This window comes from Salvelinus namaycush, chromosome 1 (assembly GCF_016432855.1).
Source record: "Salvelinus namaycush isolate Seneca chromosome 1, SaNama_1.0, whole genome shotgun sequence".
Lineage (NCBI taxonomy): Eukaryota > Metazoa > Chordata > Actinopteri > Salmoniformes > Salmonidae > Salvelinus > Salvelinus namaycush.
In genome coordinates, this window is record NC_052307.1 from 24,455,735 (window position 1) to 24,577,743 (window position 122,009).

Consider the following 122,009-nt stretch of genomic DNA (forward strand, 5'->3'; position numbering starts at 1 on the left):
AGTAGATTATAGATCAGTACAGTACAGTAAAGAGAAGTAGAGTATAGTTCAGTACAGTACAGTAAAGAGAAGTAGAGTATAATTCAGTACAGTTCAGTAAAGAGAAGTAGAGTATAGTTCAGTACAGTGCAGCACAGTCCTGTAATTTAGAGTAGAGTAGAGTAGAGTTAAGTACTGTAGACAGTAGATCACACTAGAGTTGAGTACACTATAATGTACTCTACTGTACTTAACTATACTCTACTTTACTGAGCTCTACTGTGCTGTTCTTTGAAGTCCAAACTTGTGAAACATCGATGTCTATGATTGGTTAAGATTTGGTAAGGACCAACCAAATTTGGTCTTGTTTGGTGGCGGAGCTCATTAGAAAAATAGCCAGTGGGTAGAATAATACCCACATATGCAAATTAGGATACTGCATATTTCTACCTTTGTGTACCTATTTAGGATATATCACCATGAAGAGAATGACATTCATATCCATAATTATGCATTTCTGTGTAGTACAGATCAGGGACCCATGATGATAATCCGTTACCACAATTCTGTTGCCGGATGTAAACCCACTTCACTTACTGTAGTTCAGAAACCAAAATATATTTTTTTCAAACTCATGGTGTCATGACACCCGTACTTTCTGCAGACACCTTTGAATCTTAAAGGAAAACTTAAAGGAAAACCAAAACTATCTTTTGGTATTTGTTTCATTAGTCCATTGTTGATATAGTCCCAAAATGTTTTGCATGTCAGCGATCAAGTATATATCTTGAAAACGTGATTGCTGACAAGCAAAATATTTTGGGACTATATCAACAATGGACTAATGAAACAAATATAAAAGTGTTGTTTTGGGGTGGAGTTTCCGTTTAATAGGAGCAGAAAACATGGTCACATAAAAAACTGAGGGAGATTTTACTGAGATTCTGTTAGCAAACTTTGAATCTGCACAGTTCTTCTAGTAAATGTGTTTTTGTAACAATGTCAGTGTAAATTGTTAAAAATAGTCTTTGTGCATAGAGTTGTATGGTTTGTTAAACTTTGAAATCAATGTTTTTGGTTTGGCATACATTTTAAGTGTTTGCGCACGGAAACAGTGGAATTGCCCGGGTGCCATTCAGTCCTATAGAGGATGCAAATAATAGAATTCATCATGGCATCAAACCTCATCAAAACATTTCCTTATTCGTAGTTAAAACTCCCTCTGCCAACTCAGAAACAATAGCCTTTATAAAAAAACAAACCAAAGAAATGACATCTCCCTCTTGTCATGCAGATAGTGACAATGGCCCGTTTCACCAACTTGACACAGTTTTGACTGTGTCCAGGGCCAGGCCTGGCAACAGCGGAGCTGTGCCAGTGAAAATAATCAAGCCAAGCGTGTTGTGATGCAGCAATACTGTCACTGCTCAAGTGCTACTGTCTGTGCCTTAGTATGGTTCACTAGTGCAGCTCCTTCACAATGTTGTGCACTTCAACCTGTGACATCCCTGGCTGGCATGTTATAGATCATGATGGGCAACTGGCCCTTTTGAAGGCCCTCTGATATTATTATTTTTTTACTCAGTCAAGGTCTCAACTTACTGGTGTGAGTTAGAATAGTAGAATACACAAGGTTCAATTTAGAAATTTGGTAGTGCATCAGCAGTTTTTCTCTTGTTATGTCAGTCACTGATAGTTGGTCAATTAGCCCATGTCAGCTAAATATTTTTAGATTGCTAACTTAGTTTAGTGGCCAGCTATCTAAACTTGTTATCATGGTCGAATTACTGGCTGGGGGGATGGATGTGAGTACACAGACCCGCGAGCAACTGCGACCGTTATGATGAGTTCAATTTTTTTGTGGCCCCCACCCCCATCAAATTTGACCATCCCTGTATTAGATGAACAACACAAAAACTCAAAATCCTATCAGCTCTCTCTGACCTAGTCAAAGATTGAAATACATGTGTGCGTTGATGAGTGATGACGAAATGTATGTATGCATTAATATCAATAAAGTGTCAATTTTGTACTTCTATATATGCAATAACACCCTCTACACTATCACATACATTAGTCCATGAGTGAGAGGTTTGACTCTTTTTTTTTTACTAGGGCTTAGCAGCAATGGGCACATAACAAGCTTCAAGGATGTTCTGATTCAATCAGCATTTCACAAACATAACTAAAAGTAGTGTCTGTTTCAAACTGTATCTACCCAAACAAGAACAAACCAATCAGCAGTTACATGAAGTCATCTGTCATATTCAAAATTGAGAAGATAGAAACAAAAATATAAGAGTGGAACAACAACAAGAAAAACTATGACTTCAGTAACCCTGAGAAAATGACACCTCTGTCTGTGGTCTTTACAAAACAACAAATAATGAACAGGAACTTCCACAGAGGTATGTTACTTTTGGTGCTAGCAAGCTGGGTAAAGGGCATTCCTTACTAGAATATTGTTATTTTTTGAATTATACCAATACCCCAGTTCAAACAAAGTTAAAACCCAAATAAGTGTCAGAACAAAATGAACATACATGATGAGATCTAAATCATTCTATGAGATTATGGTTATTTTCTGTCCTGCTGAATACAGATGCCTATTATATTTACACATCTTAATGTTTTGTAAACAATGGAGGGAAACCAACTAGGTGATAACTTTTGATACATTTTCACTTAACTATGTTTTGATAAGAATCTATGAAAGGTGTTACTGCTTGATACAGTGACAACATCAACCAAAGAACCTTGCAGGTACCAATAAACTGCGTTATTACAGTGTACTGACGTCAACATACTCGCTGAAACGGTTCCCCATTCGCTTTGCTTTACCTTGAGGGCGTGTATCCACACACACACATCATGCCCTAACTGAAGTGACTCATGTAGTAGGCTATGTGACTTGGTATTTTCATGATATCTGAAATGTCTAGTAATAGACTAATTACACCATTTCTACAGTATAGGGGCCGCAAGAACGTTTCACCTGGTTATCACACAAACGTTTACACACAACATGTAGCATGGCTCTATATCACTTTAGAGTCGAACCTCTTGATTTACGGATTGCTACTGTATGGACATAGGGCGCACACGCTGACCAAACTTATTCATATCTATCCAACATTCACTTTCTTTCAGTGATCCCTATACAGCCAACATGTGTGAAATATTCCAGGTAGCTTAATTTCGCCCTTTCCTAAAGCTTCCTACATAACTTCCAAGTTTAATAGGCTTGGCCAACTAGCTAAATAATTAAAACTGCTGTGTGAAAACAGCCCTATTGTAAATAAGACGATATAATTTTCTAACTTACCAACGCCATATTTCTCTTTTTTTGTTGGAATCCAGCGGGTCATTGCGGGGAAATGATAGATAAATAAATAAATAAATAAGTGAACTGCTGGGCGGGTAATAGTTTTCTAGTCCTCCTAAACACTACAGTTCCGCCATCATGACTTCAAAAGGGGGGAGGGGAGAAATCTAGGACGCTATGCAACTGAATCCAGCAGCGGAGCGTTGCCGTGCAGCGATGCGTAATTTGCGTAAAACGATCATTCAGTTACCAAATTGTGCCAATTTGCCAACAATGTCAATAAGAACAATGTAACACAACCACACTTCAAATAAGTGATAAGAGTAACCTACACTACACTGTCTAGTAGGCTAGTGTACAGTGGGCTACCTTTCACCATGAGTACATGGTGCAAACTGTATGGGCACATGACATAAAATGTAATTGCCACAACTAGAAGTATAAAAACGTTTTGATTTGACGTGATTCAACCATTGACTGTGTTATGTTCCTCATGGTCGGGAATGTGAGGAATCCACTCGTTGTCATACTGCACAGTATTTAGTGGACACTGACAGAGGGTGTGTGTGTTTGTAACAGTAGCCTGCTCTATCATCATCAGGTTCACACTGTTTATATTTTAGAGGATGAATCTGTGTGAGGTTACCATTCATGCATTATGTATGTTTGCATCAATGCATGCATTGATTATGATATTTTATTTATGACAATGGGCAGAGATGCCACACCCTCCCCCTCTCCACCCAATGAAGCAATCTGCAGCTGTTTAGTGGATCAGGCCTGTTATTCTACTTAGCCATTTGTCTTCACATCATGTGTTGCTGATAGCACTTGACAGAACAACCAAATGTTGCTGTCAATAACCATTAGCCATCCATTTACTTTGCTGTTCCCCTTGACAGCTTGATTTAGCTCTCACTATTTGGATTGTGATTTCTCTGTGTATTCTGTGCAATTGCTATTAGGTTTTAAGCATTAAACATTATTGGGTTTTTGCCAACCATCACAGAATATATCTTGATTTAATTCTGCAAAATGTCATATTCCCATGGAAACAGCAGGATAACTGCAGATGGCATGAGTAGTCAGCCCTTGGAATTATTGCTACAGTTTCTGGTACATATTTACAAAGCACTTAAAACTGCTATGCATGTTTGTGGCATGCACAATACAAAGGATTTGCAATTAAAGTCACAATAGAGAAAAACTGAGTAGAACTAATCTTAAACATTTATTCGGTGTCGAGAGGAGGTTTAGCTACAATTAATGTAAATTTATTTGCTGGGGAAATGAGTATGGACATTTTTTGTAGAATATACTGTTGTGCTGGATGATTTATGTGGCTGAATACAATTAAAAGAGAGAGAGTGCTTTAGACTTGCATGGATTAAAATAATACATCTAAATCTACAGAAATGTTCAGCTCTCTCACAAGCCCCATGTAAGAGGTTCTAGATGAGAGAGGTGAGGGAGCCATGGTGCTGTATCCCCTGTCAATGCCAGACATCTCCACTGGGGACAGAGTGACTGGACTAAGGAAGGGGAAGAGAAGTTTGTTGTTACAAATCTATTGCATATAAAAATGTCAACATGCAGTTACACAAATCAGATAACGTACCTACATTGTAATTACACTGTACACCATCCCTTATTGTAAAGTGCGACCAATAGTTCTCTTTGTTTGACTTGTTCATTGTCTGTTTTGCTTTACTAAGCTGCCTCATCTAAGCGATTAAAAAACTGGACCACTGACGGTTTATGTACTTAAGTTCTTTTGAATAATTTGACACAGTTTTGTTGGATCTGAGCATTTTTGGTAGAGTGATTTGTGTATTCTTAAAAATGCACGGGAACATCCCAATGTGCATCACAAATACAGTGAGCCAGCATAAGGTCATGTTGGATTCAAGCAGATGTATTGGACTAGCAATGAATCAAAGCTCACTTCTAAATTCAGAGTAGGCCTTACTTTGCATAGCGTAAACAACTAGGCTAGGTCTGCAGATCTTTAGTAATATTCAGGTGTACACTTTTGCCATGTTAATAACTTCTACAAATATAATCACAAACCGAAATGGAATCCTTTAATTTATTTTTATAAAAAAAGATCCTTTGACATACCAGAGACCACTCAAATGAAAAGGAATTCCACAAGCTGTGAATAAGGAAGACAATATTGCCATCATGTGACAGCAAGTGGATTTACAACTATTATGAAACAGATACCTCTTATTCAGATTGTATGATTGTGCTTGAGTCATGGTATTATGAGGTCATATTCATAATCTCAATAAGTTTATGAGAGACAGATTCTGGCTCAATAGGGCATCGAGTATAATTGTTTTCTGAACATTCTACCAACTCAGGGGCAAGCTTATTGTAAGCATTATGTAAGCATGACATGTATTGGCATCTCAGGTTGATGTCGAAAAGGTGTAGGTCGATGAATCAGTTAAGCAGACAGGGATGTGTGTCCATTCCTCACTTAAGTCAGGCTCTGATTAGAAAAACTGCCTGTACCCTCCACTTCTCACCCAGTGTTCTAGTTTAGATCGGATTGCATCACACGCCAGGCCTGCTTTTATTAAAAACCCCTTGAGAGAAAGCATGACTGTGAACAGACTCGTTTTCTGTCATCCCGAACAACAAGACACCCTTTATGGTTATCAGAGACAGGGGTAAACAGATTGAAAGGTGAGTACTGTACCCTATTAATGGTGCTTTGGAGTACAATGTTAACAGAAACAGGTGTACAAGTAGAGTTACTGCCAGGATTGTAGGACTTAAAGAACAATCGCTCTCATTGTCTTGTGGTCTCAAGTGAAAGACAGAGCTGGAAGAGAGTAAACAGCCTTATAGGAGCCCAGAGAGATGGGGCTGGGAGGATTGTCTCTACTGGCTAGTCTGTCATTCCTCTCTTCATTTCCTTCTGGTGGGGTCTTCGCTGCTCTGCCTCAGACTGGCTTACATGTGGTAAACCAACACTAACTTGACATTCATGTTTTACTTATTGAATTTTACATGTTTATTTTGACATGTGGGTTAAATAGCGATAAATAGTACTTAACTATTGGTGTTTTCATATTCAGTCTACCTAATGGATTTATGTGGATTTTGGTGATATGTAACTACAGTATATACTGAGCATACCAAACATTAAGAACACGGGAAACTGTTGAGCGTGAAAAACCCACCAGCATTGCAGTTCTTGACACAAATCGGTGTGCTTGGGACCTACCACCATACCCCGTTCAAAGGCTCTTAAATCTTTTCTCTTGCCCATTCACCATCTGAACGGCACACATACTTAATCCATGTCTCAATTATCGCAAGGCTTAAAAATCATCCTTTAATTTGTCTCATCCCTTTCATCTACACTAATTGAAGTGGATTTAACAAGTGACATCAATAATGGATCATAGCTTTCAACTGGATTCAGCTGGTCAGTCTATGTCATGGAAAGAACAGGTGTTCTTAATGTTTTGTACACTCATTGTATATTAAGAATTCTATTTCCCCTTCTCTTTTCATGTCACAGGCCTAATCGCAAGATATTGCTGCTGGGATGTAAAGTCTAACTGAGCTATAAACACTGTTTGGTCTGTTCCTTACTCGTCAACAAGGTAGCGGACTACAGCATCTGCATCAGAAGACGATCATAAACAACTCTTGTCCTCCAACCATCTGTTCCAAGATAAGACCATGAGTTCACCAGTGATCCCTTATATGACCCCTTCTCCCAGGGATGTTTCAGCACCCCTCCAGTGGACCAAGGAGGCTAAAATACATATGAGTAGTGAGGATCCAGCTGTGGGTTCAAGCCCAGATCATGTTTTCAGGTCCCAGTGACAGAAGTGCACTCAGGGTTCAGGTGGATCCCTGGGCCCTATGCCCAGGCTGGGCTATGACAAACGCAGGCTCGGGTATCACCTGCTATCAGAGGGCCTCAGCAGCCACCTGCCTGTCCAACAGCGGAAAGTGATTGCTTTGGCCCTCCAGCGATGGGCTGAGGTAGCTCCACTCTCCTTTTTATTTAACCTATATTTAACTAGGAAAGTCAGTGAAGAACAAATTCTTATTTACAATGACGGCCTACCCCAGCCAAACCCAGACAATGCTGGGCCAATTGTGCTCCACCCTATGGGACTCCCAATCACAGCCAGATGTGATACAGCCTGGATTCAAACCAGGCTGTAGTGACGCCTCTTGCACTGAGATGCAGTGCCTTAGAACGCAGCGCCACTCGGGAGCCTCTTTTCAGGAGGATCCTACTTCTCCTGAGGCAGAGATTTATTTCCTCCTGGGCTTTGGCACAGGTTTTACAGACACGCTCTGAATTTTACTATATGATGCATAGCCATTGGTGTTCCCCAAGTTTATTGTATTCCATAGTGCTTACATATTGAATCTACTTTTTTCTATTTTCTTCATTCCTGTGAGAGATGTGCTCAGAACATAGCGATAGATAGATTACTCATCTTTGTATCTGTGCCATTATAGCGTCTGTAACACATGGGCAGCGCCATTGCGTCTATCTCCATTTTAAAGTAGTCCATTTTTCTTCCTCATTGGCTGATTGCTCCCAACTCATAGGAATCCCCACCCAGTTGACTACTTCAAAATGGTGGAAGCACTCAATGGCAATGTCCATGTTAAAACGTTATATCCATGAGTGTTCTATCTCTCTCTATGGCTCAGACCAGCCTCCCTTTGGTCTGTGTGTTTTTGTGTTTCTGACCCTCCATCTTCAGGACGTCACCTGGGCTGTCCTTTGTTGTTCGATGGAACAGGAGGAGAGTTTGCACATACAGCCCAGCCAGGACAGATCCACCTGGATGATGATGAAGTCTACAGTGTTTTTCCATCCAACCATGGGGTCAATCGGCTGTTGGTACAGTCGGCTCTACACATTCAACGTGGCACACATTTGTTTCTCAGTGTGATGTGAAATTCAGAATGTTTAGCTTTGTGTTTTAAATGCAGGTTTTGCTGCATGAGACAGGACATGTACTGGGACTGCCCCACTTCTCTTCCCCTGACTCTGTGATGTACTCTCTGTACCCCAATGACAGCCCTATGGAGATGGGTTGGGAGGACCGAAAGGCCATACAAGGTCATAGGTAATGTGTACTGGGAGTATACTGGGAGAATACAAAACACACTATATAACACCCATTTGTCTCTTCTTTCAGGCCAGTGTGAGGGTTCCTTTGACACTGTCTTTGGTTGGGTGAGGAGGGTGCCCAGTGACAACCGCAGAGGCAGACCTCGCTGAGATGACCCCAGGAGTAGTGCAGCAGGGTTGTAAGGGGCTTCCTTAGGATGGAGTAGATGCCCACCTCATGACCATGACAGGGTCTACTTCTTTAAAGTGGCAATCAGCAATTGAAACAATAACAAAGCGCCCTCCCCACCCGTTTTGGTAAAAAGCTGAGGGATAGGGCTGGAGAAATGTAACCACTGTCAAATTCATAGACAGAGCTATGGATTCAAGGACTGACTATCCATTATGTCAAATGATAGTTCTAACCATATTTTGAGGCTATGTAGTGTTTGTTTACATTAACTTTGTTTGCAAACATTGGATTGAAACAAGCATATATTTTATCATGAGGCATTTCTAAGTTATATTCTTCAAGAATCAATGGGTACATTTCATTAATTCAGAAGTCCAAAAATGTATGAAGCAACTGCAGATTGCCCCTTTGAAGGTGAACCCTTATATAATATTACCTGACCAAGAAACATTAAGGTTCATTCCAATTTCCATCATTAAACACTGATTGCTTGTCATGTAGACATTTCTGTGTGGTTTCTGTCAAATTAAATTGTAGCATGCAAGATTGAAGAACATTATAACCTGCTGCTGTTTGTTTCTCAAGGGCATTTAGTTCTGTTGCTCCAGTGATTTGCAGGACTCTGATGGGCAGCTGATCACTCAGGGTTTTCCTGGCATCACAGGAACCCTGGACACAGCAACATTTCACCAGCACTATCGACTGGTCTATTTCTTCAAGGTCATCAGGTCGGTAATTTTGTCAAATTGAAATACATTAATGTTAGCAAATGGCTTTGTCAACTAAGGTGAATGAGGTATTTTGGGGGGATATTCTTTAAGTTGTAGTATTTACGTTTTCTAGGTGTGGGGGTTCAATGTGTCCAATCATTAAGTACAGGAGAGGTACACCAAATGTTTAGAGGACATTTTCCATGCTTTTGACCCAAATGATCATCCACAAGGTTGGTGCTACTTACTTAAACTTCAAAATCCAACAAAATATATGTGATATGAAATGATATGTACAAAAAATATATGTTTTTCTTACAGGTAACTTGAATGCTGTCTATTTCTCATATATCCAAAATGCCATGTTTTTCATTATTGGAAGGCCTCAAGGGGGGGGCAAGGGGGGACAACCCCCTCCTAATACTTTGTTGCTCCGCAAGAGGGTAGCAGATCAGTTGCGAGGACTTGCACAGTCCTCTCAAGCCCATTTTGTGAATGACAATGAATGTCCATAAGATCCCAGCAACATACATTTCACTTGTGTCTTTTGTACAATATCGCCTACAGACCTTTTGTATGACATACAGTAGAATGGGCTTTGGTTTCCTTATTTATTTATTTTTTACTGTATAGACACAATACAACACTTGACATTAACATTGTTTTCCCAACAGCGAATCAGGTGGTGTTTTGACTTATGTTTGCTGAGGTACATTTCCCTCATGGCTACCCTGGTTGCTTTAAAATTACTATTCATCCTTCAGAAGGCAGAGTTTAAAAAAAAAACAAGTTGAGCCCAACTTCTTAACTTCCCTTTTTGTTGTCTTTTTTATATAGAGAATCTGTGCTGGTATCAGTTTGATACACATGCAGTCTCCTCATTTTCTCATTGCAACGCCCTCTCTTTTGTTGGAGGAAAAAAAGGGAGGGATGGAGGGAGGAGCTGCAGAGGATGGGGTGAGCTGAGGACAGGGAAAATAGAGAGGGGAAAAGAGGGAGGTGGCAGCTGCAGAGTTTGGGACGTTGGCTTTCTAATAATATATATGACTATAATATAGTGTTTGTTGAAGGTGTTTTTCCTCAATTCTACTGCCAAGTTACATTTTAGGAGCCCTGCTGCATCTGTAGTCCAACTGTTACCCTACATTGATGTACCATATATAGTGTGAGTTATGCCATGTACGGGAAACTTCAGCCAAACACTCAGAAGATTTATAGCCACTGCAGTAATTAAGCCATTCTCTCTGCATCCCTGTCAAGTAAAACGTATATATCCTTGGAAGAACAAGTGTTCTCCTTGTTGGGGATATACATCCACAAAATTAACTTGATATGAATAGCAACAAGTCACACATAGCCCACAATATGTATGCAATGTTCCTGCATGTGTATGAACGGCTGTGCATTTCCGCCAGCAGTGTGGTGCAAAAAGAGTGTATTGAATAAAACAGACCATCCCCTGTCCAGGTTTAATGTGAATCTTTCCTCTTGTGTTTCTCTAATGGAATTGCTTTCTGCTGGCATCCTCCATCGGTAGACATTTGGCCAGATCCTTTGGTGCAGCAGCAAGCTAACTGAATCGTAAAGGTTCTAATTTATGGCCAGTGATGTGAAGGAGAGTGAGCCAGCACAAAAAATGCCTCTTTGATCACACAAAGGGGATAATGGGACAGAAAGGACCTTCTGACTTATGAGACACACACACACACACACAGGGTTCCTGTTCTCTACTGAAGATGGTTCAATGTATTTAGAAAAACAGAAGAACACCCAGAGGAATAATATTAATAATATCTTAAATATGAGTTGATGTATGTGAAAGTTCTCTCAATCACTGATTTCTGGTCGATTTGAAAAAATAAATGAAAAAATTTATTTTCTTCTCAGCTGTTCTTTATCATTTTAAAATCTACCAAGGTGGGGAAACTATCAGCAATTTCCAAAGTTTGTTCAGTGTTTGTCAAAGGGCCACCTAAGAGGGTGTTTCTCATGAGACATACAGGTAGTATGTACAGTGGGGCAAAAAAGTATTTAGTCAGCCACCAATTGTGCAAGTTCTCCCACTTAAAAAGATGAGAGAGGCCTGTAATTTTCATCATAGGTACACTTCAACTATGACAGACAAAATGAGAAAAATAAATCCAGAAAATCACATTGTAGGATTTTTTATGAATTTATTTGCAAATTATGGTGGAAAATAAGTATTTGGTCAATAACAAAAGTTTATCTCAATACTTTGCTATATACCCTTTGTTGGCAATGACAGAGGTCAAACGTTTTCTGTAAGTCTTCACAAGGTTTTCACACACTGTTGCTGGTATTTTGGCCCATTCCTCCATGCAGATCTCCTCTAGAGCAGTGATGTTTTGGGGCTGTTGCTGGGCAACACGGACTTTCAACTCCCTCCAAAGATTTTCTATGGGGTTGAGATCTGGAGACTGGCTAGGCCACTCCAGGACCTTGAAATGCTTCTTACGAAGTGTGTTTGGGATCATTGTCATGCTGAAAGACCCAGCCACGTTTCATCTTCAATGCCCTTGCTGATGGAAGGAGGTTTTCACTCAAAATCTCACGATACATGGCCCCATTCATTCTTTCCTTTACACGGATCAGTCGTCCTGGTCCCTTTGCAGAAAAACAGCCCCAAAGCATGATGTTTCCACCCCCATGCTTCACAGTAGGTATGGTGTTCTTTGGATGCAACTCAGCATTCTTTGTCCTCCAAACACGACGAGTTGAGTTTTTACCAAAAAGTTATATTTTGGTTTCATCTGACCATATGACATTCTCTCAATCTTCTTCTGGATCATCCAAATGCTCTTTAGCAAACTTCAGACGGGCCTGGACATGTACTGGCTTAAGCAGGGGGACACGTCTGGCAGGATTTGAGTCCCTGGCGGCGTAGTGTGTTACTGATGGTAGGCTTTGTTACTTTGGTCCCAGCTCTCTGCAGGTCATTCACTAGGTCCCCCCGTGTGGTTCTGGGATTTTTGCTCACCGTTCTTGTGATCATTTTGACCCCACGGGGTGAGATCTTGCGTGGAGCCCCAGATCGAGGGAGATTATCAGTGGTCTTGTATGTCTTCCATTTCCTAATAATTGCTCCCACAGTTGATTTCTTCAAACCAAGCTGCTTACCTATTGCAGATTCAGTCTTCCCAGCCTGGTGCAGGTCTACAATTTTGTTTCTGGTGTCCTTTGACAGCTCTTTGGTCTTGGCCATAGTGGAGTTTGGAGTGTGACTGTTTGAGGTTGTGGACAGGTGTCTTTTATACTGATAACAAGTTCAAACAGGTGCCATTAATACAGGTAACGAGTAGAGGACAGAGGAGCCTCTTAAAGAAGTTACAGATCTGTGAGAGCCAGAAATCTACTTGTTTGTAGGTGACCAAATACTTATTTTCCACCATAATTTGCAAATAAATTCATAAAAAATCCTACAATGTGATTTTCTGGATTTTTTTTTCTCATTTTGTCTGTCATAGTTGAAGTGTACCTATGATGAAAATTACAGGCCTCTCTCATCTTTTTAAGTGGGAGAACTTGCACAATTGGTGGCTGACTAAATACTTTTTTGCCCCACTGTATATTATTGAGGAATTACATAATCTATCAACCAACCTAAAAAGGAAACAGTTATTCTAATACACTCTCCTTGTACTCTAAAAGAACACCCTGAATCACCAATGCTATTATCTATACACTCCGGCAGGTAGCCTAGTGGTTTAGAGTGTTGGGCCACTAACTGAAAGGTTGCTGGATCGTAAATCACTGAGCTGACAAGGGAAAAATCTGTTGTTCTGACCCTGAGCAAGGCTGTTACAGTTTTTCCCAATTGCTAAAACACAATTTTGCAAACTAGGCTGGTTTTATCAAAATACTTAACACAATTCACAAAACCACACACCCAAACTGCAAAATACCTCATATCCTGCAAAATGAAGCACTGCAACCAAAAGTACATATAGCATTATCAAAATCAAACGTTTGCACGAAATGGCACACACTTCATTCATATTACCAGATTTTTGTCTAACCAACTACACACTGTTGGGCATAATGAAAAGCACTCTCATCTTTAGTATGCTTTGCCATAATACTAAAATAGTTCAAATTGTAGAAAATTCTTCAGATGACATTTGCAGATACACACACATGCTGTTGAAACATTTTATTTTTGATTTTTCACCAAACAAGTCAGTGCAACATATGCACAGCAGATATTTTTTACATTGGACTGAACAAAAATATGCTCACAAAAAAACAGTAAACTGAAAAAGAAAAATGTGCAGAAAAAATATATAGAAAAAAAGAGGCAAGAAAAATAATTAGGCAGCATCTTGCCGCACAGCTGGGTCTGGCCACAACGCCTCGTCCACATCACAGGCAATATCTTCCCTTGCCAGACATCGAGGGAAGAAGCGCCTTGAGTGCCTTATCCATCCCTGAATCGCACCCACATCAATCTCATCACATGCCTCTTCCATAGCCTGCACAAGAGGCATGCGCACAAAGGGCTGCCGGTCGTATACCTTCCACCGCCATGCCAAAAATAACTCTTCTATGGGGTTCAGAAATGGTGAGTATGGTGGGAGGTATTGCACGAGAAATGGTGGGTGGTCAGCAAACCAGTTTTGGACTGGGGCTGCACGATGAAAGCTCACGTTGTCCCATACTACAACGTACCGGGTTCTTTGATGGTCTGCATCATTCATACGCTCTGGTGGTATGAGAATGTTGTGGAGTCTGTCCAGAAATGTGAGAATATGGGCTGTGTTGTATGGTCCAAGGTTGGCATGACGGTGGAGGACACCATGCGTATTGGAGACGGCAGCGCACATTGTGATGTTCCCACCACGTTGGCCAGGAACATCTATAATGGCTCTGTGGCCAATGACGTTTCTCCCCCTTCTTCTGGTCTTTGCTAGGTTGAACCCAGCCTCATCTATAAAGATGAACTCATGTGGGATTGCATGAGCATCCATTTCCAGTACTCCCTGAAAACAAAGAACAAAAGCAGTCAATATGGTGTTATCCAGTACACTGGGAAACAATGTTGCGTGTAGTGTACTGCAGTCAATATTGTACTTACATCCACATATGCTCGTCTGACCTCTTTGTTTCTTTGAGAGTTTCTGATCAGAGAATTTCCAATCCCAATGATAATAACAATCAATCAATAGCTCTGACCAATTCCCGAGGTTTGTAAAACCATGGGTATAATAATAATTAGTCAAAGGCTCAGCTTATACAAAAGGTTAGTACAGTTTATTCAGAGAACGTTCTAAAGTCAGGAATACAAAACAATTCATTTTATACTGACTTCTCATGCCCACACATTCACACAACCATACGCACACACACACACACACACACACACACACACACACACACACACACACACACACACACACACACACACACACACACACACACACACACACACACACACACACACACACACACACACACACACACACACACACAGACACACACACACACACACACACACATACAAACAGACGCACACACATGTCCTGCTACCCAGCCGCCAGAGATTAGTGACCTTGTCCTTGAGACACACTCCCTGTTCTTTTCCCAAATCTATAGTCATGTCGGCACCAAGCTCAGACAGTCTGTGTTTATAATACCATAAAGACATTACCCTAATTCTGACTAGACTACACATTTATTGATTATGATGTTATACATTCTAATCACTTCCATGCAATAATATGTTTCAGGGCGGAATATTCTAATCATTCAATTAACCGATAATTCTCACCTAACAGTTTCTCTCAAACGGCACCTTATAAAGTTGTTTCATTCTGATTTGGTTTCGCTTGAGAATGCGAGCCAATGTGGACAGACTGACTCGTTGAATGTTGTTGAATATGGTGTTGTCTTGGATGATGTGGCTTTGAATTTCTCGTAATCTGATTTCATTATTTTCCAAAACCAAGTTTACAATGGCAACTTCCTGTACCCCGGTGAACATTTGGCCCCTTCCTCCACCATGGTTGCATCTCTCAGTCCTTTAGAAAAACAAAAAAACAAAAATATAGGGCTTGGACAACGCAGCCTAAAGATATTTCCCCCACAGTAGAGTAAATTCTACAGGAAATTTGTGCAGTTAGTGTATGACATCAGCCATTCATGAAGTAAACAGGTGTCACCCAACTGATACACTATGACATGGGGTGTACTACATAGTGTGAAAGAAATTTTGGTTACATACCTGTACTCCAGTCTAAATGTCCGGATGACACAGGCGACAGTAAAACGTCTCAAGTTGGGCTGTACTCTCTGTCCAGACTCTCGCATTGTCAGCCCATGGTTGATGACATGATCAACTAAGGTTGCTCTGATTTCATTTGAAAGTTGTTGTCTTCGTTGGCCATGAACTCCTCTACCAGCTCTACCCCTACCTCTCACTCTTCCTCCCCCTCTCATTCTCACCCTCCCTCTTCCTCTTCCTCTCTCTGCAACAGCTTCCATTGTTGTTGTAAAACAAAAGGTGCTCACCTGTGGTCTTTTCATAGTGCTTACTTCCTGATTGAAGTGGTAACAATTAACCATTGAGGTGTTTGGCCAGGTGGCACATGTATTGGCCAATTAGCTCATGTAGTGTAATTTTGAATGGCAGTGTTTTGAAATGGCAAACATGTGACTTTATGTCAGATTGTTGTGTCTTATGCAGAGAACCGTGTGCAGTGCATTTAAAAAGTGCCATTTTGAATTGCAAAATGTGTGTAAAGCAGAAAATGTGTTTAGACTTTTGGAGACTTGAGAAGAGGTTTTTCTCTCTGTGTGTCAGTTTAAATAATTGTGCTGTGCATGTCATTTTAGTGTGTTAGCAATTGGAAAAAACTGTAACCCACTGTTCCCTGGGTGCCAAAGGCATAGACAATGATTAAGGCAGCCCCCTGCACCTCTCTGATCCAGAGGGGTTGGGTTAAATGCAGAATACACATTTCAGTTGAAGGCATTCAGTTGTACAACTGACTAGGTATATCCATTTACAAACTCTTATTGCTGACTCATTCGGATAGTCAGGAAAATTAGTCAGCAACTTCATGAGTGAATTCAATAGTGCAATAATACCAGAAATGTATGTATTCAGATGGACATGTTTCAAGTCTTTATTTGTGTTCAGTACTGTACATCATTGATCCCACTCAGAATATGTCTAAGGCATTGAAAATCAAGTATATTGAACACAGTGGTGTTCTTATATGCATATTGTGGTGACAGAAATGCACATAGGTTTTTCAAACAAATATTTCACAGGCTAATACAATACAGTATTTGCTCACAAAACTCCACACATTCTCTTTCTCATTTCTCTCACCCATAGAGCACTCATATTGCATTTATTTTAATGTATTTCATATACAGGTATTTGCTTTTTATTATTTATCGCCTTGCTGGCACACACATGCATACACTGTCATGTTTTGCTTCACTCAGTGTACAGCCATACTACCTCCTTGCACACAAACATAAAGGCCTCTGCTGTATACAATGGTTTCCTGATTGATTGTACTGAACTGATGGATCTTTTTGTAGAGCACCTCGATATGGGACAATCAATGTGTCATTCATCAGAATCTTGATTTAAATATTTTTGTCCTTTGGCTTCTCTTTTTCCTCTGCCACTTCTACTTCCTTTTTGCTTTCATCCTCTTCTCCCTTATCATGCCCTTCTTCTGTTTCATTGGCTCCATCCTCCTCTCCATCTCTACCTTTTTGGTTTTCATCTCCTCCATCGTCTCCATTTTCTTTAGCCTCCTCTTCTGCCTCTTCCTTCATATCTCCATTGTCACCTGTAGGTAGAGACAATGTGATTAGTTGCTATCCGCTGCAGATACGGAACCTGACAACTCAAAACCTTCATGAAAATGTTTTGAAAGCACATTAATTTAAACTCTGGACAATACTGACCTTCTGCTTTTTTCTCTTCTTCAACATCCTCTTCCTTTGCTTCCTCGTCTCCCTTCTCCTCTCCTTCCTCCTCCTCCTCTTCTTCCTGAGGACTTGACTCAGCAGGCTGTGCTTGACTAGCAGCTATAATCTCATCTGCAGAGGAGAATGATGAGCTGTACATGCGTAGGTAGGGGGCACCAGAGCTCAGGCTGGACTGCATGGAAAACATGGGGCGGTTGCGGGATGGGGCAACACACAGGCTTTGGGAATAGACACTGGACATTGCCCCTGGTCCTACTGCACTGAAGCGATTCTCCTCCCCTTCAAGCAGCTTCCTGGAAAGATAATAGATACATAGGGTAGATATGTACATAACATGTAGATAATGAGAGATGGCACAAAACATGCTGATCTAATTTTATAAGCCACAGACCTGTAAGCTGCGATCTCGATGTCCAGAGCCATCTTAACGTTCAAGAGGTCTTGATAATCCTTCAGGTACCGAGCCATTTCATTCTTGGTTGTCCTCAACTCGTCCTCCAGCTGGCCAATTGATTCCTGTTATTGGAGAGATGCTTTATTATGTTAACAGTGTAACATGATTAATAAAGTGTTTATTGTGGAATAACTATGAAATAAATACATTTTAAGTAATAAGGAGGCACTCTAAAACAATACTATACAAACTTGGCACTATTTTCTAGTGTAGACATGTTTTCAATACACATCATTATCAAATTATTTGTACATGTAATCTATAGTCCAAAACTTACCTTGTTGACTTCACGGATGCATTACACCGCATTTCTGTAGAATATTGTGTACATTTGTCTGAAGGATTAGGCTCAGCAGGGTCTAATGCAGATATTCGACACGTGACATTTTTTTTGAGAAATCGTATGCTTTTCATTCATGCGGCTCTGGCACTGACCTGTAGGGCTGCGATCTCAGCACTCTGTTCCTCCTCTACCTCCTGTAACTGATTCTCCAGGGACTGGTTCCTATCACGGCAGGCTTCAATCTCCTGGTTCCGTGTTTGGATCAGGCGGCGGTACTCCCCGGCATCTTCTTTGGCATTGCGAATGTTGTCTGTGTTGCGGGAGGTGCCTTCTGTCATCACACTCACCTTGCTGCGGAACCATTCCTCGGCTGACTGGAGGTTGCGATGTGCCAGTTTCTCATACTGGACACGGATGTCTCGGAGGGCTGAAGACAGGTCTGGCTTGGCCACCTCCATCTCCACGGACACCTGGGCATTGTACTGCACCTGGGTCTGCAGCTCAGCTATCTCCCCCTCATGGAGACGTTTCAGGAAGGCCAACTCATCCAGCAGCGTCTCCGTCCTCTTCTCCAGCTCAACACGGCCCAAAGCAGCCTCATCCGCCCCTTTCCTGGCATCCATCAGTTGCCCCTCCACCTCTTCCCTGATCACTACCTCCTCTTCATAACGTCCCTGCAGACTCTGCAACACCTCCTCCATCTGGTCCCTGTGGTTCTGGGCAGCCTGTTTCTCATCGCGGGCCTCCTCCACAGCAGCACGGAGCTGGCGGATCTCGTGCTCATACAGGGACCTGAGGTGGGAGGGCTCCACATGCCTCTGCCTGAGGATCAGCAGTTCAGCATCCAGCACCTGGTTCTGCTGTTCCAGCTCGTGGACGCGCTCAATGAAACTGGCAAAGCGGTCATTCAGCTCCTGTAGCTGGGCTTTCTCCTGAGTCCGCACGGCCTTGAACTCAGTGCTCACCTGCACCGCCTGGCTGATGTCGAGTTCAGCAGCGGCAGCAGATCTGGGGGTAGACAGCAGCATGGAGGAGCTACGGCTGTATGTTGGGTAATGCAGCCGGGATGACCCATGGTATGAGAGGGGGGCAGAGTGGCTGGAATACACCGACCTGGATGCCATCCCTCCTGCACTGTCTCCATACCCTCCACTGCGCAGCATCACCCTCCTCTTGTGGGAAGAGGAGGGAAAGTAAGGGTCGTAAGCAATGGAACTCATGACTTGCGAAACAGGCAGCTCTAACCGTAATGGAGTTGCTGGGTCGACACAGTGGAATCTGCATCACTGTATCTTTTATAGAGCTGGTAATGACTGTGACGCAAACCTTTTTTTAGAGCACTGACAGCAGGGATCAATGACAGCGTCAGCCAGCCAAGTCTGAGCTGTTAAGGAAGGGAATGAGAGAGATGTAAGGGGCGGGGTTAAGCAGTGATAAGGGGTGGGGATAAGCAGTGGAGAGAGACGGAGGGCAATGAGGACAGTCTGAGAAAACAAAATATACATTTAGCTGTGAAGCATGTCTATCTCTCTAAAACACGATGAATAGCAAATATTACCATTAGCCCCTAAAAACAAACAAAATCTCAGCAGCGCATCAGCTGACTGCAGAGGCTTTAAACTACAGCGCTGGCAATTGAGGGAGCAAGACTTTTGCCAACAATGACACAGCACTGCACCATTTTGCCACTACCCTACAACTGTGTGAGTCCAGATCACTGCAGAGTGACTCATTTTGAACCTCATTTTTGTATCAGTTTAGCTTTTGCTCCACATTTGTATCAGTATTAAAAACCTTTGCCATTTTTATGTAGCCCTTGGTTGAGGCTTTATGGTGACAGTACTACTGGACTGACTGTTGCAGGTTTCTGGGTTTGAAACCCATTTGGGCTATCCCCTGAATTTTCGATTACATTTTTCCTGTATCTGGCTATTCAGACATGGCTCTAGTCTAGATATGCAACCTCGCACAGACTCCAAAACAATCTATACACAATGGTCACATCTTCGGGAAGCCTATTGAAGACAATTAAAAATTGTGAATGTAATTATATTTTGTGAAAATCGATTAATCATCTAAAGACGTTTCCCTCTATCTAGCTACTCAGACTCTACATATGCTATACCAGCTCTCAAACTTCTAACTCATGTCTATTTAAAGTTCATGTCTTGAGAAAGCTTTATGAAGACATTTAGAAGTTGTGAATGTAATGATATTTTTGTGAAAATTCTGATTAGGCACCAGATATACCATACAAGTGCTCACAGATCTAACTGATGTATATTTAAAGTTCCACTAAGAGGAAGCCTTATCAAGAAAATTAAGTGTTGTGAATGATATTTTTGTAAAAACGTCTAAATTGTCTAAAAACATGTACTCAGATTATGCTGTAGATATACCATGCCATTTCTCACATCAGGTTCACAGGTAATCAAGCATGGATGATGGAGAATCAGGGTTTTACAGCTAATACAAATCACTACTGTAATTCATAATTTCAAGCATCCTTGTAGTCCCAACCCCATAGTCCCAAAACAGGTTACTGCTGCATAAATCAGTTTTCCTTGGTTACAGAGACCACCACACCCCACCAAAGATGCTTTACTACTCTGGTTTGAGACAAATATTATGGGTAAACCATGGACAAATATGCCCATTGCCCCCAACCTAACCTGACTCTTATGTATCTTTGCCATTGGTTAAACCAGAAGAGGCGATGCGAGAGGGTTTACTCCGCCCCAAATCTTTCCACGAAAATAAGACCACGAAGTGGTCAATGAAAGTGTCGATTTTGGTCAACAAAAAATGTAATTGCTCATTTGTTACCAGGCTTATTTGATCGAATAGAAGTTTCGTAATGTTCGGGTTGTTATGAATGCACTGATTTAAGTGGACGCACGTGGCATTCCGGCAACTTTGTTCACACGCGTATCTGCCCTCTCATTGGCTAGAACTGTCCCATCTGATCTCGCCTCTTCCCGCCTGGTTTCCATTTTTGTTATTTGCATTGTTAGAGCGGTCACTCGACTATTTTGTCAATATAATAGATTATATTTGGGTAAACTGGTTTTGCAAGGCATCGTATTTTTATTATTATTTTTGTTATCAAATATAACCGACAGACATTATGGAGTTTAATAATTGAAAATAACATAAAAGCATACGCGAAGTGACGATGACACTTATTTAGAAAATAATTTACAATATTATAATATTGGACTGTAGACAAGCTTTTCTTATTATTTAGTCATTTCAGAGATTCAATTATAGACATAAAGTCTATCGAGAATACTTAAAAGAAGGGTTGCCGGGGGGTCTGAATAAAAGCCCTAAATGAAATGAAGTGAACAGAGCCGTGCACCAATTGCAATATCAGATCTTATGATTGGCGCTTCGAACCCGCCCTGTATTAGGCTGTCCAATAACCCACGATTTTACTAGTCACCGGATCATTCCCCCATGCAGAGTGAACGAGCTCTCTAGTGCATTCACAACAACAAAGGAGTGTCAAAGTTTTCAAGACCCTCACAGCCAGCTGGCTTTATAATATTGTATCATATTGATGCAGACTCCCAATATATGTTCGATTGTCAAAGTACCGAACAAGTCTGGTCAATGCAGGGAATGATGAGATTGGGAAGGATTGGTAAGTGGCTAGTAACAAAAATGTGCAAGTGATGCACACCGAGACTATTAGCTAGCTAGCTAGCTAGCTAGTTGTACCGCGCTACTGAGACTGATTCGGGTCAGGATGGAATAAGGATAGCAAGCAAGCTAACTATATATTTTTTGTCATCAAATCAACAACCTCACCTCGGTTAGTTTTCTATCGGTAGATTGTGATGTCAAGTCTTTTTTTACATGGGTATCACTAACGTTAGCTAGCTAGCTATGATTCGACATAGGGTTATCATCGGTGTTTTGCAGCTTGCCTCCTATCTTTGCCCTAGACGATCGATAGCTAGCTACATAGCATAATTTCTGACACTGACATTCACTTGCTAGCTAGCTATACACTTCATGTTATTAACTTCTATTTTCAACATTGATCTTTAGCTTAGCATTGCTGCAGTTGTCTTGAAAAACTATTTCAACTAAAGAGTAACGTTACAGTACATACAGTTAGCTAACTTACATCTCCTGCAGCAATGTTTATCCAATATAATTTGTGTTTGTGTTTACAATCTTGTCTGTAGGTCTGGACAGTTGGAATTGATGGCCATTGTAGGCGCATGACTCAAAGATGGTTTGTTTCTTTATTTTACATCCTAACAATCCTATACAAATAGCCACAACTTCCAAAGTAGTAGCGATGAAGTAGTTGCTCAATGCATTCTCCTGAACAGGTAGTCAAATCGTTAGTCATATACTGTACCAGTACCACATGTTCAGTTTTTCACAGGACCATCAATTCTCACATTTGTATTGCACATTGATGTCTTTGGCCAATAATGTAATATTTTATTTTCTTCAGATCCGGATTGCAGCACTAAATGCAGCCTCAGCCGCAGCGGATGAGTCTGAAGACCCTCTGAAAACTAAAAAGAGTCGAACTAAGGAGGCTCAGGTGTGGTAATCTTGCTGAGCCTCATTACACTAACCACATTTGGTTCAACTTTGCTTTCAAAGTAGATATTTGCTTGTTCTGAATTATTGCCCTATTTTTCCTCTACAGGAAGCAGAGGCATTTGCTTTGTATCATAAAGCATTAGATCTTCAAAAGCATGACAAGTTTGAGGAGTCTGCAAAGGCTTATCATGAACTCCTCAAAACCCCATTGCTCAAAGAGGTATCATTCCCTTCAGAGACTCGATGTGTTTCACTGCATGTCTCATTGAAATGATCCTGCACAATAACCCTTTATATGATTTAAATGTTGTCATGCCTCTCACAGGCAATGCCCTCGGACGACCAAAAGGTGGGTCTTAAGCATCCAGGGCTGATGCTGAAATACTCTACCTTCAAAAACCTGGCTAGTTTGGCTGCGCTGCGGGATGATTTGGAGACAGCCATGGAATTTTACTTGGAGGTAAACTCATCCAAAGAGAGCATAAGTTATGTAACCTATCAGTAAACCATATAACTAATAAGGGGTAAGGTACATCTTAGCGGGAGACTAAATGTTGTTTAGTGTACACAATACATTTGTTCAAGTCCATGTGACCTGAAGATACAGTATATGTTTTCTCGCAGGCTGTGATGCTGGATTCCACAGATGTGAACATGTGGTACAAGATTGGTCAGGTGGCGGTGCGACTGCTACGCATTCCTTTGGCGCGGCATGCCTTTGAGGAGGGTCTGCAATGTAACCCAGACCACTGGCCCTGTCTGGATAACCTCATAACTGTTCTCTACACACTCAGTGACTACAGCTGTGAGTCATTCCTCTGTATGTCTGTCCTCAGTCCTTTGCACAGTGACAAACTAATCAGTATTGTTTTTATCATATTTCTTACTCTTTAGAACTGTTGATTTGAAAACAAGGTTTAGGGGTGGTCCAGGTGTGCAAAAATGATGGAGATAATTATTTATTATACTGTTTTCCAGGCTGTTTGTATTTCATCTGCAAAGCCCTGGAAAAGGATCATTGTTACACCAAAGGGCTGGTGTTGAAGGAGAAGATCTTTGAAGAACAGCCTTGTCTGAAGAGGGACTCCATGCAAATGTTCCTGAAGTGGTACGGCCCTTCTACCCACCTGTTTACTTATCCTAAATGTGTGCTGTCATACAGCAGTCCATGTGGTCATGATCTTGTCCTCATGCTCCATATGCAGTGACATGTCCATTCACTATGTGGAGGTGGATGAGGAGGAGACCCAGGCCATTGTGGAGGAGGCGATGGATCTGCGACGGCGCAGGCAGGCTCTCTCTGCCCGGGAACCCAAACCAGACCTGGTCCTAGTCCAACCCATCCGCTGTTTCTCGTGAGTCTTCACACTTAATCTTATCTGTTGACAGGTGGACGCGCTTTCCCTTCTCCTCTTGTAGTTTCACAGGATACAGAGTTGCTGTGAATACTTAAACATCTATTTATTTTTTGGAGTTTACTCCCTTGCTTTTCACTTTGATTAATGATAGGATTGTTTTAATTGACAAAGCATTTAGCATTGTTATGATTCTCAGGTGGAAGAATGTTGGAGAGAGCCTCCTTGCCATGTACAGACATCAGACCACCTGCGAGCCGCCACGTCCAAGCCTGGGCCGCAGAATTGACCTGTCCCAGTACCGCGACCCCAACTGCCTCCAGGCCTTGCCTCCTGAGCCCTGCCCTCCTGTCAGTGATATTCAGACCATCCCCAGCAGCAGCCCCAGCTCCTCCCTGCCTCCACTTCCTGTCCCTGAGCCATCAGCACTGTCCCAGCCCAGCCCTCTGGTTCAGATCACACAGAGCCAGACGGTAGAGGTCACTACAACTACAGCCCCCTCTGTTGGTCAGTTGTTTCTTTTCATCTAATTTAGCATGTCAATTCCATTGATTTGCAAGCATTTAGACAACAAAACAAATTGTGTCAGAATGGCTTAATGTATGCTCTGATAATTAATGTATTGTTTAAATGTCAATTTGTGCCTTCACAGCTATGGAAACCTCCTTCACTGTGAAGGAGAAGGAGAAGAAGGCCCCTAAGAGGAGACGCACAATGGAGGACAGCGGAGACACTGCCAAGCGCCGCTCAGCTCGGGTCAGAAACACCAAGTGCAAGAAGGAGGAGAAAATCGACTTCCAGGAGCTGCTTTTCAAATACCTACCATCCAGGTATTGTCATGAACCCCAAAGGAACAATAACAACGCAATGCAAATATATTGTTTTGGATGGTGATGAGGCTCTCCTGTTCCACTCAGACTAAAGAAGTTTGACCTTGAGGATGACGACGAGAGCCTGAGTAACCTGGAAGCTCAGTGTGAAGTTAAGCAGGACTCCCAGCTGCTCCATGGCAACAGCGGCATGCTTTTAGACTCTATTGAATACATGGAATCAGGTACATGTCTTATACAATCCTCTACATGACTCCAATGCATTAATGTCAAACATCTTATAGGATTTACATGACATTGTCATTCTTCATCCCCAGAACAAGAGGATGTCCACAACTTCCTGCTCAATAATATGAGCAATGGTGGGATATTAGAGTTGATGATGTGCTATCTGAAAGCGGTGGGTCAGAAGTTCATGGAGGAGTGGCCTCGGGGGCTGACTGCAGTGGTGCTGGAGGTGTTTCACAGCTGGAGGAAGCACAGTAGCGGCCTGCCCAACCCTCTGCTCCGCGACTGCAGTAATCAACACATACGGGTATGGGACAGCCCAGGGATCTATTGTGACTCTCTCCTGATTTGTTACTTCATCAACAGTGTTTTAAATTGAAGTACCAATGTTTTGTCATCCCACCTATTGCACCTGTCAATCTGTCTGTAAATGGGTTGTAATTGGTGTTTCATGTGCAGGAAATGTTTCTGATGAGCCTATCATGTATGGAGCTTCAGTTGGAGCAATGGTCTCACAGCAAAGGCAAAAATGGTATGTGTCAGACAGATCGCTTTACTTTGGTATTCCTTTATGAAATAACCATATTGGTTGGCTTCTTTTTGAATAACCATACTAGTATATTCCTTACTTTTCCTTTTTGTAAAGGGTCGCCGAGAAAGTGCAGTGGGGGCCAGAGCAGTGTTGTGTGTGAAGCAGAGTTCCCAGGGCAGCACTTTGAAGGGGACCTGTTACAGCTGGCCTTGGGATCATCACAGGGGTACTTGTTTGAGGACAACTGGGTGGCCGTGGTGGTACGTGTTTACTGGCTCAAGGCACGCTTCTTGGCCCTGCAGGTAACCTTAACATTCATCCTGTAACCTCATTTACCCCTGTTTTCTTTTGCATATTTACCTTAGCGCTTAGAATTTATTTTTTATTTTTTTTGCATCATACCGAGTTGACCCCTCTCCCAATAAGTCTCACATATTGATTTTTCTTAATCATTGAATCGAATCTGATCAACATTTTCTGTTGATGTGATTCATAACAAACGTCTTGTTTTGTGTGCTTGTGTCTTCTCACAGGGAGACATGGACCAGGCCCTGGAAAGCTATGATGTGTGTACAGACATGCTGCAGAGTCACGCACGGACCACAGAGGAGGACAAGTACACCATCTACCTGCCCAACCTGCGTGTGGATGCAGCCATCTCAGTGGAGGAGGTCAGTGACCAGTAAAACTAGCACACAAATACCCTATTTGAATAACATGCACTTGGTCCTCACATGTGATCTATTATTTTGTCCAACCATCTCGTTAGAGCATGTAGGTCCCCTGTGGTTTTGAGTTGTCTGGTTCATCAAAAAGAGTTTCTTTCTCCAAATGTCATTGACAGATTGATAAGAAGCTGAAGTCTCTGGAGCGTTGTCAGTCCCTGGAGGAGATCCAGCGTCTGTTTGAGTCTGGGGACTATGAGTCTGTGGTGCGGCTGCTGCAGCCCACTCTCAGCTATGGCTCTGGGCGGGTCAAGCCTCTGGAGTTTGTCAGCTCTGTTCCTGAGAGGCCTGCCCAGCTGCTTCTGCTGCAGGTTAGCTTCTGGATTCATACAGCAATAGATGTACTGTGTTCGGTGTCTTTTATATGAGTCTCCTCTTTTTAAGAAGTCTTTCTCTGTTTGGCATGGCACTACTTAACAGTGTGCTACCGACGTGGAAAAGGACAAGCAGTGTTATTGCTTATCACGTCAGTACATTCTATGAGCATGATGACATGTACAATAGACAGCCATTGAGCCATTTTTAGATGGATGACATTTTTCCTCTTTTCTCGGCATCTCTGTACCCCAGAACTCCCTGTTGAAGCAGAAGGACTATCGTCAGTGTCTGGAGTGCACCGAGGTGGCCCTGAACGAAGCCCTGCAGCAGCTCAACACTGTCCCAGCCAGCTCTCACTCGGCCAAAGAGGAATGGGTCTCCACCATCACAACGCTGCTGGGAGGCATCGAGGTCTGCTTCACAGAGGACCTTCAACTCCTGAGCAACGTCAACCGCTACACCAGCATGGCCCGGCTGGCCAACAACCTCATCCAGGTCAGATGCACACCAGGGAAACACTGACACTAATGTATCTGGTAGACACAGAGTGTGTTTGGAAACAGAAAATCATATTCAAATTTGTTGTGTGTCTTGTCTCCAGCTGATTGACTGCATCATGGTGATCCCAGATGATCCCAAGGAGCCTAATTTCTCCTCGGTCCTGCCCTGGATTCTCCTGTACCACATCATCAAGCACGAGGAGGCTGCTTTCAACTGCCTGCTTCGCCAGCACATATCAGTAGGGGACGATGAAGGTATGTGGTGGTGGAGTGCATCATGTTCATAACTGCGAAGATGTCCTCTTTTAAATCCATGTTGGAAGCCCTAAAATGACTTGTTCCCTGTGACCCTCTTCAGAAGACTCTAACACCCCCATGCTGCCCTCCTCCTTGATGCTGCTCAACACGGCCCATGAGTATCTGGGCCGCCGCTCCTGGTGCTGCAAGTCAGACGGCGCTCTGCTCAAGTTCTATGTGAGTTGGTCAGCAGGGCTGCGATTGTGTGGACATCCTCTGTCAGCTCAGTTAATTCCCTCTGTTTTGTTTACCTATGATATGGCTTTAATTAGTTTCTAATTGCTTTCAAAGTATTTTTCATAGTTTAATCAGGATAGAATGTTACTAGTGTTGTCTTCATGTTCAGGTTTGTGTTCTGGAGAAAGAGCTGGCTGCCTCTAAAGCGGAGGCCACCCATCCCTACAAAGAGGAGTTGGAGATGGCCTTGGAGCAGTGCTTCTACTGCCTGTACGCCTACCCCAGCAAGAAGAGCAAGGCCCGCTATCTAGAGGAGCACTCTGCTCAACAGGTCAAACACCAGCCCTCTTACAGGGATACTGTGAGATCTGGCATTCAAGCCCTTGTTTTACTTACGCTGCAAACGGGGACATAAAAATGGTGTCCACGAGTTCATCTGACTCTGGGTAAGTAGAACCAGAGCCAGAATGCCAGAATCCAACAGTATCCCTTTCATGTCGTATTACTGACTGTCCTTTATCTTTCAATGCCATTCACATTTCTGTCAGGTTTTGTCCTATTGTTTTGAGAGAGGATAAGCTAATGGAAATCATGTTAAATCATGTGAGATCATGTAATATGTTCAACTGGCTACTAGGTGGCTGTCAATCCGTCATGAGGTTGTTTACACACTGGTACTGGCTTGTAGTGTAACTGTGATATGCAGTAATTGCATGATGAATAGACTGCTCCTAAGGGACCAGGTTAATTAGTTAATGAATGCAACCCCCGACTAATTAACTACTGGTTGGTCATCCGAGCCATAAGACCCAAGGACTCTACTAGAATGGGTCAAGACATGAGTAAGCAATTTATGTACTTTCAGGGAATTTTAATGAGATTGATTATCTGGCTGCATCTGCTTAAGAATGTACCAGCCAGTGCTTTTAGTCCCTTCTCATGCTAGAGGGAATCACCAAGGTTTCAGTTAGAAGCTGTTTTTCTGTTTTTCTATCTCAAGGCCATCAGACTGTTAAACAGCCATCACTAACATTGAGTGGCTGCTGCCAACATACTGACTCAATCTCTAGCCACTTTAATAATTAAAAATTGGATGTAATAAATGTATCACTAGCCACTTTAAACAATGCCACTTTATATAATGTTTACATACCCTACATTACTCATCTCATATGTATATACTGTACTCTATACCATCTACTGCATCTTGCCTATGCCGTTCGGCCATCGCTCATCCATATATTTTTATGTACATATTCTTATTCATTCCTTTACACTTGTGTGTATAAGGTACTTGTTGTGAAATTGTTAGATTACTTGTTAGATATTACTGCATGGTCGGAACTAGAAGCACAAGCATTTCGCTACACTTGCATTAACATCTGCTAACCAAGTGTATGGTGCCTGTAATCGAACCCACAAATGCTGATGCTCCAGATACTCAACTAGTCTAAAGAAGGCCAGTTTTATTGTTTCTGTAATCAGTACAACAGTTTTCAGCTGTGCTAACATAATTGCAAAAGGGTTTTCTATTGATCAATTAGCCATTTAAAATGATAAATTTGGATTAGGTAACACAACATGCCATTGGAACACAGGAGTGATGGTTGCTGATAATGGTCCTCTGTACGCCTATGTAGATATTCCATAAAAAATCTGCCATTTCCAGCTACAATAGTCATTTACAACATTAACAATGTCTACACTGATTTTCTTTCAAAAACAAGGACATTTCTAAGTGACCCCAAACTTTTGAAAGATAGTGTATATATGCGTTAAAATAATATGATAATTATACAGATTTTTTTTAACAGTACAATTTAATATTTTTTCTTATCAAAACTAAATGTGCCTTACTATGGCGTGCAGGTGGAACTCCTGTGGAGCAACGCCCTCTTCATGTTCCAGTACTTCAAGCCCAAGACTCTGCCTGAGTTTGACAGCTACAAGACGAGCACGGTGTCTGCTGACCTGGCCAACCTGCTGAAGAGGATCTCTGGCATTGTGCCCCGAAGTGACACTCCCATCCTCACCATGGACGAGGTGTCAGCCTACATCGAGGGCACGGCTGGGAAGGTCAGTACAGGGCATTTGTGAGTCACAAATGCTAATTGACTGTACATCGCCTCAATCTGGCTTTACATGTTGCCATGGAGAATGCTTTAGGCCTATACAGCACGTCATGACCATTCATTATAGGTCATGACACTGTACAAGTCATATTATACATTCAAATATATGTCTGGTTTACAAATGGAATACTTAATATGTATAAGATTCTAGTTGAATCTGTAAGACTGATGTCAGACCTGACCTTATCAGCATAGTAGATCATGAGATCATCCAGTGGTTCTTCCCACCTAGGAGCCAGTACCTTGCCTTCCTGAGGGGGGCGCTCCAGCACCCCCTGTGGTCAATGAGATCTTCTACCTCCTGGCTGACTACCACTTCAAGAACAAGGAGCAGTCCAAGGCCATCAAGTTCTATATGCATGACATCTGTGTTTGTCCAAACAGGTCAGTTCTGTTCGCTGCTATAGTTCTGTTGTTGTTTTAGTATAAACATTTTAAGCAACTCAACATGAATATATGTTTTTTTTTACCTTCAAGATGATTTTTAAATGGTGTGATGTTGATGATTTTCCCTTGGCATGATTCATTGTATGGTTGTAGGTTTGACTCCTGGGCTGGCATGGCACTGGCGAGGGCCAGCCGCATCCAGGACAAGCTCAACTCCAACGAGCTGAAGAGTGATGGCCCCATTTGGAAGCACTCCCTGGCTGTGCTCAACTGCTTTAAGAGGGCCCTGGAGATCAACAGCTCCAACCTGGCTCTGTGGATCGAGTACGGCACCATGTCCTATGCCCTGCACTCCTTCGCCTCGCGTCAAGTCAAACAGTGGAGGAGCGAGCTGCCCCCTGAGGTCGTCAAACAGGTGCAGTGGACAGACCAGTGTATAGAATACTCATATGCACTGTATTCTGTTGTACTTCTCTAAACTAAATGATGTCACACCCTGTCACTTCCGGTCATCATGTGTCTGAATTCATTGTTTAGTCGATTGATCTGTCTAGGGGAGGTAAATCACTGCTGACAGTATTGGATATAATGTGTGTGTGTTTTTCAGATGGAGGAGAGGAGAGATACAATGCTGGAGACGTCGTCCCAGTGTTTCCAAGGGGCGTCTCGGTGTGAGGGGGATAGTGATGAGGAAGAGTGGCTCATCCATTACATGCTGGGGAAGATAGCTGAGAAACGAAAGCAGCCACCCCGGGAATACGTCCAGCTCTACAAACAGGTGCACAGCAGGGGACACTATCTGTGGACTCAAGTGATTCATAGGTCTGCCTTGCAGACTAGATTTGTACAGACTGGGGGAGTCTGAGGGCTCAAAGGACTAGGGATGTCCATGGAGGCCAGTATGGTAGAATGGGGAAACTGGGAAGTCAGATGATACAGCTCTGTCTGTATGTCTTTCCCTTTTACCTTCACTGCTTCTTCACCTCTCCAGACCCAGTCCTTCAATTGTTTAGCTCCATTCTATAACTTCGAATCACTGTTTATCTCTGTTTTATTTTTCTCTTCTTCCAGTTCGTCTTTTGCAGTGTGTTTTGCTGCTCTGTTATAACAAGTCTAACACGATGTCATCAATTTATTAAGCAATATGTGTGAAAGGCTGATATCTGACCATTGCAAGTTATTGACTATGGTAACCAGTGTTTCATTGTGTGTAACACCCATCAGATGAGATTGAGCAGTGTGTCTCTCCTCTCTTTTTCTTCCCACGCAGGCAGCACATTATCTGCATGAGGAGGCTGCCAGATACCCTCGTAAAATACACTACCACAATCCCCCTGACTTGGCTATGGAGGCCCTGGAGGTACACATGCTTCAGACCAGAGGGTTTCTAGCTCCAGTCCCCACTGGGCCATAACATACAGTTATGCATTTGCACATGAAGCAACCACTTTTTTTTTTTAAAGACCGTTTATTGCTGTATTCATCTAGAACAGTGGTATTCAAAGTCGGGGTCGCGGGAGAACTGCAGTGGGGTCACCCCCAAAAATAAAATTAAGAGTATTGTATTGTATGGGACAATATACAAAAGTTTTTGAGAAAGATAACTAGATGGGTTTTTTTGTTGAGTTTCTTTTCATTTTTATATGAGATGAACATGTAATGAATTGAAGGTTATTTGTTGACATATAAAAATCGAAAGTTGGCGATTTATAAGGTTGTGTCATTAGATTTGGGGTTGGGTGGGGTCATGAAATTTTTTCAGAAATTCTGGTGAAAGAAATGGGGTAACTCCTGAAAAAGTTAGAATTACACTGATCTAGAAGGAATTACATGTAACTGTCCTTTTTGTGTAATAATAGATATGTAGAGAGAGTATACCTCATCTTAAAAAATCCCTTTGACTCTCTGGCATCTCTCTCCCCCAGCTGTACTTCCGTCTGAGTGCCACCATCCTAAAGCTGCTGGAGGCTGAGGAACCGGACCTGGAGCATGAGATCTTCTTCAACATCCTGGCTGAGGCAGCCACCGGACCCTTCGCCAGGGGGGAAGAGAAGAGCATGCCCAGGTCCCACGAAAAGTGAGGGGCCTCAACCTTAGCCTAGGATCTATGCTCTTTGTTATGAAACTCGCTCTGTGACTCGCCTACAAATCAAAAGAAATGAAATTCCCCCACTCTGGTCCAACCTTTTGTTTTGTCCCCCTCTCTCTCACCTCAGGGAGAAGCCCCTCTTCATGATGGACGAGGACTCCCACTGCTCTGTGTCGTCTGTGTGCGCTGCGGCGGATGTTCATGGGGCCTCCCTCCCCTCCAACGCTGCAGGTCTGACATCCCCACCTTACACGGCCACTCCGGTCGACCACGATTACGTCAAACGTAAAACCCTCAGGAGGCAGCAGCAGACGTGGCAGCAGCAGCATGAGGAGGAGCAGCAGGCTGATGGTACAGTCCCAGTCCTAGACGCTGCCTCTGGGCCTCTGGGCCCTTCCTTCACTGGGCTGGGTGAGAAATCTCACTGGGCTGGGGAGTAGTGGTGGTTAGAAGGTTCATCACTATGATGATAATGGCTCTGGTTCCAGTAAGGACCCCATATGCACTGGGTGATTGGGATATCATGGTAAAATGGGCAATATGGCATCTCAGGATATGTGGATATTGTTTTACTGCACTATAAAAGCAACAGTGTTTAGTTTAGGCAAACAGGTGTGAAGGTTGAGTTTGGCAGACAGCGTCCAGGCCTGTTTGTGTGTGTGTGTGTGTGTGTGTGTGTGTGTGTGTGTGTGTGTGTGTGTGTGTGTGTGTGTGTGTGTGTGTGTGTGTGTGTGTGTGTGTGTTGAAATATATAGTCAATATTTAGACTTTTGTGGTTGTCACCCTCTTCCCCCCCCCCCCCCCCCCCCCTTTTTTCCCAATTCCCTTGCTTCTCCATTTGATGACATCACCAGTTTCTATTGCAACTTCAGGAGACCTTGTGTCCCTGCATAGATCATTTTCTCATCGCCTCTTATGAAGACATTTTGAGAATAGATCCTGTTTTTATTTCATCAGGTGTTTCTGATGACTGTTCTTACTATTCAAATAATTATAGCAGGGCAATTATTTATGAAAATAATGCAAGAGACTTGCTGGCTATCACATTAGACTTGGATGCCAATATGTTCCCTGTAAGCTATGGTGTCTTTATAGGGGGTAATGGCCAGTAAAGTAGAGGTCTGTCCTGGACACAGCAGGCTTTTAGTGTGTTGTTAACTCTAGACCTGCTGTGACAATCCCAGAGCCACAGACAGCCAGGTTTCCATTGAGAGATTTTACCTGGTCCTAGTGAACAATTGCTGAATTGCTTGAGGTACCTCACAGTACTCTTTAGTAGCATCTCACTGCATGTTCACTTGAAACAATTGAGCTAAATTGAAGATTGTCACCCACTGACAGGACACTTCTAGACACAAAAGCTTGTCTTTAAACAAATATGTGTCAAGGGAAAGTTGGTAGCTGTACTGAGACTGGGATCTGAAAACAAAACTATGGTTCAGAATTGTGCCTCTTACTGTGAGTGCAGTTCGATTGCTGAACCAAAGTCTAGTGCTTGTTTTGCAGTGCCGTATGAGTATTACTGATGGCTGGTTTACTAGTAGCAGCAGACCTGTCAGTAGGAGGAGGGAAAGGGGAGAAGGGGCTGAATTTAGAATCAGTCACCTTTGTAAAGAGTAATTTTAATGATTCTACTTTACTAGACCTACACTGTCCACATACAGACAATATTGTCATACAATATAACAGCATGGTTAGAGATCCTTCAGTACAAGGGAGGCAGCTTTTCAAAATTAATTACAAACAAGATATCAGTTAATGCACTGATGCAACTTTGCTTTACATTTTAGCACATAGCATTGCATGACAACAGTAGTGTGATGGGAGACAAAAGCAGTTTACTCTGAACTCTGAACTCCCAATTGCCGGTGGTGAGATGATTGTGTGCTTCACCAAAGTGTGGATTAAAAAAATGCACCTAATCTCAGTGCACTAAACCTATGTTTATATTTATAGACCATTTTTAAGAGCATATTTTACAGAGGGGACGCAATCATGTGAAAATATCATGTACAAAAAAGTGTGCGTGTGTCTGTTTGTACTTAGTGGGAAGTTAGGATGAGATATTTGCATAATATGTTCCTGAAAAAAGTTGAAAGGCTTTTCACTTATAGAACCATAGAGCTATATACAATAATGTACAATTTGCTTCGGTTTCCCATTAATTTAAATGATATTCACTGCAGCATTGTTTACTATGTTTGTTACATTGTTGCAAAGACGTCAAGGGGTAAAAACAAATATTTGCCGTGAGTGAAAAGATACAGTATCATTGAATGAATGCTGTTGTAAATATTTAACAAAAATATAAACGCAACAATTTCAAAGATTTTAATGAGTTACAGTTCATAAAAGGAAATCAGTCAATTGAAATACATTCATTAGGCCCTAATCTATGGATTTCACGTGACTGGGAATACAGATATGCATCTGTTGGTCACATAACTTTTTTTTAAAGGTAGGCGCATGGATCAGAAACCCAGTCAGTGTCTGGTGTGACCACCATTTGCTTCATGCAGCGTGACACGTCTCCTTCACATAGTTGATCAGGCTGTTGATTGTGGCCTGTGGAATGTTGTCCCACTCCTCTTCAATGCTTGTGCGAAGTTTCTGGGTTTTGGCAGGAACTGGAACACGCTGTTGTACACGTTGATCCAGAGTTTTCCATAACATGCTCAGTGGGTGACATGTCTGGTGAGTATGCAGGCCATGGATGGAGAACTGGGCAGTTTCAGCTTCCAGGAATTGTGTACAGATCCTTGCGACATGGGGCCTTGCATTATCATGCATGATGTTATGGCGGAGGATGAATGGCACAACATTGGGCCTCAGGATCTCTTCACGGTATCTCTGTGCAGTCAAATTGCCATAGATAAAATGTTAATGTGTTAGTTGTCTGTAGCTTATGCCCGCCCATACCATAACCTCACCGCCACCATGGGGCACTGTTCACAACTTTGACATCAGCAAACCGCTCGCCCACACGACGCCATACATGCTGTCTGCCATCTGACTGGTACAGTTGAAATCGGGATTAATCCGTGAAGAGCACACTTCTCCAGCATGCCAGTGGCCATCGAAAGTTCCTGGTCTGGCATGGTTACACGTGGTCTGCGGTTATGAGGCTGGTTAGACATGTTATCAAAAACAATGTTGGAGGTGCCTTATGGTAGAGAAATTAACATTTAATTATCTGGCAACAGCTCTGGTGGACATTCCTCCAATGTGCATGCCAATTGCACGCTCCCTCAACTTGAGACATCTGTGGCATTGTGTTGTGTGACAAAACTGCACATTTTAGAGTGGTCTTTTATTGTCCCCCGCACAAGGTGCACCTGTGTAATGATCATGCTGTTTAATCAGCTTCTTGATGTGCCACTTCTGTCAGTTGGATGGATTATCTTGGCAAAAGAGAAATGTTCACACAGGGATGTAAACACATTTGTGCACACAATTTGTCAGAAATAAGCTTTTTGTGTTTTTGCAAAACGTCTGGGATCTTTTTAATTCAACTCATAAAACATGGGAACAACACTTTACATGTTGCGTTTATATTTTTGTTCAGTATAAATTTACCATTCATTACAAACAGCCTTGCAAAATATCTGTATATACTGTAAAAACAGCTTTTGGTATTTTGTTTCCCCCCTATGCCCTGTTTAGCTTGAATGTCTGACTACTGCAGCCATATTGCCCATGTTGCCAGTTTTTCTGTCACCTTTTCCAGATTCCTACCTACCTACCCACCTGCCTGCTACCTCTCTGCCTGCTTGCTTCTGCCACCTGCTTTGTCATGTATATGCATGTGGATACCAAGGGATGTGTGCTGCCACTGGACAAATCCAGTCCTCACAAACAATCCACTAAATGGTTCATGGGCTACTATGGGTTACTATTTGGCTTGGGTTTGGTGTTGCTTACGTTTGCAACAGAGATCTTAACCTATTTGATTGCATTTAAAAGTTATACAATGATTACTATGCTTTCCATTGCAATTGTGTTCAATTGATATTTACATTTTAGTCATCCAGAGCGACATACAGTTAGTGCATTCATCTTAAGATGGCTACATAATCACGTCATACATAATAAGTACTATTTTTCCTCAAAGTAGCTATCAGCAAAGTCAGCGCTAGTATGATGATATAATGCCAAATCAGTCCGAATGTGGTTGGCCCCTCATTGGCACACATCCTCTGAGATAGATGGTAGAAATGGACCACCGTGTGCAGGCAGGTTTGCCAGTGGATGCCAAGCCTTTCCTGCTTGATGCCTGTTTGAAGCACATCATGGTAACAGCAATATGTAAGCAATTGTGGGGAGTAGAGGCTTGTGCTGTTCTCAATTGAAGCATATGACGTGTGATTGGGGAAAAGAAACATGTACTGTAATATGTCTAATTGTCAAATCAGGAATGAAGCAATTTTTTTTATTTAAGCATATCCCAATATCTTCAACAGCCACCCCAGAACTTGACCATGATTACTGCCTGCCCAGGTCTCCAATGTGGCTGGCATCCCTGAATGGTACTGCACTTAAGACCCTCTTATATTCAGGACATTACAGAGTATCATGCACGATTTTAGGGACACAATTGCTCAGTGTAAAAGTGTCCCTAAATGAGTTCCACAAACTTCGTCACTACTCCACACTTTTTCTTTTTATGGGGCAGTCCTTGCAACACCTATATCAGCTAAATTTGTACATTTAGCTAATTACAGGGAATCTTTAACAAGTCCCCTGAGCTCCTTTCACAGAACTTTGTTGCCCTCCTGCTAATTTGGTTATTGTCTGCAGAGGATTTCAGCTTCTTGCTGAGGTTGCACAATGTAGAAGAATGCTGGCATCTAGTTTTTAGGTGGCTTGAGTGCTGTGTAAAAGTAGAGGCCTCCCTCGAAGCATGACTAAGGTCTGGAGATTTTTGTGTATGTACGATAACTGTAATGACTGTCCTGCTGATCAACCTGATGATGTTTGCATAAATAGACATACTTTGCTACACACACACCCCTTTTCATTCTTGGAAACAAGTACCTATTTTATTCCTGAATGAAAACCTTAACTGCTTTGTGATTGATCCCTTGATAAGGAGTAGGTGGGTGTCAGTGGCCCATCCATGGGTATGGCTGGTCCATGCGTGTGACTGGCACCCATGCCAGACCTGTGTTTGTGTTTGACCCCTGGCAGAGCGCAGTCAGGACAGTGTGGTGGTGATGCTGTCTGACTCCAACTCCACCCAGGATGCCTTCACAGACCCCGCCAGCTCCCAGGACAGTAGCCATGTTAAGCTGCAGTCTCAGTCTGGGAAGGGCAGTACGTCTTCCTCTGAGAACACCACCCCCATCAAGGAGGGCCAGCCTACAGTTGAAGACACAGGTGGGTGTTGTTCCTTTTATCCTGAAATGCAGTTAAGGAAATTTGTTCTACCCGAACACCAGCTTTAGTATTTGCTAAATGGGGTTGTTCTTTAGTGATATTGTGAGCCAATGACTGTTGTGTTTTAGAGGGGACAGGACATATTGAGAATGGATCATGTTAATATTTCGCTCCTCTTCAAACCCTGAATTCCTCAAGGCTCACATGGGGGAAGAAGCAACGAGGGCGGGACTGTAATCTTGCTGGAGGACAAAGAACAAGTCCAAGAAGTAGAAGACACCATCTCATTGACAGTACCTGAGGCTGATGCCCAAAAGCCGACCATAGATCCCTGCCCTCATGCACTGCCTGTTCCATCCACCCCACCAAAGGCCTCGTCCACTCCTCAGGTCACCCCCCAAACCCCCACTCCTCAGGCCACCCCCCAGACTCCCGCCAGCGATGGGAAGAGCCGTCACCAGAGGTGGCCCGAGCCCCCTCCAGAGGTTGTGGAGGTGCCCAAGGCCCTCCCTGCTGAGCGGACAGAGCAGCGCCACATGCTGGTGGAGATGTGTGTCCGTGCTCTCTTCCTCTGCCTGAGCCGCTTCCCTCAGCACTACAAGAGCCTCTATCGCCTGGCCTTCTTCTACACCAACAGCAAGACCCAACAGGTTAGTTAGCCCACCCTCCCCCCATAGCATGCACGGTCACTAACATTAATTCACAGAATGTTTAAACAGTAAAATTAAACAATTTATATACCAGACTGTAAACCTATCATCAGTGGCATTAAATCTGACATTTTAAATCCCTCTGACACCATGAGTCTAGTTCCTCTTGTCAATTGTGCTAGTTTGCCTGCGGTTTATTTGACTGTACAGAAGGTGCTGAAACAGGAGAGTGTGCTTTGTACACAAGGCTCTGTGGGTAGAGGTGTGCGTGGGTGGCAACAGCGCAGTGCTCTCTCAGCCAGGTTTGGCACAGCAAGGCTGCGTAGTGTCGTGACGTCCTACAGTAAGCATTTTGCCAGTCAGACCATCCTATGGGGACTGCTGGTCCCAATTCAATGAAGTTGGATTAGCCAATAGCCAGGGCAGAGTTCTGGCCATTGATAACAGCGTAGTGAACTGTTACTGTTTTTTTTAATAACATTTTGAGACTTATGTAGCTCTCCTCAGAATGTGCTGTTCATCTTGTTGTTAGAGGATTCATTCATTGGGCCCCTAACTTGCTTTATTTTACTGCCCCAGTGTTTTAGACTTAACAAAAATGGATTTAGAATCTCAAAATCACAAAGCCTACACCTTTAAGAAGTGAATAGGTCCTGAAAGTAAGTCCATAATTGTTTATTTAATTCCCTGTGGAGTTCTGTTAAAATGTCAAGTGACTACCTACTGCTCAGTGTTAGCGACCAGTGGTAGCATTGTGGATGTTCACGTCTGTAGACCTCTTGGTTAATAAGCGATGAACCCATTTGTTTTTCCAGTACAAATCCTACTTCCTCTGTGTTTTTAAATTACAGGCTAAGGTTATTATACATTTGTCAGAGAATACTAGATGTATAGGTTATAGTATTGTAACAGGAATGTGTGGTGGATAGATAGATGAGAATTTGAATAGCTCTGTCTCTGTGCAGAAAATTCTGATCGCTTTTATGAATTTGTATTAAATATGATATTACATAGTGCCTTTCAGAAAAGTTTTCAGACCCCTTGACTTTTTCCGCATTATGTTACGTTACAGCCTTATTCTAAACTGGATTCAATAAAAACAATTCCTCAGCAATCTACACACAATAACCCAAAATTACAAAACATAACAGGTTTTTAGAAATGTTTGCAAATGTATAAAAAAATGTAAAACTGAAATACCTAATTTACATAAGTATTCAGACCTTTTGCTATGAGACTCGAAATTGAGCTCCGGTGCATCCTGTTTACATTGATCATCCTTGAGATGTTTCTACAACTTGATTGGAGTCCACTTGTGGTAAATTCAATTGATTGGACATGATTTGGAAAGGCACAAACCTGTCTATATAGGTTCCACAGTTGACAGTGCATGTCAGAGCAAAAACCAAGCCATGACGTTGAAGGAATTGCCTGTAGAGCTCCGAGACAGGATTGTGTCTAGGCACAGATCTGGGGAAGGGTACCAAAAAAATGTCTGCAGCATTGAAGGTCCCCAAGAAGAACACAGTGCCCTCCATCAATCTTAAATGGAAGAAGTTTGGAACCACCAAGACTCTTCCTAGAGCTGTCTGCCGGTCCAAACTGAGCAATCGGGGGAGAAGGGCCTTGGTCAGGGAGGTGACCATGAACCCGATCGTCACTCTGACAGAGCTCCTCTGTGGAGATGGGAGGACCTTCCAGAAGAACAACCATCTCTGCAGCATATCACCAATGACGCCTTTTCAGTAGAGTGGCCAGACGGAAGCAACTCTTCAGTAAAAGGCACATGAAAGCCCGCTTGTAGTTTGCCAAAAGGCACCTAAATGACTCTCAGACCATGAGAAACAAGATTCTCTGGTCTGATGAAACCAAGATTGAGGTCTTTAGCCTGAATGCCAAGTTTCACGTTTGGAGGAAACCTGGCACCATCCCTACGGTGAAGCATATTGGTGGCAGCATCATGCTGTGGGGATGTTTTTTAGCGGCAGGGACTGGGAGACTAGTCAGGATCCAGGCAAAGATGAATCGAGCAAAGCACAGAGAAAACCTGCTCCAGAGCGGGGGTAAAGGTTCCCCTTCCAATAGGGCAACGACCCTAAGCACACAGCGAAGACAACACAGGAGTGGCATCGGGACAAGTCTCAATGTCCTTGAGTGGTTCAGACAGAGCCCGGACTTGAAACCGACCTAACATTTCTGGAGAGACCTGAAAATAGCTGTGCAGCAACGCTCCCCATCCAACCTGACAGAGCTTGAGAGGATCTGCAGAGAAGAATGGGAGAAACTCCCCAAATACAGGTGTGCCAAGCTTGTAGCGTCATACCCAAGAAGACTTGAGACTGTAATCGCTGCAATAGGTGCTTCAACAAAGTACTGAGTAAAGGGTCTAAATACTTACGTAAATGTGATATTTTAATTATTATATTTTTTTTATAAATTAGGAAAACATTTCTAAAAACCTGTTTTTGCTTTGTCATTATGGGGTGTTGCTTTTTTTGCTCAGCAATCTACACACAATTCTATCGATTTTAGAATAAGGCTGTAATCTAACAGTGTGGGAAAAGTCAAGTGGTCTGAATACTTTCCGAAGGCAATGTACTGTACCTAATGAATAGAACACAGCTTTGGTGACACCCTTCTCTCAAAAACGAATGGTTTTGACCGCTTGGAACTTGAAGTGAAGCTTCTCCTCCCGATCATGCCGTTCTGCTTGTAAAATGATTACCAACTTTACACACCTTATGTAAAAATGAGAAGTTGCTATTGGATGAACTACTGTATATCTACTTGAATATAAAGTTGAACCCCTCCTCTCTAGCTGGGGGGTGAACTGCCCCCCTCTAGTAAAACCTCTAGTTCTCCCAGAAACAGTTAGGGTAAACATGAATTGGCTGGGACAGACAGTTTGAGACTAATCAGGAAGTCAGAGATTGACAGGAGGACCTGTCATTTGGCGCTGGGTTTTTACAGAACATCACAGTGACGTTTTAAAAAGGGAGAACCACTTTCATGTCAATAACTTGACTTCAGCTACAGTCACTTTGTACTGTTAAACTACAGTTAGTTGTGTCCATCAGAGCTGCTATGACCGGGAACAAGGTAGCAAAACAGTGAGGTTAGGTAGTGGATGATGCAGATGAAAAAGAGCGATTCAAAAAACTTGTGGTATGATGTAGCTAACGGTTTCACCTTTTTTAGTCTTGTTTGTGGTCTGCATCTTGAGGGACTGTTTTCATATCCCCAGTCTTCTGATTATGTTTTATGTTTTCCCAGAATCTGCGGTGGGCACGAGATGTGTTGCTAGGAAGCAGTGTCCCATGGCAACAGCTGAAGCACATGCCAGCACAAGGACTTTTCTGCGAGAGGAACAAGACAAACCTGTTCAATGTAAGTTCACCAAGCCAGCTCTGCCATCAAGGTCCTGTTACTCACCTGGCTAACATTACTATGCACCAGTCCTGGTTCTCAGTTTGTTTTACAGTTTGGAAAGTGAAGTTATTTTTTGGAATATTACAAACTCAATAGTAAGTTACAGAATTTACACCCAATTTGACTCAATCTAATCAGAAGTCAGTGATTGGAACGAAATGCTGAGAGTTAATTTGGCGTGTCTTCCAATAGACTTCCTCCTCGACTTATAGCAATAACATTCGGCACCAGGAGAGACCCTTAATAGCTAAAACAATGGAGGGAGGACTGAGAGATTCCAACATTGCATCAGTTGTTTAAACTTAAATGAAAAGGGTACTTCTGGGAATTACATACTTAGTGTGTCAACCTTCTCATTACATCAGTTGTAAGTCCTCCAAGAGCTATTTCCCCTTGCTGCAACTCTTTTTAGTCCCAGTTATCCATGCAATACGTTCTTTACATGTTATTGTATGGTTGCTTTAAGCCTAATTGTGGAATCCCAGGTAGCACTGTCATGAATTGAAGCATGTGTGGCGGTCTGTGGAGGGTCTGGAGACGAGGACATTACTGTGGCTGTGTAGTGTGTCGTCTCTTCCACACGCCAGTCATTTACCTACTTTTGACTTGAATGAAATGGAAGCAGGTATTAGTTTTATACTGGTTTGGGGCATGTAGTGGTTTTTCAACATGTTTTAGCCTTGTTATAGGACAGGAAGACATTTTGAGCCTAATCCTATTTTGAGATCTCCAAGTCCAATTTGAACATTCCCACAAATTCCCATTGATACAAAGGCAATGTTTACTCTGAAGCCTGAAGAGTTACTTGTGCATATGTTAAGTTAGGATTTGGTCGTACTGTATTTAGGTGGTATAGGTACTGTGGTTGTCCTGCTCAGGCCATGCTCAGACTGGTGGAGGGCGCATGCAGCGTGGCCCTGGCTTCAACTGGACTCTCAGCTATTTAAACCTGCTGCCCTGCCTGGCAGTCCAGCTGTTATAGGCACTGACAAGCAGACTCTTTATGAAAGGGTACAGTAAACGTCAAACTGAAATACTAGTTCTAGCCAAATAATGATTCTTAAAGCCCGGCTGCAGTGGTGAGCCTGGGGTGCCCTGCACTTCTCATTCTGGACAGTGTTTTTTGTATTTTGTTTTTCTTGCAAATGATCAGTAATGTCACTGCTGGTGTTGAGCCAGGGACTAGGCCTACTCGGAGCAGGTTTCCCAGGTGTCATCAAAAGTCAAAGATGAAAATCAGCAGTGGTGTGACTCAACAGCTGTTGTCTTGTCTGCCATGGCCTTCAGTATCACTGATCCCTGAGCCTGACAGACAGACAGACCAGTCATTGTCAGTGGTGATATGTGCTGTGCCTTCTGTGTGACAGAGGGGACAATGATTGTGCTGGTGTTCCTCAGTGACAGAATGACCAAATGGCTGGATGGGAGATGATATTAGTCATGAGATGGTAGGCTACCAGACTAATCAGGAAGTCAGAGATTGACAGGAGGACCTGTCATTTGGCGCTGGGTTTTCACAGTGACGTTTTAAAAAGGGAGAACCACTTTCATGTCAATAATTTGACTTCAGCTACAGTCACTTTGTACTGTTAAACTACAGTTAGTTGTGTCCATCAGAGCTGCTATGACCATTGTATATGCTATAGGTAGAGGGCAACACCCGCGCCCTATAGGAAGAGGGCAATGGGGAGGCCAGGCCACACCACCTGAATAAGGTTTCTCTAGATCATTCGTTCACTACTGGTTTTGCCTCGGGACCCAATTTGGACCAGATTGTCTGTCACGACCCAATATTTGCATTGCAAAATTGGCAAAATGCCATCTGGAAAGCTATTTTTAATGCTATATTGATAGTCAATGTAGCAATTTACACTGAGTGTACAAAACAGTAAGAATACCTTCCTAATATTGAGTTGCACCCCCTTTTGCCCTCCTAGCAGCCTCAATTCGTCGGGGCATGGACTCTACACGGTGTCAAGCTTTCCACAGGGATGCTGGCCAATGTTGACTCATGCTCCTCCCCTTCATCTACACTGATTGAAGTGAATTTAACAGTGGTCATAGCATTCACCTGGTCAGTCGGTCATGGAAAGAGCAGGTGTCCCTAATGTTTTGTACACTCAGTGTATATGACAAGATAACTACATCCCCACCTTTTCCATTGTCAGTAATAAATGCTGCCCATATTCTTGATAAAGAATGGTAGTATGCTCACTGGTTTGAGACACAAAATCAACCAACTGTGCTAGATAGCGCTGTTATAAGCTCTATTGACAATACTAATTGAAGAAAGTTTTCAGATTTTAAATTATTCAAAAATGTAGGCTCATTTACAACCCTTCTACCTGGTTTTAGTAGTTTAAGTTCAGACTGGAGTATTTTCCATTTCAATTTCAAAAAATAAAATTCTCAGACACCCTCGACCCATTCAAAACCTCCCGTGACCCAAATTTGGGTCGCCACGACCCCCCCAGTTGAGAATAACTGCACTCAGTCCTATAATGCAGCCTAATGTAGGTCACACTGGCCTAGTTTTCATCTGGGTTTGGCTGGTGTTATATCAACTGGGCCACCATCAAGAGTAGCCTAACCTATATTCTGCTGTTTTGACTGTGGCATGCAGCACCCTCTGTTTGACTGGTAGTAAGCCTTATAACTGTTCTCATGTAGTCTCAATCACCTTGTGTTTCACCAATCGTAAATGTTGTGCATCGAAGAATATGTAGTAACTAAACAGGTTTATTAGAAAACACAGCTGTTTAAACAAATTGCGTTCTTAACTGAAGATCATGATTAGATGATTATTGGAGTCAGGTGTGTTACCTGGGGCTGGGGCAAAAGTGTGACACCAATCAGGCACCTGAAAACTGGAGTTGCCCAGGCCTGAAATAAATCAACCATGACAGGGAATCCCCAATGGAAACACAGCTGTAGATGGACAATAATATTATGGATTTGAAATGGATATAACCTATATATTTAGGTTACAGTTGCTGTAATGCTCTTCATAACATAATGTTGATGATTGCAGTAAATAAAGGCCTAAGTCCTCTGGCCTGCTCCCTCAGGCAGTGGTGTGCAGAGCTGACTGCTCTGCAGGCCTGGCTCCAGGATGACAGTCCTGAGGGGGGAATTTTAAATCCATGAGGGGGGGCAAAACTAGTATTTCTTTAGAGCCCTAGCTTATCAAAGATTCTTATAGGCTTCATAGCTTAAACCTCAATCATTACAACTATAGGCTACATTTCTGTTGAATTTGTGACACTACGCAATGAGTGGAACCCAGCTGCCACTTCTCCAGGTGCGCAATATTTTCTGTTTGGAAGAGTTTAAGAAATATTAACTAATTGCATATTTTATAGTCAGAATTTTCTTACATGGCAGTAGCTAATTTGAATCTGCCATGAATAGAATAAATGCCCATTCCGAGAGCAACACCCGCGTGCTATAGGAAGAGGGCAACACCCGCGTGCTATAGGAAGAGAGCAACACCCGCGTGCTATAGGAAGAGGGCAACACCCGCGTGCTATAGGAAGAGGGCAACACCCGCGTGCTATAGGAAGAGGGCAACACCCGCGTGCTATAGGAAGAGGGCAACACCCGCGTGCTATAGGAAGAGAGCAACACCCGCGCGCTATAGGAAGAGAGCAACACCCGCGCGCTATAGGAAGAGAGCAACACCCGCGCGCTATAGGAAGAGAGCAACACCCGCGCGCTATAGGAAGAGAGCAACACCCGCGCGCTATAGGAAGAGAGCAACACCCGCGCGCTATAGGAAGAGAGCAACACCCGCGCGCTATAGGAAGAGAGCAACACCCGCGTGCTATAGGAAGAGTGCTATAGGAAGAGAGCAACACCCGCGTGCTATAGGAAGAGAGCAACACCCGCGCGCTATAGGAAGAGAGCAACACCCGCGCGCTATAGGAAGAGAGCAACACCCGCGCGCTATAGGAAGAGAGCAACACCCGCGCGCTATAGGAAGAGAGCAACACCCGCGCCCTGTAGGAAGAGGGCAACGCGCGCGCCCTATAGGAAGAGGGCAACGCGCGCGCCCTATAGGAAGAGGGCAACGCGCGCGCCCTATAGGAAGAGGGCAACGCGCGCGCCCTATAGGAAGAGGGCAACGCGCGCGCCCTATAGGAAGAGGGCAACGCGCGCGCCCTATAGGAAGAGGGCAACGCGCGCCACCTATAGGAAGAGGGCAACGCGCGCGCCCTATAGGAAGAGGGCAACGCGCGCGCCCTATAGGAAGAGGGCAACGCGCGCGCGCCCTATAGGAAGAGGGCAACGCGCGCGCGCCCTATAGGAAGAGGGCAACGCGCGCGCGCCCTATAGGAAGAGGGCAACGCGCGCGCGCCCTATAGGAAGAGGGCAACGCGCGCGCGCGCTATAGGAAGAGGGCAACGCGCGCGCTACAGGAAGAGGGCAACGCGCGCGCGCGCTACAGGAAGAGGGCAACGCGCGCGCGCGCTACAGGAAGAGGGCAACGCGCGCGCGCGCTACAGGAAGAGGGCAGGGAGGGGACGAAAAAGTAGGCTGTGTCATTTTCATAGGCTGGTGTAAAAGTGATGTCAATACTATCTCACAATGACTGTAATACAAATGAATGATAACAGAGTGAAAGTTTGTCCAATTGTTTTAGTACGTTACACACGGTATTGGTCCTACATACAAATTGTTTAAATATGTAGGCCTATCTATAAAAAAAAACAGCCCTAACCCCAACTGTCATTTTGCACACAAGAAAGCACCTGATGTTGAAGAGAAGCCCCACGAAGACTGATAGCCCAAGGTGCGTTCATTAAGAAAGCACACACCGTAACCGTTGATTCAGGGCCATGGACAGAAGGCTACCGCCAGTCAAGATAACTTTAGATGCACTGACATTTTCAGCATTACCTCAGAGTACAACTAATAGGCTACATTGGTAATTGTCCTGATACCCATCAAATAATGCAAAGATATATATATCAATAGCAATTAAACACACAAAAGTGGTCTAAAAGATGCATTGAAGTAAAAAGCAAAGGCTTAAACTATACATTACATAAAAACAGCCAAACAACCAGAAGGCTTACATGAGGGAAAACCAATGAATTAATAATTCTGTGACGGCAGCCAGGGTCATAAAGGTGGTAGCTTATCATTTAGACGAGTTGCAGTCTCCTCCATGCTGTGGTGAACCTCATGAGAATTTGTGAGTCCATTCTCCTTCCTGACAAAATGTACTTGTCAGGTCCCTCTCAAACGCCAGCTGGACAAGCTGTGCTTTTTGTTGATGTAACATGCTGCGTCTGTGTTCACTGAATACGTTCTTCAGAGTGGAGAAGGAATTTTCGCACATTGCTGTATATGTCCCAAATGTTAATCCAAATTCATGTTTCAGTGCCAACAGCACAGTCGGCATTGTTGAAAAAGGCCCACCATATCTTTGAAGAATACTGATTGGGGTCCATTTGTTGTTGGCTGTGATTGCGATTTCACTTTGCAGTAATCAATAAACTCTGCTTCGACTGGTTCACTTTTGGTTGGATTCAACAGGTTGTCAGGTGCTAGTGGCTGGGGTAATGGAGGTGCAGGTGCTTGTTGTGATGTCACCCTCGTGATATTTGTGCTAGGCCCCGGCTCTTCTCCATCTTGTTGGTCAGCAGGCAGCGTGGAGGATAGGTGGGTATTACGTTTGCTGCTAGGCACCTCAACCTCGGTGGTCGGGCCAGCAGTTTGCTCGGTGAGCTCGGCATCACACTCGACATGGTGGTCCTCCGTTTTTTTGCTCTTGGTAATGCAAAGCCTTTTTCGGATATCCATGCAAATTAGCCAGCTGTAATTATTAATCTCGCCGTGAACAAAACTAGCTGTCTGGAAAAGTTAACTACTTTTATTCCCTCTGTGAGAGAACTGTCAATTTGACCCCGCCCTGGTTGGGATCCAATGAGCTTCCTAAACAAGGTAATGAAGGCGGTACCTTATGACATTGCATGGCTAAGTACCCAATCAGAATGCATTTTGGGATTTTTAACTACTAAATATAGCTTCTCCCCCCTCAGATCATGAGCGCACACCCGGCATAGCCTCTGTACCGGTCTGCACTACTGGCAGGCCCGACAACGCTCCATTGGCAAGACCAGGCATTGTAAAACATATACTATTTGTTATGTTTATGGGGAAACAACTTGGAGGGCACAAACTCTTATCGGGGGTCAATGCTCAGCTCTGCCACCCCGTAGAACGGGCTCTGCTGGCCTGCTCCATTCCGTGATCCTGCAGAGTCACGATGTGCTTGCTCAGGCATGGTGTTGCCCACACACACACGCACTGTATGTGCTTACATATTTATCCGCCTACGCACCCACACATGCACTCTACTGCAAGCTCCAGACAAAATGGATGCCATCTTTCTGGATCCTGCAAAGACAGTACAGTATGAAGATGGCCAGAAACTGCTTCTCCCAATAGAAATCCCAGATCACACTTGTAGGCGATGTCATTGCTAGCTCGTAGAAACACGTCACCGGGTCTAATGGTCGAGTCGTGCCGAGCTGCGCATGTGCAGGCCATCAAATCAAAGCCACTCCTTCGATATAAAGTTCTTTCAGGAGGTTGGAGTAATAACATGTTTAAAACTACTTAAGACATTGGCTCGAATCTAGGTTGTGCCTTTAGGTTTTGAGAAAATGAACAACTAAGGTAGAATTTTTCACTTCTCTCATTGACTTCTCTAACCCCAAACCCCAGCCTGGTCTGCTTCACAAGTGTTGCCGGAAGTCTCATGATGTTGTCCCACCTATAGGTTTAGAGAGACTGTGGATCCTGTTTCAGAGGAATTACATTGCTTTCTAGTCTTTTAACATTGAAATATATCTTGGGGCTTTTTCCCTCACTTTAAACCTTTGTCTTCATTGCACCGAGATGCTAACTAAGTGTGTTTGTGGCTATAAAAAAATGTGTTCTTGAGTCCAGTACTTATATAAACTGTAGTGTAACTTTGTCAGTTTTGCTTTTGTACTGTACTGGAATGTTGGGTGTGTTTTGCTTGTCTACCTAGCATCGTGTGGCACATTGAGTTATGTAGGTGGAGCTGCTGAGACCAGGAGAACTAGTTGGTATGAGCAAGTAGAGGAGGAGGAGTGTGAAGGCAGTGGAACATGTTGTAATATATTGACTATTTTAATGTGTTCCTTTCTCTGAGGTCCTGTCTGGCTTTGTAGCACTAACACCTCTTCAGTGCTGTCCTGTCTGTCTACCCTCCCTGCTGGAGAGCTCATCATGTCAGCAGGTTGTTGTCTTGTTTTTACAAGAACATAAGCTCTGCACGTGGACAAATTGGAACATTTTAGCACCACACAAATAAGGGACCGTTCCCAGCTCCACACACTCTCAATGCATGCGTGGCTGGTAGCCTTATGTCTGCCTTGCCACTCACGGAATCTTGATTTTGAAATGTTTTTTAAAATGACCCACGCGTTGAAAGAATGTTTTCGTTCCACCCACCAGCAGATTTTTTTTGCAGCTCACCCACGACTCTACTAATGATTAGCCCAATAGGGTAAATGCAGATAGGCAACCCCATGCTTCAGTCTATTTATTTATAGCCACTATGCTGCATCAGTTGGGCTACAGGTAGTAATGCTTATTGCTAATAGCATACCTAATAGTATGGACCTTGCATAAGCTATATGCTCGGTCCAATATGTTAAAATCATTTTAACAAATCATTTTACCAATATGTTATTTGGCCAATTTCTGGAGGAAAAATTATATTTTAGATGTCAGCATAATTCTGTTTTCATACATTTTGTAATAGAATGTATTTTTAATATCCCCCAACGCCCACGACCCCCCTTCCCCCACTGCAAATTATTTTTTTCTCCGGAGGAGACACTGTACAGGCTAGGCCTATACACTCATTCCTCTCTTTCCTTACTTCTTCAACTCCTTCTCTATCCTCCCTCCCACAGCTCCATCCTACTCCGTTCAAATCAGCTGCTTGTTCTAAGTCAGCTTTTTCAGCTTGCCAACTCTTCCTCTCTCTCGGTGTCTTCCTGTTGCTCACTTTCTTTTGTGTGATCATGCTCTCCCCCTCCTTGTTGCTGCTCTCGCTAGCTCTCTATCTCCTCATTGCTTTCTCTCCCTTCTCTGTTTGTGTACGTAGTGTGTGTGTGTGTGTGTGTGTGTGTGTGTGTGTGTGTGTGTGTGTGTGTGTGTGTGTGTGTGTGTGTGTGTGTGTGTGTGTGTGTGTGTGTGTGTGTGTGCGCAGTTATGGGCGGGAATAAGTCGACCCGTCTCTGATTGGCTGGCTACAGTCTAAAGGGGTGGGCACTATGATGTCTATAGAGTGAGAGCGAGAAGGGTGGAGGGAAAACAACCTAGCAGGCTGGGGTCAGGGGAGTTTGAGAGTGTGTGGGTGTTTTTGTTTTGAGATGGCAGTGTTTGAAAGAGAGAAAGGAGCGAGTCAGCCCGTCTGTCAGTGGCACGCTGAGTCTCTGGGCCCTGATGCCAGCACCGTTTCTGCTCCCCTCGTCCAGGCTGCTGCCCTCTTCCTCTCCACCTTCTCTTTCTCCAGCCCTGCCTTGCGCAGCTCTTCTCTCCTGCTGTCTACTGCAGCCTTCACAGCCCCAGCGCCTGCATGCAGCCCACCCCTCTCTATCTCAGTGTGAGTTTCTCTATGGCTGCCAGGGCCGCTGGTGCTGCTACAGCCAGCAGGAAAACATCCAAAAGAATACACGCGCAGACACAAGTGGAGTAGCTTTCGTTGGTGATGGTGAGTCTCTCCTTTGCCGCCTTTCATTTTTTTTCTCACTCTGTCTGTTTTATTAGGGAAAGAGCACATGATTGTATTATTTTGTTTATGTGAGTGGAGTTCTTCCACAGTTTGTGGAGTTAGTGTAGTACTTTCACGGGGCATGGTGGGGTTGAGTAATTTTTTTCCCCCTCCTTCTGCGGAGAGGGAGGTAAGAGTTGTGTTGAGCCCCCTGCTCGCAACGGAGATGAATGTTTACTCTACGCCTGGCTTTTTTCAAGAATACAGAGAGGTGGAGTGATCATGTAAACTGGTTGTATGAAAGTGCGTAGTAAAAGTCATTTCCTGTTGCTATTTCACGCCCCCCCCCCCCCCCCCCCCCCCCCCAGCTGTTGGGTTTGCTGTTCTGCAGGGTGTAATGGTTTGATAGGAGCTAACGGTGTGAGATGTTTGTTTGAGCCTGAGGTGATGTGTTCTGACATCATAAAGTAGGCATGTAGTGGTGTGGCATGTAGTGGTGATTAATGGGTTATGGCTGGGCTAAGGGGAGTGAGAGGAGCTGGTGTTGTGCTAGGTAGGAAGGGGAGGTACTCAACACGCAGAAACTAAAAGGCACATTGTTGTCAAAATTACTCAACAATAGGGGAAGTTGGCTGTTTTAGTAATTGAGTGTTATTAATTAGACTATTAGTTTTCCTATTTTAGATCATTACATTTGCAGAAATAATTGATTGGGGGGCGTGTAACCCACGGTAATATAACCCACATGAGTGATAACTAACGTCCCCAGGAAACATAATCAATCATGACAACTCTGAAAAGCATGGTCCCTCTATGGAGATGAATATAGTATCTTGCATCACAGTGGTGTTGTTATTTGATAGGATACCTGCTACATTAGCTACATACTGTGGGATTGTGGATATAGAGTCCCAGGCAGGAAGGGGTGGAGGGGTTCCCTCTGATAGGAGGGGTTTGGTGGGCGTGGCCAGGCTGTATGCTCCCAGGCCTCCTAACACTATAGGGAGAGAATCTCCTTTTCCTCTCTTTGTCTTGCCGTCTTTTCCTTTTTTTCCTCCCTGGTTTTCTTTCTTAAGGTTGGCTAGCAGGGACAAAGCATGAGCAGAAGGCACATTCTTTCAAATCTGCCTGAATTATTGATGCAGTCATTATTATGTTGCGATGTTTAATGCCCGATCAGATAATGCATTTTGAATTCCCTGTGATAGAGCGTGTGCTGTGCGTGGGCCAGGGGTGTAAACACATATCCATCTCTCACACAAACCGTGAGCGCAATAACATTTACCCATGAACAGCTTGTAAACAATTGCCGCAGAGAGCAACAAATAAGGAGCAAATCTTGACTTCCATTAGAATAAAACAAATATATAATTTTGATAATCAGCGGTGCGGTATATGTCATGTCATTTTTGAAACTGGTTGTAATATATTTTATTTCACTTGTACCCAGGAAGATCAATCAACATCAAAAGTAGCACAAACAAGTTTGGCTGGTTACCATTTTAGAAAAACATAAAGAAAATGTAAAGACATCTAGAGGAAAAATTCTAGTTCTCACAGGCTGGTCATTCAATATGGTTTACATGCATCCAGAGTAGAAGAGGGCTGTTCTGACAGATCATTATTATAGGATGTTTATTGACATTGATGGTCTTCATTGCCTCTTCTTGACTAAATGAGGCAGACTGACTCAGGAATGCAATTTGATTTGATAGGTATGTTCTGTTTAGCATTTATTTCCTGCCTGGCTTCTCTCCAAAGACTGAAAATGTCAACAGACAATGTGGACCTGTTTGTTAGGCTGAGGAAAAGGCTCCCAGGTGTAGGGGCTCGTTGCGTCTGTGGAGGCTGATAAAGGCATTTCATTTGTTTTGTTCCATCGTGAAATGCTCAGTTTCTCCTCCGACTCGCACCCACTACTAAGACTGCTCGATGCCAAGTTATTTACATTTTTATTGCACATAGACCACCGAATTATGCCTCCCTGTACTGTACTTATGCTAAAATGGTATTCTATTCTACTGAGCCATTTACTTTATGTTCCTATTGTTGCATTGTCGAGAAGGAACCTGCAAGTAAGCGTTTCGTTGGACGGTGTATATGTATATCCTGTACATACAACAAATAAAACTTGAAACCATCTGCGCTCATCTCACATGATCTGCTCTGCTGTGGAGCATAGAACCTTGCCTGTCCATTTTACCTTTATTTAACTAGGCAAGTCAGTTAAGAACAAATTTTTATTTTCAATGACGGCCTGTCTAGGGGCATTTTCAATGACAGCCTGTCTAGGGGCAGAACGACAGATTTGTACCTTGTCAGCTCGGGGATTTGAACTTGCAACCTTTCGGTTACTAGTCCAACGCTCTAACCACTAGGCTACCCTGCCGCCCCAGGATGATGTGTGCACTGGGTTGTTTGGTCGTCATGCACTGTAACAACATAACATATGCTGTCACATTATAACATATCTGTATTTAGATTTGATTGATCGTTGCCTGTGATACTCGTAGGGATCTGAGGACTTAGCAGTCCTTCAGAGATATTGACATTAAAGAGATTATCCAGTACTTTTGTAGACTTTTTAGCCAGTAGTTCTGAAAGTAGCAAACACAAGCCAAAAGTGGTCCCTGAAAATTGTGTACTGCGCCACATCTGTGCACCACGTCATTGCGCTCTCTCGCTCTGCTGTGTGCATGATGTGCATCTTGTTAGCCGTCACTCAAATGGTGAGGGGCTAAAGCTCATTGGTTGAACTCAAATTAACAGGGGGCTGACCCACGTAGGGGAAAATGTAGGGAAAGTGATGCAGTACATCTTCCAGAAAAACTGTGGCTTTCATACTAGGGATTTTATGACTAATTGAGACTAAGACAGTAATTCAGCTCCTAAGTTATGCATGTATGAATTATACATTGACACATCCAGCCCAAAGCGGGAGGTTTAAAAAATACTTAGTAGTTGCCAAACTTCCGGACCATGTCTTTAACAAGTCAATGTGTGTTTGATGTGCTGCTTTCTGTGGTTCCCTGAACCCACCTAAACCCAGACAGAACACAGTGCTAATGAGGCTGCCTCCCTGCCTGCCTGCCTGGAGGGATCTGATCTGCCTGGAGTCACTATAAAGCCACTTCACTCACAACCTCGACTCTGCAGGCACTGTATTTCTCCCTACAGCAACTCTTTCCATTCTCTCACTAAGGCTCCCATCGCCACAGTTTTAGCTCAAATGCCACAGTTTTAGGTCAAATTTGTTCCTCTTGTCTTCTCTTCACCTCCTTTCTTTCTTTCTTTCCTGCTTGTTTGTCCATTTCACCCCATTAATTGTTTCCTGATGTCAGCCCTGGAGGAGCCTGCTACACACACAAAGAAACACTCCAAAATACCCCATTTAGCCTGTCCTCCAGGCCCTGTGTCCAATGAATACACGAAAGGACCTGTTGAATCTCTGTAATATTATCTCAACCCAGAGTTTATTCAGGTTTTTGCATGCCATTACCTATAGTCCTAAGGAATGTTTAAACATCGTCCTCTGCCAGCTGGGCAGAATACAGGGTATGCTGTTAAAGTAACTTTTTATTTAGCAAAGGACCCATGCACATTATCAGTGTTCTCTGTGTTGCGTGAGTAAAAGGAGCACGCATTTAGCTGTTGCCGTTACTTTTTTCTCATCAGCACTGATCGGTTTATCTGGCATAGCAAATCTGGAATAATATATGCTAATACATGGAGAGCTTGCTGGCTAATAGATTACCTAAAACAGCATACCCCCTCCTATATGGCTGATAATTGCCAGGGACCTCACGATACTTATGTGCTCAGCTGTATTGCGATTCTCACTATTATATGTGTTGCGATTCGGAATTGCGATTTGATGTTCCAAACATATTGCTCACTCTACAGTGCATTCGAAAAGTATTCCGACCCCTTCACTTTTTCTACATTTTGTAACGTTACAGCCTTTTTGTAAAATGTATTTAATCTGTTTTTTTTCTCTCATTAATCATCAAAACTGATATCACATTTACATAAGTAATCAGACCCATTACCCATTAATTTGTTTGGCAGCGATTACAGCCTCAAGTATTTTGGGGTATGACGCCACAAGCTTGGCACACCTGTATTTGGGGAGTTTCTCCCTTTCTTCTCTGTAGATCCTCTCAAGTTCTGTCAGGTTGGATGGGGAGCGTCGCTGCACAGCTATTATCAGGTCTCTCCAGAGATGTTCGATAGGGTTCAAGTCCAGACTCTGGCTGGGCCACTCAAGGACATTCAGAGACTTGTCCCGAAGCCACTCCTGCATTGTCTCGGCTGTGTGCTTAGGGTCGTTGTCCTGTTGGAAGGTGAACCTTTGCCCCAGTCTGAGGTCCTGAGCACTCTGGAGCAGGTTTTCATCAAGGATTCTCTGTACTTTGCGCCGTTCATCTTTCCCTCGATCCTGACTAGTCTCCCAGTCCCTGCCACTGAAAAACACCCCCACAGCATGATGCTGCCACCACCATGCTTCCCGTAGGGATGGTATTGACCAGGTGATGACTGGGGCCTGGTTTCCTCCAGATGTGACTCTGGGCATTCAGGCCAAAGAGTTCAATCTTCGTTTCATTAGACCAGAGAATCTTGTTTCTCATGGTCTGAGAGTCCTTTAGGTGGCTTTTGGCAAACTCCAAGCGGGCTGTCATGTGCCTTTTACTGGCGGCCAGCTCTAGGAAGAGTCTTGGCGGTTCCAAACTTCTTCCATTTATGAATGATGGAGGCCACAGTGTTCTTGGGGACCTTCAATGCTGCAGAAATGTTTTTGTACCCATCCCCAGATCTGCGCCTCGACACAATCCTGTCTCGGAGCTCTACGGACAATTCCTTCGACCTCATGGCTTGGTTTTTTCTCTGACATGCACTGTCGGTTTTGGGACCTTATATGGACAGGTCTGTGCCTTTCCAAATAATATCCAATCAATTGAATTTAGCACAAGTGGACTCCAATCAAGTTGTAGAAACGTCTCTTGTATGATCAATGGAAATAGGATGCACCTGAGCTCAATTTCGAGTCTCATGGCAAAGAGTCTGAATACTTATGTAAATAAGGTATTTCTGTTTTTTTATTTTTAATACATTTGCTAAATTGTCTAAACATGTTCACTTTATCATTATGGGGTATTGTGTGAGGATTGATGAGGGGCAAAAATGATTCAATCCATTTTAGAATAAGGCTGTAAGGTAACAAAATGTGGAAAAGTTGAGGGGTCTGAATACTTTCCGAATGCATTGTATATCTTTTTTTCTTTCTTTTTTACCGATACTTTGAGTCAAAGTATGAATATAATATCGTCCAAAATAATTTGTAACTTTAGATTATTTTTTTTTTGACCATCACTACTGTCCCATTACATTATCACTATCATGCCCGCTCTCCTTTTCAATTGCCCTCTCTCACTATCTGTCTGTATTAAATAAATAATGTATTTACCATCACATTCATTTGAACAAAACATTTCAGATACATCCTACTCAGAATGTTCAGTTAAGCATTTGCAGTTTTTATAAATGTAAAACTAAAAACCCACCAGTGGAATCTGTTTGCCTTGTGAGTGTTAGTGGAAAATAACTCTAGTTAGCCTGACAGATGAGATCAATACAGTACATTAGCCTGTCTCCATGACACGCTAATACCAAACAGTAGGAAAATGGTATTTAGTTGATTAAGATATGGGTTCATTGTTAGTGAATTGTTAGTGAACTGCCTATTCTCCTCCTCTAATCTTCCTGCTCCAGGGCATCTGGCGTATTCCAGTGGATGAGATTGATCGGCCCGGCAGTTTTGCATCTCATATGAACAGATCCATCGTTCTCTTGCTAGAGGTGCTGTCTCAGCTGAAGGACCACGACACACTGCTCAAAGTCTCTTTCATGCTCCAGAGAACCCCTGACCAGGGAAAGTAAGGATCTTTCCCTCATGAGTCAACCATGTTTCTCTCTGTGTTTCATGGCAACATGTTGTTCTTGTGTTTTTCTGTGAATTCGTTTTTTAAAATGTAACCTTTATTAAGCTAGGCAAGTCAGTTAAGAAAAAACATTTATTTACAATGACGGCTTACACCGGCCAAACCTGGACGACGTTAGGCTAATTGTGCGCCGCTTAATGGAACTCCCAATCACGGCCGGTTGTGATACAGCCTGGATTCAAACCAGGGTGTCTGTAGTGACGCCTCAAGCACTGTTCAACTGAGGTTTCTTGCCTTTTCCCTCTCTCTCTCTCTCGCTCTCATATCTTAAAGGAAGTATTTGCGGGATGTGGATCGTCAGGTTTTGGCCCAGAGAGCATTTTTCCTAGCTGTAAAAGTCCTGGAGGACAATCTGAACAAACTCACAGGGGTACGGAACCAAAGCACTACACATTTGGAGAGGACCGTAGTTTATAGGGTTTATCGTTTTGGCGTGCTCTTGCTTGTTGTGACAGGCTCTGTTCTCTCTCAGGTGTCGGCGCAGCCTGCCATGGATGAGATGACGACCACGGACACGTCCAACAGGCCCAGTGCAGAGGACCGCAGTCAAGCACTGCCTAAGAAGCCGGGGCTCACTGAGGGGACACAGGTCAATGCCCCAGCCCCAGGCCCTGACTCTGGGCTGCAGGAGACCCCTCAGGCACAGCCAGCCCTGCTCACCACAGACGGAGACAGGGGGGATCAGCAGCAGGGAACTCCATGTGGGAAGGTGGAGGGGGCCAGAGCAGGGCCAGAGGAGCCTATGGAGCTGGACACTGGCCACTGGGGGCGTCCCTCCAAGACCACAGACTCTCAGGGCATCCAACCAGACACTGAGCCCCCCAGAGCTGTGTTGGAGCCTGGGGAGAAAGTGGCTGTGAGCAGCCGGGCACCAGAGCTTTCTCTGGAAGACCTGAGCATCAGCTCCAGACAGCAGCAGCTCCAGGGCCCGGTAGTTAAGGGGCCAGTGTCAGCCATCGGAGCAGAGCTGGGACTAGCCCAGGGGCCGCTACGCAGGCCCAGCAGGAAGAGGAAGCTCCTAGATGACGTAGAGTCTGGCAAAACTCTTCTGATGGATGCCTACCGGGCGTGGCAGCAGGGCCAGAAGGTCGTGACCTACAACCTGGGGCGCATTGAGAAAATCATGTCAGAGACATACATGCACATTAAGCAGGTATGCTGTACTTTTATGACTTATTTATTCCCTATTTACATGTTTACTGCCATTTTCTCTCTCCCATCAATACATTATTTATAACTGTGTCATGTAATGCAATGTAATATGCACTAACTGAAAAAGGAAATGGGTTTGGGAAATCCCTCTTGAGAATGATTTAGCAATGAGACCTGAAACACAGAGGGGGGACTTTCCCTGCTCACACAGCTTTAGTGCTAACACCGTAGAGGTGCCATCAAACAGTGTTATAAGGAGCCAGATAACACAAAGTAGATCATGTGTAGCCTAATCCATGCAATTGCGCTAATCATAATCATCTTCACAGTCCTACAGATATTAACTAACACAAATGGCACCGTTAATATTTACAGCTCATAACTAATTATAAGTTTAGGAATCCATACATCTAATCATACATTTAAATGGTGTTTTCATGAGAGAGAAAAAATAATAGATTAGATTTTTTTTTCTCATGAAAACACAAATGAGATGTCTGATGAGATGTCGATTCCTAAGCTTATAATTAGTTATGAGCTGTAAATGACGATTAGCGCAATTGCATGGATTAGGCTACACATAATCTACTTTGTCTTATCTGGCTCCTTACAACACTGTTTGATGGCACCTTCACGGTGTTAACACTAATGTAATGCATAAAATATCCTTACCTAGCTAATAAGGAACAGTGCAAAGTGTTTTTATTAACAATTATTCAAAATGTCTTATTCTGCAACAGTTGTGGATTTGATAATTGCGAGAGAAAAAATGATGTTTCCAATGAAAGGTCTTATGTATTACGTGGTCCAGTAATGGCTTTCTCCACTGGATTCAGACAGACGGAACGGCCCATTTTATTATTTCCATCTTACCAGCAGATAACAGTTTTATTGCTCACTGACTAAATTACCGGTTTCCTGTTTTTCTAAGACAGCAATTGGCTGTTTTCAAGGTGAAGTTTGGCATTTTATTTACTTATGATTTTTGTGAATTGTGATTGGGACACTTTCTAGTGCACTGGCACTGCTTGTAGACTCAGTCTCGTGATTTTGGCCACATACTCTGACTCCGAAGCCAAAATGTTACTTCTGATTCAGTTTGGATTCATGTTACCTAGAACTCACACTTTGTTGTATAAAATAGCAGGTACCCGACTAGTTCTTAAGATTCAGTTGGATTGATACTGATCATAAAGGAACAATTATATTGCAGTAATGCTACTGTAACATCCCCAAACCTGAATGTCATGTTAAGTTGATTTAATTTAATAATTTCTTACGTGACGCATAGCGGAACTGATCAAATAATAGAGGGATGAGTTACTTTACGTATTGCATCTGAGCCAGCTTCTCCTGATAGGTAGAAAAGTGGGAGCTGGGAGTGAACTAAAGCGTTGGCTGGCATTGAGGGTGTTGTTTGAGCACAGCTCTCATCAGCCTTTATAGAAGCATAGATCTAGTGATCAATGCTGACCGTGGGGAACCTGGCATGTCATTGGCTGTGTCAAGCCACAGAGCTGCAGTGGGAGGCAACAGAGGCTAGAAAGGACACTACTAGGCTAAAGAGAGGGAGATGGCTAGCTACTACACCCCTCGTCCTATTTAACTTCTTTCAGTGTCCCTTTATCTCTCTTCACAGACACAATGACGGATACTATTTTGCAAGTTAATAAAAATGAAACCATTGGAAAGTGTGCTGAGAGTTTTGGCTGGGATTTGCTTCCATACAATGTTTTGCAACAAAGACAATGAGCACTGAAAGGGGTAACATTACAAACCACGTTTCCATCCACTGTCTTTATGCGAGTAAAGTCATAACGTAAAAAAAAAAGATCACGACAGCTATGATGGAAATAGGAAGTTTTGATACAATTTTATAAATGCCAACAGATCATTTGATCGTTTCGACATGGTGGGTTCTTTATCTGTCTTTAAAAATTAATTATGTGAGCAATGGCGGCGGAAACAGCTTTTATGCACTTTATTGATGTAAACTTGGAGTGGTGTGTGGTATGGTGATATGGTGTGTGGACCTCCAACTACGACTTGGGAAACCATGCAGTTTATTAGGCTACAGGTAAAATAAGTTATGATGAACTTCACAGGGTGGTGAAAGTGCATGTTGATCTTGATGCTCCTTTCCAATATACAGTGGGGCAAAAAAGTATTTAGTCAGCCACCAATTGTGCAAGTTCTCCCACTTAAAAAGATGAGAGAGGCCTGTAATTTTCATAATATGTACACTTCAACAATGACAGACAGAATGAGAAAAAAAATCCAGAAAATCACATTGTAGGATTTTTAATGAATTTATTTGCAAATTATGGTGGAAAATAAGTATTTGGTCACCTACAAACAAGCAAGATTTCTGGCTCTCACAGACCTGTAACTTCTTCTTTAAGAGGCTCCTCTGTCCTCCACTCGTTACCTGTATTAATGGCACCTGTTTGAACTTGTTATCAGTATAAAAGACACCTGTCCACAACCTCAAACAGTCACACTCCAAACTCCACTATGGCCAAGACCAAAGAGCTGTCAAAGGACACCAGAAACAAAATTGTAAACCTGCACCAGGCTGGGAAGACTGAATCTGCAATAGGTAAGCAGCTTGAAGAACAACTTTGAAGAAATCAACTGTGGGAGCAATTATTAGGAAATGGAAGACATACAAGACCACTGATAATCTCCCTCGATCTGGGGCTCCACGCAAGATCTCACCCCGTGGTGTCAAAATGATCACAAGAACGGTGAGAAAAAATCCCAGAACCACACGGGGGGACCTAGTGAATGACCTGCAGAGAGCTGGGACCAAAGTAACAAAGCCTACCATCAGCAAGGGCATTGAAGATGAAACGTGGCTGGGTCTTTCAGCATGACAATGATCCCAAACACACCGCCCGGGCAACGAAGGAGTGGCTTCGTAAGAAGCATTTCAAGGTCCTGGAGTGGCCTAGCCAGTCTCCAGATCTCAACCCCATAGAAAATCTTTGGAGGGAGTTGAAAGTCCGTGTTGCCCAGCAACAGCCCCAAAACATCACTGCTCTAGAGGAGATCTGCATGGAGGAATGGGCCAAAATACCAGCAACAGTGTGTGAAAACCTTGTGAAGATTTACAGAAAACATTTGACCTCTGTCATTGCCAACAAAGGGTATATAACAAAGTATTGAGATAAACTTTTGTTATTGACCAAATACTTATTTTCCACCATAATTTGCAAATAAATTCATAAAAAATCCTACAATGTGATTTTCTGGATTTTCTTTTCTCGTTTTGTCTGTCATAGTTGAAGTGTACCTATGATGAAAATTACAGGCCTCTCTCATCTTTTTAAGTGGGAGAACTTGCACAATTGGTGGCTGACTAAATACTTTTTTGCCCCACTGTATATCAAGGGTCTTATTCTGGTGACATGATAATCAGAGGTTGACTGCCGTTTGACAAATAAAAATATTCTCGCAATCTTATCCATAATAATCTCAAAATGTAGACTAGCCTATCCGCACAGCCTACCTGCACTATCAGTCTACCTGCACTATCAGTGAGCTGTTGGCTAGAGTGTACGTGTCAAGACCAGAGTAGGAACATTTAGCTATTTAACGTAACAGTTTTTGCATGAGTTGAAAATGCTATGGAAACACATTGAACTTTAGATTTCTATTTGGAATATGAAAACTGAAGCAAAAAAAATACATTTTGTGTGCATTACGTCGTCACACTGATTTTTATACGCAACAAGTCCGTTTGGTGGAACACACCACTGGAGGGAAAATGTGCATATTTTTTTATATTCGCATGAAAATCTGTTGCCAATTGGATGGGAAACTTAGATACAGTCTGCCTTCTCAGACACACCCTAATAGGGCCTGCATATCTCGGGAACAAAGTGGGCAAGCCTTGACACATTTTATTAGTACAATTGAGTGACACTAAATGCTTTTCCCTAACATGTTTTTAGTGAAGCGAAATGACGATATTAGGGCCTAATTCTTCACCTTTTTACTTTTCTTCTCCAAAAACAAGCACATCAGTTTTGTTTCATGTCATTGGGTCTGTTTTACAGTTTAGTGACGTAGCCATGTTCCTCTGCCCTCTGGCATGGATGTTCAGTACAGAGCGAGTGCAGTTGCCAGGTTGTGCCAAAAGTTTCACAGTTTGCTTTAGCTCAGCTCTACGTGTTTGTGCCCCGCAAGCCTTTGTACGTCTGGCACTATTATGCTAATTTAGAAGAAGAAAAGTTGTATAAACATGCTAACAGCCCATCCCTCCACTCTACTAAATTAGCAAAACTGCCTCAAATCAGGTCCAAATGATCAGCTCTCCAGTTTAACCAACCTCAGTCTCAGACTGCTGCCTCTTGCAATCCTCCCAAGTGTTTGGCCCCCTGGTCTGCCAAGTCATTCTCCAGGCCATTTTATTTGGCAGCCACGTCTTACAACCTAGAGAGTTCCACCTAATGCATCAATCAATCAAATGTATTTATTTAGCCCTTTTTACATCAGCTGATGTCACAAAATGCTATACAGACCCCCAGCCTAAAACCCCAAACAGCAAGCAATGCAGCTGAAGAAGCACAGTGGCTAGTAAAAACTCCCTAGAAAGGTAGGAACTTATGAAGAAACCTAGACAGGAACCAGGCTCTGAGGGGGTGCTTCTGGCTGTGCCGGGTGGAGATTTTAAGAGTACATGGCCAATAAGGCCAGATTGTTCTTCAAGCTGTTAAAACGTTCATAGATGACATGCAGGGTCAAATAATAATCAAATTGGTTGTAGAGGGTGCAACAGGTAAGTAGTACCTCAGGAGTAAATGTCAGTTGGCTTTTCATAGCCAAGCATTCAGAGGTCGAGACAGTAGGTACAGTAGAGAGAGTCGAAACAGCAGGTCGGGGACAAGGTAGCATGTCCAGTGAACAGGTCAGGGTTCCATAGCTGCAGGCAGAACAGTTAAAACTGGAGCAGCAGCACAACCAGGTGGGCTGGGGACAGCCAGGAGTCATGAGGCCAGGTAGTTCTGAGGCACGGACCTAGGGCTCAGGTTCTCTGGGAAGGGAGGGAGTGAGAGAATATTTAGAGGGATCATACTTAAATTCACACAGGACACCAGAATAGACAGGAGATTTACACCAGATATAACAGACTGACCCTATCCCCCCAGCACATAGACTATTGCAGCATAGATACTGGAGGCTGAGACAGGGGGGCCACAGTGTCCCCGTCCGACGATACTCCCGGACAGGGCCAACCAGGCAGGATATAATCCCACCCACTTTGCCAAAGCACATCCCCCACATCACTAGAAGGATATCAACAGACCACCAATTTACTACCCTGAGACAAGGCTGAGTATAGACCACGAAGTTCTCCTCCACACCTCGAGCGGACAACCGGACTGGAAGATCACGTCAGTGACTCAACCCACTCAAGTGACGCACCCCTCTTAAGGACTGCATCGAAGAGCACTAGTCAGCCAGTGACTCAGCCCCCGTAATAGGGTCAGAGGCAGAGGATCCCAGTGGAGAGAGGGGAGCAGGCCAGGCAGATACAGCAAGGGTGGTTCGTCGCTCCAGTGCCTTGCCGTTCACCTTTGCATCCCTGGGCCAGACTACACTCAATCATAGGACCTACTGAAGTGATGAGTCTTCAGTAAAGACTTAAAGGTCGAGACATAGTCTCCGTCTCTCACATGGATAGGCAGACCATTCCATAAAAATGTTGCTCTATAGGAGAAAGCCCTGCCTCCAGCTGTTTGCTTAGAAATTCAAGGGACAATAAGGAGGCATGCGTCTTGTGACCACTGTATGGTACGTGTAGGTATGTACAGCAGGACCAAATCGGAGAGATAAGTAGGAGCAAGCCTATGTAATGCTTTGTAGGTTAGCAGTAAAATCTTGAAATCAGCCCTAGCCTTAACAGGGAGCCAGTGTAGAGAGGCTAGCGCTGGAGTAATATATGATCAGATTTTGGGGTTCTAGTAAAGATTCTAGCAGCCGTGTTTAGCACTAACTGAAGTTTATTTAGTGCTATATCCGGGTAGCCGGAGAGTAGAGTATTGCAGTAGTCTAATCTAGAAGTGACAAAAGCATGGATTAGATTTTCTGCATTATTTTGGGACAAAAAGTTTTAAAAAATTGTTATGAAGCTGGACAAAAAGCTGCCCTTGAAATATTCTTGATAGTTAGTCAAAAGATGGATCAGGGTCCAGAGTAACGCCGATGTCCTTCACAGTTTTATTTGATACTGTACAACCATCAAGATTAATTGTCAGATCCAACAGCAGATCTCTTTGTTTCTTGGGTCTTAGATCTAGCATCTCTGTTTAAAAGTAAAACATTTGCCGCCATCCACTTCCTTATGTCTGAAACACAGACTTCCAGTGATTTTGGGGCATCACCATGTTTTATTGAAATGTACAGCTGTGTGTCGTCCGCATAGCAGTGAAAGTTGACATTGTGTTTCCGAAGGACATCACCAAGAGGTAGAATATATAATGAAAACAATAGTGGTCGTTAGATGGCGCTGACAGATAGGGTAGCTCTGCTTCCAGCTCCTAAATAACTTTGCAGTATTTCTTTTATTTTTTTTATTATTTCTTACATTATTAGGCCAGGAAATGTTTTGTGCTATTACATACAGCCAGAAAGAACTTTTGGATATCAGAGTGGCGGTAACTCACCAACATCATGACTGGGAATACGACTTTCCTGAATTGGATCCTTTGTTCGTACCCCTCATGATTAACTACTCATGGTGTGATTGTGACCTAGAACACCTCACAATCAAATGTCGACCGTATTACCTCCCAAGAGAATTCTCTTCGGTTATACTCACAGCCATGTATATTCCCCCTCAAGCCAATACCACAACGGCCCTCAAAGAACTGCACTGGACTTTATGCAAACTGGAAACCACATATACTGAGGCCGCATTATTGTAGCTGGGGATTTTAACAAAGCAAATGTGAGGAAAACGCTACCGAAGTTCTACCAACACGACTGTAGCACTCGCTCTGAGAACATTAGACCACTGCTACTCAGCTTTTCGAAATGCCTACAAGGCCTTCCCCCGCCCTTCCTTCGGCAAATCTGATCACGACTCCGTTTTGCTCCTCCCTGCCTATAGGCAGAAACTCAAACAGGAAGTACCCGTGTTAAGGACTATTCAATGTTGGTCTGACCAGTCGGAATCCACGCTTCAAGATTGTTTTGATCACGTGGACAGGAATATGTTCCGGGTAGCCTCTTAAGAATAACATTGACGAATACACGGATGCGGTGACTGAGTATATCCGGAAGTGTATAGGAGATGTTGTACCCACTGTGACTATTAAAACGTACCCTAACCAAAAACAGTGGATAGATGGCTGCATTTGCGCAAAACTGAAAGCGCGAACAACCGCATTTAACCATGGCAAGGTGACTGGGAATAAGGCAGAATACAAACAGTGTAGTTATTTCCTTCCTAAGGCAATCAAACAGGCAAAACGTTGGTATGGAGACAAAGTGGAGTAGCAATTCAACGGCACAGACATGAGACGTATGTGGCAGGGTCTACAGACAATCACGGATTTCAAAGGGAAAACCAGCCACGTCGCGGACACCACCGTTTTGCTTCAGAACATGATAAAAACCTTCTTCGCCTGCTTTGAGGATAACACAGTGCCACCGACGCGGCCCGCTACCAAGGACTGTGGGCTCTCCTTCTCCGTGGCCGACGTGAGTATGGCATTTTAGCGTGTTAACCCTCGCAAGGCTGCCGGCCCAGACGGCATCCCGAGCTGTGTTCTCAGAGCATGCGCAGACCAGCTGGCTTGAGCGTTTACGGACATATTCAATCTCTCCCTATCCCAGTCTGCTGTCCCCACTTACTGCAAGATGTCCACCATTGTTCCTGTACCCAAGAAAGCAAAGGGAACTGAACTAAATGACTATCGCCCCATAGCACTCACTTCTGTCATCATGAAGTGCTTTGAGAGTCTAGTTAAAGATCATATCACCTCTACCTTACCTGACACCCTAGACCCATTTCAGTTTGCTTACCGCCCCAATGGATCAACAGAGGAATACCTATGTAAAAATGCTCTTCAATGGTCTTCATTTACTATAGCCCAGCATTCAACACCATAGTACCCTCCAAGCTCATCATTAAGCTCAGGGCCCTGGGTCTGAACCCCGCCCAGTGTAACTGAGTCATGGACTTCCTGACAGCCGCCCCCAGCTGGTGAAGGTAGGAAACAACACCTCCACTTCGCTGATCCTCAACACTGGGGCCCCACAATGGTGTCTGCTCAGCCCCCTCCTGTACTCCCTGTTCACCCATGACTGCATGGCCACGCACGCCTCCAGCACAATCATCAAGTTTGCAGACACAACAGTAGTAGGCCGGATTACCAACAATGACGAGACAGCCCTCAGAGAGAAGGTGAGGGTCCTGGGATTGTGGTACCAGGAAAATAACCTCTCACTCAATGTCAACAAAACAAAAGAGCTGATTGTGGACTTCAGGAAACAGCAGAGGGAGCATGCCCCATCCACATCGACTGGAACGCAGTGGAGCAGGTGGAAAGCTTCAAGTTCCACGGCTTAAACATCACTGACGATCTGAAATAGTCCACCCACACAGACAGTGTGGTGAAGAAGGCTTCTTCAACCTCAGGAGGCTGCAGAAATTTGTCTTGGCAAAACCCTCACAAACATTTACAGATGCACAATTGAGAGCATCCTGTTGGGCTGTATCACTGCCTGGTAAGGCAACTGCACCGCCCGCAACCGCAGGGCTCTCCAGAGGGTGGTGCGGTTTGCCCAACGCATCATTGGGGGCAAACTACCTGCCCTCCAGGACACCTACAGCACCCAATGTCACAGGAAGGCCAAAAAGATCATCAACCACCCGAGCCACTGCCTGTTCACCCCTCTATCATCCAGAAGGCTAGGTCTGTACAGGTGCATCAAAGACTGAAGGACAGCTTCTATCTCAAGGCCATCAGACTGTTATATAGCCATCAATAGGCGGCTTCCACCCGGTCACGTAACACTGCACCTTAGAGGCTGCTGACCCTTTATTCATGGACTTGAAATCACTGGCCATTTTAATAATGGCACACTAGTCACTTTTAAAGTTTACATATTTTTGCTTTACTCATCTCATATGTATATACTGTATTCTACTCTATTTAGTCTATGCCACTCCGACATTGCTCATTCTAATATTTAGATATTCCTTAATTCCATTATTTTACGTTTAGGTTGTGTGTATTGCTGTGAATTGTGAGATATTACTGCACTGTTGGAGCTAGAAACACAAGCATTTCGCTACACCCGCAATAACATCTGCTAAACATGTGTATGTTACAAATACAATTTGATTTGATAACACAACCTTGAGGAACACCAACATTTACAAACTGATTTGTCAGAGGACAAACCATCCACAGAGACGAACTGATATCTTTCTGACAGATAAGAACCAGGCTAGATCTTGTCCGTGTAGACCAATTAGGGTTTCAAATCTCTCCCAAAAAATGTGGTGGCGATGGTGTCAAAAGCAGCACTTTGCAGAGCCTTGATCTGACGCCATTAAAAGGTAATTTACCACCTTCACGAGTGCAGTCTCAGTGTTATGATGGGGTCTAAAACCAGACTGAAGCGTTTTATATACATTATTTGTCTTTGGGAAGGCAGTGATTTGCTGCACAACTGCTTTTTCTAAACATTTTGAGAGGAATGGGAGATTCGATATTGGCATATTTTTATTTTTCAGGTCAATGTTTGGCTTTTTCAAGAGATGCTTTATTACTGCCACTTTTAGTGAGTTTGGTACACATCCAGAGGATAGGAAGCCATTTATTATGTTCAATATTGGAGTGCCAAACACAGGAAGTAGCTCTTTCAGTAGTTCGTCAATGCAGAACCAAACTGTTTTTAACACCACACCACCACATGATAAAGTAGCTTGTTTGAGAGATATGTGAACATGGAGGCTTACTTTCATGTGTGCTACTCCATTAGTACTCCATCATTTGTGCTACTCCATGTGCAGCAGCATCAGCATCAGCTTCCTGACTCCCACACACAGAGCGCAGTGGTCTAAGGCACTGCATCTCAGTGCAAGAGCCGTCACTACAGTCCCTGGTTAGAATCCAGACTGTATCACATCCGGCTTGGGAGTCCCATAGGTCAGCGCACAATTGGCCGAGCGTCGTCCAGGTTTGGCCGGGGTAGGCCGTCATTGTAAATAAGAATTTGTTCTTAACTAAATTGCCTAGTTAAATAAAATAAACAGAGGCACACATCTACTGACAGACAGAGAGCAGACAGCCTCCACAGAGAGAGGCCTAATGAGGGCCACCTTCTCCTATTACTACTGTGTTTTCCTTAAGTACATGGAGTAGCCAGCCAAATAAATAAAAAACTATTCAGCCAGGGTTTTTCTAGGGCTGTCTAAAGGGGTCCAGGGGCATTGCCAGTAATGCAAACAATTATTGGTACCATGATTGTCTTCAAAATATGTATTTATTTACACAAAGATGGACCACGAAGATTGCCATTTTCCCATTCACTATAATGGGGTATCCTGTTATAGGAAAACAATGCCTGCAGTACCGGAGTCAGCCTTGAACTTTGTCGCTTCAATGAGAGGGGGCAGTCGTTCTTCCCTGGTGTGCATGCACACTAATTAACTGGGTGATTTGATTAGCAAAGCATATGGATTTTGGGGTATTTTGTGTAGATTGATGAGGGGGGGAAAAACAATTGAATCAGTTTTAGAATAAGGCTGTAATGTAACAAAGTGGAAGAATTCAAGGGGTCTGAATACTTTCCGAATGCACTGTAATCCACACAGAAGGTCTCAAAAAGCAGGTTATACAAACTTGCTTCCCGTGATTCCCTTTTGAGAGAGATAGTGCAGGTCAATATCAAAGCATTAATTCACAAACAGCAACATAGCTAATTTGAATTGCAACAGTCAATGTACCGTACCAGGCAGTTCATCAAAACAGCAACACGATGCTGGTTATCACACAGACATCACACCGTATCCTCGTCTGTCGGTCTGAGTAAATAACGTAGCTCCTCGAGCCGCCTGCATCTGCACCTGCCGGGAAAAGGCTATACGGACTTTTATGACTAGCAAATTGAACATTTTAAATGTAAAGAAACCTAGATAATTTATGAAGTTCAATAAGTAGTTGGCCAAAAATATGTACATTACCAGCTGTTTAGGTGGCGCTTAGTGGAAACACTAAGTCCCTTTGCTATGTGTTAGCCATCCGGAGCTGAATCATTGGTGCTAACGTGGCTGTATGAACGGTGTAAGAATGTGTTGCTCTGATCGTCTCTGTTCTCTTCTCTCATGGTGTGGACAGGTGGACGAGGATGTGGCGCTGGACCAAGCAGTGAAGTTCTGCCAGATACAGATGGCCACGTCAGCACAACGACAGGTAGGAGGATGACCTGGCCCACACACACACACACGCCGTGCATATTTCATGCATATACTCTACATCTACATGGATCCCATACAAACACAACACTCACAAATGTAAACATTCAATATGTCCATATATCCCATGATCCCAGTTGAATCAAAGCACTGGTCAGTAATTGATTATCCAGATATCATATTCTTATTAGTTTCATCTGCTCATCTGACTGGAGAGTTGTTCCACAGCCAGGGCTTCTCTTCAATTTATCTGGGCTTCGATTGAAGCTATTCGAGGGATGTGTGGTCCCACAATTCAAATAAAACTTGAGGTTGATTGCTTGTTGTCTTCCCCATCCGCGAGATGTTAAGCTAGATCTAAATAATTCCCCCGTACTACTTGAAACTTGTCAGCCATGGATAGGTGGCCTGGGGGAGTGATACAGTACTCTACTCACTAAATACCGGAAAATCGATGATTGTTAATCATGACACATTCTGTTGTGTCACTTCCTCTTTCCTTTCTGGGAACAAACCGTTTTGAATAGATACGTTATCCATTTTGATGCATGTTTGTTTATTTCTTGATTATGTTAAAGTATGTCTGTTCCTCTACTTTGTTTGCACTACACATTGTGTCATTTCACTATTTTCCCCTAAGGCTGCTGTAACTTATCTTTTAACCACTTTCCATTGTGTTCAAAGCACCCGTTTGCAACTACAGTGTACAGTGCATTCAGAAAGTATTTAGACCCCTTGATTTTTTCCACATTCATCTACACACAAATACCCCACAATGACAAAGGAAAACAGGTTTTTAGAAATCTTTGCAAATTTATACAAATATACACTACCATTCAAAAGTTTGGGGTCACTTAGACATTTCCTTGTTTTTGAAAGAAAAGCATATTTTTGTCCTTTAAAATAATATCGAATTGATCAGAAATACAGTGGAGACATTGTTAATGTTGTAAATGACTATTGTAGCTGGAAACGGCAGATACATTTTTTTTAATGGAATATCTACGTAGGCGTACAGAGGGCCATTATCAGCAACCATCACTCCTGTGTTCCAGTGGCACGTTGTGTTAGCTAATCCAAGTTTATCAGAAGGCCAGCATCCCGCAGTCCGCGCTCTGGCTGGGCCACTCAAGGACATTCAGAGACTTGTCCCGAAGCCACTCCTGCGTTGTCTTGGCTGTGTGCTTAGGGTTGTTGTCCTGTTGGAAGGTGAACCTTCACCCCAGTCTGAGGTCCTGAGCGCTCTGAAGCAGGTTTTCATCAATGATCTCTCCGTACATTGTTCCGTTCATCTTTCCCTTTATCCTGACTAGTCTCCCAGTCCCTGTTGCTGAAAAACATCCCCACCGCATGATGCTGCCACCACCATGCTTTACCGTAGGGATGGTGCCAGGTTTCCTCCCAGACGTGACTCTTGGCATTCAGGCCAAAGAGTTCAATCTTGGTTTCATCAGACCGGAGAATCTTGTTTCTCATGGTCTGAGAGTCCTTTAGGTCCCTTTTGGCAAACTCCAAGCGGGCTGTCATGTGCCTTTTACTGAGGAGTGGCTTCCGTCTGGCCACTCTACCGTAAAGGCCTGATTGGTGGAGTGCTGCAGAGATGGTTGTCCTTCCGGAAGGTTCTCCCATCTCTACAGAGAAACTCTGGAGCTCTGTCAGAGTGACCATCGGGTTCGTGGTCTCTTCCCTGACCAAGGCCCTTCTTCCCCGATTGCTCAGTTTGGCCGGGCGGCCAGCTCTAGGAAGAGTCTCGGTGGTTCCAAACTTCATTCATTTAACTTCATTCATTCATTTAAGGGGACCTTCAATTTAAGGGGACCTTCAATGCGGCGTACATTTTTATATTTTTTGGCCCTTCACCAGATCTGTGCCTCGACACAATCCTGTCTCGGAGCTCTACGGACAATTCCTTCGAAATGATGGCTTGGTGGGATCTATCAGTTGTGGGATCTTATATAGACAGGTGTGTGCCTTTCCAAATTATGTCCAATCAATTGAATTTACCACAGGTGGACTCCAATCAGTTGTAGAAATATTTCAAGGTTGGTCAATGGGAAACAAGATGCGCCTGAGCTCTATTTCTAGTCTTATAGCAAAGGGTCTGAATACTTATGTAAATAAGGTATTTCTGTTTTTTTTTAATCTTTAATACATTTGCAAACGTTTCTTAAAACCTATTTTCGATTTGTCATTATGGTGTATTGTGTGGAGATTGATGAGGAAAATTATTTAATTAATTTTAGAATAAGGCTGTAACCTAACAAAATGTGGAAAAAGTCAAGGGGTCTGAATACTTTCCGAATGCACTGTATGTGTCAAATGAGTTTCAATTACTCTAATGCCAAATAATACACTCTACTCAATGTCTGACTGCTAGTGTCTCTGACTGTATAGGAAAGACAATCCTTTCAGATTGAGGGTCTCAGTGGTTATAGTAAAGGTTATTTATTGACACAATAAGGCAACTGAGCTGTTGGGACCCATTCACTGTAGCCTAACTGAGGGAAATAACTAGCTGGGGTTTTGTGCTAGTTCTGTTTGCCCTTATTTGGGTGCTGTGCTGTTAGCTTGTGAAGCCTGCAGAGCGCCATGGGCGGGCAACACAGCAGTGACTGGCTGCAGAAGCTGTCAACTAGATCATAGTATTGAGTTTCCTAATGGACTGACATTCTTCTCTCTTCCATAGAGCACGTGAGACGGTGTGAGCTATTAACATGCCGTGTCTGTCTGTAGTAAGATGAGCTGTGTTCTAGCTGGGTAAATCCCAGGGCTTTATTTCTCTGCACCATCCTGCCCGTGCTTAAAATAACCCCAGGTGCAGTGAGAATGTTCCCTTTTGTCCTCTGTCTTCACACAGTAGTTGCAGAACTTGTTATTGGTTTGAACTGAGTATTACCATTTATGTGCAGCATTGCTTATTTGCACATGAAAGGAAATGGTACATTTTGAATTCTATAGGGAGAATTTAACACAAGTTTATTCTGCAGCCATATGCAGAGACGCTAGACACAGTCAAATTAAAATGAAAATGCTAGTGATATTGAATGTGAAACTGGGGGGAAAAGCCCGTTATAATAGCTTTGTTGTGTGATGCTCACTCTAACCTATAATCATTGCAGCTGAGCTTTGTGTTTATCTCTCGCATTCTTTATAAAAATCATCAGTTCTTCTGCCTCATCTGTGGGTCGTCACTGAGCCCCCATCCCACTGCCTCCGCATCCGGCTAGGGTCTCTCATCCTGTTGTCTCGGTAATGTAAACCACAGTACGGCATACTAAAGGGAGAAAACAATGGGTAGGCTACTATAGCTCACAATTTACAGTTATTTAGCATAATTTATACAGATAAGGGTTGTGATCATGGCCTTATAAAGGCTCTGTGTATGTGTGCATCGTAAGTCATAATGTAGATAAGACTTTGATGCTGGATCCAAGCAGGATGGTTTCATAACAGTGTGTAAATGTGGTCAGTTGTCATCAGTGTGTCCAATTTATCACACTACATCTAGGTTTCCCATGTGATTTTACTCACTAATCCATGTTTTAGATTTAATTGACATTGTTGTTTGTATTCAAGGTCCACTATTCTAGTGGTTGTTATTTGTAAGGCCTAATACAGTGCCTTCAGAAAGTACACCCCTGGACTTTTTCCACATTTTGTTACAGTCTGAATTTAAAATGGATTAAATTGAGATTTGGTGTCACTGGCCTACACACAATACCCCATAATTTCAAATGTTTACATATTGATAAAAAATGTAAAGCTGAAATGTCAGTAAATGGCAAGCCTAAATGAGTTCAGGAGTACCAATTTGCTTAACAAGTCGTATAATAAGTTGCATGGACTCAATAATAGTGTTTAACATGATTTTTGAATGACTACCTCATCTTTGTACCCCACACATACAATTATCTGTAAGGTCCCCCAGTCGATCAGTGAATTTTAAACACAGATTCAACCACGAAGACCAGGGAGGTTTTCCAATGCCTCTCAAAGAAGGGGACCTGTTGGTAGAAGGGTAAAAATAAAAGCAGAATTTGAATATCCCTTTGAACATGGTGACGTTATTAATTACACTTTGGATGGTGTATCAATACACCCAGTCACTGCAAAGATACAGGAACCCTTCCTAACTCCGTTGCCGGAGAGGGATTTCACAATGAGGCGAATGGTTTGGCTGTGATAGGTGAAATCTGAGGATGGATCAACAACATTGTAGATAATCCACAATACTAACCTAAATGACCGATTGAAAAGACGAAGCCTGTACAGAATACATTCTAAAACATACATCTTGTTTGCAATAAGGCACTAAAGTAAAACTGCAAAAAAACGTGGCAAAGAAATGATGTCCTGAATACAAAACGTTATGTTTGAGGCAAACACAACGTGTCACGGAGTACCACAAATCATATTTTCAAGCATGGTGGTGGCTGCATCATGTTATGGGTGTGCTTGTCATTGACAAGGACTAGGGAGTTTTTTAGGATAAAAAGAAACGGAATAGAGCTAAGCACGGGCAACATCCTAGAGGAAAACACAAGGCCAAATATACACTGGAGTTGCTTACCAAGACGACATTGAATGTTCCTAAGTGGCCAAGTTACAGTTTTGACTTTAATCGGCTTGAAAATCAATGGCAAGACTTGAAAATGGATGTCTAGCAATGATCAACAACCAACTTAACAGAGCTTGAAGAATTTTAATACTGTACAATCCAGGTGTGGAAAGCTCTTAGACTTACCCAGAAAGACTCAAAGCTGCAATCGATGACAAAGGTGATTCTAACATGTATTGGCTGATTCTGTATTTCATTTTCAATCAATTTGCAAACATTTCTAAAACATGTTTTCACTTTGTCATTATGGGGTATTGTATGTGTAGATACATTTGTTTTTAAGTGATCCATTTTGAGTTCAGGCTGTAACAAAACAATGTGGAATAAGTCAAGGGGTATGAATACTTTCTGAAGACACTGTATATGGGGCTAATATAGCAGAGCAGAAAATGACTGTGTTCGGGGTGATCCTCTGCTCTCTGCCACCTATTCACTTTATGCTCTTTCAGGTGCACAAATCTAGATGACTGAGTCACACCTGTGAACGGAGACAGAAGATTCATACAACGTAGCCTAGTCACCAAACCGATTGATCCTCACATTAGTGAGCACACTGTGAGCCCTCTCTTGTGTATAGAGATTACATTTTACTGAGCCTGAAAATAATGAGTTTATATCTAGACACTCAATTATAATGAGTTGCGGAGTTGCCATTGTTAATGTATCGAAGCTGTTATTGTACTGCTGGGCTATGTGGTCTTTGAGACAGAGCTGACACCTGGAAAGAGGAGGTTGGCATAAGGCTAAGAAACTCCCCTGCAGGGGCCTGGTTGTTACTCATGTGGGTGGGATGATCTGCTAGTCGTGTATTGACAGGATTCTTTTTAATATCTTGCTGTTTCACCCATCCATTTACTTGGGACTTATTTGCAAAATTTTGTGGGCGGCCTTGGTCTCATTTGCACTCTGTCCTCCTTACCAAGAAGTCAGGTCACATCTCAAAGCCTTCAGTGCCACCTGCCAAAGTCGATGAAGAATATGGAGCTTCAGGTCTCAAAGAAACAATGACAGCCCTTGAACTATGTTATTTGGAGTAACGATAACTTGGCTATAACGGAGAGGCAATAATTTAATTAAAAGATTATCAGAACAGAAGATGACATACACAGACTGATAAGCTGCTTTTTAAACCCCATCTCAGTAATTGCAGAAGGGACCACCCACTTTGAAACCAGTCTGGCTGTAAGCAGTCTTGATATGATACTCAATGAATGGTGGAAACAACAACTAGGCTACACGGAAGAATCTGCTGCAGTGCTCTTAGGTACTTATTCTCAGAGCAAAGGGTCTTTATTGTGTTCCTATGTCTTTTATGTATAATTCATGATATAAGAAGCTTCAAAGCTCGCAATGGAACCCTGTAGGAGCTGCTGTTGGTCTGTGTTGAGCTGAGATGTGGGCCTGTTGCAGCTGGAGGTTTGGTTGGTTGGTTTGTTGAAGCCTGTGTGAATCCCGCATGGAGCCTCGTAATAAACAACTCGGAATCCCTGCAGTGGGATCCTGAGAAAAATACCAAGTGAGCTATGTTATCGGTAGATCAGCTGACTGATCCAGACTAACCTTGTGTTGTGTGGCAACCTGATAGTCATGTTACCTTAAAGCTGAGGCCCGCGGAAGGTGAAGCGGTGCCATTGGTCACCCCCAGGCACATTTGTTATTGTTTTGTTTTTGAAAAGGAGATGAACATTCGGCAAAGTAATAAATTTAACAAGTCTTAGTACATACTCTTCTATCGCGCATGCAATGATGTCAGAGAGAATCAAACCGTGGTCGTTGTTGGAAGTAATGTCTTTGTTATTGTAATATAGCAAATGGACGTTTCAGTTTCACCGCAATGGATTCCAACTTTAACCTCGACATGAGTCATGATAAGATTATAGAAAGTCATCTAGACTCCATCTTGTGCATTCATTTGGTTTGAATCTTTAAAGTGAGATGAAATTACACTGACCCTCTGACTTCTTACCTTCATTTGATTAGCTTTACTACTGCTGTATATCATTATCAGTGCCCTGCCTCGAATTCCTCCTTCCCAGTTATCCAATGTGTCCCTGGCATTCAGTCCAAAACGTTCCTATTTGAGGGAAAACCGAACGGAAACTGTATTCATGCCATTTTCCATTGGCTGTGTTCTTCCGGTTGCCATGACAGCAGCTGTGGGAGCAGGGCAGCTCTTGTCACAGGTTGTTTGTGCAGGTCTTGTGTTTATGAGTAGTCCTCAAAACACGCATGGGAGAGTGGCAGGCAGGGTCGGAGTGTAGTCCTGGAGTTGTGTTCCTGTGGTGGCAGATCAGATCCCCCTCCAGCGGCCTGCATGCTTGCCCAGTCTGACTCCACACACTACAGGTTCCACACAGAAAAGTAAGCCTCAGACCCCCTGAGACCTCCACAGGACACCGCTCTAGCATTAAGTCAGTGTAATTGTAATGAAGGTCATTTTTTTGTGTGAACAGTGAGATGGCATTGGTTATAATGACTCAAACTGTTTCTCCGGCGGGTCTATGTACAGGGGAAAGAAGATTCTACTGCAGATGGGCACTCCGTCAGGCTCCTCCTCCTTACTGCCACTCTGTCTTTATCTTTATCAGTCTGCCAGTGATGCCCCGACAACACCTAAGTACTCCAAGGAGCACCGCGACATCTTCTTCCCTGCCTCTCTGCCCACCCCGGTCCTGCTCAGTCACGCTACCTGCCACCCCCTGTCTGTCCAGGACAGCCAAGCCAAACTCCAGTACGAACCCCATGGCAAGGTGCCCAGACCTCCAGCCAGCAGCTCCCACGAGCATTGTCAGCCCCAGCACAGGAGAGCACCCCTGCCTATCCACCCTGCTTCAACTATGGCCTTCCACCCCCAAACAGGTCAGTTTCTTTCCTCCCTCCTCTCGCAGTACATTTCATAAAACACAACAGTAGCACTGCCTGTTAAACTGGTCTGATAAAAAACGTGTTTAAAATATGCTGCTACAAAGAGGATAAGTTCATCAAACATTTCAATAAAATTGTGTGGATCCTCTTTGGAGAATATATTGTAATGTGAATAGATTTGTAACAGCCACAGTAAGTTAGCTACAAACTGTTTTTTTTCACTGTGCTGTATCTGCAGTTGATGATTCCCTGCTTTGTACCTGCTTCTCTAGGGGAGGAGGACAGATTTAACTGTCAGAGCTTCTCCCTCTCTCTCTCTCGCTCTGTTTCTCTCACTCTCTGTTTGTCTCTGTCTCTGTGTAATTAGATAGCCAGCCAGCAAGGGGCACACTTGCCCACCCAGAGCTGTGTTATGTAACTTCTGTACTTCATGACCTGGTTGAATATTGAATTTCTAGTTTAGTAAGTCACTAATGTCTCCTTAGTACATAGTACATTTGACACTTACAGATGGAAGTGTTTGAAATAATGTTATGTCTTTAACTCGGAACACTGTTCTCCTGATGATGCAGTGTTTCCTTATGACACAATCGTGTCAAGCCTCTTCAGTTTACCGTCCTGATTGTTGAGTACATTGAATATTTAAGGAGGGTATCATCCACATGAGTGCGCACACGTGAGGTGTGAGGTTAAGGAGATCAATGCTCAGCATCAGGAAGCTCGACACTGAAATCTACTAATGGTTTCCCAGGCAACCTGAATGAACCTGAATGAAGAGGTCGGGTAGAGAGAGAGTGGATGATTGTATATGCTGGCAGGGCTGCGAGCGCTACTGAACGATGCTACATGAGGATCTCGCAGGCAGGCTGAGGCATTACTTTCCCTCGTATTTCCTATTTTACTCCAGCTTTCATTGTGGGATCTGTTCTGGCAGCCTGGAGCACTGTTTGAAATCAGTGGCTTTGTTTTTCTGTGTATTAAAAATTAAATGTGTCTTCCAGTAAGCTCGTGTTAATGTTGGTCATTGCAAACATTGTTGCGTTAGTATAGTGCACTGCATACTGAATCAGTCTGAAATGGGTTATTCTGTCAACCCCAGAAGTATGAGTGAGAGCCTGCCATCTTGTCTTTCTTCACTGTGCTGGTGTATGTTTTGAATGCTGTATGGATTGTGACAGGTGGTGTGGTTGTGTTTCTCCAGAGGAACGTGAGGAGCCCCCAGAGGGACTGTCCTACAGACAGCAGGAGTCTCATCTTTGCCAACAAATGAAGTTGGCCACTGTGTCCCCAGGGCAGGAGGCTGCAGGCTGGTACCATGACGAGCCTCCTTCCTGTAGTGCCACACAACCCTGCTCAGGTAAGAACATTTACAACCACGAATTACCAAGTAAGAATTCCAATAAGGGGAGGATCCATGTGAGAAGTTATCACAATGTTTCTCTGTCCCATCTGTCTCTACCGCCTCTGTTGTTTAGACCAGCAGCTGTATGGCAGCAGTGAGCAGTCCAAGATTTCGGACCCTAGTCGTATCCGCTCACGCATCCCCCCCAACATGCCAAAGCTCTTCATCCCCTCCACCGTCACCAAGTTCCCCCCGGAGATCACCGTCACCCCGCCTACTCCCACCCTGCTCTCCCCCAAAGGAAGTATTTCAGAGGAAACCAAGCAGAGACTCAAGGTGCTCTCTCTCTCTTCCTTTCTCTTTCTCCTACAGTGAGGGGGGAAAGTATTTGATCCCCTGCTGATTTTGTACGTTTGCCCACTGACAAAGAAATGATCAGTCTATAATTTTAATGGTAGGTTTATTTGAATAGTGAGAGACAGAATAACAACAAATAAATCCAGAAAAACGAATGTCAAAAATGGTATAAATTGATTTGCATTTTAATGAGGGAAATAACTATTTGACAACCTCTCAATCAGAAAGATTTCTGGCTCCCAGGTGTCTGGCAGGTGTCTGTCTGGCTCCCACTCCCACTCTTAAAGGGAGTGCTCCTAATCTCAGCTTGTTACCTGTATAAAAGACACCTGTCCACAGAAGCAATCAATCAATCAGATTCCAAACTCTCCACCATGGCCAAGACCAAAGAGCTCTCCAAGGATGTCAGGGACAAGATTGTAGACCTACACAAGGCTGGAATGGGCTACAAGACCATCGCCAAGCAGCTTGGTGAGAAGGTGACAACAGTTGGTGCGATTATTCGCAAATGGAAGAAACACAAAAGAACTGTCAATCTCCCTCGGCCTGGGGCTCCATGCAAGATCTCACCTCGTGGAGTTGCAATGATCATGAGAACGGTGAGGAATCAGCCCAGAACTACACGGGAGGATCTTGTCAATGATCTCAAGGCAGCTGGGACCATAGTCACCAAGAAAACAATTGGTAACACACTACGCCGTGAAGGACTGAAATCCTGCAGCGCCCGCAAGGTCCCCCTGCTCAAGAAAGCACATGTACATGCCCGTCTGAAGTTTGCCAATGAACATCTGAATGATTCAGAGGACAACTGGGTGAAAGTGTTGTGGTCAGATGAGACCAAAATGGAGCTCTTTGGCATCAACTCAACTCGCCGTGTTTGGAGGAGGAGGAATGCTGTCTATGACCCCAAGAACACCATCCCCACCGTCAAACATGGAGGTGGAAACATTATGCTTTGGGGGTGTTTTTCTGCTAAGGGGACAGGACAACTTCACCTCATCAAAGGGACGATGGACAAGATCTCACCTCGTGGAGTGAGAACCTCAAATCTTGGGTGAGAACCTCCTTCCCTCAGCCAGGGCATTGAAAATGGGTCGTGGATGGGTATTCCAGCATGACAATGACCCAAGACACACGGCCAAGGGAACAAAGGAGTGGCTCAAGAAGAAGCACATTAAGGTCCTGGAGTGTCCTAGCCAGTCTCCAGACCTTAATCCCATAAAAAATCTGTGGAGGGAGCTGAAGGTTCGAGTTGCCAAACGTCAGCCTCGAAACCTTAATGACTTGGAGAAGATCTGCAAAGAGGAGTGGGACAAAATCCCTCCTGAGATGTGTGCAAACCTGGTGGCCAACTACAAGAACGTCTGACCTCTGTGATTGCCAACAAGGGTTTTGCCACCAAGTACTAAGTCATGTTTTGCATAGGGGTCAAATACTTATTTCTAGAGGTCGACCGATTATGATTTTTCAACACCGATACCGATACCGATTTTTGGAGGACAAAAAAAAGCCGATACCGATTAATCGGACTATTTTTTTATTTTTTTATTTGTAATAATGACAATTACAACAATACTGAATGAACACTTATTTTAACTTAATATAATACATCAATAAAATCAATTTAGCCTCAAATAAATAATGAAACATGTTCAATTTGGTTTAAATAATGCAGAAACAAAGTGTCAGGGAAGAAAGTAAAAGTGCAATATGTGCCATGTAAGAAAGCTAACGTTTAAGTTCCTTGCTCAGAACATGAGAACATATGAAAGCTGGTGGTTCCTTTTAACATGAGTCTTCAATATTCCCAGGTAAGAAGTTTTAGGTTGTAGTTATTATAAGAATTATAGGACTATTTCTCTCTATACGATTTGTATTTCATATACCTTTGACTATTGGATGTTCTTATAGGCACTTTAGTATTACCAGCATAACAGTATAGCTTCCATCCCTCTCCTCGCTGCTACCTGGGCTCGAACCAGAAACACATCGACAACAGCCACCCTCGAAGCAGCATTACCCATGCAGAGAAAGGGGAACAACTACTCCAAGTCTCAGAGCGAGTGACGTTTGAAACGCTATTAGCGCGCACCCCGCTAACTAGCTAGCCATTTCACATCGGTTACACCAGGCTAATCTTGGGAGTTGATAGGCTTGAAGCACAGCGAAGAGCTTCTGGCAAAACGCACGAAAGTGCTGTTTGAATGAATGCTTACGAGCCTGCTGGTGCCTACCATCGCTCAGTCAGACTGCTCTATCAAATCATAGACTTAATTATAACATAATAACACACAGAAATATGAGCCTTAGGTCATTAATATGGTTGAATCCGGAAACTATCATCTCGAAAACAAAACGTTTATTCTTTCAGTGAAATACGGAACCGTTCCGTATTTTATCTAACGGGTGGCATCCATAAGTCTAAATATTCCTGTTACATTGCACAACCTTCAATGTTATGTCATAATTACGTAAAATTCGGGCAAATTAGTTTGCAATGAGCCAGGCGGCCCAAACTGTTGCATATACCCTGACTCTGTGTGCAATGAACGCAAGAGAAGTGACACAATTTCACCTGGTTAATATTGCCTGCTAACCTAAAAAATATATACTTCTGTGTATTGATTTTAAGAAAGGCATTGATGTTTATGGTTAGGTACACGTTGGCGCAACGACAGTCCTTTTTCACGAATGCGCACTGCATCGATTATATGCAACGCAGGACACGCTAGATAAACTAGTAATATCATCAACCATGTGTAGTTATAACTAGTGATTATGATTGATTGATTGATTGTTTTTTATAAGATAAGTTTAATGCTAGCTAGCAACTTACCTTGGCCTCTTACTGCATTTGCGTAACAGGTGGGCTCCAGGTGGTTAGAGCGTTGGACTAGTTAACTGTAAGGTTGCAAGATTGTTTCCCTGAGCTGACAAGGTAAAAATCTGTCGTTCTGCCCCTGAACAAGGCAGTTAACCCATCGTTCCTAGGCCATCATTGAAAATAAGAATGTGTTCTTAACTGACTTGCCTAGTTAAATAAATGTGTAAAAAAATATATATATATTTAAAAAATAATAATAATAATCGGCAAAATTGGCGTCCAAAATTACCGATTTCCGATTGTTATGAAAACTTGAAATCGGCCCTAATTAATCGGCCATTCCGATTAATCGGTCGACCTCTACTTATTTCCCTCATTAAAATGCAAATCAATTTATAACATTTTTGACATGCGTTTTTCTGGATTTTTTTGTTGTTATTCTGTCTCTCACTGTTCAAATAAACCTACCATTAAAATGATATACTGATAATTTCTTTGTCAGTGGGCAAACGTACAAAATCAGCAGGGGATCAAATACTTTTCCCCCTCACTGTATCTATTTATCTCTCTCTATTCTCTCTCTCCTATCTATTTATCTCTCCTATATATCTATTTATCTCTATCCTATCTCTCTCTCCTATCTATTTATCTCTCTCTCCCTATCCTATCTATGTATCGCTCTCTCTCTATCCTATCTATTTATCTCTCTCTATTTATCTCTCTGTCCTATCTATTTCTCTCTCTCTATTTATCTCTCTCTATCCTATCTATTTCTCTATCTTTCTGGCAACTTTCTGTCTTCTCACCGTGTCTGTCAGTGAAACTAAACCCTGCTGTTCTCTGCTCCTGTTCCTGTATAGAACGTGATCCTGTCCTCCCAGTCGGCGGCCACGGTGAAGAAGGAGACGCTGAGCCAGCCGGCCCTGGAGGTGCAGGAGACGTCCAGCCAGGAGTCCTCTCTGGAGAGTGAATCAGACGACGGGGATGAGGAGGATGATTACATGGACATCTGAGCCACTGCTACAAGATTGAACAAACCCAGGCCACTCCTTCGAGCTAGACCTGACTACCATCAAACCCCTCCACTTCCTCCCTTGTCTTGAAACAATGGAATGGTACATGTCACTGCAGCTCGTGTCTCTGTGTTGGTGCAGTTGGTCTAATGCTGTCTTAATGGAAAAAAGCTCTTGAAGTGAAAATGTGCAAATGCGCACTGTTCTGCTCTTGACACTGGATGACTGGGGATGTTTTTTGTTTAACAACAATTTTGCAAAGTGCCATTTACACTTATCACACCTGTCAGCTAACCAAGCTCTCCATAGTCTTTCACATGAAAATGGGAAAAGGTGTAGAATGATGATCTATGCTTACTGTAAGTTAAATGGTCAGAATTGGTGGTGGATTGTTGCTATGTAGACACATTCTTAGCATGCAATGCAGTTGGCATCCTTGGCTGTGATGTATACACCTTGCACACGTAATGGGGACTAGAATTTGGCCTGCTTTTACTGTATGTTTCAACTGCAGCTAAATCCTTGTTGTTGGAATGCAACATCCCACGCTGAGGTGCTTCAACATGATGAAATGTGCCATGGCAACATATCACAGGTGCCAGCCAACTTCTATCCATACACATTGATATAAGAATCTGAACGGCAAGAAATCCACATTTGTATGTGACCTACATTTTCATGGACACTAAGATTTACTGAGGACTGCAAACCAGAGTTTTATATAGGGCTCCTAAAGCAATGTTGAGGACCCTACTTCTCCAAAGCCTAATAACCTGTAGCAGATTGGATATGTTTACACTTCCAAGTGGGATGTCTGTGATTTGTCTCTTGCTCGTGTTCTATTTTTGTACTCAACTGTATTATATCAAGTCTTGTTTGATTTTGTCCTTTTGTTTCTCTGTGGATTTGTAGCTTGGAGGACCCTTCTTTACCAGGAAGAGGTCCTGTCACCAGCATTGCTCAGAATAATAGACAAAGTGATGTTTTGGATTAGTCTGAATTAGCTTTTGTACATATCACATTTAAAACATATTCTCAAATGAAGCAACTCTTACGTGGTCCGGGTGTTTATTTAGCGTTGGGGTCAAGTGTGGATGTTCCTAATTCAGAGAAAATGCCTTGGTAAATATGTTTAAATTCTATGTCAACTCAGAGGACGACATTAGAATGTTTTTTTTTTACAGATTGTTTCTATAAAAAGGATATTTACCATATGTTTCTTGTAAATTGTCTTTAGAAGACTTTTTAAAAAGGAAGAAATTATGAACAAATAATTGTAAAGGACATCACCCGAACAAGTCTTGCTTGACTACCTATCTGTAAATGGATGTTTGTATTTTTTGGTGTAAAATACTGTTTTGTATTTCTGCTGCTGAGCTTCTTGTGGGAATGTATAATGGCTGAGAGGTTTTTCTTCCTTAAACCTTGGCACAGGCTGGGGAGTTGTTGTTCTTTACATATTAACTTGCCACATTAAAGATGTCACAAACCAAAAATATACGTGATACGCTTTTATCTGGTCTTGGTGCTCTTTAATTATACTGGCTGTATAATTTCAGACAGTAGTTTTGAAAGTAGCCCTCACGAGCCAAAATGGATCCATGAAAATTGTGCCCAATCGTGTACAACGTTATCCAATTCGTATATCATATGTTATGAATTCTAATTCGTACAATATTTTTGAAATTTCTAAGTGCTTAAGATCCCATTCAATTTCTTTAATACATATTTTCATTACCTGGTGTTTTGAACTGAAATGTTCTGTTTATTTTCATATTTAGGTTGAGTTTGAACTTCAATCCCCGGCAGCTATAATGGTAATGTATTGGTTGTAATGGCTGTATATAGTTTAAATCTGTTAGCAAGACCAGCTCAATGTCACGTTCTACAATCTCAAGTCAAGTTTCACCTAAACAAAACAATCTGTGGCAAAGTGTCCATTTTTCTGCCAACATGTCCCCTGTGTATCAGTCATGTTGAGACGACACCTTGTCTCGCTCTGACATTTTAGTCAAAGAGCTTGCACACTCATGTGTGAAGTCCCAGACACGAGGGGATAACTTCCAGAAGTTTCTTATAAAGTGCTGTGAATTTGTAATTTGCCCCTTTGCAAAGAAATCTACATTTGAGTTTTGTTTTCTTATGGGGTGGACCAAATGTGTGCTCCCCATCCCCTTGAAATAGTGAGATCTGTCTTCTCCAAGCCTTGATCAGGCAGAGGGGGTTGGTAAGTGATTTTTTTTCAGTGTTTCAACCTCTGTCTCTGTCAGCAGGGATAAGTTAAGTACCTACAGTTGAAGTCGGACGTTTACATACACTTAGGTTGGAGTCATTAAAACTCGTTTTTCAACCACTCCACAAATTTCTTGTTAACAAACTATAGTTTTGGCAAGTCGGTTAGGACATCTACTTTGTGCATGACAAGTCATTTTTCCAACAGTTGTTTACAGACAGATTATTTCACTTATAATTCACTATCACAATTCCAGTGGGTCAGAAGTTTACATACACTAAGTTGACTGTGCCTTTAAACAGCTTTGAAAATTCCAGAAAATTATGTCATGGCTTTAGAAGCTTCTGATAGGCTAATTGACATAATTTGAGTCAATTGGAGGTGTACCTGTAGATGTATTTCAAGGCCTACCTTCAAACTCAGTGCCTCTTTGCTTGACATCATGGGAAAATCAAAAGAAATCATCCAAGACCTCAGAAAAAAAATTGTAGACCTCCACAAGTTTGGTTCATCTTTGGGGCGATTTCCAAACACCTGAAGGTACCACGTTCATCTGTACAAACAATAGTACGCAAGTATAAATACCATGGGACCACGCAGCCGTCATAACGCTCAGGAAGGAGATGCATTCTGTCTCCTAGAGATAAACATACTTTGGTGCGAAAAGTGAAACTCAATGCCAGAACAACAGCAAAGCACCTTGTGAAGATGCTGGAGGAAACAGGTACAAAAGTATCGATATCCACAGTAAAACGAGTCCTATATTGACATAACCTGAAAGGCCGCTCAGTGTAACGGATGTGAAATGGCTAGCTAGTTAGCGGGTACGCGCTAGTAGCGTTTCAATCAGTTACGTCACTTGCTCTGAAACCTATTAGTAGTGTTGCCCCTTGCTCTGCAAGGGCCGTGGCTTTTGTGGAGCGATGGGTAACGACGCTTCGTGGGTGTCAGTTGTTGATGTGTGCAGAGGGTCCCTGGTTCGCGCCCGTGTCGGGGCGAGGGGACGGTTTAAAGTTATACTGTTACATCAGCAAGGAAGAAGCCACTGCTCCAAAACCGCCATAAAAAAAGCCAGACTACGGTTTGCAACTGCACATGGGGACAAAGATCTTACTTTTTGGAGAAATGTCCTCTGGTCTGATGAAACAAAAATAGAACTGTTTGACCATAATGACCATCGTTATGTTTGGAGGAAAAAGGGGGAGGCTTGCAAGCTGAAGAACACCATCCCAGCCATGAAGCACGGGGGTGGCAGGATCATGTTGTGGGGGTGCTTTGCTGCAGGAAGGACTGGTGTACTTCACAAAATAGATGGCATCATGAGGCAGGAAAATGATGTGGATATATTGAAGCAACATCTCAAGACATCAGTCAGGAAGTTAAAGCTTGGTCACAAATGGGTCTTCCAAATGGACAATGACCCCAAGCATACTTCCAAAGTTGTGGCAAAATGGCTTAAGGACAACAAAGTCAAGGTATTGGAGTGACCATCACAAAGCTCTGACCTCAATCCTATAGAAAATTTGTGGGCAGAACTGAAAAAGCGTGTGCGAGCAAGGAGGCCTGCAAACCTGACTCAGTTACACCAGCTCTGTCAGGAGGAATGGGCCAAAATTCACCCAACTTATTGTGGGAAGCTTATTGTGGAAGGCTACCCAAAACGTTTGACCCAAGTTAAACAATTTAAAGAAAATGCTACCAAATAATAATTGAGTGTATGTAAACTTCTGACCCACTGGGAATGTGATGAAAGAAATCAAAGCTGAAATAAATAATTCTCTCCACTTTTATTTTGACATTTCACATTCTTTAAAAAAGTGGTGATCCTAACGGACCTAAAACAGGGAATTTTTGCTAGGATTATATTTCAGGAATTGTGAAAAACTGAGTTTAAATATATTTGGCTACGGTGTTAACTTCCAACTTAAACTGTACCTATATTATCTAAGTTCAGCCAAAGAATGAAAATGTAATTTACCAAAACATTACACTGCTTCACTGACTCCACATTTTCTAGTTGAGGGAATTCACACTGATTTCATATTTCCGTGTGTTTTGCAGAGGATAAAGGGAGTGTTGTCACTAGATCAATCATAATTTATCCTGTGTTCTTATTGTGCAATCATCTTTAAGATGCACTGATTAGGAACATCATACAGTGCAGTCATGAAGTATTCATACCCCTTGACTTATTCCACATTTTGTTGTTACAGCCTGAATTCAGCATGGATTAAGTAAAAATATATATATCACTGATCTACACACAATACCCCATAATGACAAAGTGAAAACATGTTTGTAGAAATTTTAGCAAATTTATTGAAAATGAAATACAGAAACATCTAATTTACGTAAGTATTCACTCTCCTGATTCAATACTTTATAGAAGAACCTTTGGCAGTGATTACAGCTGTAAGTCTCTAAGAACTTAACACACCTGGATTGTACAATAACAAAAATTCTTCAAGCTCTGACAAGTTGGTTAAAAAGTACATAAAGTACATTTCTTTGCCATATCTTTTGCAGTTTTACTTTAGTGCCTTATTGCAAACAGGTTGCATGTTTTGGAATATTTGTATTCTGTACAGGCTTCCTTCTTTTCAATCTGTCATTTAGGTTAGTATTGTGGATTAACTACAATGTTGTTGATCCATCCTCAGTTTTCTCCTATCGCAGCCATTCAACTTTGTAACTGTTTTAAAGTCACCATTGGCGTCATTGTTAAATCCCTGAGCGGTTTCCTTCCTCTCCAGCAACTGAGTTAGGAAGGACACCTGTATCTTTATCGTGACTTGGTGTATTGATACACCATCCAAAGTGTAATTAATAACTTCACCATGATCAAAGGGATATTCAATGTCTGCTTTTTTTTACCCATCTACAAATAGGTGCCCTTCATTGGGAAACCTCCTTGATCTTTATGGTTGAATCTGTGTTTGAAATTCACTGCTCGAAGGAGGGACCTTACAATTATCTGTATGTGTGGGGTACGGAGGTGAGGTAGTCATTCAAAAATAATGTTAAACACTATTATTGCACACAGTGAGTTCAACTTATTATGTGACTTGTTAAGCAAATTTTTACTGCTGAACTTATTTATTGGTTGAATACTTACTGACTCAAGACATTTCAGCTTTTCATTTTGAATTCATTTGTAAAAATGTGTAAAAACATAATTCCACTTTTACATTATACGTCATTTTGCGTAGGCCAGTGACACGAAATCTAAATTTAATACATTTTAAATGCAGGCTGTAACTCAACCAAATGTGGAAAAAGTCAAGGAGTGGGAATACTTTCTGAAAACACGGTAGTTATGCACTGTTGTTATTGTTTATAGCTAAAAATGATTTACAGCACTTGAAATTAAATGGTCAGCTAACAACCACAAAATAACTATGTAATGGCTCTATTGTCAGGTTTAACCATTTCTCATGACAAGTGTGAATCTTTCCCATGTTTGAGGTTATGTACCAGAAGGCTGCGTCAAAGGGCTTGGAGCTCCACTGACATCAGGTTGTCTTCAGCCAGCGACTGCTACCTATACAAACCCATCAAAGTGACCAATTAAGGCATCAAAAGGGCATGCTGCATAGCTAATGTGGGCCGAAGGTGTGAGATTTCTCGTCGGCCTACTGCAGGGGCTCTTTATTGGGCTGGAGGAGAGCCGTCTGATCCATCGTCCCGGCTGTGTATTGGCAGCTGTTAACAATTGAGCACAAGGGGATCTAGAGACTGACACCTGGGAGGTAGAGCATCAGTGGTAAAGGGGATCAGTGAGCAGACACGGGGGCCTGGACAGTGGCCCCGCCATAGACTCCACTGTGGGCAAATGCTTTGCAGGGAGGATGTGCCCTAGTAGACTCATCTGTGTGGGAGAACAGTCAGGACACATTAGCTACACTATTGACACAAACTGAGCAACTAAGTTAATTTTTAAATACTGTAAATCTAGTGTTTGGCATCCCTTAATCTCTATGCCATGTCAGCTTTGGCAATTTATTTATTTTATTTTTCATTTAACTAGGCAAGTCAGTTAAGAACAAATTCTTATTTACAATGACGGCCTAGGAACAGTGGGTTAACTGCCTTGTTCAGGGGCAGGACGACAGATTTTTACCTTGTCAGCTCGGGGATTCGATCTAGCAACCTTTCAGTTACTGGCTCAACACTCTAACCACTAGGCTTCCTGCCACCCCTGGTAATGGTATCACTTTCAACAACTGTATTACATCCAGTGTCGAGAGAGTTTGGGCAGATGGTGTTTATTCCTCTTCATATATTGGTATGTTGGGAATATACTTTGTTTGTCATATCTACAGCCCAGTGCTTCAGTGTAGACTGAAATCATTCATAGAGATTGATTGATTGACGACTCTTTGGGTCGGTCACTTCATGGTGTGATTATAGTTAGCTTCACCAGTTCTTAACTCAGTCATTATCGTCAAGGCCGCAATCCCCCTGATGTGTTGCCCAAGTCTAAATAAAGCAGACGGCAACAGCTGTAAAATATAACAGTAGACCTGCCACCCTGACTCTGGCCTGTGTCCTCTGCCACATACAGCGGCCTGGCTATCACACCTGTCACCTCCATCTTCACTGCGTAATGGGATTGCCACTGCCGCTGCTGAAATGTACACCTTAGCTCTGACACTGACGTGCTCACATTAGACTTCCCTGTAAGCCAGAGATGGGCAACTTTGATGGGGGCCACAAAACATAATGAACTTCTCATGAGGGGCCCCCTCATTTATTTTGTGGTGGGAGGGAATTCATCCGAGGGCCTTTTGCCCGCGAGCGGCCAGTTGCCCATCTCTGCTCTAAGCCTTTCAACAGTGACGACTTAAAATGATTCAACATCAAAATAGGTCCCTTCTCCATTTCCTGAAATAGTCACACTCTTGTAATCACAAAGAGCTGTTCCCTCCTTGTTTTGATATCCCATGACATGGCTCTGAGGGGACTGATGCTGGGTGACTGGAAGTAAGCCCCTGCTGGAAAGCTCACGAGGGGGAGACAGCACAAGTAGCCCTGGGAATATGCATTTTCCCTCAGAAGTGCAACGTGTGGAGAGTAACACTGAATCTGTGATTTAATAACTCCTCAGCAACAATTGGTTTCACATATCAGGAGAATGAAACCACATCACACTTCCTAAAGCTCATAGTGCTGTTGGCAGGCTGGTCGTCTCTGCAGGGAGATTGGTGGAAACGTTATGCATACTGCATATGCCTTTTTTTAAATCCGGAATAGCCTTTTCGAATTAATGTTAGAACATGTGGTGTGAAAATCCAATACCGGTCTCTGAGTGGGTCTGTTGGAGTAATGGGAGTAAAATACGCCGACTCAACACAGGCTCTTTAAACTAGCCAGTCAATATCCTCACAGGCCAAGCTTTCTAGTTGTAAACCTCTCCTGAGGTCTGTTCAACTGCTGTTCCATTAGATGGATGTTTCCTGGTTTGATTCAGCCATTTGCAAAGGAAATGTTAGATATTCACGGATGCAAATTACAAAGACAATAGACATCACAATAATTATATGGAAACTTGGACCATGCAATACTACCACTGGAGGTACTGTATTCAATATGTACACATAAGCATACAATGAAAGATACTAACTAATTGTATAGAGATTGTTTGAAAACTGCCTGGTTTTGTCAGACAAAGCTGAGTGAGAGACATTATTTCTAAATTCAAACTCTACCTGATTAAAGTTTTTAGATCTATTGAGGGTATTTGAGGTACTTTAAGTGCCAGAGGAAGTGGAGATGACCTAGGAGGAACTCTGCTGAAGTGCTGTGAATGGTTTTCCATTTAGAGTTTAGCATTTGTTTAGCCAATGGTAACAGAGGTGGATAGAGGAGGAGACATCTAGCCTATGGACACTTGTGGATTTGCCTGGACGATGATGATTGTGGGAGGGAGGGCTCCTTCGGATTGGCAGGGAGGTTTTGCCCGGTCTTTATCTCTCTCTCCCTCTGTCTCTTTCAGTCTGTGGTGTCTTGCCTGTGGTGCTAACTGATAGTTAATTGCTGGCCCATACAGTGCCTTTCAGCATGGAGAAACTTGGGCCTGCAGGGGAAACTTCCCTAATGAGATTATCTATCGGAGCATTGTCCTCTTTAGACACCCCAATACACAACCCCCAAGGCACTGCCTGCAGCCCCAACACCCAACCTGGCCACCCCCAGGTTAGACTCACCTAGAGAAAGATACAGGTATTAAAGTAAGTTATCACACCATTATGGGTTTATTGGTCCCTCACACACTCCTCACTTTCTCGGATTGGAGAATGGGATATGCCAGAGACCATGTTTGGTCAAGATGAAGTAATTGATTCAACCATTATATCATATATGACCTGTGTATTTTAGTTGTGTTATAACTGTTTTGTAAGAATTAATCAATACTGTATATCATTTCTTTAATTGTATTGTTGGGGAAAGTGATGTATGTTGTTCATTCAGCAAACCTCATTTTGATCATCATTGAAAAAATATAAAAGGACAATCGGCGATAGTTACTGCTGTTCAATGGTAATTTCAATCAATAATACAGTTGAAGTCGGAAGTTTACATACACTTAGGTTGGAGTCATTAAAACTCGTTTTTCAACCACTCCACAAATTTCTTGTTAACAAACTATAGTTTTGGCAAGTCGGTTAGGACATCTACTTTGTGCATGACAAGTCATTTTTCCAACAGTTGTTTACAGACAGATTATTTCACTTATAATTCACTATCACAATTCCAGTGGGTCAGAAGTTTACATACACTAAGTTGACTGTGCCTTTAAACAGCTTGGAAAATTCCAGAAAATTATGTCATGAATTTAGAAGCTTCTGATAGGCTAATTGACATCATTTGAGTCAATTGGAGGTGTACCTGTGGATGTATTTCAAGGCCTACCGTCAAACTCAGTGCCTCTTTGCTTGACGTCATGGGAAATTCAAAAGAAGTTAGCCAATACCTCAGAAAAACAATTGTAGACCTCCACAAGTCTGCTTCATCCTTGGGAGCAATTTCCGAACTCCTGAAGGTACCACGTTCATCTGTACAAACAATAGTACGCAAGTATAAACACCATGGGACCACGCAGCCGTCATACCGCTCAGGAAGGAGACGCGTTCTGTCTCCTAGAGATGAACGTACTTTGGTGCAAAAAGTGCAAATCAATCCCAGAACAAAAGCAAAGGACCTTGTGAAGATGCTGGAGGAAACAGGTACAGAAGTGTCTATATCCACAGTAAAACGAATCCTATATCGACATAACCTGAAAGGCCGCTCAGCAAGGAAGAAGCCACTGCTCCAAAACCGCCATAAAAAAAGCCAGACTACGGTTTGCAACTGCACATGGGGACAAAGATTGTACTTTTTGGAGAAATAGAACAAAAATAGAACTGTTTGGCCATAATGACCATCATTATGTTTGGAGGAAAAAGGGGGATGCTTGCAAGACGAAGAACACCATCCCAAACGTGAAGCACGGAGGTGGCAGCATCATTTTGTGGGGGTGCTTTGCTGCAGGAGGGACTGGTGCACTTCACAAAATAGATGGCATCATGTGGAAGAAGAATAATGTGGATATATTGAAGCAACATCTCAAGACATCAGTCAGGAAGCTAAAGCTTGGTCGCAAATGGGTCTTCCAAATGGACAATGATCCCAAGCATAGTTCCAAAGTTGTGGCAAAATGGCTTAAGGACAACAAAGTCAAGGTATTGGAGTGGCCATCATAAAGCCCTGACCTCAATCCTATAGAAAATTTGTGGCCAGAACTGAAAAAGCGTGTGTGAGCAAGGAGGCCTACAAACCTGACTCGGTTACACCAGCTCTGTCAGCAGGAATGGGCCAAAATTCACCCAACTTATTGTGGGAAGCTTGTGGAAGGCTACCCAAAACATTTGACCCAAGCTAAACAATTTAAAGGCAATGCTACCAAATACTAATTGAGTGTATGTATACTTCACTGGGAATGTGATGACAGAAGTAAAAGCTGAAATAAATAATTCCCTCTACTATTATTCTGACATTTCACATTCTTAAAATAAAGTGGTAATCCTAACTGACCTAAAACAGGGAATTTTTACTAGGATTAAATGTCAGAAATTGTGATAAACTGAGTTTAAATGTATTTGGCTAAGGTGTATGTGAACTTCCGACTTCAACTTTATATACCCATTCATTCTTGAATAATAGAATTTTCCTCAACCTGTTTTACCCTATCGAAACCCAAAATATAAGATTACACCATTGTTTGTTAACAATGTTCTTTGTAAATAAACAATAAATATACAGTAGCTTCAAAATATGTTCAAAACTATCATGTTGATCTCATAGACTGTCACTCTTTGCATTAATAGCTCCATCTATGAATTTTAGAATGGTTAAATTTCTCCAGCCTCATCCCTCAGCAATATAGCAAGCAAAGTGTTGTTTGGCAACAAAAAAAAACTATTAAGGATTGTGACTCAAAAGTTCTATGTTGTGAGGGTTGATCAAGTTTGAAATGAATCACCTCTCCGAGCTCTTATTAGCTATTATGGCTATTTTACCACATTGCATAATAATGTTACTTGTAAATATATTATGGCTATTTTACCACATTGCATGAGGACACTAAATAGGCTTTCTGTGTGTGGTTACATCTGTGTAAATGATAATTACACCGATTTTGGTGCCGCTGTAGGCCCTGTTCTCCAGTGGGGAAGCCCATCCATATTTGTTTAAAAGTCTCTTAGCAGTTAATAAAGATGCGTTTCCTCTGTCCCCCTTCCTGTGGGGACGGTATCAAGGCTCTGTTAAGTCCCTTTGATTTCCACAACCCTCCAATCACAGTGGGACATTGACTCATCGTTGTGCCACTTCAAAGCCTGGGAATGGCTCTTCAGGCCACTCCCACTCCTGGGCTCCCCTTAAAAGTCAGAGACCCCATCCTTCAGTTCAACAATTCTAGAGAGCCCCAAGTGATTGCTGTTCAAACACCATTAGACTTACGACCACTCAATGTATGCTTCCGGCACCAGTGGAATATACTGAAAGCTCAAGACCGATGTGCAGCACCAAGGAGGGACCGTTAACTGTGGTTTCTACTTTGGAAAGCACTAAAACAGTTTTCTGATACATTATATTTTTGGCGCACCTCTCCTTGTTCCACCAACTCGTCTGAAGAATGCAGTCCATCAGAGGTGAGTGTTGATCCTCAAGCTCTTTTTTTGTCATCAAACCTACCTTGGATTCCCAATGGACATCACACATTCAAGGCATAAGCTCTCATTGTCTATATCAGTAGTCCGTGTATGTGAAATATTCCTCTATCACAGCCTATTCAGTTCTTATCTTGGTCAGCTAGTCCTCCGTCAGTTTGAGCTTTTGACTGCTTCTTAATAATTGTTTATACATCCTAGACATGAAGTCCAACTTTAGTACTCCGTCGTCCTCTATTCCCGGTGGTCCCGATGCTTATCGCCAAGGCAACATCAGGATGACTCTGGAGAACCCAGAACTCTGGAAGTCCTTCCATGAAATAGGAACAGAGATGATTATCACTAAACCAGGCAGGTAAGATAACCACAACTTCAAACTCTATCTGCCATTATCAATTACAATGTACTTGATTGAAAATGCTTCAAGAAATTGCACTTTCTGTGGACTGTCATGATAATGATTTTTCTTGAATTTTGCAGGAGAATGTTTCCACACTGTAAAATCAACCTTTCTGGACTAATTCCATGTTCCAAGTACATCTTGTTGGTTGACATGATACCTGTGGATGGTTTCAGGTATAAGGTAACAAACTTTTGCATGTTTACACTTGAATACATATCCATTGCCTTTCATATGAGCAAAATCATTGAAACCAGGGAGAATTTTCATTTAGAAATGACACATCCCTGGCTTGTATCAAACAATCGTGACATTAGCAAACATTAGCAATAGATATTCTCCAATGGTCAGCATCTCCAGGCGAGACCCAGCTCCACTCCAGTCTTTGCTTAATCACCCCTCTGACATTGGTCATCAAAGGGCATTATCTCTTCCTGTTGTTATATCCCCTGCTGTTTGCCTCTGTGGGTGGTGCAAGCCAAAGTATCACTCTCTTTTAGCCTCAAGGTTAGACAGGGATCCTCTGAAAATCACCCCTGCCACCCTTTATATGACAGATTAACTTTATGTTAAGCTGTTTACTTCTGTCTCCTTCCAGTGGAATAAAGAGAAATGGGAAGTGACTGGGAAGGCGGAGCCGCAGCCTCCTTGTCGGACGTACCTGCACCCAGACTCTCCGGCCCCTGGGAGCCACTGGATGAAACAGTCGGTGTCCTTCCTCAAGCTCAAGCTCACCAACAACACTCTGGACCAACATGGCCATGTAAGAAAGCATTGTCAAGCTCTGTAATAATATATATATAGACTTACTCTATAGAGCATTGGCAAATTATTTTACTTTGATGACATTAACTGTTGTCTTTATTCCAGTGACTAAACTAACATTGCATCTCTCTCTATCAGATCATTTTGCACTCCATGCACTGCTATCAGCCGCGCTTCCACATTGTCCAGGCAGAAGACATGTACAGTGTACGCTGGAGTGTCTTCCAGACCTTCACCTTCTCTGAGACCTCCTTCACCTCAGTCACCGCTTACCAGAACACTAAGGTCAGTCTCACTGCAGTCACTGGCACAGCAGGGCACTACCCTTTATTTCCCCAAGCAAGAATCTGGTAACAAGGCACTAGGTGTTTAAAACCAACTATTTTTCCCCTAGATAACAAAGCTGAAGATTGACCACAACCCATTTGCGAAAGGCTTCCGAGACGAAGGAACTAATACAAAAAAGTAGCTAGAATTGGTTTTATCATTACTTTTCTATTTCACTTTCTTTTCTATTTTCTGCTTGCCTTGAATATGTGTACTAATGATCCTGTTGTATTTTCCGCTGCAGGCGTGCTAACAGAATCCCAGCCTCAACAGAGAAAAAAGCAAAGGAAATTGATTATCTAAGCAAAGACTCATATGAGGACAGCCCTTCAAGTATTGACTTTCACCAGTTAGTTTAGTGACCAAACTACTCATCCCTTCATGTAGAGGTTGTTATTCTCTGAGCTCAGTGGGTCTGATGTCATGTATGTTTTGCAGGCTTACACATGTCATCATATGAGGGATACGAAGGAGAGCGGGCAGAACTCACTGAGAGAAAAGAGGAGGAAGTGGTGGAAGAGGAGCACTACTCCCCCTGGGGGCCTGAGAGGGAGCATGGACTCCACGACCAGACAGACACACCCCCTGGACCCGACGTCAGGGACATGTACAATGCAGAGCAGCTAGTACCAGCCCCAGCTTCATACCAGCCTTACAGGTAGGCACCACAACATGCTGTCTATCTCAGTAATGTTCATCCTGCTGCCTGTAGGAAGGAAAACTCACTGCCACATTGTCATCAAAGCAGACAACACTGACCACCACCCTGCCTTCTCTCTCTTTTCAGGTTCCATAAATACGGGAGGTCTCCATCTCCCTCATCCAACCTGAGCAGCAGCAATGGCGGTTCTGGACGGGCCAGCTTTGAGTCCAGAGTCCCTGATGTAGCCACAGTCCCAGAGCATGAGGCCTCCAAGCCCTCTGTTCATGAAATTAGACCATCTCCCTGTGGCCCGCAGCCCCTTGCAGGACATCATCCGGACTACACAGGGGTGCTCAACATGACCCAAGCAGGCAAGCCAGGGGTCCTCAGCCACCACATCTACAGCCCTTACGGCACAGAGCAGACCCTGGGCCAGTGGAGCAGCCCCAGCCATGCCCAGTACCCTCCCCCTCACCACCTGCCCACTGACTACAGTACCCCGGCTGTGCACCACGGATATCACCATGGCAACGTGGCTGAGTGGAGCCAGTACCCACTCTTCTCCTACTCATGCTGGTGAACCATTTCCTCACAGTTTCTCCCAAAAGAGAAGGACTGCGGTCTCACAGGTGACTCAGTGAGACCTCATAAATGCTACTATGCTGTCATACCTGTGTTTCCCCTAGAGGCCTGTCCCAAGTCCAGCATCACACCCTGATGGCTGCTGGTCCAGAGCTCATGGCCATGCTACTGCATGCTGAGGCTGAGGGAGAAGGACCTGGGTCCGAAGAAACATCAGCAAGCAGAAATGATAATGGAGTGGAACAGAGACAATATGCTTTAGAATGACTACCAGAGTTGTGCTGTTGACTCGTCTGATATCACAGCTGGCTTTAGGCCTGAAAAATTAATATGTTCCTACCCAATTATATGTTTATTGTTGAATTGTCTATTTATTTTGTTTTGATTTCATTTATTCAAATATTTTTGTCAAAAAATAAACATTTTGTGTGTAATAAATTGCTTTAATGAGATTGTAATGTGAGCTGTATGTAATTAAAGAATCAACAAGTTACACGTGTTTTTCCACTGCTAAAGTATTAATTTACTTGGTGCCGGGATTAAATCTATGGAGCATTATAAACTGGGTGATTCGACAGCCGTGGTACACTACATGACCAAAAGTATGTGGACGCCTGCTTGTTGAACATCTCATTCCAAAATCATGGGCATTAATATGGAGTTGCTATAACAGCCTCCATTCTTCTGGGAAGGCTTTCCACTAGATGTTGGAACATTGCTGCTGGGACTTGCTTCCATTCAGCCACATGATCATTAGTGAGGTCAGGCACTGATGTTGGGCAATTAGGACTGGCTCGCAGTAGGCTTTCCAATTCATCCCAAAGGTGTTGGATGGGGTTGAGGTCAGGGCTCTGCGCAGGCCAGTCAAGTTCCTCCACACCGATCTCGACAAACCATTTCTGTATGGACTTTGCTTTGTGCACGGGGGTATTTACATGCTGAAACAGGAAAGAGCCTTCCCCAAACTGTTGCCACAAAGTTGGAAGCACAGAATCGTTTAGAATGTCATTGTATGCTGTAGCGTTAAGATTTCCCTTCACTGGAACTAATGGGCCTAGCCCGAACCATGAAAAACAGACCCAGACCATTATTCCTCCTCCACCAAACTTTACAGTTGGCACTATGCATTCGGGCAGGTAGCATTCTCCTGGCATCCGGCAAATGATTTTTACGCGCTGCATGCTTCAGCACTCGGCGGTCCCGTTCTGTGATCTTGTGTGGCCTATCACTTCGCGGCTGAGCCGTTGTTGCTCCTAGGCATTTCCACTTTACAATAGCAGCACTTACAGTTTACCGGGGCAGCTCTAGCGGGGCAGAAATTTGACGAATGGACTTGTTGGAAAGGTGGCATCCTATGACGGTGCCACGTTGAAAGTCACTGCGCTCTTCAGTAAGGGCCATTCTACTGCCAATGTTTCTCTATGGAGATTGCATGGCTGTGTGCTCTATTGTATACACTTGTCAGCAATTGGTGTGACTGAAATAGGCGAATCCACTAATTTTGAAGAGGTGTCCACATACTTTTGTCTATATAGTATATATATCAGACCCAATACCACGGATATGACAACATGTATATTTACTGCTCTAATTATGTTGGTAACCAGTTTAAATAGCAATAAGGCACCTCAGGGGTTTATGGTATATTACCAATATACCACGGCTAAGAACAGCCCTTGGACGTGGTATATTGGCCATATACCACACCCCCTCGGGACATATTTCTTAATTATAGCGCAGGACACTATACAGCAGACACTGTGCCTTTTAAAGGTATTTCCTCCAATGTTCTTGAACATAGCATTCATGGTAAATGCTGTGCATGTCGGCTCAAGCGTAAATTACCTTTAAAAGTAGTGCGCTGCGCTATAACACACCTTGAATTGAGCCCGGGCCTTGATCAATTTGACTTGTTGTGATATCAGGGTAGAAGACTAATAGTTAACACTACCGCCGGCTGTTTTCTGAGTTCAGTCCTCTCGGATTTGATTATTGCTGGTGTAAAATTGAGGTCAAAATCTATGACTTCCTAATGCAAGGCCAGTTTGATAGGATGTAATTAAAGATGGATCAGTAACTTGATCAACACCCCATAACCTTTTTCACATCTATATACTCATTACAATACATCTGTCTCTGCACTTTTGAAGATCCCAGAGCCTACAGAAGTGTTTGTATTTTCCCTTTGTTTACCTAATGTAACGAGGACCACACTTTAGTTCCCTTTGGCCCAGCATGCCTTAAAGACCCTGCACTATTGTGCCTCTGGCCAGGGGAGTGACTTTCCCTGCTGATGTTTACCCACTAATAAAACATGCCATGGCCATCTTTCTCCCTCTGAACAAGTGTTAAAGAGCATGAAAATGGGGGGCAGTTGGCTCCCTTTCACAGCAGCGAGCACAGAGTAGCCTGATGGCCCCTCTTCACGGATGTCAGATGCTAATGACTGCCGTAAAGCTGGGGAGGGAGGCTGGGAGTTGTCCTCCAGGGACAATGCTGCCAAGGGCTTTTAGTCAGCTCAATTCATTAGTAGGCTCATTGGGATATTAGTGGGACAAATCTTTGGATCCCTTTCTCCCACCCTCCTCCCTTGATGAATACTCACTCCACCCAGCTGATGCATGCATGATGCACATCTTGTTTACCTTATCTGACAGTGTGGGTGTCAGGAGGAAAATAGAATATGTTATCCCATCCCAGTGAGTCATGTCACTGGAGAGATTCACCCCAGTCATTACTGATTACTTGATGTGGTGGTAGAGAAGATCACTGTAACACATTATCTATTTGAGCTAATATTCTCTGGTCTGAAGCTGGTCTGCATAGTAGAGATACGCCAGAAGCATATTCCATTCCCTATCCTTCATTCTAGGAGTCGCTGAGTCAGCAGATTGTTGGTACTTGAGGGTGGGAAATGGTTTGGGCTATGGCTGACTGAGGAAAATACAGGAAGGAGAGAAACTTCAGAACCCCCCCCGCTACCCAATTACCAATATCCATTTTTTTGTCAGGACCGGACATGGCTATCAAAAGTCCCCAAACCAAGAAGACAGAGGTCCCACAGACATTTGCACCCGTATGCACAGCTACCAGAATTAGAAACAAATACTGATTTTAGAACGCCTCAATACTCAAAATGTATTAAATAACCAGACTATCATCATCAGATGTGAACTTGGATTCACGGTAAAGTTCACTGGGTGTGCAAAGTAGAAAGCTGAGTGAACTAGTGTGGCATAACTATGACCCAAATCTAAGCAAACAATTACTCCCCCAGTTTTCTCATTTTACAACAAATATCACAGAGCAGCAAGCAACATATATACAGTGCATTCGGAAAGTATTCTGACCCCTTGACTTATTCCACATTTTGTTATGTTACAGCCTTATGCTAAAATTGATTAAATAGTTTCCCCCCCCTTATCAATCTACACACAATACCCAATAATGACAAAGAAAAAACTGAAATATCATATTTACATAAGTATTCAGACCGTTTACTCAGTACTTTGTTGAAGCACCTTTGGCAGCGATTATAGCCTCGAATCGTCTTGGGTATGACGCTACAAGCCTGGCACACCTGTATTTAGGGAGTTTCTCCCAGTCTTCTCTGTAGATCCTTTCAAGCTCTGTCAGGTTGGATGGAGAGTGTTGCTGCGTAGCAATTTTCAGGTCTCTCCAGAGATGTTCGATCGGGTTCAAATCCGGGCTAGTGCTGGGCCACTCAAGGACATTCAGAGACTTGTCCCGAAGCCACTCCTGCGTTGTCTTGGCTATGTGCTTAGGGTTGTTGTTCTGTTGGAAGGTGAACCTTCACCCCAGTCTGAGGTCCTGAGCACTCTGGAGCAGGTTTTCATTAAGGATCTCTCTGTACTTTGCTCTGTTCATCTTTCCCTCGACCCTGACTAGTCTCCCAGTCATTGCCGCTGAAAAACATCCCCACAGCATGATGCTGCCACCACCATGCTTCAGCGTAGGTATGGTGCCAGGTTTCCTTCAGATGTGACGCTTGGCATTCAGGCCAAAGAGTTCAATCTTGGTTTCATCAGACCAGAGAATCTTGTTTCTCATGGTCTGAGAGACCTATAGTTATCTTTTGCTATGTGTATTTTACTGAGGAGTGGCTTCCATCTGTCCACTCTAGCATAAAGTCCTGATTGGTGGAGTGCTGCAGAGATGGTTGTCCTTCTGGAAAGTTCTCCCATCTCCACAGAGGAACTCTAGAGCTCTGTCAGTGACCATCAGGTTCTTGGTCACCTCCCTGACCAAGGCCCTTCTCCCCCGATTGCTCAGTTTGGCAAACGGGCCAGCTTTAGGAAGAGTCTTGGTGGTTCCAAACTTCTTCCATTTAAGAATGATGGAGGCCACTGTGCTCTTGGGGACCTTAAATGCTGCATATATTTGTTGGTACCCTTCCCAGATCTGTGCCTCGACACAATCCTGTCTCGGAGGTCTACGGACAATTCCTTCGACCTAATGGCTTGGTTTTTGCTCTGACATGCACTAGAAGTGTGGGACCGTATATAGACAGGTGTGTGCCTTTACAAATCATGCCCAATCAATTGAATTTACCACAGGTGGACTTCAATCAAGTTGTAGAAACATCTCAAGGATGCTCCATGGAAACAGGATGCACCTGAGCTCAATTTCAAGTCTCATAGCAAAGGATCTGAATACTTATGTAAATAAGCTATTTCTGTTTTTTAATACATTTGCAAAAACTTATGGGGTATTGTGTGTAGATTGCTGACAAATGTGTTTTATTTAATCCATTTTAGAATTTGGCTGTAACGTAACAAAATGTGGGATACGTCAAGGGGTCTGAATACTTTCCGAAGGCACTGTATATCTTAAGTTAAGAACTGATAGGGCACTACAGTCTTATAGGACTACATATAAATACTGTGCCTATTTCTACAGCCAAACAGGTATCAATGGACCGCCATACAGAAAACATGCCCTGGGCTGTATAGTTGGCTGAGATAATCAGAGGACAGGCTGATGTTAGTGTTGATAGATAGGTCATGTTGAGGATCATGCATGAATGTAAACTGACTGGGTTGAGGAGTGTGATGTTCTGGGGGTGGGACTTGGGCCCGGACCACTCCCTCCCCTAACACATGGGAGATGGCAAATGGTCAGCGGGACCCTTTTCAAGTGCAGAGCTGCCGCCTCAGTTCTCTCCCAAACTTCCTCCTTCATCACCAGCCTAATAACTTAATAAACTGACAGCCTGGCTTCCCTTTAACACTGAGACAGGCCATTCAATAGGACAGGGCAGAGCTCAGACTGGAATTAACAGAGAGAGCAAAGCAGAGCACAAACACTTCTCTTATGCAACAACCCCCAAGACACTCACATCCAACATTCCACTCTGCATAAACTCTTCAAGACGTCACCACCGGGCAATTTCAGCATTTTAATAGCTCTGATAATGGACACGCAAAGAGCTCTAAATCGACTTGCACTCTAAAGTGTGTATAGGCCTCAGCTCTCTCTGACAATGCTAAATATGGGATATATGTCTTCATTATTCCCCAGGTGGCCAGTGGTGTCAGTGAATATATTGGTGTTTTTAGTCGCCATGAAAACGTAGCAGGTTGTGCGAACGGAGCTTGATGTCCAAAACAATAGGGTGAATCAGCAGACTTCACCAAACGACAAAGCGGGGACTGGCACAGCAGTGTGAAATTAAGAGGGGGGCACTGACTGGGGGGTGATGGGGGTTTGCAAATGCAGATGAAACAACCTTGGAGAGGAAAGCAGCAGTCAAGCTTCATAAAGTCAATGGGCTATAGGACCAAATGGAGAGGAACTAGCAGAGACTGGGATGAAGGGCAAACAGACAACCACTCAGGCCTGGGTCAATAACATGTCATTCTCAATTTAGAGAGGAATTCAACATGGACAAAAAAAATGCAATAGTTAGTAGAAATTATTCACTAAATCATTCTCTACATGTATTTGCTGCTCTGTAAAAAGCATAAACACTACCAGTCAAAAGTTTGGACACACCTACTCATTCCAGGGTTTTCCTTCATTTTGACTATTTTCTACATTGTAGAATAATAGTGAAGACATCAAAACTATGAAATAACAGAAATGGAATCATGATGTAACCAAAAAAGAGTTAAAGAAATCTAAATATATTTTATATGTCAGATTCTTCAAAGTAGCCACTATTTTCCTTGATGACATTCTTCACATTCTCTCAACCAGCTTCATGAGGTAGTCACCTGGAATACATTTCAATTAACAGGCGTGCCTTGTTAAAAGTTAATTTGTGGAATTTCTTTCCTTAATGCGTTTGAGCCAATCAGTTTTGTTATGACAAGGTAGGGTTGGCATACAGAAGATAGCCCTTTTTGGTAAAAGACCAAATCCATATTATGGCAAGAACAGCTCAAATGAGCAAAGAGAAATGACAGTCTATCATTACTTTAAGACATGAAGGTCAGTCAATACGGAACATTTTAAGAACTTCAAAAGTTTCAAGTGCAGTCGCAAAAACCATCAAGCGCTATGATGAAACTGGCTCTCATGAGGACCATCACAGGAAAGGAAGACCCAGAGTTACCTCTGCTGCAGAGGATAAGTTCATTAGAGTTACAAGCCTCAGAAATTGCAGGCCAAATAAATGCTTCATTGAGTTCAAGTAACAGACACATCTCAACATCAACTGTTCAGAGGAGACTGCGTGAATCAGGCCTTCATGGTTGAATTACTGCAAAGAAACCACTACTAAAGGACACCAATAAGAAGAAGAGACTTGCTTGAGCCAAGAAACACAAGCAATGGACATCAGACCGGTGGAAATCTGTCCTTTGGTCCAACCGCCGTGTCTTTGTGAGACGCAGAATAGGTGAACAGATGATCTCCGAATGTGTGTTTTAGAATTCAAGGCACACTAAACCAGCATGGCTACCACAGCATTCTGCAGCGATACGCCATCCCATCTGGTTTGCGCTTAGTGGTACTATCGTTTGTTTTTCAACAGGACAATGACCCAACACCTCCAGGCTGTGTAAGGGCTATTTGACCAAGAAGGAGAGTGATGGAGTGCTGCATCAGATGACCTGGCCTCTACAATCACCCAACCTCAGCCCAATTGAGGGGTGGGGGTGCTGCAGACTGCTTTATTGTTCTGCTAATACAGGACTATTAAAGGCCCAGTGCACTACCTTTGCAAATATATTTTTTTAAACAAAAAATACATAATTAATATAAAATCCTGAAAATTATGGCATAGCTTTAGAAGCTTCTGATTGGCTAATTGACATAATTTGAGTCAATTGGAGGTGTACCTGTGGATGTATTTCAAGGCCTACCTCAGTGCCTCTTTGCTTGACATCATGGGAAAATCAAAAGAAATTAGCCAAGACCTCTGAAAAAAAATTGTAGACCTCCACAAATCTGGTTCATCCTTGGGAGCAATTTCCGAATGCCTGAAGGTACATTTATCTGTACAAACAATAGTACGCAAGTATAAACACCATGGGACCACGCAGCCGTCATACCGCTCAGGAAGGAGATGCATTCTGTCTCCTAGAGATAAACATACTTTGGTGCGAAAAGTGAAACTCAATGCCAGAACAACAGCAAAGCACCTTGTGAAGATGCTGGAGGAAACAGGTACAAAAGTATCTATGTCCACAGTAAAACAAGTCTTATATCGACATAACCTTAAAGGCCGCTCAGCAAGGAAGAAGCCACTGCTCCAAAACTGCCATAAAAAGGACAGACTACGGTTTGCAACTGCACATGGGGACAAAAATCGTACTTTTTGGAGAAATGTCCTCTGGTCTGATGAAACAAAAATAGAGCTGTGGCCATAATGACCATCGTTATGTTTGGAGGAAAAAGGGGGATGCTTGCAAGCCAAAGAACACCATCCCAACCGTGAAGCATGGGGGTGGCAGGATCATGTTGTGGGGGTGCATTGCTGCAGGAGGGACTGGTGCACTTCACAAAATAGATGGCATCATGTGGAAGAAGAATAATGTGGATATATTGAAGCAACATCTCAAGACATCAGTCAGGAAGCTAAAGCTTGGTCGCAAATGGGTCTTCCAAATGGACAATGATCCCAAGCATAGTTCCAAAGTTGTGGCAAAATGGCTTAAGGACAACAAAGTCAAGGTATTGGAGTGGCCATCATAAAGCCCTGACCTCAATCCTATAGAAAATTTGTGGCCAGAACTGAAAAAGCGTGTGTGAGCAAGGAGGCCTACAAACCTGACTCGGTTACACCAGCTCTGTCAGCAGGAATGGGCCAAAATTCACCCAACTTATTGTGGGAAGCTTGTGGAAGGCTACCCAAAACATTTGACCCAAGCTAAACAATTTAAAGGCAATGCTACCAAATACTAATTGAGTGTATGTAAACTTCTGACCCACTGGGAATGTGATGAAAGAAATAAAAGATGAAATAAATCATTCCCTCTACTATTATTCTGACATTTCACATTCTTAAAATAAAGTGGTGATCCTAACTGACCTAAGACAGGGAATTTTTACTAGGTTTAAATGTCAAGAATTGTGCAAAACTGAGTTTAAATGTATTTGGCTAAGGTGTATGTAAACATCCGACTTCAACTGTACTCTGCGTCTCACAAGACACAGCGGTTGGAACTAAAAATCTAAAATTTGGACTCAGACCAAAGGACAGATTTCTACCGGTCTAATGTCCATTGCTCGTGTTTCTTGGCCCAAGCAAGTCTCTTCTTCTAATTGGTGTCCTTTAGTAGTGGTTTCTTTGCAGCAATTCGACCATGAAGGCCTGATTCACGCAGTCTCCTCTGAACAGTTGATGTTGAGATGTGTCTGTTATTTGAACTCGGTGAAGCATTTATTTGGCCTGCCATTTCTGAGGCTGGAAACTCTAATGAACTTACCCTCTGCAGCAGAGGTAACTCTGGGTCTTCCTTTCCTGTGGTGCTCCTGATAGCTAGTTTCCTCATAGCCCTTGATGGTTTTTGCAACTGCACTTGAAGAAACTTTCAAAGTTCTCTAAATTTTTCAGATTGACTGACCTTCATGTCTTAAAGAATGATGGACTGTTGTTTCTCTTTGCTTATTTGAGCCGTTCTTGCCATAATATGGACTTGGTCTTTACCAAAAAGGGCTATCTTCTGTATATCACCCCTACCTTGTCACAACACAACAGATTGGCTCAAACGCATTAAGAAGAAAATAAATTCCTCATATTAACTTTTAACAAGGCACACCTGTTAATAGAAATGCATTCCAGGTGACAACCTCATGAAGCTGGTTGAGATAATGCCAAGAGTGTGTAAAGCTGTCATCAAGGCAAAGGGTGGCTACTTTGAAGAATCTCAAATATAAAATATATTCTGATTTGTTTAACACTTGGTTACTACATGATTCCATATGTGTTATTTCATAGTTTTGATGTCTTCACTACAATTCTACAATGTAGATGTCACATCTGCTCCTGCAGCGCCCTCTACTGCTCATCCCGTGTCTCCTTGACCTGCCACCAGTCCCCCAGTACTCTTTCCCTCTCCCTCTCTCTGTGTGTGCGATTGTGTGAGCGGAGACAGGTGTGCTGGAGTCAGAGCAGATCCCCACCAGCTGCAACCTGTTCCATAAACAAGACCTCTACAAATACTCAGCCCTGCCACTTCCACGCTGCCAGATCGTAATCTCTGCCCAGTCAGTCTACGCTTCTAGCTATTTGTTACAATTCAGATCCTGTCACCCTGCTGTGCCTGTTTCCCTGCCTGACGCTGTTTCCCTCTCCGCTACAGTTCTGCCCGCTCTGACTCTAGTCCCTGTCTCCTGTCCCACGTCTCGTCATTCTGCTACTGTGTCCTGGCTTCCCCACACTAGTACTCCCTTGGATTCCCCCCGGATCTGCTTACCCTGTCTCAACCCCTCTCGCTCCAGCCTCAGCCTCTGCACCTGGTCTCCAGCAACCCGCCCGAGCTTCCTGCACTCCATCTTCCCCGTGTGTTCCAATAAATACCTTGTTTACTTCATCCCCGTCTCCTCGTCTGAGTCTGCTCTTGGGTTCCCCTGTTCCACTCCGCGTAACAGTAGAAAATAGTCAAAATAAAGAAAAACCCTGGAATGAGTAGGTGTGTCCAAACTTTTGACTGATACTGTACACTGTAAAAAATTGACTGTAGAAATGACAGTAAATCAACGGCAAAAAAGTTGCCAGTAAAGGTACTGTAAAACATCAGTGATTTACTGTAAATTAGAATTACAACATGTTGCTGTAGATGTACTACAATAACTTACCGTTTATAAATAACAACAATTTGCTGTATTTTTACAGTACCTGTACACCTTTCTAATTACAATATATTATTGTGCTTCTATTTCACAGTAATTACTTGTAGCTACGAAATGTACAGGATTTACTTGGCAACTCGAATTGCCGTTAAATTACTGTAATTTATTTTACAGTTTTTTTGCTGTAAAACTAGTAATCTGTTGTATGTGCTTTTACAGTAACATATGACATTTACATATAAAATATGCCAATAGTACAGTACACTTCTAAAACATTCGCATTACCAAAACAAGTAAACACAATACAAATAATATGTTCTTAAGCATGGTTTAATGTAAACAAACCAACAAAGTGACAAACACATTCAATTATTTCCTATAGTACAACTTCACCGTTGCTCGGTGGGAAATACCAATAAACTGTAGCCAAATCGGCTGCATCACAAACGCCTCACTTACAAACCTATACCTTTCCCCTAGCACCTAGCAAAAAGTGTACATCTGAAAATGATTAATCGGGACAGAATAAAATTGTTAATCTTAACAGTATTGGTATGACATAACTTCACAAAATCAAGCATTAGTTAGGATGGATGCAACCACCCCATCTACAAAACTGAGAAACATCTTCCTTTACAAATTGAAAAATGTGTGTAATGTGTAATGATATTCTAGCTTCTATGCAACATAAAATAATGATAGTTGGTCAGAAGGCTATTCAGCAATCAGATGCAAAGCCAATTTTTTCAACAAAAAGGTTTAAAATGTGTCAAAGGTTTCAAATGTATCAATCTTCAAAATAGATCAAGGTCCTGAATAAGGTGCATGTGTATAACTGTTCCAGCATAGAAAGTGACAGAATTACAGATAAGAAAGGCACTGGTATAGTGTATGTATCTTAGCTTTTGAAATAAAAATAACCTTTCAGACACAGGTAACTCAAAAATCGCATTGCCTCGCTTTACGCTCAAAAAAAAGAAAATAATGTATCTTGTTTTGTACTAAGGCCTACTTTCAACAGAGTTTTGTGCAACATGTCTGCCTGGCCTATTCTTAGGAGGTTTGTCATTACCTTCACTCCCAGGTTAAACACAGAGTAGCATTACTTCCTCAACAATGTGTCAATTTCAGGGCATACTGATAAAAATGATAATTTTCAAACACGTAATTAAGGTGTAAAAACACACAAAAAAAGTCAACCCTAGTTACAAACCAAACTTACTTCAGCAGGTCACAATTTACTAAAATACATTAAATGTATGCCCAAGAGGAACTAGCCTGTAGCTGTTCAAAGTCCATTATCTTCCTGAGCAGAGTACGGAGATGTACATTAATTGTGTGTCACTTCTTCTCCACTACCTTCCCGCTTTTCTTGCTGACAACCTCTGCTGTGGCGGTCTTTGAGCCAGTGGATGGATTGATTCCAGCAAAACATCTGTGAAAATAAAGAGCACATCCAGACAACATTTTTGAAAGATGATTAGGTCCCCTGATGTCTTCAATAGTGTCTGAAGTGTGCTGCATTACCTCTGTACATTGTCCCCAGTTCAAATAATGCCCTCACATCATGTGTTTATGCTATGACAAAGGAGCCTTTCAAACTTATCAACATATCATGATTCAATGAACCTGCCAAACCAAGCTGTGATACAAAATGCTTAAGTTTAAAGCCCCCCCCCCCCCCCCCCCCACCATGGAATTCTCCCAAAGAGGAAGCATCTTTTTGTTTACCTTTGGATGAACTCCAGGGTGAGTGAAGCCTCCTCTTGGTACTGCAGATTGAAGATGTAGAATGAGGCAAGAAAAGCTGCTAGCACTGCCACAAAGTTGGAGTGGACCGACATCATGACCACCTTCTCCATGCTTATCATCCATTGGGCAGCAGTCATTGTGTCACCTGAAATCAGATCACATTTATGTTTCACAATTACCTCTGTGAAACATTGCTATTGTAAGGCACTGTCTAAAAACAATTACTCACACAGAAAGTCTTATTGGATACACTACCTTCAACAATCAGTCTTGGTAAGTCCAGCTTGATCACACCTGAAATATATAAAACAACACATTCTATAACTTCAATTCACATATTTTGAACATTTGGCACATCATCATTTTAAACTTCTAAAACACATAGAACATTATTATCTCATGCATAAGATGCAGATGAATGTAAAACTCACATCGGCCTGTAGAAGGAATGCATCCGCCCTTTCTTTGAAATGGGCCATCAGCAGGAGGACAACACAAGGGCCAACTGCAGTCGCTCCACCCTTTTCAAACCTTGACAGGATGTACCGAACCTCTTCATTTGTTGGTTATTCTATTATAATCTTTCCTTTTTCTGCCATTGTTGCATACATTCTTTCCAGGATTGAGACATCTGTCAGTAACTTGAAGTGGTTGTAGAGTTCCTTCTGTGTGAAAAGGTATGGTCACTTACTCCTCAGCTCGGCTAGTTTAGATGCTGGGCTAGTGTTGATGGCACAGCGCTGTAAGTAAAATGTTGCTTGCATGAGCTGCGAGAGTTGTCCTCTGTCACCTCCTGCCGGCCCTTCTCTGGAATAAAGCTGCTCCATTTCCTTATGCTTTGCCTCCAAAGTTTCTTCTGTTTCTTCTGTGGGAAAGTCAGGCTGCCATCTTACATAGCCGTATTTGTCAGTTGACCCTCTTGCACTGACTAACGTCGATGAGCCTGAGAGTGTTTTTCTCATTCTTAGCCGTACCAGAGGATTATCACGATTCTTATGCTCAACGTGTGTTTTCATCTGATTTAAGAGGGATCCATAGCCACTCCCAATTGTAGTGCCATCTTTCATTGTGTCAGCGAAACTTTTCGGATACTATTGTACGGCAATCTGCTCTGGTCGGATTAAGCTCAATAACTCATTGCATCTACTGTAATTCTCACCATCTCTCTTCGTTCTCCCGGGGTTGGCTGTTTGCCTCTGGCGATGGCTGATCTCATGGACATCTTGCCCCAAGGGACAGTGAAGTTCTCCGGCCAGATGGCCAGGTCTACGGTACCGGTCATACTGGTTGTTGACCGGGTTGTGCTGGATGTGGAGGATGACTGTGAAGGGGAAGGGCTTGATGACTCAAATGTTGATATATCCATGATGGTACCAGCTGTGTCACTCCTTGCTGGTCCTGGAAGTAAAATAGTTGCTCAACTCAGAAATATAAAGTAATAAAATTCCAAACATTTCCTCTGAACTGTACAATACTTGTAAATCTTTTAGCAAAATGTAATATCTTCAAATCTCAATGCATTTAGCAACTTCCAGCATTGTATTGGTCTGATGTGCTCCTGTAGGTCTTCTTCTTAAAGAAATTGAAGGTCTGGCTTTCCCTCTACTCCCACACTTGCTAGCTTGTCCGGGAGGGATGAAAGTGTTTACTCAGGCAAATCTGGTAGGTACTGACAATACTGCCTCTCTTATCTCATCTCCTAGCGCTGTCATGGCTCTACAACAAAGGGAAAGAATGATGAAGGATCATCATTGATTTGACAAATAACTTGTACTCTACTAAGGGGTAATAATCAAGAAGGTCTTCATGCTTAATGCAGATCAAGTTTGAGTCCTGGGCTACTCCTGTAAGGCAGTGAATACCTAAATCAACTAGCTGCACAGCCTACTGCAACTCTAAAACAGAATGGAGCAATGGACCAGCATCAACTTAATCTCACCCATTTGCAATCCATCCTCGTCTTTCCCAACATACATTCCCTTTCTGTACTTTGTGCATTTGACAGTGATATCATTTGAAACAACTGTGTTGTCAGATTTTAAGTGAAATGCAGCAACTGAATCCTCAATCTTCTTGTTGTAATCACTGGCGTAAAAATGTGTTCCCTTTTCTACCTGAATGTGAGGCGGAAATAAACTGCCAGGACTTACATAGGCTTGGAACAGTTGGTGTCTCTCTGCTAGAGTCCCACGTAGATTCTTAAAGTTGTGCAATTTCCATTCACCAAGTGTTTTATTTATAGGGACATACTGGGCAAAGCACTCTTTCCCAGATTCATTAGTGCCTAAATACAAGGGCACAGGTTCAACATAATTGAAAGTGTTTTTAAAGATAGTTCTTAAATAACCATTACAGGCCTTGAGAAGATCCTCCTTTGGAGCTCTTCGATTTCATTTTTTATATCATTCTCCGGAATGCCAAGTACACTCAACCTCTCCTTGAGCTTTGAAAGAAGATGTGATTGACCAAGGTCATGAATATCTTGAAATTCTTCAATAATAGACTGAATGACAGAGACAGGTAACAATAACTTTGCCTGAAGCTTTAGATAAAACAGTGTACGATTTTTTTAAAAGAGAGCTTCATCAACACTGTCAAAGGGGCCGCCTGCTTCTAGGTCCTCGGAAAAGTCATTATCTGTAGACACACCAGGGGTCTCAGTAAGATTTTCAGTTTGTGTTTCCAACACTGTCTCAAATGCATGTTTGACTGAGCTATTTTTGTGTGTTCTGGATATATGAGACGCAAATGTAGATTTAACAGCTGTTTTTGTGTGTTCTGGATATATGAGACGCAAATGTAGATTTAACAGCTGTTTTTGTGTGTTCTGGATATATGAGACGCAAATGTAGATTTAACAGCATGTTTTTTCACATCCCATAAAAGGGCAACTGATTTCTCTGCCCACTTGCAAATTATCCTACAAATGAGAAATAATTCAGTCAAATGTAAACATCTGAACTGACAAATGTCTATTGGGCAAATCAACATTTTGTCTGCTGGTTGAAATTGAGCACTTTTCACAGACCTTTAATATCCCTTGTGGTCTCTGTAAAAGGGAGACTTAAAGGCAGTAAATTGCCTGAATGCATGGGAGCATTTGGGCATGCAGCAACTAAAAGAGCAATTGGGTGCATTTTTATGAAGTTTCATGTGCTGTACGAATGATACTACTGTATTAGATTCATGCATACACGATTTGCACTGAAACATTTTAACTGTCTAAGGTTGATTCTGGGTAATAAAAAAACTAAACAAATCAGCTGTCTCAGTTCAAGCTGCAGTAGCCTGTACTTATTTCTACAATCCAAATCCCCAAAATACAAGTTATATAAACAATTAAATTCAGAATAGCAAGCTAACATTCGTGGCTGAGAATAGTTCACCTAAATTCACCTCAAATGACAGCTATAATGCAGCTAGCTCACCAACGGACAGACAGATTGATTACACATTTGAACCATCAAGCCATAACTGACATAACGAAAATATATCTAGAATCTATTCCATCTTGATTCAAACAACGTTCCAATATTTAGCTAAGAGAGGGCACAGCTAGCTATTAACTCACATACAATTTTTTTTTTGGGGGGGGGGAACAGAACATGGAATAGACTATTAATTGCAACAGTTTTCGACTGAAGGCTCGCAAAGACACTTCACGTTTTCAAACTGATACATGGGTTCCCGATGCTAAATGTTCTGTCAAAATTCACCAAATGTCATGTAGCCTACTGACCGCAATTGCAGATGTTCACTTCCATGACGAGACTGCCCGGGCATGTGGAAAGCATGAAGTACCCAAATGGCCAATTCTTTACAGTAGGCTATGTGATTCTGTTGGCTATTTTTCATTGGGAGCCGTAACTTTGTGAGAAATTGTCTTCTCGTTGTATGGCTGTTGAATGTAAAATATGATTTAACCCACCTGATGGCTGCTTCAGTGTAGAGGTCTTGTACAAGAATTCACCTGAAAAGACCGCGCAATCCCATAATCCAATGGGCAGGACTAACCGTTATTAGCTGTAAATCATCATGCCTGTATTTTGTTTGCGTGACATTTACTGTAACATTCACTGTTAAAAACTGTAATCGTTCAGCGACCCAAGATGCATTGCAGTCTACAATATTATATCGTTAATGGATAAAACAGGGAATTACTGTGCGTTTTTACTGTAAAAACTACAGCAATTTGTTATAGTGTATATATATATATTGGATGTATTTAACCCCTTATTTTAGGCACTAAACTATCTCAATATATACTTCCATTCATTTTTTAAAACTGATACCCAGCTACCTTCAGACTAGTCTTGTGAGGCTTGTGGACGTCCTTGTGAGCGTCCTTGTGGGCGTACATGTTCATGAGAGACTCACCTTTCCATAGAGGGGTCATATTATTCACAGACAAAAGTTGGTAGATCGGCTGTACTGACTTCAGACAAGTCCCATGACGCAACGCAGAACACCATCATGTTCGTGAGAGTCTGAACTTTCTATAAAGGCGTCATAATAGTAGGCCAAACTGTTCATAAGCCACAGACCAGACGTCTTCTAGAGAAGACCAATTTTTGGGATGTTTCATTGTCTGACAAACACCTCTGTAGATCTGCCACCTTTCACCCCAGATGCGGAAGGGTGATATCGGCGGATGTGGTGGATTGAGATGCAGCCCATACAAAAAAAACTGAAATCGCTTAGCTTATCTATAGTTTTTGATTGGAATTGTTTTATTACGTCATGAGACTTCAGGGAACGCTTGCAAAGCAGACCAAGCAGACCAGGCTGGGGTTTGGGGTTAGAGAAGTCAATGAGTGAAGTGAAAAATTATTCCTTAGTTGTTCATTTTCTCGAAATCTAAAGGCACAATTTAGATTCGAACCAATGTCTTTAGTAGTTAAACATGTTATTACTCCAACCTCCTGAAAGTGACAAACTGACACATTTTCATTTTTGTCAAAAACGACTTTATGTTAAAGGCGTGCCTTCATTTGAACGCATGCACATGCGCAGTTCTGCGCGTGACTACCGTTAGACCCACTGATGTGATTCTGCGCATGAGTTTAGCTAGCCAAGGTCGCGGTGACATCGCCTACAAGTGTGATCGGGGATTTCTATTTGGAGAAGCAGTTTCTGCCTACCTTCATACTGTACTGTCTTTAGTTAAACTATCATTCAAATGAAAGCCAACCCCTGCCTCTATTTAGAAACCGATGTGCGGTGGGGATTTGTTGAAATTATCCAGTCAAAAAAGTGTTGCGTTTCGTTGTCAGTATTGGCCATCTACCCAAGTAATTTTCTCACAGTCTAGAGACAGAATTTGATATATGGCTAAGACAGCTTGTCGTCTATCGACAAACACGTAGTATACCGAAGTTATTCGATGTTTGTCTGGTAGAAGAGCGCAAACGGTACATGTCCTAGTTCCATTGATTTCAATACAATATCGATGTGAGGGATTCATTTACGCAAGTTATTGATTACAGTAGAACAAGCTGATCAATTCCAATCTTGAGTGACCACTTGGTAAATATTGGTGCGTGTGCAGTTTAGAAGATACTAATTTAGCAAAATACAAGTAACCTGAATACAAGCGTGACACGTGTGTGTAACTTGTATGTATTGGTCTTCAAAATAGCACGACTTATTTCAGCATATTGATTATGAATTTGGACATCTAAAACCAGTGTTTTGACACTCGGCCATAAATCAAAAAGCAATGACAACAGGAAGCAGCAACAAGTATCATTTTCAACTTATGTGTAGTTTCTACATTAAAATGACCAACATTGCCCTCTAGTGGCCTCATTGGTGGAACGTTATTGTTAATAATTCCATAATGAATAAGTATTCTTAAAAAACAAAACAATCCAGTGTTTCTATGTTAAACGGTTTTGTTATATTTCAGTCTCCTGTGATGTATATAAAGTGTAATATTGGGATGCAAACTCAAAATTAAATACATTTCAACTCTATATCTGACATAGTACAGGTGCCTTCTTTTGTTTAAGCTCATAACCACGTGTGTGAGGTGTATACTTTTGTTTCAAAGTAGATTTTTTTTTACCAAGAAAGACTACCAAGAAGCACTCTGTGTGACCCTGATTTAGCCCACTGTAGTAAAAGGTTAAAGAATACATTGTATTTTGTACATATTTTTTCAACAGGATTCTACTTTAACAGGCAAGAATGACCGAATGAGCCCAAAAACGTGCTATGATTTATTGATTTAGATGATATTAGAGAAATCGTGAAAATATGGTTGTTTTGCAACTGACGTTTCACTTTCGATTTGTTGAAGCGGAAGTAATATTCCCACTTTAACAATGTTGTTAGATAAATAAGTAGCAACAAACAAATCAACAATATAGCTACCTAGCCAGCCATTTGCTTTCAGTATTTATATAAGCCCATTTTGTATGAGGTCATTTCTGTGTACAATATTATTTCTGCGCCCGCTGTCAGTGCATGATAAAGCATGACCATTATAAATGTTTGTTTTATAGAAAGTATGCATAGCCTGCCTATTGTGCTGGATTTCACAGTGATTCGTGCTAATGCTGTGAAAGAAACTGAGGGAAGACTGTCAGATGTGGACAGGGTATATTATGTTGTGTTGACTAGGCTTGTCTAAAATGTAAATTAAGTGACACAATTTGTGGTAGTCTACCATTTTCTCTGGAATAAACTGTCAGGAAATGTACTTCTTGCAGGGAGATGTATGCGCATGTGGCAGATGCGGAATAAATGTAATGTATCATCATTAGTTTACTGACCAGAAGAGGACGCCCTTTCCTCAAAAGTCCTGACCATCAACCGTTTTCATGGCAATAGCTCTCTATTTGAGAGAGATTCTCTCCATTTACAGGAAAATGTAAACAGAAAGACGTAAACAGAAAAATTTAAACAGAAAGATATACATATATACAGTACCATTTAAAAGTTTGGACACACCTACTCTTTCAACCTTTTTTTCTTTATTTTTACTATTTTCTACATTGTATAATAATAGTGAAGAAATCAAAACTATGAAATAGCACATATGGAATCATGTAGTAACCAAAAAAGTGTTAAACAAATCAAAATATATTTTAGATTCTTCAAAGTTGCCACCCTTTCCCTTGATGACAGCTTTGCACACTCTTGGCATTCTCTCAACCAGCTTCACCTCGAATGCTTTTCCAACAGTCTTGAAGGAGTTCCCACAAATGCTGAGCACTTGTTGGCTGCTTTTCCTTCACTCTGCGGTCCAATTCATCCCAAAACATCTCAAGTGGGTTGAGGTTGGGTGTTGTAGAGACCAGGTCTTCTAATGCAGCATTCCATCACTGTCCTTGGTCAAATAGCCCTTACACAGTATGCAGGTGTGTTGGGTCATTGTCCTGTTGAAAAACAAATGATAGTCCCACTAAGCGCAAACCAGATGGGATGGCTTATCGCTGCAGAATGCTGTGGTAGCCATGCTGGTTAAGTGTGCTTTGAATTCTAAATAAATCGCCCACAGTGTCACCAACAATGCACACCCACACCATCACACCTCCTCTTTCATGCTTCACGTGGGAACCACTCATGCGGGGAGATCATCCGTTCACCTACTCTGCGTCTCACAAAGACATGGCAGTTGGAACCAAAACTCTCAAATTTGGACTCATCAGACCAAAGGATAGATTCCCACCAGTCTGACTGTTCTTTGGACTGTAATCAACCTGGCAACTTTATATGTCAAATTATATTCACCTCCATGTTTTATTGTGGTATAATACCAAGGTTCCTAGCTATCTCCATTGGATTCAAGCCAGAAGTTACCTTTTCTATTTCACATCTTCATGGGTCCAGGCTATATCCCTTGAGATCTCATCAAGTTCCCACAGAGTTAAAGGTTCTGTCAATGTCAATACTGCATGTATTAATCATACTGTATGTTGGATCACAAATGGAAATAAATACTTTTAATTTCAGAAACCTCTTCCCAAACTGTTTGGACATTATCAGTTGTTATGTCATAAATAATTTTTCTGAGGCTGCTTGTCCTGTTCTATCAAGGCCTCTGTATTATTGCTTTGGTTTTACATTCTCATTCGTCTTCTGGGGAAGCTCCATTTGCATACATAATTTCTGACATGTGAGGCAGACATATTCCACTAAAACTGATATGGCATTAAGCATTAACCATCATCACTTACTTCTAACCCTCAAACAAAGTCCTCATCTGGGATGTTTCTTTCTTCAGTACACATCCCTATATTTACTTTATACTTAGTTTAAGCACGTATCAATGTAATCACAGCTCTTATAAATTGGATTACTATTCTCTTCATGCTGTTTCCATGGTCTTGATTTTGACATTGCTTTACCAGACATTATTTATACTCCGTCCTACCCTTGTGTAAAGTACTTGGTGCTATTAGAGAGAGTAAGTAGTACACTGGTAAAATTAAACAATTGTTCAATCAGGAACAAAATCACCAATGACAGAAGGGTACATGATTTTGTCAACATGAGGCAATTGTAATCTGTTCATCTGTGTGTCAATTTCCAGGTTATCTTGCAGGGAAAATATAACAAATGCTGTTTCACAAAGAGACATCATAATGTATTTTTCATACTGATGTATTTCATGTATTTTTATATAATGTATTTTTTATACTGATTGTGAAATGTTGGCTGATTATGTTCAACCTCTGAATTCACACTATGGTTTACAAAGATGAGTGGCAATCTAAAGGTTTGCTTTATCAGAAAGCACAGATACTAATACAGTGCATTCAGAAAGTATTCACACTCTTTGACTATTTTCACATTTTGTTGTGTTACAGCCTGAATTTAAAATGAATTACATTTAGAAGTTTTAATCACTGGCCTATACACAATATCCCATAATGTCAAAGTAGAATTATGTTTTTAGACATTTTTATAAATTAATAAAAAACTTAAATGTCTTGAGTCAATAAGTATTCAAGCCCTTTGTTATGGCAAGCCTAAATAAGTCACATAAATTGCATGGACTCACTCTGTGTGCAATAATAATGTTTAACATAATTTTTGAATGACTACCTCATCTCTGTACTCCACACATACAATTATCTGAAGGTCCCTCAGCCAAGCAGTGAATTTCCAGCACAGATTAAACCACAAAGACAAGGAAGGTTTTCCAATGCCTCGCAAAGAAGGGTACCTATTGGTAGATGGGTAAAGATAAAAAGCAGACATTGAATATTCCTTTGAGCATGGTGAAGTTATTAATTACACTTTGGATGGTGTATTAATACACCCAGTCACAACAAAAATACAGGCATCCTTCCTGATTCAGTTGCCTGAGAGGAAGGAAACCGCTCAGGGATTTCACCATGACGCCAATGGTGACTTTAAAACAGCTAAAGAGTTTAATGGCTGTGATAGGAGAAAACTGAGGTTGGATCAACAACATTGTAGTTACTCCACAATACTAACCTAAATGGCAGAGTGAAAAGAAGGAAGAAAGACAATGAACAGAATGGAGCTAAGCACAGGCAAAATCCTAGAGGAAAACCTGGTTCAGTCTGCTTTCCACCAGACACTAGGAGATTAATTCACCTTTCAGCAGGACAGTAACCTCAAACACAAGGCCAAATGTACACTGGAGTTGCTTACCTAGAAGACAGTGAATTTACCTGAGTGGCCGAGTTACAGTTTTGACTTAAATCTACTTGAAAATCTATGGCAAGACCTGAAAATGGTTGTCTAACAATGATCAATTTGACAGAGCTTGAAGAATTTGAAAAGAATAATGGACAAATGTTGCACAATCCAGGTGTGATAAGCTCTTAGAGACTTACCCAGAAAGACTCACAGCTGTAATTGCTGCAAAAGCTGCTTCTACAAAGTATTGACTTAGGGGTGTGAATACTTATGTATCCGAGATATTTATGTATTTCATTTTCAATAAATGTGCAAAAATGTCTAAACATGTTTTCACTTTGTCATTATGGGTTATTGTGTGTATATGGGTGAGAAAAAAAGTATTTAATACATTTTAAATTCAGGCTGTAACACAACAAATTTTGGAATAAGTCAAGGGTTATCAATATCTTCTGAAGGCACTGTATGTAAACAGTTATGATTATGATTAATAATGACACCTGATTACATTTTAAAAATCTAAGAAGGCTAGATATTAGTTTTATTTGTATACTTTTAGCACAGTGCCTTACAACACCATGCACATTGGTGGGCTTCAATTGTTGGTGGTCTTTAATCCTATCAGCACACTGGTTGGTTCTCTGTCTCATTTCATCCTTTTCCTTCTCACCTCTTGTCCTCTCACTGTAAAAGCTTGACACAGTGTTCTGCGTCACTGTCTATAGTTGCAGGAAGAGAGGCCAGAAGTAACAGAGGGCAAAGTATCCTGTCAACCCAAATTCCATCTAACAGACCCAAAGGCAATGTGGTAGATGTTGTTCCTATATTCTAGATGGCTTAAGCTGGCCCACAAAAACCCATGTCACATTAATAAATTATGTTACGCTGATTGCATTGAAACTGAAAGGTGAAGCTGATGAAGCTCCACTAGATATATCTGCCTTCCTCACAAGTGGTGATTGAATAATTCCTTTTGACATTGGTCCTGGCATGTTTGAATCAAACACTTGAGCAAAATAAAGTATTCAGGCTACTAGACTGAGGAGGGCACTGTAATGTTATCACGTCTTTTTTCTTCTCCCTCGTCTTGTTGTTTTATTTGACTTGTGAGAATGTGGATAGGTTGTTTGTTGTTGTTGGACCACATCATGCCTAGTAAAGTCATTCATGAGAGTAGTCCAAACACTAGTTTCCTGGACACAGAATTAAGCCTAAACCAGGACTAAAAAGGATTTTCAATGGAGATTCTCTATTGAGCTTGCTTTTTACAGGACTAGGATTCATCTGTGTCTGAGAAACCGCACCGAATAATTCATCTATTCATAATACGCAACTACTGTCGGCATGCAAAGAAAATTATCTATTAATTTGACACGATGATTGTCTGTCAAAATAGTAATGAATCGCTAAAATAAGGTCCTCAGGCCTTTACGAGTTCTGGAGAGAATAGTAGAGGAGTCTTCAGCATCAGCTGCCAGGTAGAACTACAATAGAAAGTAATGAGGCTATCACTAAGGCTTGTTGAAAGGCGGGTGAACCAACCGTGCTCCCCTCTACAACATGGTGCTAACATACTTCAGTACATGACTGAGGTCTGCGGAACTTGCAACCCTGTGGACAATACAACTGATTAGCACAGGACAGGTGGGTACCAGCACTGCCATTCACACTCAAGTTACAGAAGATGGTTTCCATGTCAACTAGTCAGCCTTTTATACAGGAGCGCTAAGTGGTTCCCTGGGGCTAAGGACCCGGTATTACTGATTTTGGCAAATAGGCCTAGTCTAGTGATCATTTGTTTGGAATATTTTTTATTAGATCTGTTTCACAGAGTGGAATAATTGGAATGAATAAACAGATCCCAATATGCTTTACAATTAACCAACTTTGTTCTCTGTGGTGGTGTAAATCAGAGGAATGGTTGGGTAGAGACTGAAGTATGATTCTGGCAGCTGCCATTTTTCTGTGGCTGCTCAGTGATTACGAATGTACGATCAATTCTCCTCCACAGCGAGATCCTATAATACAATAGCTCAAAGGGCCAGTGTTTGATGAAGCCTACTGTCAGTCTCAGCTGGCTTTCTTCAAGTGATATATAATTCTCTCTCTCCAAGTGATAAACAGTGGGTTTTTCCTCCACTTTTATTGGGTCGTATCAGTAATGATTTGAACAGATGCACTTGCTACATTTGTCATTGTCATAAATCATTCTGTGTAAAAGCAACTTATGTTTATCACAGGGTATTATTCTGGAAACAGCTAAGATATCTGTTTGAAAAATAACTTTGTCATATTACAGTTTTTTGTTACATGTTTATAGTATTGGAATTACTTATCTCTTTTTACTAAATTCAGAATAATACTAAGATCAGTCAGTTCAAGTAAATATTGTAAACATTACTATTCCAAATGTTTGACCTGAGAGTTTGTGACAAAAGCCAGCATACAGTATTATGGCAGCTCACAGGCTCCAAATGATATAAATAACACAACACTTCGGTTAGCTTAGAGGTCAGTAGCAGATGCCAATGTAACCATTAACAATTATTCCCTGCTTTCAAGGCCAGGACATTTCAGAGCCATTGAATGCAAGAACGCACAAACATTTCCTCCAACAACATGGCACATGGTGAATATATTCACGATTGAGGAAGTTTGAGGGATAGGGTAGTAGTCAGTCCCCTCTTGTAATATTTTGAAAATCAGTTAGATTGTCAAGTGAAGAAGAAGACAAGGTTTTGACACATTGTGTCATTAATGTGTCAGGGTATCTGATAACAGTGTAGCTATTGTTTTTCTTACAATGTTGTCCTTCTTTTTCCCTGTGCCGGGCTTCCATGGCCCCCTACCATTAACCTGCTCTGATTATAAATTGTTAGTTTATGTCTTCCCTTAGAGACAGGTGATGTAGTATGGGCTAGCTGATGAGTTCTCCTTTAGTGCATTTCTGCATGTAGGGCCCATGTGTGGTGGCAGAACAATTATATTCCCCAGTGGAAGTGTTAAATGAATTACTGAGGGCTGCCTGCATGCAGCCAGCAACACTGCCCTGCTCTACAGTAACAGTCTGAAAGGGATTTGGACTCTGGCTCTGCATCTGTCTGCAGAGTAAAAGGTACAAAACGGGGTGGAGTCAGGGAAACTGTAAAGACAATGTTTGCCGGTCCTGGTGGCCATTCTAAAGGCCTTCCATTCTAAATGTACCTCCTAAACCCTGTCTGTCATGCTTTTTCGATTTGATTGTTTTATACAGCAATAATACCCCCAAACCCTATTTGGACTAATCTCTTCTTTTTCTGTTGCATGTTTCTGCTCATTGAGCATGTACAAAGCCATTCATTATTTTTGCACCAGTAATCTCATTGCCAATGTAACCATTAACAATTATTCCCTGCTTTCAAGTCCGTGCTCTGGTACAGACTAACAATGAGGCTTATGATGAAATTAGACAGATGACTTCTTTCAAATCATCAGGTGCTAAATTGAATAAGCTCTTAATTTGGCTATTACTGTGCCCAGGAACCTCAGCAACCAGCTGGTCATATCTGCCATGTGTCAGTGGATATGGCCTGAAAATTAAACTAGGCTGCTGAGGATCACTATTAACTTGTCAGTTTCTGCTCCATCATACTGGATGCTGCCATTTGCATCCTGCCAATCCTTTTTCCCCAATAAGGGTTCTATTTTCAGATGTGAAATTCACCGCCTCAATTTGGTGTTGGTGGTGTTACTTTTTGTTGTAAACATCACCTATTAAAAGCATAAAATCTGTCTATTGAACATAAAGTAGACAATTATATTACAGATAGCCATTACATCCACTGAACTGCTAGGGGCTCCTGAGTGGTGCAGCGGTCGATGGCACTGCATCTCAGTGCTAGAGGTGTCACTACAGACCCTGATTCGATCTCATAGGGCGGTGCACAATTGGCCCAGCGTCGTCCGGGTGAAAGGAGGTTTTGGCTGGGGTAGGCCGTTATTGGAAAATAAAAATTTGTTCTTAACTGACTTGCCTAGTTAAATATATATTTTTTTACTGCAGATAAAGCCTATATGACCAACTACGAGGCCAGACAGTTTCCACTGATCCACTGAACTGTGGATGAAACTTGATTTGTCTGGAGCTGCATGGAATACTTATATAGCTTTCGAAGAAGAACAGGAAGGAGATTTGGAACATTAATATGAATTAGTTGTGGACAATCAGCAGATCTAATGCATGGTAGATGGATTATACCTTTA

General features: G+C 42.5%; 3 protein-coding genes and 1 non-coding gene across 4 annotated transcripts; 2 read left to right on the forward strand and 2 right to left on the reverse strand.

Annotated features, from left to right (window-relative positions):
• Positions 1-4,718: 4,718 nt before the first annotated feature.
• On the reverse strand, positions 4,719-4,851 carry LOC120057373. The gene has a single exon (XR_005477917.1). It is a non-coding gene; the product is annotated as a small nucleolar RNA SNORA49 (small nucleolar RNA).
• An 11,594-nt stretch (positions 4,852-16,445) lies between these two features.
• Positions 16,446-19,703, reverse strand: LOC120054620 (neurofilament light polypeptide-like). Its single transcript, XM_039002107.1, has 4 exons — positions 18,169-19,703; positions 17,671-17,795; positions 17,256-17,572; positions 16,446-17,137 (listed from the first exon to the last, which is right to left on the reverse strand). Exons 1-4 carry the CDS (start codon positions 19,234-19,236, stop codon positions 16,929-16,931), a joined length of 1,719 nt encoding a protein of 572 aa, XP_038858035.1. The 5' UTR covers positions 19,237-19,703; the 3' UTR covers positions 16,446-16,928.
• Positions 19,704-22,344: 2,641 nt separating this feature from the next.
• On the forward strand, positions 22,345-83,481 carry LOC120051135 (calcineurin-binding protein cabin-1-like). Its single transcript, XM_038997834.1, has 36 exons — positions 22,345-22,362; positions 22,491-22,583; positions 22,911-23,045; positions 23,210-23,390; positions 23,564-23,693; positions 23,791-23,940; positions 24,140-24,447; positions 24,593-24,770; positions 24,858-24,994; positions 25,088-25,305; positions 25,458-25,530; positions 25,645-25,832; positions 26,064-26,201; positions 26,375-26,566; positions 26,826-27,068; positions 27,175-27,328; positions 27,432-27,547; positions 27,717-27,878; positions 29,417-29,623; positions 29,912-30,063; positions 30,220-30,481; positions 30,674-30,844; positions 31,337-31,426; positions 31,992-32,143; positions 32,283-32,386; positions 37,343-37,531; positions 37,730-38,181; positions 41,455-41,568; positions 56,141-56,304; positions 56,644-56,740; positions 56,843-57,523; positions 68,883-68,957; positions 76,166-76,436; positions 77,644-77,799; positions 77,918-78,120; positions 81,826-83,481. The coding sequence occupies exons 1-36, from the start codon at positions 22,345-22,347 to the stop codon at positions 81,976-81,978; spliced, it is 6,507 nt and encodes a 2,168-aa protein (XP_038853762.1). The 3' UTR covers positions 81,979-83,481.
• Positions 83,482-93,386: 9,905 nt separating this feature from the next.
• Positions 93,387-96,135, forward strand: LOC120054626 (T-box-containing protein TBX6L-like). The gene is made up of 9 exons (XM_039002119.1): positions 93,387-93,402; positions 93,622-93,775; positions 93,901-94,003; positions 94,419-94,583; positions 94,724-94,870; positions 94,980-95,050; positions 95,157-95,245; positions 95,351-95,570; positions 95,700-96,135. Exons 1-9 carry the CDS (start codon positions 93,387-93,389, stop codon positions 96,133-96,135), a joined length of 1,401 nt encoding a protein of 466 aa, XP_038858047.1.
• Positions 96,136-122,009: the final 25,874 nt, after the last annotated feature.

Bases quoted from the DNA above. Each gene is read 5' to 3' on its own strand.
- LOC120054620 (XM_039002107.1), bottom strand. From the start codon at position 19,236: ATGAGTTCCATTGCTTACGACCCTTACTTTCCCTCCTCTTCCCACAAG. The intron at 17,796-18,168 runs GTCAGTGCCAGA...CTCCAATAACAG, and splicing joins CTGAGATCGCAGCCCTACAG to GAATCAATTGGCCAGCTGGA. The intron at 17,573-17,670 runs GTCTGTGGCTTA...TTATCTTTCCAG, and splicing joins ATCGAGATCGCAGCTTACAG to GAAGCTGCTTGAAGGGGAGG.
- LOC120051135 (XM_038997834.1), top strand. The intron at 23,391-23,563 runs GTGAGTCATTCC...ACTGTTTTCCAG, and splicing joins CACACTCAGTGACTACAGCT to GCTGTTTGTATTTCATCTGC. The intron at 25,531-25,644 runs GTATGTGTCAGA...CTTTTTGTAAAG, and splicing joins TCACAGCAAAGGCAAAAATG to GGTCGCCGAGAAAGTGCAGT.
- LOC120054626 (XM_039002119.1), top strand. The intron at 93,776-93,900 runs GTAAGATAACCA...TGAATTTTGCAG, and splicing joins ATTATCACTAAACCAGGCAG to GAGAATGTTTCCACACTGTA. The intron at 95,571-95,699 runs GTAGGCACCACA...CTCTCTTTTCAG, and splicing joins GCTTCATACCAGCCTTACAG to GTTCCATAAATACGGGAGGT.